This window comes from Anolis sagrei, chromosome 6 (assembly GCF_037176765.1).
Source record: "Anolis sagrei isolate rAnoSag1 chromosome 6, rAnoSag1.mat, whole genome shotgun sequence".
Taxonomy (NCBI): Eukaryota; Metazoa; Chordata; class Lepidosauria; order Squamata; family Dactyloidae; genus Anolis; species Anolis sagrei.
The window spans coordinates 91,649,488-91,754,375 of record NC_090026.1 but is presented as its reverse complement, the minus strand read 5'-3'; the positions used below and the strand labels follow the sequence as shown (position 1 = coordinate 91,754,375).

The window sequence follows — 104,888 nt, the reverse complement described above, 5'->3', positions numbered from 1 at the left end:
ACTAAAATAGCCCAACCCACCCCAAACCCCAAAAGACCCTCCAAGACCCCCCCCAAAAAACCTTGCAAAGGTGATGGTAAAACTCCCCAAACTCTAACCAAGGTGATGGTAAAGCTCTAATACAACACTACCTGCTGCACGTCTGCAAGACAGGGTGTGACAGGGGGCCAGTGATATGTACTTTTTGTTGTAATAGATGCACAGTGCTGGGTTGATAGTTTAATTCATTGCCAAGAACACATTCACCATAGCTCAGAATCCATCAGTTTATATGTACAGTTCTCATTTTTTTTAATCCTGATTTGTTTCATTTTCCAGTTGCTTACAATGAATATCGTCATTTTCTTACAGCGAGTCTCAGGACACTTCCACACAGCCCTATATCTCAGAATATCAAGGCAGAAAATCCCACAATATCTGCTTTGAACTGGGTTATCTGAGTCCACACTGCCAGTTCAAAGCAGATATTGTGGGATTTTCTGCCTTGATATTCTGGGATATAGGGCTGTGTGGAAGAGCCCTCTCTTGCCACTTGTCTTTTGTTTTGGGTAGGCCACTGATAGGATGTTTTGCCTATATACCATCCACCCAAATCTGGAACCAGCCACTACTGAGCATTTTCCGTACATGCTATAAGTGCTTTTTCTCCTTATAAATGCAAGGTGACTGCATTTGCATACTACTTACACCCATGGGTTTCTTTTATTGCTCAATAAATTTTGCTGCAGGATTTCGGTATACAGTAGGTGGCACTCTTCATTAGAGTTAAGTCTAGGAAAAGAATAACTAGGTCATGTTAGCCACTGCAATTTTTTGAAACCTGAAAGGAAACATTCAATCAGTACATTGTGTACTGAAAGCAAATGCTCACTAGGGATCTTGTGATCCATTTTAACCTGCTCTGAGCAAATAAAACTCAGCCAAAATTATCTCTCCCCACTCCATGAATATTGTTTTCTTTGTTCTTTCAAAGGATGAATGGACTTTATAGTTGAGTTGCTCTGAGTTTTCTCCTGATGTTTCGCCCGCAAACATCAGGAGATAATGCTTCTGAAACATGGCTATACAGCCCAGAAAACTCTCAGCAACCTAATGATTCTGGCCATGAAAGTCTTTGACAACTTTATAGTTGTTGTTTAGAAGGATTTTAAAACAAACCTGATCTTTTAGCTCTCAACCATTGAAGAAATATCTGATCTATTTGTTTGTTCACACCATTCTCCTCTCTTAACATAGTTCTGTGAGGCATATTATCCTCACAATACTCAGTGAGATCTTTTGCTAAGACAGGATGAGTGATTGTCTTCAGACCACCCAATGATGTTTCAATGTGAGTCACCTAGTCTTAGCCCAATGTTCTAACCATTACAAATTATCAGGAGAAACTGCACAAAATATTAAGCGCTGTAAGTGTTGCATAATCAGTTCACATACAATGAATATGTAGATTTTGTTGTCTAGTTAGGTGTTCACAGAACTCTCTACATTATTAAGAGCTCCATCTACAGTGCCATATAATCCAGTTTCTGAATGCAGATTAACTGAGTTGAACTGGATTATATGGCAGTTAATCTGCATTTTGGAACTGGATTATGTGGCAGTGCACAGGCCCTTCTACAAATACAAATTATCTGCTTTGAACTGAATTACATAGCAGTATAGACTCATGTAATCCACTTCAAAGCAGATAATCTGGATTATCTGCTTTGACTGTTTGGATTATATGGCAGTGTAGAAGGGGCCTAGACAAACCTTGCCCCATCTACACAACCATATAATTCAGTTTGAACTGCATTATAATATATAGTGTAGATTCATACAATGCAGACTGAAATACATTGAACAGGATTATATTAGTCTACACTGTCATATAATCCAGTTCAATGCAGTTAATCTGAGTTCTGAAACTGCATTGTATGATAATGTAAATGGGGCCTGAGTTATCAGAAGAGTTGGAGATCCAAGGGGAAAACTACATTACCCTGGATCCCTTAAATATAAGATCTTTTTTATGTCTGATGATCTTATTTGCCATGTCTCCCTTCATCCTTTTTTGGTTTTTTCAGCATTGCAATCTATTCAATGCAAAGTTTATGCCACTTTTAATTGCATTACAATGTAGTTTTGTTATAATGGTTGAATAAAATAGATACAAATTCACCTACTCATTTCCAACTGTTATTTCATGATGGCTAGGATATCCTCCATTAGAGAAGCAGGCAAATCTAGCTGTTTTTTGTTTATTTTTGTTAGAACTCTTGAGAATCACTAACTAATACAAAAGGCACACAGTGTGTGGTACAGCATCCCAGCCTTAAAAAAAAAAGATCTTGGCCCTGAGTTTCCAAAACTTTCATCTTGATTCCATAGGTTCTGCTGTATAACTTTCTTCTGACTTGTTTTGATAGCTCATTGGGATTCCTGAATTTTTTTTTTTAGCTTAGAGAGGTTTTCCAGCTATTTCTGTGGTCTTCCAGATTGTTTCCTTCCAATTTAAAAATCTTAAAGGTTTCTTCATTTCACTGGTACTATTGAAGGAACTGACTGAGTAATGTTGTTACAACAAAACCAAGAGGCAAGTCCTCAATCTACTGTAAACCGTATAGATTTTATCAGCAAATCCAGAGCTACCTCCTGCCCACACCTGCAGGGTGCCTGTTAGGACTTTCTCCCTAGGCTTGTTTCAGACTGCAAAACTGATAATTATTTCACAAGACTGGTTATTATTTCAATTAGCTTTGGAAATGTAGCCCTTGAACTACAAAAACACTACCTTTACCTGTGTTTTTGCAATGGGGAGGAACACTGTGGTATAGTGGGATATCCAGTTTGCATGACTAAGGTCTGTTTTCAGCCCCAGATATCTCCAGTTAAATAGAAAGGTCTCCACCAGTGATACTGAAGACTCAGCATAAATCAATACAGAAAATAGTGAATTACAATGGACGAATGGTTTGATACATTATAAGGTAACAGAAATTATATTCGCATATGCAGGAAAATATCAGTGAATTTAATAGAGAGGTAGTAATGTGGTGGTGTAGTGGGTTAAAACACTGAGCTGCTGAACTTGCTGACGGAAAGGTTGGCAGTTCGAATCCGGGGAGTGGGGTGAACTCCCACTGTTAGCCCTAGCTTCTGTCAAGCAATTTGAAAACATGCAAGCGTGAGTAGTCAATAGGAACAACTTTTGCGGGAAGGTAACAGCAATCCATGCAGTCATGCTGGCCACATGACCTTGGGGATGTCTATGGACAACGCCGGCTCTTTGGCTTAGAAGTGGAGATGAGTATCAACCCCCAGAGTCGGAGGTAACTAGACTTAATGTCAGGGGCTACCTTTACCTTTACTAATGCAATACAGCATGCAATGGTTTAAGGCAGTGGAAAAGATTATTATTATTATTATTATTATTACTATTACTATTATTCCAGAATAATAATCTATAACACTCCATCCCACCTCAAATAAGCGCACATAGCATAAAACACATGGACTATCAGTTGATCCTAATAATGAGGTTAAATTTTTAAGTACTTTAAAGAACTCAAATAAGCACAACTGATTTGCTCATACAAAATTATAACTCTGTAATACATACAGCTGGAAGAAAACCACCACTGAACTTGTGTAATAAGAATGCATAGTCCTATTTATGTATAGGCAGATGTTTCATTGAGCCATGGGGATTGCTTCTAGGTAAGTAGGCATAAAGTTATGGTTTCTCTGTTTAAGCATTTTACAGAAAGTAAAATTATAAGCATGAGCAAGTTTTGGAGACACGTGTCTCTTATCACAGCCATCATCAACTCCCCAAATAGGGTCTTGAATCCTATTCTTGCATGCCTACTAGTGACAAACGAATATGAAGGTAAATGAAAATACATGATATATACATAAGTCAGTTACAAACAACTGCTACCCAGTTTTCTGAATTATATCTCCACAGAAATTGTCCTTAATTGCACAGTACATAGAGAAATAGGAACAAAAACAGGTAACTATCAACATCATGAATCTGAAACTTTATATAGTGGATCAATGCAATAGAGGTGAGAGTTGTTAATGGAACCGGAGCACTGTTGTAATAGAGGATTGAGTCTTGTACAGGTTATAAAAGGTGGATCTGCCTAACTACAGGCACTTCGAATTAAAACGTATCTGTACAACCAGTTATCTGCACAACTTATGTGTATTTGCTTCCCATTTTTATGCTTTCTGTAGGTCTTCCCTGATGACCACACTTTTTCCACGCGTCAGTTCTGTTTGCAAGGAGAACCACATTTTCCTGGCTTCAAAACCACAATATATTTCTTTTGAGTGTCCACTGTCATTGCTATGTGTAATCGCAATGTTGTCTGGAATGTGGTTACACAAGTGTCAGGGGCTCTTCCTGGAAATCATTTGTGACATGATTAATAACTGACTCTACTATCATGTATTTCCACACCATTTTGTGGATTTACAAAGTAATAGTAATAGATACTGGTTTGTTTGAACTATAGCTCACCTTTCTTCCAGAATGGGATTCAAGACAGCTCTTATTATCATCGTCTTCTTTCTGACCCTCGTTCTCTTTCCATATTGCACTGCTAAAGTGTTATTATTCCACTTGAATTGCCATGGTAACATCTTACAAAACCCCAGGATTTGAAGTTTAGGGAAGATCATTTAGAGCAACTCATAGTCAGAGAGCTCTAGGATCTCATTAAACTACAAACAACAGAATTCCAAAAGATGCTGCAATGGCAGCTAAAGTGTTATAATATGTAGTGTAGTGTGATAGAATGAAAAAGCCCGGAAAACTCACAGCAACCCAATGAAAAATTATTATTTTTTATTTTTAACTCCCAGATCCCATAACCATACATAATGACAGATCATGTTGACTTAGAGATTCTGGGAGCTATAATTAAGAAGAAGTTTTTCTAGGGGATGATGATGATAATGACGCTGACAATTTAGAGTAAATACACTCTCAAACTGTAAATCACCTTGGTAATGGCCTTTCTAACTCCTGTTTTAAAGAGGCAAGTAAAAAAAAACATGTTTATCTTCAGAGACAAAATTTTGCCACAATTTTGTGTTACTTTTCTTTGATATAGTTATATATGTATGAATACACACACACATGGAAAAAGTGTATGTATGTGTGTGGAGTTTACTTACAAAAAGTACAAAATCCAAAAACAAATGAAAAATGAGTAATAGATAATGTATAGATCCAAAAAATCAAAATGTATCAAATCACTTAGGTACAAGGCTTGGGAAATGCCTTTTTAAGCAAATGAATGAATATTATCAGCATGTCCACCCCCCACCCCCCACCCCGGATTCCTGTAGAATTTGTTCAAATGGATTTTGTAACTTTTGGAAACTAGCTCCACATATATATATGTATCCCTCACAGTCAGGGAAAGCCACAGCCCTAAGTTTGCAAGACCTATATGGGTTAATTTTCTTCCTATCAGCTGTCTTCATTGTCCTAGCCAAACAACTGATTTGTTTTTGACAGTCTGGAAACTGTTTATAGAGATATATAAATATATACACAGTATACTCTCAGTTAACCAGCACCTCATGAGGATTGATAGATGCCAGATAAATGTAGTTCTTGGTTATTTGAGAATTACTATTAAAATAGGCCTAATACTATAGCCCATTCCACTCCAAGATCTTTTTCACACGTACTGCTCTCGAGCCAGGCGTCACCCATTCTGTATTTTTGCATTTCATTTTTTCTGCCAAAGTGGAGTATCTTGCATTTGTCACTGTTGAACTTCATTTTGTTAGTTTTGGCCCATCTCTCTAATCTGTCAAGATCGTTTTGAATTCTTCTCCTATCCTCTGGACTATTGGCTATCCCTCCCAATTTGGTGTCGTCTGCAAACTTGATGATCATGCCTTCTAGCCCTATATCACATATGTATGTATTGGTTGATTTTCTTCCTATCAGCTTTCTTCATTATCAAGTTAGAAATACTACTGCATGGGCAATCCTAACTTCAGTATTCAATGAGATATTGTTACATCCGTTGTATGATTATGTGTGTGTGTGTGTGTTTGTATTAGCAATAAGCACACTAACGACATAACAGTAGGATTGTTCACACCATCATATTTCTACCCATGGTTGTGCAAGAGGAAAACTGACAGGAGGAGAATCAACTCGTTTGAAATGTGATGCTGGAGAAGAGTTCTAAATTTGCCGTGGACTAATAAAATGACAAATGTGTGGGTCTTAAAGCAAATCAAGCCTGAACTCTTCTTAGAAGAAAAGATGTGCAAAGAAAGACTGGCCATATCATAAGATGATATGACTCACTAGAAAAGACAATAGTGTTTGGTAAAATAGAAGGCAATAGGAAAAAAAGGTGGAGCACATTCCAGACAGATAGACTCAGCCAAGGAAATCTGCAAAATCTGAGCAGGGCTATGGATGATGGGGTGACCTTGAGGTCTCTCATTCATGGGGTTGCCATGAGTCAGTATTGACTTGATGGCGGATAACAACAACAAATCACTTGCAGGTTTGGATTTCAGTAACCTTAGTACAGTGGGGCCACTGTTTCCACAGGAGTTTGGATCCAGGACCTACCATGGATACAAAAACCCAGATGCTCATAGTCTATATTATTAAATGATGGTGACACAAAAACCAATGCTTCAGCATATCCATATTCACATTGCTGCCATTTACTAATATGGAGTGTGATGATTTGCAGCCACTGGAAATCATGGAACCAAATCTCAAGGATCCAGGGGGCCATATCAATTGCTTTTCAGAAAAGGATTGTTGTTCTGTGTACAGCTTTCTGAAGGGAAAGCTTTATTTATATAAAGGAACTCTCCATACAATTTTTTGCAATAAGGACTTTGTAGGAAGACATTCTTCAAACACATAGACTTCAGTTTCTTTCAGTAGGCAGACGTGTAGTAATAATAATATGATATTATAATTATATATTTTATATTACATGTAATATTACTAATAATATTACAATATAATGGTATAGTACAATATAGTAATATATAATACTTATATTATATTATGCTAATAATATAATATATTGTATGTATATATATCTTTATTGTATGTATATATATTGTATGTATATATATTGTATGTATATATATCTGAAAACTGGGAAATAGAGGGAGAAAATGTGGAGGCCGTGACAGACTTTGTATTTCTAGATGCAAAGATTACTGCAGATGCAGACTGTGGCCAGGGAAATCAGAAGACGCTTACTTCGTGGGAGGAGAGCAATGTCCAATCTCGATAAAATAGTAAAGAGTAGAGACATCACACTGGCAACAAAGATCCGCATAGTCAAAGCCATGGTATTCCCTGTAGTAACCTACGGATGTGAGAGCTGGACCTTAGGGAAGGCTGAGCGAAGGAAGATAGATTCTTTTGAACTGTAGTGTTGGAGGAAAGTTCTGAGAGTGCCTTGGACTGCGAGAAGATGCAACCAGTCCATCCTCCAGGAAATAAAGCCCCACTGCTCATTGGAGGGAAGGATACTAGAAACAAAGTTGAAGTACTCTGGCCACATCATGAGGAGACAGCAAAGCCTGGAGAAGACAATTATGCCGGGGAAAGTGGAAGGTAAAAGGAAGAGGGGCCAACCAAGGGCAAGATGGATGGATGGCATCCTTGAAGTGACTGAACTGACCTTGAAGGAGCTGGGGGTGGTGACGGCCGACAGGGAGCTCTGGCGTGGGCTGGTCCATGAGGTCACGAAGAGTCGGAGATGACCGAACAAATTAACAACAACAATATATATCTTGTAAGCCACTCAGAGTCCCCTTCGGGGTGAGAAGGGTGGCATATAGATGTCATAAATAGATAAATAAATAAGCGTGCCATGAAGTTCAACTGTTAGAGGTTCTAATTATAGGACCTTGAAGCCTTAATGCCAGAAATTGCTTTATCAATGTATGTATTTTTTTTACGGCATCGAATTGTGCCGACTGTGTATACCGCCCTGAGTCACCTTTGAGCTGATATGGGCAGGATAGAAATAATGTAAATAAATAAATATAATTTAAAAGTAAATATAATTTAAAAAACCATCAACAAGCTTGCTCTGCTCCTTGAGGGCCGTATGCCATTAAAATCCTCAGACATGAATAATTTCTCCCCATCATCCTTAGCATAGTTCACAATGTGGGAAAACATATAGGGATTTCCAGTTATTTCTTCCCACAATGATTCAATGGGTAGAAATGACATTATTGGGAAAAAGAATGAATGTGAAAAATAAGTAAGCCAGGAGAAAATATGACAGAACAAGCACGCACTAATATCAAGGAAAATGCTAACTGAAGCTTTAACCAGTTAACCAGTTAAAATTCTGAGTAAAACAAGTATTTTTAATTTTGGGGGGTGGGGGGAGTGGGGTGGGGGGCTTGAACTCCTCCCTCCCCCAGTTACAGCCTTGCTGGCAACTGATCACTTCTATATCAGACCCCTTCCACATTATTGGTTTTGAACTGGATTATGTGAATCTCCTCCAGGCATGGGCAAACTTTGGCCCTCCAGGTGTTTTGGACTTCAACTCCCAACAGTCTCCAGCCCTTTCTTTTTTCTTTTGAGTGGGAAAAGGAAAGGACCCGAAGGTGTTAGGAATGGTGGGAGCTGAAGTCCAAAACACCTGGAGAGCCAAAATTTGCGTATGCCTGGTCTACACTGTCATAGAATCCAGTTCAAAGACGATAATCTAGATTTTATATCTAGAGCAGGCCTCAGTAGCGGTGTCAGATTTCAATCTGAACATGACATTAGCTATCCATGGTGCTGAATGTTGACTTCCAAGTAGGTTCAGCAGCTTGGACAGGTTTGGGCTAAAGATTGGAGGCCTAACCCAGTCAAATAGAAGCCTCCAGTTGTCAATTCCAGAATATCCCATTAGTTATTTCCATTGCAAGGTAAAGTAGCTATATATATATATATATATATATATATATTGTACTAGCCATCCCCTGCCACAAGTTGCTGTGGCCCAGTCTGTGTATATGTGTTTTGTGTGTGTGTATATATATATGTGTGTGTGTGTGTATATTTGTGTGTGTATATATGTGTGTGTGTGTGTGTGAGTGGATATATGTGTGTGTATATGTGTGTGTGTATATATATTTGTGTATTTGTGTGTTTATATGTGTACATGCATATTATGTATATGTGTGCTTGTCTATATGCATATTTGTGTGTATGCACATATATACATCCACATATATATGTATGTATGTGATATAAATATATGTGTGTGCATGTGTATATGTATATATGTATGTGTGCATGTATATGTATATACGTGTGTATGTGTATATTTGTGTGCTTTGTGCATATATATACTTGTGTATGAATGTGTGCATGTGTATATGTATATGAGTGTATGTGTATATGTATATATGGTGTAATTTTTGGGTTTTAAAGCCTGTTCCGCTGGGGTATTGTGAGTATGTGTGCATGCGTGTGTGTTTATGGGTGATAGACACTCGTCTATTGTATCCAAATTTCGTGTCAATTCGTCCAGTGGTTTTTGAGTTATGTTAATCCCACATTATATTGTTGAAGGCTTTCATGGCCGGAATCACTGGGTTGTTGTAGGTTTTTCGGGCTATATGGCCATGGTCTAGAGGCATTTTCTCCTGACGTTTCGCCTGCATCTATGGCAAGCATCCTCAGAGGTAGTGAGGTCTGTTGGAACTAGATCTATCTATCTGTCTGTCTGTCTGTCTGTCTATCTATCTATCTATCTATCTATCTAATTTAATATTGCCCTTTGAAGAAGCCACCAGCTCCTCCCCGCCCCTGCCTTCCTTCTCCAGCGCCTCCTTCCAGCGGCAACGTGCCGAATGACGGCGCTTCCTCGGCGCCAGAGGCTCCTCCCCTTTTCCTCTGGCTCCTCCCCCTCGCCGGGAGTCACGTGGCTGCGGAGCCTTGGTCCATATGCCCGCCGCTGCCGCCGCCTTTCATCAGCTTGGGTTCATTTCCCGCGGCGGGGAGAAGAGTGTCAACAACATCAGCAAGAAGGTAAGTCCTCAGCCTTTCCTCTCGGGGAGAAGAGCCTGTGAATGCCTCGCCTTGTTGTTTTTGGGGGTAGTTTCCCTTTTAGGAGGGTGTCTGTCTCTGAATTTAGTGACCACCCGTTCCTGGGTGGGAGTTTTGGTCCTGCTCTTTCCTTCCTCGCATTCTTTCCCAGCCTTTAGGGAACCCAGACCCATTCTGAAGCCCATCTACACTGGCAGATGAGTACAGTTTGACTGAATACGATGGAAGCGGCAGTTTCACGAGGTCCTTAGCTTTCTTTCCCTGTCCATACAGCTCCTGTCCATTCCCTCTGTAGATGTTGTCAGTGTTTGGGAAAGGATCTTGTTTACAACTTTTTGCCCAAAATGGTTGGAAAAGGAAATAGAAGAGAATGTGAGAAGAATATCACTCCTCTCCAGGAAAGGCCTGAGGAGTGATTCATTCCGTTCCCTGGATTAAGGCTCTTTAGTTTAAGGACCAAAAGCAGAACAAAACAAGCACTTGGCTGGCATTTCCTACAGTCTCAGGGTGCATCAAAGTCACAGAATGAATGGTTTGGTACTGCTTTCACTGCCATGGCTCAAAGCGACGAAATCCTGGGAGTTGTAGTTCAGTGAGGAACCAGCACACTTTGGAAGAGAGGGATTCAAGACCTTTGTAAGTCGACAATTCTCAGGATTCTATAGATTTGAACCATGGCAGTCCGTGGGGGTGAAGTGGGTTAATAAACCCTTGTGCCGACAGGACTGTGGACTGACAGGTCAGTGGTTCGAATCCAGGGAGAGCGGGTTGCGCTCCCTCTGTCAGCTCCACCTCCCCATCTGGGGACATGAGAGAGAAGCCTCCCACAAGGATGTTTTTTTGTTGTTGTGTCAGGAGTGACATGAGAAACTGCAAGTCACTTCTAGTGTGAGAGAATTGGCCGTCTGCAAGGACGTTGCCCAGGGGACGCCCGGATGTTTTGATGTTTTATCACCCTTGTGGGAGGCTTCTCTCATGTCCCTGCATGAGGAGCTGGCGCTGATAGAGGGAGCTCATCCGTGCTTTTTCCTCAGATTCGAGCCTGCGACCTGTCGGTCTTCAGTCCTGCCGGCACAGGTGTTTAACCCACTGCGCCACCGGGGGCTCCTCACAAGGATGGTAAAACATCAAAACATCTGAGCGTCCCCTGGGCGGTGTCCTTGCCAATTCTCTCACACCAGAAGCAACTTGGAGTTTCTCAAGTCGCTCCTGACACACACACACACAAAACCTATGGCAGTCAAAGGGATGTCAAACTGAATTAATTCTACAGTGTAGATGTGCCCTATGAAAACTTCGTGGGGTATCTTGGGCAACTCAAACACTCTCAGCCTTAGAAAAGATCCGTTTTAGGGTCTGCGTAAGTTAGAGATGACTTGAAGGCATCTGATTAAAAACACAAGGAAGCACCACTGTGTTGCTTAAAAACAGTCTATAGAGTTAAAAACATGACAATTTATTAAGAGAGGTCTAAAAAGATCAACGGTGACACAATGGGTTAAACCGTTGAGCTGCTGAACTTCCTGACCGAAAAGTTGGTGGTTCGAATCTGAAGGACGGGGTGAGCTCCCACTGTTAACTCCAGCTCCTGCCAACCGAGCAGTTCGAAAACATGCAAATATGAGTAGATCCATAGGTACTGCTCCATGCAGTCATGCCAGTCACATGACCAGGAAGGATCTACAGACAATGCAGGCGTTTTGGCTTAGAAATAAAGATAAGCACCATCCTCAGAGCCGGAGATGAAATGGGAAGCCTTTACATTTATCTGTGTTTCATTGTTTCAAGGCATTGAATGTTTGCCATGTGACTTTGTATATGCTGGAATCTGCCCTGAGTCCCCTCGGGGAGATAGAGCTGAATATAAAGCTTTATTTATTTATTTATTTATTTATTTATTTTAACATATTTCATATCAAAATTAAGCATCAATGTATTGTTGTAACAGTAAATAAAGAACAACACTCAAAAACAGGAGAATACCAGACAAACAATCAGGAACAGCTAATTACCTCCCAACAAAGGATTTCCCCATGCAGTAAGAAGCCAGACCTTGAAAACTGCTAGGACATTAATTGCTAATCAAGGTGGCCAGTTGCTACATTCACACCTACCTCAAACAGACAAGAGTCCTTTCTTCAACCGTGGACATTCAATAGATATATAAATCCCATTTTTCTAGTTTCCAACAGACCGCACAACTTCTTAGGATGCCTGCCATAGATGCAGGCGAAACGTCAAGAGAGAATGCTTCTGGACCATGGCCATACAGCCCAGAAAACACACAACAAGACAAAATTAAGCATTGCTTGGAATGAAGATGGAGTCACAGGGAGAAATGGGGTTTGAGTAGAATAAAGCTTATAAATGTCCACTTATTGTCCTTAAATGTCCTTAAGTGCAAAAAAGAATTGGAGATATAAGGGGAATAGGGCACTTGAGGAAGGAAAGTGCAAAGGGGGAAGGGAGAAAAACATAAAGATAAAAGCAATATAGGACATTACCAAGAATATAAAATAATAATATTTATTTATTATGCATATAAAAGCATAATAAATAAATAAATGGTGTGTTGATTGGGTTGCTATAGGTTTTTCGGGCTGTATGGCCATATTCTAGACACATTCTATCCTGAAGTTTCGCCTGCACCTATGGCAGGCATCCTCAGAGGTTGTGAGGTCTGTGTTGGTGTGTTGATTTCCAGTCCTTTTCATCCTGTTGTTAGGTTTTCTCTTCTTTTTTAAATTTAATGTCATTTTTATTATTATATAAAACAGCACACCATTAAAAATGTATCACAGTCCATTCCTAAAAACCTGATGGAATAGGAAAATTCCCAGTTGCCTGGAGAATGACAACAAGGAATTAGCCATCCTTGCCTTTGTAGCCAGAGATTTCCACAGCCTGAGAGCAGTCAATGAGAAATACCTGTATTTTTTCTTTCTGCCAAATATATATGGGAAGAGATAGAAGTATATACAAGTAATGCATTGATTGACACCACTTGTAACTGCCATGGCTCTGTGCTATGGAATCATGGGACTTGTAGTTTGGTGAAGTGCTAGCACTCTTCGGCGGAGAAGGAGAAAGAGCTTGTAAGACTATAGCAATAGTGATATCACACCCAAGCATTAAAACAAATAAGTAAGATTCACATTTTAGTATATGCTAATAGGAATGAATGATCAGAGTTGTAGAATCATGAAGATTGAAAGGATTACAAGGGTATTCTATTCCAGCCCCCTCCATGCAAATAATATCCATAGAGATGACAATTCAATCTCTATTTAGCGATTTTCAATGCAGGACATCCATCACTCCCAAACTAGTCCATTCCACTGCTGTATTACTCTTATTATCAGGAAGTTCACCTAAAGTTTGGCCAATTTTCTGTTCCTGTAATTTGAATCCATTGGTTCATGCCTTAGTCTTTGGAGCAGTCGAAAGCAAGCTTCCTGTATCTTCAACATTACATCCCTTTAGATATCTTAAAGATAGTAATCGCATCTCCTTTTGTAGGTAGAAAACATTTGGAGGGCCACACATTTTCTTTCCTAGGGTGCATCTCTCTGTTTGAATTAATGCAGTTTGACTCCGCTTTAACTGCCATGACTCAATGCTATGGGATCATGGCAATTGTAGTTTTACAAAGTCTGTAGCCTTCTCTGGTGAAGAGCCACAACTACTATGATTCCATAACATTCAGCCATTGCAGTTCAAATGGTGTCAAACTGCATTAATTTTACAGCAGAGATGCACTCTTACCCATATTCATTGTGGACAGTCTGAATTGTACTGCTGGCTGCACAAACAAGAGTTTAGAAACTAGCAATAAGTGATGCTAATGTTCTGTTTGCTGATGTAAGGGATTGTCCAAAGGTAAAGCATTAAGCAAAGCAGTGTTAATGTCTTGTGCAACCGGGTAGCTGTGTCTGGGGTTCCTTTGACACAGCTGCATAAAATCCCACATCTGCTTTGAACTGGAATATATGGCAGTGTGGACTCAGATAACCCAGTTCAAAGCAGATATTATGGGATTTTCCGCCTTGATATTCTGGGTTATATGGCTGTGTGAAAGGGCTCTGAGTGTACAAGCTTGTTTTGAATGTGTTTATTTTATTGTGCAAAAATCATATTGAAAAAAAGAAACAGAAAAAGAAAAAATAATAAAGTGTAAAATGAATTCATTTTTTAAAAAGCCAAAAAATAATGAAATTTGCGATACAAACCCATCTACGCAAACAGTGCCAACAAAACGTATCTCAATTTCAGTAAGGTCTTCAACAAGGTACCCCATGACTTTCTGGCAAACAAACTAGTCAAATGTGGGCTAGGCAAAACTACGATTAGGTGGATCTGTAATTGGTTAAGCGAACAAACCCAAAGAGTGCTCACTAATGCTTCCTCTTCATCCTGGAAAGATGTGATGAGTGGAGTGCCGCAGGGTTCCATCCTGGGCCTGGTGCTGTTCAACATCTTTATTAATGACTTAGATGAAGGGTTAGAAGGCAGGATCAGCAGGTTTGCAGATGACACCAAATTGGGCGGGATAGCTAATACCCCAGAAGACAGGAATAGAATTCAAAAAAACTTTAACAGATTGGAGAGATGGGCCAAAACTAACAAAGTGAAGTTCAACAGTGGCAAATGCAAAATACTCCACTTAGGCTGAAAAAAATGAAATGCAAAGATACAGAATGGGGAAAGCCTGTCTTGACAGCAGTACGTGTGAAAAAGATCTTGGAGTCCTTGTGGACAACAAGTTAAACATGAGCCAAAAATGTCATGCAGCGGCAAAAGCCAATGGGATTTTGGCCTGCATAAATAGGATTATAGTGTTTAGATCCAGGGAAGTCATGTTACCCCTCTATTCTGCCTTGGTCAGCCCACACCTGGAATACTGTGTCCAGTTCTGGGCACATCAATTTAAGGGAGATGTTGACAAGCTGGAATGTGTGCAGAGGGCGACTAAAATGATCAAGGGTCTGGAGAACAAGCCCTATGAGGATCGGCTTAAAGAGCTGGGCATGTTTAGTCTTTAGAACAGAAGGCTGAGAGGAGACATGATGGCCATGTGACTGAAAGTCATAGGGAGTTGGGAGCAAGCTTGTTTTCTGCTGTCTTGGAGACTAGGATGCGGAACAATGGCTTCAAACTGCAAGAAAGGAGATTCCACCTGAACTGTGAGAACTGTTCAGCAGTGGAACTCTGTGCCTGTAGTGTGGTGGAGGCTCCTTTTTTTGAGGCTTTTAAGCAGTGGTTGGATGGCCATCTGTTGGGGGTGCTTTGAATGCGATTTTCCTGCTTCTTGGGTTTGGACTGGATGGCCCACGAGGTCTCTTCCAACTCTATGATTTTGTGATTCTATTCAAATTTAAATATGCATCCGAGCAAAGTTGGCTCTGTATGCCTTATATTCTAGTGCTGAAAGAGTTAAAAGGTTCTCTGCCCACTGGTTTTAACAGAAGGTGCATGGATACTTGTCTTTCCAATGCTGCTACATGCCTCTTTCAGTTTCTGAAACGGCATAGAGAACCCATTTCTGTTGACTCAGAGCTTAATGTCTAGTATGTGTACAACTAGTTTGAGAGCATATACTCAGAGGTGGTTGCAACACACAAGAAATTTTCCTGATAACCTTTCCCCAAAAGGAAAGATCATATCCGTAAAGAGAAGTATTTTGTAATATATTAGTCGGGCAAAATAGGGCTGTCTGATTCAACATTACGTTTCTAAATATATATAGATTGATTGGAAATGTTTTTAAAAAACAAATACACATGCATCATGGGGACGAAGTGTGACTGAGTTTTAAGACATTGACTAGTTTGTAAATTGTATTCTGCTTCCCCATTCTTCTCTCACTTCATGATTATACGGTCTGCGAAAAGTAGAACTTTATTTTCCATTGTTTGTTGTCTTGTACACTTTCTCTCTCTTAAATACTCTAATTGGGCTTGCCTGTGTCTGTTCCAGCAAGTCATGCTTCCTTTTTTGCGGCTCATATCACAGAGTCATATAGCTTTTCCCCATTCTGCTTCTGCCAGGCCAATTCTTGTCTGAATAATTGGTCCGAATAAATAAGATATATGGAAGATCTGAAGGTTTCTGTGAACAGTGGAACAGTTACTAGTGGCAGAGAGATGTCTCGTTCCCATGGCTCTGTAGTGCTTTTAAATAGCTTAGCATTCCCTTTCTTTTAAAGCTCATACCAGTTTTCCAGCCTGATGCCCTCTAGATAAGTAAGACCACAATTCCTATCATTCCAATCCATCATGAGAGTTGAAGTCTTCTTGATCCTGCTAGGTTATGGCCTTTGGTTCTTGCAGTTATTATTCTAATGTGCATCAGGACACACTGGATGCAGTAGAAAACAAGATTTTGGACAGTTGACAAGGTTTGGGACAGTTGACAATATAGACTTCAGTAGGACATAAGGGTATACAGTAATCCCTCACTACTTCGTGGACTCGCTGTTTCACGGTTTTTCAATAAATATTAATATAAAATATTTATCAGGGTATTTTCACTGTGCAGGTACCCCTCTCCGCTCTTCCATTTCACGTTAGTATTGGACTGTCATGTGTGTGTAGTAGGACAAAGGCCAAGCAACTTTACGATCACATGGCAGAGAAAACGGAGGACCAAGATTGCGGTGCACAAGAAGAGGATGACGATGATGATGATGAAGGGTTATGTTCAAGGAGGGTTATGTAGTGTATAGGTTTGTGGGGAGGGTTTATAAAGACTTAAAATAGTGTATAACTACTAAAATAATGTATAAATATTAAAATAAATATACCGTCCCTAGTTTGCAGATTTTCACTTTTTGGGGGTGGTCCTTGAATGTAACACTCATGAGAAGTGAGGGAACACTGTATTTGAAAACAAGTAAATGAGAAAAAGTAAGGAAATTATTATTATTATTTATCTGTAAGGATTGTTATTGTGCTAATGTTGCAGCATGACCCCAGTTTGCATAGCCCATTAGAATAATGTATGTGTGTGTGCTTTCAAGTTGCCTGTTGACTTACGGCAGCACCATGAGTTTCATAGGGTTTTCTTAAACAAGGAATACTCTGGGGTGGTTTTGCGAGGTCCTTCCACTGAAATATAGCCTATATCACCTGATATTTGCTAACCAACTCTCATCCAAGTAATAACTAGAGTTGAGCCTGTTTACTCTCTAAGATCACATGGGATCCACCGTGGAAAAATAACTCATGGTATTTGGTGGATTAAGGTTAAGCATCTTCTCAGTACTAGATCTTTGGCTTCTTGGACAGCAGGGAGGAAAAAAAGCTTAGAATAAACCCTGGCTTTTAGCACAGTATTAACATGCTGTATTATTAGGTGTGTGGTTTTTTTGCTTAGAAAATGTTTACTCCAGACAAATTCCTTAATTATCGCTAAATATAAATGATGCCTTTTAGGTTGCACAGTATAGAATTCAGTTCATCTCCTACTCAGATTTCCTGAGAGCTTTTTGTTTAATATTAAAACTTGCATTTCTTTTTGTAGAACAAAATATGTGAGTAGAAGAGCCAGTGTAGTGTAGTGGTTTCAGTGCTGGAGTAGGACACTGGGATCATGGTTCAGCTACGTAAGTCCATTGGGGTACCTTGGAGACATCACACTCTCTCAGCCTAAGTGGAAGGCAATAGCAAATCTTGTCTGAATGCATCTTGCCAAGACAATCCAATGGGGATGCAGTATGATGGAGGGAACTTGAAAGTGCATAACAATACATTCATGAATAGAGCCATGGTGTTCTCAGTTCAGAGGCCATGCTGGACTTCTGAACTGGAAGTGGAACTCTCTGCCCAGGAGTGTGGTGGAGGCTCCTTCTTTGGAAGCTTTTAAACAGGGGCTGGATGGCCATCTGTCAGGGTGATTTGAATGCAATATTCCTGTTTCTTGGCAGGGGGTTGGACTGGATGGCCCATGAGGTCTCTTCCAACTCTTTGATTCTATGATTCTATTCTTCTTCTTCTTGGATTATACAAGACTCTGTGTGATGGATTGGGCTTATCAAAGAAACACACAGTCAACAAGACCATTTATTTACTCACTGACCACAGGAAACAATTCAAAGTTCCAAGTATGTCAGCAAATGTCTTGGTGCTGCTCAAATAATTATCATTATTTACTAGTGGCAGGGGATATTGTTGGATCTTAGCTTCCATCATTCTTACCTAGTACAGTCAGTAGTGAAGGTATATGAAAGTTGTAAAATGGGTTATACATTCCCAATAGTAAGGCTGTCTCAATCCTCCTTCCCATTTACATATTCAACTGGGAATTACAGATTGCCAATATCTGTTGTTTAAGGGAGGAGTGTAATCATTACTTCAGGAATGTTTCTCCTTTAAAATCCACTTTTGCTAATCCAGTACTCTTAAATATCTTGATTCCATTTCTCCAACCAGCATGTCTCACGATTTGAGATGGTCAGGACTGTACTGTGGCTGTTTTACTTGAAGTAAGCCATTTCGGACAGTCCCATTGGGCTGATCTGTGCTACAAAAAGCATTGCTCATTGAAGCGTTACACTTATATATGCACTGAAACATGTGAATCACAAGACAGCAATACACTTTATTTGACATTTCTTTAGCTCTTTCTGCAGCCAGAAAAGTATTCAGAAATCAGTATAATGTTATTTTCCATTCAATAGCAAATCAAGTTTTCTCTCTTCATTGGCCCAACAGCCATGGTGACTAACATGGATCAAGTCAAGTCACTACCTCATCTTAATAGTACAGGGCCCTTCCACACAGCCCTATATCCCAGAATAACAAGGCAGAAAATCCCACATTATTTGAGTGTGGACTCAGATAACTCAGTCCAAAGCAGATATTGTGGGATTTTCTGCCTTGATATTCTGGGAAATAGGGCTGTGTGGAAGGGCCCCCAGAAGAACGAGACACTGAAATAAACAACTTTGCTGGCTGGGAGTGGTGGTGTGTTCCTAGGTGTTGTCATCTGAAAAAGTTACTTTGCTATGTTCTGGCTTTAAAAGGAAAATTTATGCATTTGCGTGTAAGTGCACCTTGGAACCCAACACAATGATTTTTTTTTTCTTTTTTTTTTTATAATCTTTATTGAATTTCCATTTTACATAACTAAAAACCAGCTAGTGAGAGATAAAACACGGTGAATTTTAGTTTAAGAAAGTCCCCGAAAATAGTGCATGATAGCCAAATAGAAAGGGATAAAGAAAGGGAAGGGATAGGGAGACTGGATTAGGGGGGGGGGGGGGGGGGAAAGAAAAAAAAAAAAAAAAAGGAGAAGGGATATAGTGAGAGCCCACCACCTCTTGTTTAAAACAGAGAACAGAGTGAGAGATGTTGTTGACTCCCCGAGGTCTTCTGTAAGGTCTCATCAATCTTCTTTCTTGCTTTTCCTTCATATTCCCTTCTCTTCGTCTTCTTTTGTTTATGTCTGTTTTGCTTGATTCTCTTTCTTCTCTTCTAGATCAGAATCTTCTTATTTTTTTGTTTGAAGTAATCCATCACTTCTTCCCAGTGTGTTTCTTTCATCTTAACCCCTTTACTTCTTGCTATCAAAAAGGTGAGTCTGTCCATATTTTTTATTTCTAGAATTTTCGTTAATCTTTCGTTCTCATCTGGGATCTCTCCTTGCTTCCACCTTCTAGCGTAACAAATTCTTGCAGCCGTTGTTATCAAGAATAGGATTTTATCTGTGTTTTTTTCTATTTTTAAGTCATGTATGCCCAATAGAAACAATTCTGCCTTCCATGGTATATTGATTTTTAAAATATCTTGCAATTCTTTTTGTACCATTCTCCAATATTCTTTGGCCCTCTTACAGGTCCACCAGATATGAAAATATGACCCTTCTTCTTCTTTACATTTCCAGCAACTTGAGCTGTAATTTTTGTTCCCTTTTCCAATTTTCTTGGGGGTCATATACCAGCGATGTGCTGTTTTGAGCCAATTTTCTTTTAGATCTGTGGCTTGGCAATACTTTAGTTTTTCTCTCCACACTTTTTCCCATTCTTCCTGCCTAATATTCCTCCTAATGTTTTCATTCCATCTTCTTTGGTAATTCTTTTCTCCTTTAGCCTCTAGTTTCCATTCCAGCAATTTCCTATATATCTTTGTCACTAATTTTTTCTTGGAGTCCATTATTTTATCCCAGAAGTTCTTTTCTTGATTAAAACCAATTATTTTATCTTTTTTATATTTTTCTTTTATAGACCAATATTCCAGCCATGAGATTTTTTGTTCCGCCGTAATCAATTCCTCCTGAGTTTTAAGGATCAAATCATTCCCCTCTTTTTTTAGTAAGTCTTTATACTTTGGCCACTCATGCCACCCTGAGCATCTTCTTTGACCTGCTTCCAGGGGGGAAACCCATAGTGGAGTTTTATTATACAGCCTAGATTTGTATTTCTCCCATGTCTTCAAGATCATAGATCTAATAAAATGATTCCCGAAGTTCTTTTCAGTCTTCTTCCCCTTATACCAAATGTAAGTATGCCACCCTTCTCTTAAGTCTGAACCCTCCAATATCAATAATTTTTTCTTTTTTAATGTTGCCCAATCCTTAGCCCAGATCAATGCAGCTGCTTCGATGTATAGATTCAAGTCTGGAACTGCGAGGCCTCCATTTTCCTTCCTTTCCGTTAGGTTGTCAAAACTAATTCTTGGCTTACCGTTTTTCCAAATGAATTTTTTGATGTCTTTATTCCATTCCTCTATTATTTTTTGGTTTCGTATTATCGGTAAGTTTTGGAATAAAAATAATAATTTAGGTAGAATCATCATCTTGACTGTGGCAATCCTCCCTAATAATGACAAGTTTAAATTCTTCCAATTTTCCATGTCTTTCTTTAGCTCCTTCCAAAGTTCTATATAATTATTTTGTAATAGTTGTAAGTTTTTAGACGTTAATATTATTCCTAAATACTTTAATTTTTTGACTATTTGGATGTTCCACTTATTTTTTATTTCTTCTTGATCCTTTTTCTCTATATTTTTGGTTATTGCCTTTGTTTTTTCCATGTTGATTTTAAAGCCCGAAACTTTTCCAAATTCTTTTATTGTCTTTATCCAATCTTCTAAGTTATTTATGGGGTCCTCTATTACACATATCACGTCGTCCGCATAAGCCCGAAATTTATATTCTTGCCCTTGTATTTTTGCGCCGATCAGATTCTTTTCCTCCCTGATTTTATTTAGCAGTACTTCTAAGGTGAGTATGAAAATTAGAGGTGACAGAGGGCAGCCCTGTCTCGTCCCCTTCCTTATATCTATGCTGTTTGTTTCCCTCCCATTTACCAATACTTTAGCCTCTTGTTTTTCGTAAATTGCTTCGATAGCGTTTTGAAAATAAAATCCCAAATCCATTTCCTTCATAATAATTTTGAAAAACTTCCAATTCACGTTGTCAAACGCTTTCTCCGCGTCTAATGCCAATAAGAGTACTTTATTTTGATGTTTGTTTCCATAATATTCTAATAAATCTACAATTGTCCTGACATTTTCGCTCTGATATCTATTCGGTAAGAAGCCCGTCTGCTCTTCTTTTATATATTCATCCAAAAGGTCTTTTAGTCTTTCTGCCATGATTAAACTAAATATTTTATAATCAACGTTTAACAACGAGATTGGTCTATAATTCCTAACTTGATCTTCATCAGTGTTTTCCTTATGAATTAAACAAATATTCGCTTTGGTCCAAGATTCTGGGATTTCTTTATAAATTCTGGTCCTATTCATCATCTCTTTAAGATATGGTAATAACTCCTCCTGGAAGGTCTTATAATAAATTGGTGTGAGCCCGTCCGGACCTGGAGCTTTATTTGGTTTTAATTTATTTATCGCTTCCTTTATTTCTTTCTCTGTAATTTCTTTATTCAATTTTTCTCTTTGTTCATCTGTTATCCTTTGTATCTTGTGATTTGTTAAATATTGATAAATTTCATCCTCTCCTACATTTTCTTCTTGATATAATTTTTTATAGAATTCATAAAATTGTTCCCTGATCTTCCCTTCTTCCTTTATAATTTTACCATCTGCTTTTAATTTGGTAATAAATGTCGCTTCCTTTCTGCTTCTTATTTTGTTGGCCAGCCAGCGCCCCGGTTTGTTCGCATTCATAAAGTGATTCTGCTTTATATACTTGAGTTCTTTCTCCCTTTCCTCCATATCCAGAAATTCTCTTTGTTTATGTAATTGTTCTAAGTTTTGTTTTGCATCTTTATCTTGTGGATTTGCTTTTACTTTTCTTTCCTCTTCTTCAATAGTTCTCATTATCTCATTCTCTTTTCTCTTTTTTTCCCTATTTTTCCTACATTTTTGTTGAATAAAGTTTCCCCGCATAACTGCCTTGCTGGCCTCCCATAATGTGCAGACTGAGATTTCTGGATCATCATTCATTTCAAAGTACTCTTTTAACAATATTCTGTTTCTTTCTATATCTTCCTCCTTTTTTAACAAATTATCGTCCAATCGCCATCTTCTTGTTTTTCCCAATATTGTTAATTCCATTTCAAGGGCGCAATGATCCGAATGAATCCTTGGTAATATTAATATCTTTGATACATTAATTTGTAGAGAGGATGTTAGCCATATCATGTCAATTCTTGACCAATTACAATATCTCGCTGAATAATAAGTGTAATCTCTTACTCCTTCGTTTCTGCTCCTCCAGATATCCACCAGACATAGCTCTTTCATCATCTTTATCATAGATCTTGGTAGGTCCCCCTTTTCTTCTTTATTCTTCTTTCCGTCACTCTTTTTTGCACTTCTGTCTATCCCTCTATTCAGTACGCCATTATAGTCTCCTAACATTATCATCTTATCAAAAGTTTGTTCATCAATGCTCTTCCTCAACCTTTCCACAAATTTTGATTTGGTACTATTCGGCGCGTATATGTTACAGATTAGTATTTTTGTATTATTTATCCAAATGTTTACCCCTAAGAACCTCCCTTCCTCATCTTTAAATGCCAATTCAGCGGTTATATTTTGATCTATATACGTTACTAACCCCCTTTTTTTTTCTTGTATAGCTGCATAGAAATACTGCCCCAGTCTTTTATTTTCTAGGTATTTCGTATGTCTACTCATAATATGGGTTTCTTGCAGCGCAATGACATGATATCTCTTTTTCTTTAATGCATTATATATTTTATTCCTTTTATTTGGGGAGTTCATCCCATTTACATTATTCGTATAGACTTTCAGTTCACTTAGCATACTGCTTTTCCTTCCTCTTTTTCTCCTCTTATCTCTTTCTCCCCTTCTGGTTCTACTTCTTTTTCTTTTTGTCTCTCCTCTTCTTCCTCTTCTTCCTCCTCCTCCTCCTCACTTTCCTCCTCTTCTGGGTCGCTTAATACCAGGGCTCCCGCTCCTTCTTCGGAGAATCTTCTCATCTCCTCTTTTTCAATCTCCTCCTCCTCTGGTGAGTCTGTCCGCTTCTTCTTCTTTGTTCTTCCCTTTACATGTTCGCCCTTCTCTCTTTCCCTTTCTGTTATTATTCTGTTTAGAAACTCCTTCGCTCTCTCTTCCGTCTTAATCCAGTAGCGTTGGTCTTTATAAGTCAACATTAAGCCTTCGTCCCTTTCCCATCTGAATCGAATCCTTTGTTTCTTTAATTCTTCCGTCAGCAGTGCATATTTCCTCCTCCTTTTCAACACGATTCCTGGAAACTCTTTTAATATGATAATTTTCTTTCCTTTGTAACATATCTTTCTTCGATTATTCCATCCCAGCACCTCATCTCTTGTTGTTTTCTTTACGAAGTTCACTATTACATCCCGTGGTGTTTTATTTCTTTTTGCAAAATTCGTATTAATTCTATAAATCCTGTCTGTCCGATCCATCATTTCCTGTGTTGTGCATTCCACTAATTCTGCCAATATTTCTATTACCTTTTCTTTTATGTTCTCATCAGTATCTTCTTGTATGTTCCTTATTCTTAATTGAAATTCCATCTCCTTAGCTTCCAATTCTTCCTGCTTCATCTCCAGCCTGCTGTTTCTCATTTCTATGTTCTTCAGTTTTGTTTGCATTCCTTCTTGTCCTTTCTTTATACTTTTTTCTTCCTTCTTTATCTCATTCATTTCCTGTTGCATTGTTGACATCTCCATTCTTAATTTACCTATTTCCTCTCTTATATCTTTCTTAAGTTCCGACATCTGGACTTGGGCAATTTTCTGATAAATGTCTTGTCTCTCTTTGATAGTTTGAATTTCCGTTTTCATTGTCTGTATTTCCGTCAGAACTTCGGTCATCATTTCTTTCATCATTTCCTTTAAATTTACCTCCTCTGTTGCTGACATTCTCCTCTGGTTTCCTTTGTTATCTTTTGACTCTTTCTCTGCTTTCTGCTTGCTTGTTGCCATCCTGTACTCCTGTCTTTCCTTCCCTCCCTTAAGGCCAAGCCACTCTATCATATATATTATTTTCCTTAAGATCCAATATCTTTACCTTAGTGCCTGGGTGCCTGGATGTGGGTCTTTCACTCGTCTATGCCTTCTTCCTGTTTTTTTCCTGACTCTCGCGATGTTTCCCTTCCCATCCACCTTCTCTTCTTCCTGAATTCTCCTCTTCTTGGGTCTTTTCCACGCGATATCACCTTTCCTCCCCAAAGTCTCGCGGGTTCTCGCGGGAGTCTCGCCGGAGTCTCGCGGGTGTCCTCACACTCCTCCTCTTCCTTCCCCCCTTCCGGATCTCGCGGTGTTTCCCCGCTATCCTCTCGCTTGTTCCCGCTTTTTACGTCACTTCCCTTGTTTCGGCTCCTCGTGTGTCCCCTCCCGCACTGTTCTTCTTCCTGCGTCACGCTGCGCCTCTCTGCGCCGCCCACCGCGCCTCCCTTCCAAGCCGAAGACACAACAACAGGCTTCTTCAAGGTCAGTGCCTGCCTTCCTTCTGTTCCTTTATTTTCCCCCTCTTCCTTCCTCCTTGCCAAAAGTTTGCCTCAAAGACTATTGTATATTTGTTGGAAGATTTGCAAGAGTTGCGCTAATATAATATAATATAAATAAGTTGTCCCAGTTGTCCCGGTTTATTGGGTGCTTTCTAAGCAATAATGTCTTCCTCTGCTCCTGCTGTTTACTCTCTTATCTCCTCTATTCCGATATTTCTGTCTTTATCTTGTTTCCTTTAGTACTTTCCAAAATCTGCCCTTTTTTGTGACAGTCGTTATTAAAGTGAGTGAACAGATGGACTATTCTTTCTTTGTCCCGTTCCGATCTTTCCCCAGACTTTCCTCGCTTCTGCCCCTTAAGGAGCCTCAGATTCTTTATCTTTGTCTCGAAGAGATTTATGACCTCCTTCCAACCCCTTTTTCTTCTCAGTTTTATCCCTTTATCTTGCCTCCTTACCTCCTTATCATGTTACTCTTCTGTTAAAAGTGCAGTCGGTCAGAGATTTGCAGGCTGTCGCCTGCCACGATCGGGGTGACCCGCCGTACCTCGAGGACCATGTACCGGATCCTTTCAGGGGTCCCCTCTTGAGGAGGAGACCCCCTTTTGGACCGTCGGTTGGCCCCCCGGTTCCGCAGTTCCCCCTGCTTCGATCCGCAGGGGGAAGGGAGCTGTTGCTCTACCCGGTCTCCCCGTCGTGCACACACCGTCACGGAGCTCCTAGTGTGTGCTGCTCTCCGCCATTTCCCTGCACCGGAAGTCCAACACAATGATTTTTCTTATGGCATCATATAGTTAGAAGATACCATAAGAGCCAGCTATTCCAACCCCCTCCTATACAGGAATACGCGACTAATAGATCTTGTGAAAATTCAAGGAAATACAGCTTCACATTTGCTGGGGTTAGGAGTGCAAGACCCTGTAAAAAGGGGAAAAGGTGAATTAACCCACTTCCGCCTTTTTAAACCTGAGATAACATCTTCCTTGGAATCTCTCCCCCAGCACATATTTATAGTCAGCTTCCACCAGAAATTGACAATATCATCTTACTGGAATATCTAGAGAATCTTAAAGAGATATTCTCCCTAGAGAGTTGACTCCATGGCCAAAGTCTACATAGAGATTGCTAGAGAGAATATTTTAATCAAATCTATGAATAATGAAAACCACACAAGTTAAACTTGCTAATGTGGAGGCGCAACTGTACTTTCCCTACAATTTTATGCTTATGGAAAATAATTTCTTTAATATTTCCATATTTAGAAGTAGGAAAACAAGAAACTGCATTAAGAAATCCTATTTACTAGAAGACTTAGTAACTTTCATGAAAAAAACAACCCAATAACATGACTGTCTTCTGTGTGGTTATATCCTGCCTCCTTTTTCTAATTTCTTTCACCTCGGGGTTCTCACTCCTTAAGTCAATTATTGTATATGCCTAGTGACAACAATTACGTTTTGCATTGGTAATTACTGTAGGAATGTATACATGCTAATTGTGCTTTGCCACGTGAACATGGTATTGAATTAGGTCATCCTTTTGTACTTCTGCCATGAGATGAGTGTCATTCATTGAGAAATGGATAATTCATCCAACCATGATTTATCACGATGGAGGTTCCAAAACAATATCAAAACATTGTGTGTCTTCAGAGTATTTGTGTGTGATTTTAGACATTGATTATGTGCAATTTATGCTTTATTGTTTGTGACTTTATTTTTGTGATTTTTCACTGTCACCTTTGTGCAGCTTGTTGAGTGCCCTGAGATTTTGTTGAGGTATTAGTTATTTTTGATACTATTAGTTTATCATTAATATATGCAGATATTCTACTATTGAAAGCTTGGCAAGATACAACAAGAAGAAGCATATGTAAAAGGTCCAGAACCTGTCTAATCTTGGAAAAGTAAGCAAGGTCAGCCCTGGATGGGAGACTGCTAGTGAATACTTGGTGCTGTAATGCTATGCAGTTGAACTTCAAAATCTGTGAATTTCACTTTAGTGGATTTGATTATTTGCGGATTTGATTAATATGCTTTTTGTAGGACTTTCTAGGTTGTCCAACATTACTTTATGGTCAACTTCCATTGTGGAAGTTGAATTTCATTTTAGTGGATCTGATTATTTGCGGATTTGATCAATATGTTCTTTGTAGGACGTTCTAGGTCACTCAGCATGGCTTCATGGTCAACTTCCACCATAAATTCGTGCTGGAGGACCTAAAAACTCTTGAAGAGAGCTCTTCTCTAGGCATTTGTAGGTCCTCCAGTGTGATTGTAGGTAAACTTCTGGAGGTTTACAATACATAGAGATACTGAAGGACATAGAAATTCTTAGAGAGGTGTTCTCTCAGATAAAAGCATAATGTTTTTTATTTGCAGTTTTCCTACTTTTCTGGGGGCCCTATGCTCCTAGGTCCAGCTAATGGCAAAGGTTGGCTGTATTTCAGAGAAAGGACTAGAGAAAACCACCTGAATGTTCCTTGCCTAAGAAACCCCTGTAAAATTAATGGGGCCATCATGTGGCCAGCCATAAGGATAGGCAGGTATTATTATTATTATTATTATTATTATTATTATTATTATTCTGACACAAAAACACAGTATGTCACAGCAAACAAGATCTATATGCTGGATTTCGTATCACAAAATCACAAGTCGAACACTTCCCAAGCATCTAGGACTGTGTGATGTAATTTCTAATGATGTGCGCAGATCCAAGTAAGGTGGCCTTTTGCAACTGACAGATTGTGATTTTGTCAATGTTTATTGTTTCCAAATGCTGGCTGAGGTTTTTGGCACGGCACTGAGTGTGCCGATGACCACTGGGACCATCTGAACTGGTTTATGCGAGAGCCTTTGTAGTTCAATTTTGAGGTCCTGATAACGGCTGTTGTTTTTTGTCAATTCGCCTGTCACCTGGTATGGCAACATCAATAATCCAAACTTTTTTCTTTTCCACAATTGTGACATCTGATATATTGTGTTCCAAAACTTTGTCAGTCTGGATTTGAAAGTCCCATAGTATTTTTGCGTGATGGTTGCTGTTGTTGTTATTATCATTAGACAACTAACTTGAAGGCATAGATAGACATCCAACCCCCTTCCCCCAAGATTCATAAGTAAATGGTCCAAAACGTAAAATATTAAATATGGAAGGCCCTGAAAAGCCTAACCACCCTGTTTACTTAGGTTATTACTTCAATTTCCGAGCTGCTTGATGTGTTTAATGCCCTAGAAGCTAGTTGCTGAGTAAATAAATTAAGCCTGCTACAATATTTCCAAGGAACATGTCAGAAGTCTTTAGCTGAGAGCTTGTGCTTTTACTAATGATTGTAACTCAGGTTTTTTTCCCTAAATTGTCAGCATTTCCATGGAAAAACTCTTGTCTGGAGAAATGACCTGTGGTCTGTGTCAATAATGTTAAGCTAAATGGGCTGCTTCTCTGACGTAATGGTAAGATAGCATCGTATATTCAGATTGCTGTGTAACTTTAAAAACAGCAGATCAGTGTTTTTACGCTGCACATCCAATTTCTCGTGGAAAGAAACTCTCTGGTTGCTTATGCTCTCATCCACAAGACAATTGCAACACTGTGCAAAGTTACATCCTTTGAAGATGTTGTCAGACTTTGCCAGGGCAACATTTTCACATTAACACTTCCTGATTTTAAACTTGAGGCACACTGAATCCCAAAGAAAGAAACATAATCTTCCATGTTTTCTTGAAAATGAGAGGTATGTGACTAGGGTGCAATGAATTTATATTTCAACAGAACCTGGTTCAAATGTATATAAGAGGTCCTTCACAATTTGTTCTGAGCAGAGTTGAGTTGATGTAGCCATTTACTATTTACTATTTACATTATTTACTATTGATGTAGCCATTTTCCATAATAACAATAATAATAATAATAGCCATTTCCTGGCATTTACTTCTAACGACATGAAGGGCTCTTCAGCAATGTGCAAGACTAGCTCTATCTCCAAGTTGCATGTGTTAGTAATCCTCCCAAGTTAGCATGTGATCTGAAGTGGCAAAGTTGAGCACCAACAAGTTGTTTTGTAGGATGACCAGGGTGCAATGAATTTATATTTCAAAACCAATGCCATGAGTGGCAGAGAAGGTATTTTTGGTGTGTCAAGTAAGGTTTGTTAGGTTTTCAGAGTCATCTTAGTGGGAATATTTCAGGTTTTGTGCCATTAAGTTACAAATATGTGTGTATGAATATGTGTATGTCTGCCTTCAAATTACTTGTTAATTTAGGAGTACTCCATAAATTTCATAGGGTTTTTAAAGGTAGAGAATAAAGTGGTTTTGTCATGCCCTTCCTCTGAAATATAGTCATAGCAGCTTATATTAACTGGAGGTTTCCAGTCAAAGTATTAACCATAGATGACCCTGCTTAGCTTCTAAGAACAGATGGAATCTTGCACCTTTAGTGTGTTTAGGATACATTAATCCCTAGCTTACTTCAAATGTAATGGGAAACTTAAAAGAAGAATAATGATATAACATTGTAACGAGAAAGTTGGCTTTTCAAACCCTAAAAAATGTAAGTCACAAGTATTTTTTAAGGGTTGTTGTAGGTTTTTTCGGGCTATATGGCCATGGTCTAGAGGCATTCTCTCCTGACGTTTTGCCTGCATCTATGGCAAGCATCCTCAGAGGTATATGAGGTATTTTTTAAGGCTCTGGAAGGAAGTGCTTTTATTTTATTGGATTTGGAAATATGGAGCTTGTTAAATGTTTGAAGTAGACTAGAGAAATATCTAAAAGTGGTGTTGTCGAAGGATTTCATGCTGAAATCACTGAGTTGCTGTGATATTTCCAGGCTGCATGGCCATGTTCCAGAAGCATTGTCTCCTGATGTTTAGCCCACACCTATGGCAAGCATCCTCAGAGGTTGCGATGTCTGTGGAAAACTAGGCAAGTGGGGTTTATATATCTGTGGAATGTCCAGGGTGGGAAAAAGAACTCTTGTCTGTTTGAGGCAGGTATGAATGTTGCAATTGGCCACCTTGATTAGCATGGAATGACTAGTGTTAGGTGTGATGTGTGGAACAGTAGGAGTGTAATCTGGAATAAACACATGAGAACCTACATTGATGGACTGTCCCTCAAGAAATTAATTTACTTGATTTTGATCCAAAGTATGTAATTGATTATATGTTGTGCAATGTAGGTCATCCACTGATGTTGAAATGAACTATGTGAATTGTGGAAGTTGTAATTCTGTTTTGTGGTATTTATGATCAATTGTGGTCACTCTAGAGACCAATTTTCTGTTTCTAGAACCATCACAGATTTATTGCGACTTTGTCACAAAGGTTTTTTGTTTTGTTGTGTGTTTTTTTTTGCAAGATTTATTTGGCGGTTGCCATTCCCTTCCACAGGAACTGAGTTTCGGTCTGGATCTTCACTGCCATATAATCTAGTTTCTGAATCCAGAAACCGTTTTGAACTGGATTATATTAATCTACACTGCCTATTATCCAGTCCAAAGCAGATAATTTGGATTTAGAAACTGGCAGTGTAGATGGGGCCTAAAATAATGTGACTTGCCCAAGGACATTCAGTGGGTTTCCATGACTGAGCAGGAATTTCAGCCCTGGCTTTCCAGAGTTGTGCCATACTGTCTTTCACAGAGCTAAAATGCAAAAGTGAAATACTCAGATATTTTCTTTTTTTTTTTAAACACAGAGTTTTTTTTTTGTATTAAGCAACGTGGCAATGGCTTGGGGTGCAATTTTCTAACTTTCCCTTCCTTGTCCATTTTTTATATTTCTGTAGGGAATAAGGCATTTTCTACATGGTGAGGTGGCAAATTACAGACAGCCCTCCACATTTGCTGAGGTTAGAGGTGCAGGACTCCAAAAAATTTGGAAAAGTTATAAATAAAAAACCCTTTGTTTTTATTATACCCGAGTAAACCCCTCTATAGGAATCTCTATGTCCTTCAGTGTGACTATAGTCAACGTTTTGTGGATGTTCACCATAGACTCATGCTGGAGGACCTACAAATGCCAGATAAATACTCTCCCTAAAACTTTTGGTCCTCTAGTGTAATTCTATAGTTTCAGCCCTACATGGTCCACCCCCTACTCCTACTTGCCTGAGATAAGAGGGCAAAGTTCTTTCTAGTGTTCACTCATAGATAAGTTATCAAATCCCTGGTAGCACAATGGATTAAACCCTTGTGTCGGCAAGACTACTGACCAAAAGGTCAGTGGTACAAATCCGGGGAGAGCGGGTTGAGCTCCCTCTGTCAGCTCCAGCCCCTTGTGTGGGGACATGAGAGAAGCCTCCCACAAGGATGGTAAAACATCCAGGCATCCCCTGGGCAATGTCCTTGCAGACAACCAATTCTCTTGTAGTTTCTCAAGTTGCTCCTGACACAAAAATGGAAAAGAAAAAAAGAAATGACTCTCATCAGTCCCAATATCCTTTTGGGAATGAGTTTTGTAGACCACTGATATAGGCACAGTTGGTGAGACCATGCACATTGATTTCTGCTTATCTGATTATTTCTGCTCAGAGCTTGGACAGGTACAGTAAAAGGGAATGTTAGCCCTTCTTTAAAAAAGGGACTGATAGCTCTGAGTTCTACAGTACTTAGTTTTTAAAATATATATTTTAAAATTAGGTCTTTACTTTCTTATTTCTCAGAAGAAGCAAAAACAGGGATCAGAATAAGCCAGAACAGGCAAGATAACAGTTAGAATGATACTCTGGGTTGAGATTTTTTTTGGCAATTGTGGGGTGAATTCAGGTTTTTTTCTATTATAGAATTCAGGAAATGGTTCTACCTCATATTTCAAGGTATGGCATAGAAGTAGCAAAATAACATAACAAAAACTAGTCAGGGTTTTAATAGAAATAATAATTTAAAAAATCAGTATGTTGAGGTTCTTGAAGAAGACAATAATGCCGGGAAAAATAGAAGGAAAAAGAAAGAGAGGCCAACTAAGGGCAAGATGGATGGATGATATCCTTGAAGTGACTTGCTTGACCTTGAAGGAACTGGGAGTGGCCACAGTCAACAGGGAGCTCTGGTGTGGGCTGGTCCATGAGGTCAGAAAGTGTCGGAAGCGACTGAACAAATAAACAACAACATTTTGTGGTTATTTTCATGTAGCTTGATAGGCACCTGTTATTATTTCTTGTCCTTTGAAAAGACCATATGGCATGATACAAGTCTTCCTCCTGCCCAGCTACTACTCCAGTAAATATGTCTGTCTTGCTTAATGTTACATGTGATTTCCAAAGTGAATAGTTCATGCTATGTGTAGTTCAGGAACAACTCATTTTTATGGGACAACCCATTTCAGAACTGTATGCCAGAGAAACAAATAGACACACAATAGGTTTGGAGAACTGTCTTTGTATCTAAGTTTCACTTGATTTCCTATTCAAGCGTTTATGGGAAATTCCCACACTTTGTTCTTTTAGAATGCATATAAATGTGTACTGTGTTTTTTTAACTTGTAGAAATTCCTTTTTCAACATTTTTAATAATCTTATTTCTAAAGATCATATGCATATCAGTTTTCATATGCATATTTATAGTAACCCACCTTTCAAAAACTTCTGAATTATTTTTAATTTTATATAATTTAGAAAGAGCCCATGGACTACACAAAGGGTCCTTCCACACAGCCATAGGACCCAAAATATCAAGGCAGAAAATCCTACAATATCTGCTTTGAACTGGGTTATCTGAGTCCACCCTGCCACATATTCCAGTTCAAAGCAGATAATGTAGGATTTATTCAGCTGTGTGGAAGGGGCCAAAGTTACTTTTCTAATTTACTAAAATAGGGATTGGGATTGTGTTGTGGTTGAACTGGAATATTCTCACCTTTAGTTAAAATTGATATCCTTTCAATTATATTTATTTGGTTTTACCATGTTTGTGTTTTTAGATTGGCACCACATGCAGCTTAAAAGATGGCACCAAAGCATGAAGAACAGGTAAGATTATAAAATGACTTTTAAAAACATGTGAAACTTCTGTTTGTGTAACCAATCAGGAAGCTGGTTTCACATTATTGAAAGGAGAAATTATTAAAATGAACATACTTCTATACTGAGTCAAGTATTCTTCTGTCACCATATTGCACAGAACTATATATAACCAACTGGCTGAGTGAAATGTCTAGTCTAGGGGATTTGTGCGGATACACTTGGCAGTATTTTAGAACTTTAAAAAAAGGATTGTGCAACTGTTGCAAAGATGAGATGACAAATATAGATTTCCTCCAACACTTATGTTGTAATGATGTGTGTATGTGTGTGTAAGAGGTGGAAAATGATGAGTTAGGCAGCTTTTGCAATTGGGGTCATCACATAAGGAAATTCCACTGATGTATTCTATTCATTTCAGTGCAAAATGGGCGAGAGCCTGGTGGACTACAACTCTTAGAATTACTTAAGCTAGCTGGGGTAGTTGAAAGTTGCAGTTCAGCAACATATGAAAGGCCACAGGTTGGCAGTTTCTGCTTTAGTAGTTGAAAGCGAGCATATTCACAAGTGTGAGATCACAAGTGTAGGAATGGAAGAATAGGGTCCAACACATTGAAGAGCTCTTTTAAAACCTGGATTAAAGCCTTTCACTCCAGTTACATGGAAGCCAACAGCTTCCACTGGAATGTGGTAGTGCCTGGTAGCTTGGCCTCACCATTTTAATTTCCTGTAGTGCCCTTGGAGTAGCATCAGGCTTTACAGGAAATTAAGGTGGCTTCAAGGCTGACGTATGGTACAATTTAGAGTGCAAGGATAATTTACATTTTGGGTATCAACAGTGATCTTGGTGTTGTTCTGGTGGCACCCTACAGTGCTGGATGTAGAGAACAGCAATAGCATTATGTGACTTTTCAGCTTCAATATTGAACATGAACATGCCATTCCTGAGAGAGTGAATGCTTGTTGGCTCTGCTGGACTTGTGATTCTGTTCCTTCAACCACCCCTGTTTATGCTGCCATATTAATTGTGAAATCATAAGGTTTCTAATCCTTCAAAGCAACTTTTCCATGATCTGCTTTGAGCGATAGGTACCTCTCCATATGATGCTTGGCATTTTTGACAACCCCATTTATTATTATTATTATTATTATTATTATTATTATTATGCCCCCGGTGGCATAGTGGCTTAAACCCTTGTTCCGGCAGGACTGAAGACTGATAGGTCGGAAGTTCAAATCCGGGAAGACCGTGGATGAGCTTCTTCTGACAGCTCCAGCTCCCTATGCAGGGACATGAGAGAAGCCTCCCATAAAGATGATAAAACATCAGAACATCCCGGCATCCCCTGGGCAAGGTCCTTGCAGACGGCCAATTTTCTCGCACTAGAAGCGACTTGCAGTTTCTCAAGTCACTCTTGACATGAAAAAAATATTATTTAATTTTTCCCTACCTCTCCTCACAGCTTGAGGCAGGTTACAACATTGCTAAAACACATAATAAAAACACATAATCATTTAACAATACTCAGTAGAAGACACAGATTAATATTAAAACGTACTTCCACAAAATACACATTAAAATACACAAGCAAAAATTAGACTTAAAGTAGAAGTTAAAAATTTGTCATTAAAACTATCTGGGAAAGCCTGCTGGAAGAGATAGGTCTTCACTTGTGTTTTAAATTGCAGCTGCCTTGTTTTTAAGGCTGTATTGATCTGTGCCTGCCTCTTCTGGCCAGTTTAGCCAACAAGCACTTTGTTAAAGAATTTATTCATCCAAACAACTTGCGCATAGAAATATGCAGAGTGCTTCTTGTTAGATCCAGAAGTAGCATGTGCTTCCTTAAATTCTGGAATTAGCAACTGATCTGCTACTTTCCAGAATTTAGAAATGCTAATTATTTGCACCTTTTCCCCAAGAAGGTTTAAAGAAGTTAATTTGTTGGTTAGTGGTGCTCACTCTTGGACCTTGGAAACAACTGGTAAATTTGATTAGTTATGTGCTAACTCATTTCCACATTTTTCTAACAAAGCTTAGGAGGCAAATTTTGCTAGTTAACAGAATTTATTATTCTTTTTGCATAATGAATGAAGTTTTGTTTCATTGTTCATCGCAGAGGGCGATCTCAAGAGGAAGAAGAGGGCTGGAGAACACCAGGAGTATTAGTAACTGAAAATGGAAGGGATTAGGTTGGAGTCAATTGACTCCTTCATGGAAGATAAGGAATTTGAGGACCACATTTATGGAGTTATTTGGTTCTCCATATTGTTTAGAGCAGTGGTTCTCAACCTTCCTAATGCCACGACCCCTTAATACAGTTCCTTGTGTTGTGGTGACCCCCAACCATAAAATTATTTTCATTGCTACTTCGCAACTGTATTTTTGCTACTGTTTTGAATTATAATGTAGATATCTGGTATGCAGGATGTATTTTCATTCACTGGACCAAATTTGGCACAAATACCAGATACACCCAAATTTGAATACTGGTGGGGTTGGGGGCATTGATTTTTTCATTTGGGAGTTGTAATTGCTGGGATTTATAGTTCACCTACAATCAAAGAGTATTCGGAACTCCACCAATGATAAAATTGAATCAGTCTTGGCACACAGAACTCCCATGACCAACAGAAAGTACTAGAAGGGTTTGGTGGTCATTGACCTTGAGTTTTGGAGTTGCAGTTCACCTCCATCCAGAGAGCACTGTGGACTCAAACAATGATAGATCTGGACCAAACTTGGCACGAACACTCAATATGCCCAAATGTGAACACTGGTGAAGTTTGGGGAAAATAAACCTTGACATTTGGGAGATGTAGTTGCTGGAATTTATAGTTCACCTACAATCAAAGAGCATTCTGAACCCCACCAATGATAGAATTCGGCCAAGCTTCCCTCACAGAACCCCCATGACCAACAGAAAATACTGTGTTTTCTGATGGTCTTTGGCAACCCCTTTGACACCACCTCGTGATCCCCCCAGGGGCCCCAGCCCCAGGTTGAGAAACATTGACTTAGAATATTCCAGATATTTCTGCTGGAGAACATACTACCCTGGATTTACTAGCTGATCTTTGTTCAACAAACATCTTCAGAACAAATCTTGCCAAGAAAACCCTGTGTTAGGTTCACTTTAGGGTTGATGTAGGTCAAAAATGGCTTGAAGGCAGATAATCATAACAAACCCATTTACCTCTGCACAGTTGTACTAGATCAGTCTTCTCAATCATAGGAACATATTGTTCCTTATTAAACATTTGCAATTCAGATAAATAATCCACAGTATTAGAAGAGTGAATGAACCGCATTCATGTATTTTTTAAAAAAATCTAAGCTTTGCTTTATTTCTGAGGAAAATTGTGTACTTTAAATAAAAAATAAAAAGAGAGGTGGAAAAAAACACAAAGCTGTTCTCTAAATGGACAAGGAGAAAAAACAAACAAACTGGCATAGATATAGTTTGCATGTTGCCAACTCTAATTCTGTCTTTTAAGCCCTGCTTTATGAAGATAATATAACAACAACTACATTTATTACGGTCCATCTCAGGAGAAGTTCATTTTACCAGATATTTTACATCTACAACAACAACAGTGGTAATACAATTTGACATGAGTGCTGAAATGCACAAGGGTTTTCTGAACAGTTGAACCATAAATGCTAAATATTAGTAAATAATCCTCTTTTAACATCTTTTTTCAGATTGTAAAAATATAAAGTTGGGAAGACTTTAGTCATAGTTATGTTTCTACCAGATGAAATATACTTTGTTTAAAATGTCTTTAGAATCATAGAGTTGGAAGAGACCTCGTGGGCCATCCAGTCCAACCCCCTGCCAAGAAGCAAGACAATGTAGTTCAAAGCACCCCCAACAGGTGGCCATCCAGCCTCTGTTTAAAAGCCTCCATAAAAGGAGCCTCCACCACACTTTGGGGTAGAGAATTCCACTGCTGAACAACTCTCACAGTCAGAAAGTTCTTCCTAATGTTCAGGTGGAATCTCCTTTCCTGTAGTTTAAAGCCATTGCTCTGTGTCCTATTCTCCAGGGCAGCAGAAAACAAGCTTGCTCCCTCTTCCCTATGACTTCTCCTCACATATTTATACATGGCTATCATGTCTCCTCTCAGTCTTCTTTTCTGCAGGCTAAACATGCCCAGCTCTTTAAGTCGCTCTTCATAGGGCTTGTTCTCCAGTCCCTTGATCATTTTAGTCGTCCTCCTCTGGACACATTACAGCTTGTCAATATCTCTCTTCAATTGTGGTGCCCAGAATTGGATACAGTATTTCAGGTATGGTCTAACCAAGGCAGAATAGAGGGGTAGCATGACTTCTCCTAGACACTATACTCCTGTTTATGCAGGCCAAAATCCCATTGGCTTTTTTAGCTGAAGCATTTTTTAGCTTTCAACATTTAGGGGGCACATTTTCACTTTAAAGGTCCCTATTGTTTTTTTTTTTTTCTTTCCCTAAAAATGGGATGGAGGTTTGCAGTCACAATTTTGATTGTGACTTCCAGGCTTGCTGGCTAGAGAATCTTTTCAGGGAGGGTCCAATACATTTGCTGTTCAGGAGTGGTAGTTGGGAAGACTTTTCCCAATCTTTTTCACTTGTATTTTGGGAGTGGCGTACAAAAGTTATTTGGGTGACATTTTTCACATCCCCACCCTTTGGCTACAACTTTGTACTGCAGGCTAAAGAAAGGGTCTTTTCTGCATTGTGCCAGAAAAACAATCTGAATTCAAATATTCTTTACCCAAAAGAGAATATTTTTAGTGGGAACTACAGAAGATATTGGGTGATTGGTTCCAGGCAGACCCATTGAAACAAAGGAACTTAAATGTTAACTTATCAAGTTCCCATTTATGTAACGGGTCATTTCTGGTTGGAAGTAACAACTTAATTTAGGCCTAGATTCTCATCCACGTACAACTAGTTGCATGTATTTATTTATGCATAACTGCTTTTTAAATACCCCAAGAGCAATAGATCCTGTCTGATCTCAGAAGCTAAACAGGATCAGGCCTGGTTCTTATTTGGATTGACATTCATGCCAAAAGCTACACTTGAGAGGAAGGGAATGACAAACTGAGAATTTCTGGCCTAAGCAAATCTTACAAAGTTCATGTCATATGTTGACATACTCATCCACCTACAGTGTTTGATTGCTAGTTTGAGTGTTTTGTGTTGATTTTGAATAAGAATCTTTGGAAGTCAGATTGAGCACATGTTCTGTGCTTCTTTAACACAAAGGCTGGAGCCCCAGTGGCACAATGGGTTAAACCCTTGTTCCGGCAGGAGAGCGGGTTAAGCTCCCTCTGTCGGCTCCAGCTCCCCATGCGGAGAAACATCAAACATCTGGGCATCCCTTGGGCAATGTCCTTGAAGTTGGCCAATTTTCTCCCACCAGAAGCGACTTGCAGTTTCTCAAGCCTCTCCTGACATGAAAAAACACACACACACACACACAAAAGCTGCTTCGTCTGTCAGCCCAGTAATCATTCTGATCCCACATTGTTTATTCTGATTGGAAACAGCTCTCTACCTCTTGGACAGCGTTTTTTCCTAGCTTGGTTGTTTGATATCACCTTAAATGGAGATGCCAGGGACTGAATTGTGCACTGCTACGAAGCTCTGGCCCTTATCCTTATTTCCAGATGTAGGTTGCAGTTTTTCTTGTTTAACATGAATTTATTATGAAAGTAAAGTCACATGGAGTTCTCATTGTTAAAAATTTATTATGAAATTAAAGTCACATGGAGTCCTCCTTGTTAAAAATTCAGTGTTTTGGTTATGCGTTTTAAGAGCCTACTCCTGTTCAGATTACAGTTGATGGGTCTTGCCAGTAAAAAGGCATTGGGAGCAAGTCATGTTGGCATCAAAATGAATTGCAAAATGACTAATTTACAAGTAAAATATCTATAGTCCTGCCTTAGAATGAGCAAAGGCCAGATCAATAATTATGTTCAATAAAACATCATTTAAATCACATGCTATAAATGACAATTAATGTGGTGGTAAATGTATATGGAAAAACACCTTGAAGCATTGCAGGATCTTGTGGGGATAACATTAGGAACATACATACAAAGTAAAGCTGTGAGTGAATCACACCTTTTATATTTTAGTAGGACTAGTCAATAGACAAGTTCAAAATTTTAAGATTTTGAGTTGTCAGGTGGCATAAAAAAATAAGGATGGGGAAGAATCAGAAGAGTTCAAAATTTAAGTGGGATCACTAGAACTGCAGTTAAATTCAGTGCCACCTCTTAAGACAGGTCTTCTTTTCTTTCAGAGTCTTTCAGTTGTTAAGACCGTAGGAAATAACTGTCTTGGAATCAGTGTTGGGAAGATTACCTTTTGCTGTAACTGTATTTTGCGGAATACAAATGTTAAATTCAAAGGTAGCACATTTCAAAACTTTCCATGGCTAAAAAAAGAGAAAATACTTTCCACTGCAACTTCATGATCACATTTGAGTGACCTGCTACCTAGACTTCTTCCATTCTCTAGCCATGCCCTAGAGCCTCCCTTGCCCCATAACCCAGTAGGCTACAGTTTCTGCACATACCTGCTGTGCTGTTTAACAATGAGCAACATGGGTTGTTGTAGGTTTTTCGGGCTGTATGGCCATGTTCTAGAAGTATTCTCTCCTAACATTTCGCCTGCATCAATGAGCAACATGCTTTAACTTGACTTGGAATTTGAGAAGGAAAATGAAGTTTTCCCAAAAACAAAATAAAATACAATCTCATTTTATTCCAAGCCCATGTTGAGTCCTACCAACTATCCTGTACAGTCCCTGGTCTGGCAGAGAAGGCCTTATTATGACAGTATTCCATCACATCTTCAAGATCTTGGGAATTACAATTAGCTTTCCAGGTCCATGTATTCTATACCTTTAGATTTAACCACCAATGGCTTGAAAGTATTTTTTAAAAGTCCAAAAAGCAAACCTTCATTTTGCCATTTTATATTAGGCAAAATGTGCAAGTCCCAATATATACAATACTGTTTTAAATATCGGGACTTGCACATCCGTGGGTTTTGGTATCCAGGGAAGGTGACTGGATCCTGAAACTGAATAGAATGAAATAACATTATTGTCTATGTACATTGTATAACAAAATCAAATGCTTTTCCCAGCACACATCACAAAAAAACACACACATCCCTCCACACTGTATACGATCTCTATGTATTTCAAAGGCTCAGGTGCCCTAAGAAAACCATGTTTTCCAAGGTCTCTGGCGCCAGAATCCTTGTTCTTCCTCTGTTGTTGATAGTTTTTTTTTTCACCTTTCCTTGGGATATTTTTGTATGAAGCTCTTTTTTTCGTGTCAAGAGTGACTTCTGGTGTGAGAGAATTGGCTGTCTGCAAGGAGGTTACCCAGGGACCGCCCGGATATCTTGATGTTTTACCATCCTTGTGGGAGGCTTCTCTCATGTCCCCACATGGGGAGCTGGAGCTGACAGAGGGCGCTCAACCCACTTTCTCCCCGGATTTGAACCTCTGACCTGTCGGTCATCAGTCCTGTTCACACAAGGGTTTAACCCACTGCGCAACCTATGAAGTTCATGAACATGAGTCTGTTTGTCATCTGTTGTTTCCCTTGTTGTTCTGACATTCTAATGCTTAATCATTGGAAAACCAATCTTCTTCCTTGTATTATTTTCCCAGTTTCTTTTTCTTTTTCAGTAATATTTCCCATGGTTTGGATCCAGACTTAGTCATATTTACAGTAGACCAGCGGCTCTTTAGTCATGGTTAGGTACGGGAAATGGATTGTCCATCAGATATTGTTGAACTGCAACTCCCCGCATACCTCACCATTAGCTATGCTTAACTTCGGCTGCTGGAAATTGCAGCCAGACAACATTTACCCAGTTCACATCCTTAATCAAGATTACCTTATTTTCAGTGGGTCAATACTAATATCAGATCTTACTCGTAACATACTACAGTACGATCCCCATATCTTCAAGATATACATTCCTGGACTTCACAGAGATATGTGAAGCTACAGGTAATAACAAATCCTACTGAAATGAAAGAAGTTTGACCCAGGAATAACACAGAGTCACACTGAAGAACATAGAAAATGCCTAGAGAGGATTTTGTTGGATGTGGATAGATGAAACTATGGATATCAGTCCCATGAATATGGGATCGTACTGTATTTCATTTAAAACATATGGCTTATTCTTATCAGTTATTACTATTTATAGCAAAATCTGTGATCACATCTAGAGGCTTTGGGACATCTAGAAATAACATTTCAGAAACATTGGAGAAGAAAGTTTTCCACTGTTTCAACTTGCAGAATAATTGTTTGCATGTTCACTTAGAAGCAAGTTCAGTTGAGTTCACTGGGCTTTATTTCCACACAAACAGGCATAAGATTGGAGCCTTAGGTTGCTATTATAAACACAGTTCTTAGAGAATAAGCCCCTTTGAACACAGCGTGGCTTATTTGTGTTTGGGACTATACTGCAAATTTGGATTGGGAAAGAAGGTAAACTATAATGACAAATGTGGCACATAAAGTTGGAACATGGGCTGTAAGCAACATACCAACAAGCTCAAGAGAACAAAAGAACAAGCAGGAAGAGAAAATGAAAGAAAGAGAGAGTAAATAACTGAAAGAAAGGGTTGCTCAACTTGGTAGATAGATATGCAGCCAGGTCCAGAGTGGAAATACCCAGCCTTTAGAATAAAATTGGGAAATTCCAAAGGGGGAAACAACCTCCCTGGATTTTCCACATCTTATGTCCTATGAAATGATAGATTCCCATCTGTAATGAACAATAATGACGACAACATCGTGTTTCTAGTGTTGTCATATACTGGAGTGACGTGCCTTTCATATTTGACAGGTAATCAAAACAGTAGAGCATGTAGGTAATTGCAGAATCTGGAAAGCTATGTTTAAAAATTGTATTAATTATGTCATTCTATTAATTCTTCTAAACTCTGGTGTATTTTGGATTTATTTCATCCCTGCCAGCATAAGCAAGCATGGAGAATAAGCCCTATGAGGAGCAGCTTATGTGAGAGGAAGTCATAGGGATGAGGGAGCAAGCTTGTTTTCTGCTTCCCTGGAGACTGGATGCAGAACAATGGCTTCAAACTACAAGAAAGAAGATTCCATCTGAACATTAGGAAGAACTTCCTGACTTTGAGAGCTGTTCACCAGTGGAACTCTTTACCCCGGAGTGTGGTGGAGGCTCCTTCTTTGGAGGCTTTTAAACAGAGGCTGCATGGTCATCTGTCGGGGGTGTTTGAATGCAATTTCCCTGCTACTTGACAGGGGATTGGACTGGATGGCCCACGAGGTCTCTTCCAACTCTATGATTCTATGATTCCCTCTTACACATTTTGCTAAGTGGGGCTGTGATGTATATTACTTCCCTATGACCTATGAGTATAATATCCCTAACATTCGTAATTCACCGACTAGACCAGTGGTTCTCAACCTGTGGGTCCCCAGATGTTTAGGCCTTCAACTACCAGAAATCCTAACAGCTGGTAAACTGACTGGGATTTCTGGGAGTTGTAGGCAAAAACATCCAGGGATCCACAGGTTGAGAACCACTGGACTAGACCCAACAGAGAGCCAGTATGGTGTAGTGGTTTGAGACTATCACTCTGGATGTTAGGGTTTGAAACCTACTGGGTGACCTTGGGCAACTTGCACTCTCTCAGCCTCAGAGATTGGCAATGCCATACCCTCTCTGGTTAGTCTTGCAAGGAAATCCTTAGGGCTTTCATAAATAACAAGTGACTTGAAGGCACAAAGCACAGATCCAATAACTGCGGTGGTAGTATCAGTGCTATTACTCCCTCTGTTTTTCATCTTCCTGTCTTGGCTAGGAGTGCTCTTTATCTTTATAAATCCAAATATTAAGCAGGATTGAAGACAAAGCATTCATAGGTGAAGCACGCAAGCAAGTTATAACCTCCATTTCCATTTGGTGAACCCTATGGTGTAATATAATTCTGACCTTGGGGTCGCAAGAAAGAGCTATGTGAAACACAGGTCATATGTGGTAGGACCTGTTTTCAGGCTGCAGTAAGCAGTGTCAAAATTACACTAATTTTCTCCTCCTAGTGTTGGACTAGGATACTGGGAGTCCAGGGTTTGAATCCTTGCCGGCAATTGAAATCTACTTGTGACCTTGGGCAGCTCAAACTCTTTCACTCTCAGAGGAAGGTAATGGAACAGCCCCTCTCAACAAATTCTGCCAAGAGAACCTTGTGATAAGTTCAGCCTAGGGTTGTCACAAGTCAGAAATGACCTGAAGGTACATAAGAATGATAGCAACAACAACCTCATTTATGTATGACAGAAGACCTATTCACCAAAATGCAAGAGCTAAAAGGGAAGGGAGAGAGATGGGCTACACACTTTCCTACCCCCAGTGTCTCTGTGTGTATCAAGCCCTGTTGACTCTGTTCTTGATCTTCCTATTTTGAGCAAGGAGGTCTGAAGCAGTAACTGAAGCCTGCTGAACATGAGTAGAGCTCTTCTTGCAGAATTCTAGTCAGGTTGAAGCAACTGTGAGTTGAAATTCTTTTCAGTGCTCACTGTGGCAAGAAACTTCTGTATTGAAACTGATTGTACCCAAAGGCTGTTGTCATATTACAGCAACCTTCCCTTTTTTGCCATATTACCCTGGCCGGGCAAGTGAATATACACACTGCTCATACCTTTAAATATCTGGAAGAAATGTTTGGGAGTTTAGTCCCAAAGTCCATAGGTCATTGGGTACAGTGTTTACAGTAGACTCTGCAGAAAATGCTTCAGCCATACTCCACAAAAAAGGGAAATCAACTTGTTTAGCAAGACTTGCAAATGCTGATTTATCAGCAAATTTTAGATTTCTAAACCTGTTTTATATACCTGTATATCTGGGGTCACATAAAATTTTCTCAGGCAGAAAGGTTTCCCAAGGGGAAAAGTTTAAGAAGCCCTGGAATCATTCGAATTACAGTATGTTTAGGTACCAGCACTCTTTGACAAAAAGGCCAAAGATCTTGTAAAACTGGAATAGCATCGAGCTATTCCAGTTAAAGTGATGTCAAATTGCAGCCCTCCATGTGTTTTCGGCTTCAACTCCCACAAAAACAACAACAACAACAACAACAATAATATGCTTTATTTATATTCCGCTCTATCTCCTCGAGGGGACTCAGGGTGCATTATAACATACACAGATAGGCAAACATTAAATGCCTTTAATACAGCGAAATAACAACGAAACACAAATACACAGAACAAAGATAAAGGCTTCCCCTTTAATTTCTGTCTTTGGGAGGTGGTGCTCAACTCTGGCCATGGGAAGGTACTCTTTTTCCATTTCCAGACCAAGGAACCTGTTCTCCGTAGACATTTCCTGGTCATGATGCTGGCATGGCTGCATACGCTCCTTTGTTACCTCCCCGCCAAATCAGTACCTGTTGATCTACTCACATTTACATGTTTTTGAATTGCTAGGTTGGCAAGAGCTAAGGCTAACAGTGGGAGCTCACCCCGTCCCACTACTTTGAACTGCCAACCTTCAGGTCAGCAGTTCAGCACAAGGGTTTAACCTATTGCACCAAGCACGGCCCCAATTCCTAACAACTGGTATGCTTCCAGTGAGAAAACCTGTTGTCCCATTCTTCTGCCTGAAGAAAAAACTTGCCTCTTGACTGACATCTCCTTAAGCCCAGCTGTCAAATCTGCTAGATCACTTTGTTATGGGGACCTGATCTTCTCCAAAGTCTTGCCTTGGTGGTCCATATTACAATTCTTTAGGAGAGAAAACGCACAGAAGACAAGGCTTATCCTGCATAGGCAATGTCTGGCTCTGTTTCTCCTGTTCTGTGGTACATCTCTTAAGCATGATGTGGACACTTCCTAGAAAAATGGCCCTTTGCTCCTGCATTAGGTGGAAACAAAGTATGTTGTGCACTTGGGCCACAGAGGACACCTTACTTTCCGCAGCTATTGCTGCATTTTATTTATTTTAACTAAGAGGTTTTATGATCTGATATATTTATGTTGGCTGTTACTGTTTTAGAGTAAAAACCCAATTAAATCCTAACTGAAAGATAAGATATACAGTAGGGCTATTTATTACATCAGCCAGTTGAATGCAATTTCTGTTATTCGTGAAGAGCTCCGAATACTCTAGAACAGTGGTTCTCAACCTGTGAGTCTCCAGGTGTTTTGGCCTACAACTCTCAGAAATCTCAACCAATTTATCGGCTGTTAAGATTTCTGGGAGTTGAAAGCCAAAACATCTGGGGACTCTCAGGTTGAAAACCACTGCTTTAGAACTATGGTCAGTTTTCAGCAGACCATTCTGCTAGAATTTGACCATTGAATCACACTGGAGGCTTAGAAAGGATACTTCTCTGAACATTACTAGGTCCATGATTCTATTATATCCTTCAGCCAGAAGCTCAACATTTCAGATAATTAAAATAGGGTTCCAGACTATACACAAAAGTCATATTCCATGAAAGGTCCTGAAATGGATCTCTTATGTAACAGATAGTACAGAGAAATATTATCAAGGATCTGATTTTTAAAAACGGTTTTAGTCATGTTAAACTTTTAATAACCATGAACTGAGGTTTCTTCACCTCAATTGTGTTTCCTTTTAGATAAAAGGGAACTACATGATGCAAATTACAGTTGTGGGGCGCTAATGATTAACTGAAGGTCTAGGGCTAGGCCAAATTGCTGTCTTTCTCGCTACTTTTACTGTCTACCTCAAAGTAATTTGTGGGTGAATTATTGCTGCTGGGGGCTGGTTTGAGAACTGTGCACAAATAATATACACAAACTCTAATTTCAGACAGGTATATGCAAGGCTTGATGCTATGGAATAATGAAAGTTGTAGTTCTACAGTTATGTATCTCTCTGCCAAGGTAGCTGGTGTCTCATTAAACTATACATTCGTTATGCCATAGATTTGAGCCATTGCAGTTAAAGCGGTGTCAAACTGCATTAATTCTATAGTGTCAATGCACCCTAACTCAGAGTAGTATCCAATGCCTTGGGCGTACTAAACATAGGAGATCAGTGAAAGGGCTGTCTCCTTTCCATTTAAGCAAGTGCAGATTTTTTTTTTTTTTAGCTAAAGCTGAAAGTGAGGCTGAAAGATAGTTTTGCATGATCAACACTATTTGTTTCCTGTGAAAGTTATTATAAGCAACAGTGATAAAGCTTTTAAAAAAATATTAGCCTCCAATTCTGTGCCCATTTCTGTGTGAGGTGGCTAAGATACAATGATTGAGACCCTTCTTAAATGACAATATTTGAAACTTTTCCTGATTGGCACAACAGAGATCTTTCCTTATAAGCATGTATTTCCTGATTTGAAATATACAGTATTATCTAATCTAGAAATTCCCCTTTGGCTACTTGACAGGGTTTCCTGGACATGTGCTATAGGCAAGATTAGTCATTGTTTTCGTTTTGGTTGGTTAGTATTTTGTTTGATTCCTCCTCCCTTTACTTCGTGTTCTTTTTAAGGCATTCATGTCTGTATAATGAGAACATAAGTAAGCTGTAGCCAGGCAAGCTTACTTGGGTCCCTCTTTTTAAGAAGAGTCCCATGCCAACATCTTTATTATGTTGTTTCAGGAATTTGTAACAGTCTTGGTTCGAGATCCCCAGCTACAAAGGGAAGACTATTGGCATTCATATATAGACTATGAAATCTTCATTCATGTGAGTATGCATGGTAGAGTATTAAAATGCTTTTTTGTGGTAGTTCTTTCTAAATTGGGTGGGATTGTTTTTTGTTATTGATTAATTCAGATGATTGTCTCCCACTCCATATTACAAGATTTCAGAATATGGCAAGCTAAAGCTTCTTATAAGATACATGAAAAATATGCTTGAAGTAGATACTGCAGAATATGTCAGGACTGCATCTACAATGCCATATAAAATCCAGGTTATCTGCTTTGAATTGGATTATATGGCAGCGGAGACAATCATCTGAATTAATCAATAACAAAAAACAATCAATTCAAAACTTATAATGTTGATTATCTGGTTTGATAATCTGGATTATATAGCAGTGTAGAAGGAGCCTCAGATAGCTGTCTAGAACTGAGACCCCTTCTACACTGTCCTGTAAAATCCAGTTTACCTGCTTTGAATTGGATTATATGGCAGTGTAGACTCATATATTCCAGCTCAAAGCATATAATGTGAATTGTCTGATACGATAATCTGATTTATATAGCGGTGTAGGATAGCTGTCTTGGATAGCTGTCTGCAGAGACTGAGACCCCTTCTACACTGTCATACAAAATCAGGATTATCTGCTTTGAACTGGATTATTTGGCAGTGTAGACTCATATAATCCAGTTCAAAGCATATAATGTGGAATATCTGCTTTGATAATCTGGATTATATAGCAGTGTCGAAGGGACCTTGGATAGCTGTCTACAGAGACCAAGACCCCTTCTACCCTGTCATTTAAAATCCAGATTATCTGCTTTGAATTGGATTATATGGCAGTGTAGATTTATATAATACGGTTCAAAGCAGAAAATGTGGATTATCTGCTTTGATAATCTGGATTATATGGTAGTGTAGAAGGGATGTGGGTGGTGATTCAGACATTTTTAGATCTTGGGTAATGGTGGCAGCCAGATGTGTACCTGGGGGGGAGGGCTTGAGTGGCTTCAGCCCCCCCTGAAATTCTCAGGATGGCCTGCGAGAAGGCCTTACTGGTACATTATTTAAACTGTTATGTTTATTCATATCATGATCTGATCACCATGCTCAATATATCCCATATTCATGGGGGTATTGGGATAACGATACAAAAGGTTTGCTAGGGTAGATCCTCAGTCCCTCTCTCCCCCCCCCAATCAAACTCAGCCCCCCCCCCCCCCCCCGGAATCAAAATCCTGGCTACAGGCTACTGGCAGGCAACCGATATGTAGTTTTTGAAGGTCCATCAGTTTACAGATCAAGTATGTTCTATTTCTTTACAGACAAATAGCATGTGTTTTACAAGGAAAACTTCTTGTGTTCGGCGGCGGTTTAGAGAATTTGTGTGGCTCCGCCAGAGACTTCAGAGCAATGCGGTGCTAATGTAAGTAATTTCCAGATGATAACGGTATAGAGTCAGAGACAGAATGCTTATAGTTTCTACATGGCATAAGGGAGGAATAGCACTGGGTAGGGAGGAGAAAAAAGCACATACAATTTGCTGTGACATTCATAGGGGAGAATAGCAGTAATGAGTCCATGCTGAGCCTCTTTTCCAAGGCTAACTCACTCCAAGGCTACAAGAGCCAATTTTGACTGTGTTGAGTGGCTACATCATACATTTGTAGCCACTATTTCAAGTGATGTTTTGTCATTCCTTGCTGTTTTCATCGTGTCTCTAGCTGTTTGGGGTGGTGAACCTATAGGTGCTTTAAAATGTTTTTGTGTGTTTAGTCCAGTTTGCGGGAATCCAAAGGGTTGTAAAGAAAGGCTACGAAGGGTTACTTACACCACAAGATTCCAACTTTCTCTATTCATCAAAATACCCACAATCTTGGGCCCCATCTACACTGTCTATTTAATGCAGCCAGACTCAAACACTCATGAAAGCATGCAAAGGAAAGCCCGTAATGTACATCAGTGCTCTGTGGTTCATGTAATCTGGGCCTCAAACTGGTTCCAGAATTTCCTATGTAATCATCTGCACAGTGAAAATTACTTCCTTCAATAACAGTTTGAAACTGCATTAAATGGTCAATGTAGATGGGGCCTCAGTCTACTGCAGATTACTGTGCAAAATAGATGATGGTTATAGGAATCCATTCCCAGGAACTACATATGCCACAAACTTTGTTTCACAATCTAGAAAGAGGTAGTAGCATATTAAGTCAGCTTTTGCTCACGCAAGGGGTCACCAACTGCTTCTGTTTATTTTCTTTTATTAGACAATTGCCAGAACTTCCATCCAAAACTCCCTTTTTTAACACAAATAACCCCCAACACGTGGATCAGCGCCGTCAAGGCTTACAAGAGTTCCTTCAAAAGTAAGCACATTGCTTTTTTCCCCATTTGGTAATATTGCCTTAATGAAGATAATTAATTTCTGATTGCTCCAGCGTATCTTTTCTCTTGTACACGACAGCCACCTTGTGGCCACAGTTATGCATTTACACACACTGTTTTGCAAATGTGCTTAGGAGCAATTCAACTGAAGTGCTTGAGAAACTATTGTTTTTATTGCCACAAATGTTTATTTGCTCTGGGATTTATAAATTTTCCCCTCTTGAATGAAATGCTGTATTAGAGAGTGTATCTATTTTTGTGGAAATATGATAGGGGTAGTTAGCACAGGACAGTGCATGCATCATTTTATTCTTAGGCCATTTGAAGCATGCATAAGGATTTAACAACAATACAGATTGGAAGTCTGTTCCTCAGCTATATCGGTGAGGCCATTCACTGGGTCATTAGCCAATCCAGCAAAACCTGGTCTGTAATTGATGGCAATTCAACCCTTCAAACAGTATATTCAGGTTGTTGTAAGTTTTTTGGGCTGTATGGCTATTTTCTAGAAGCATTCTCTCCTGACGTTTCTCCTGCATCTGTGGCAGGCATCCTCAGAGGTTGTGAGGTCTGTTGGAAACTAGGAAATTTGGGTTTATATATCTCTGGAAAGACCAGGGTGGGAAAAAGAACAGTGATTTCAGCCATGAAAGCCTTCGACAATACTGTATATTCAGATCTATAGGGACCAAGACTACTTTTAGCTATGGAAACAGACCGAGGCAGCCAGCTCGCCACATTCACTAGGTTTGAGGTGCAGGACCACCATGAATTTGACAAAACTGCAATTAAAGAAATTGCTATTGTTTTTACCTTAGAGAACACCTCTCTCAGGAGTTTATTTACTATACTTATACTCCTCCCTCCTCACCCTAAAGGGGACTCAAAGCAGCTTACAAGCAGGAAACTATTTGATGTCGCATAAATAGACATAAAAATAAAAACATATACATTAAAAACCGGAAATGTTAAAAACGTATAAACATTAAAACCAATAATTAAAACCACAAGTCAAATTAGCTCTTTTAGTTTGTCTTGACAGTCAACTTCCATTGGAAGATGACTATAAAATCTAACTGAAGGACCTAAAAATTCCTAGAGAGGTGTTTTCTCTAGAAATTGCTATATTAGTCAGCATGACTGGAGGATGTTGACTATAAAGTAGCACTGGAGGACCTAAAGTTTGCTAGGGAGAAAACTTTTAATCAAATGAACAAAAGTAAAAACTGAAAATGTAGAGGTATGACTGTAGTAATATTGTGCTATTGGTATGAGATGTTATTACACAACCAGGCACCCTGGCTTGGATTACCACTCCCATGACACTGTTGATTGCATTGTTTGAGGCTAATGAGAGTTTTAGTCAAAAGCGCTTGAAAGCATGGGCTATTTTTGTATTATTGTTTTCCTCCATTTCTACTGTATGATTATATTGTTATGGTATTATTATTATTATTATTATTATTAGTAGTAGTAGTAGTAATAGTAATAGTAGCAGCAGCAGTGCTGTAGCAGTAGCAGTTTGCTCTCAAAATGTCCAGGAATGTTCAAGCTGAGTAGAAATTTCCACAATAATAGGTTAGAAGATGCTGTAATAAACATAGTTTTACAGTCATTTTTCCACACTTGTGGTTTTGACTTTTCAGATACAATTATTCATAGTTCTGAAGGACTTAGAGGTTCCACAGTGTTCTATTTAGGAACCTCTAAGTCCTCCATGTGTCTCTGGGCCCTTCCATACAGCCTTATATCTCAGAATATCAATGCAGAAAATCCCACAATATCTGTCTTGAACTGGGTTATCTGAGTCCGCGTTCAGATAATGTGGGATTTTCTGTTTTGATATTCTGGGATAAAGGGCTGTGTGGAAAGGCCCCCAATTGTCAACTTCAACTGGAAGCTCAACATAGAGTCACACTGGAAGACCCAGGGCCCTTCTACACAGCTACATAACCAAGAATATCAAGGCAAATAAGCCACAATATCTGCTTTGAACTGGGTTATCTAAGTCCACACAGCACAATTCTATGGATAATTTCGTGTAGACATTTACTATAGGCACACTGAAGGACATAGAGATTTCTAGGGAGGTGTTCTCTTGGGTAAAAAATATAGCATTTTTATTTGTGTTTTTTCACTTTCAGAGGGATCTTGTGCCCCCAACCCCAGCTAATGTGGAGGGTTCACTGTATATTTAAGAAACTATGAATTTTTGAACTCCTTTTTATACCTTACAGCTTTCTGTAATTATCTTCACCGCAAGCAGATTACCTTGAAAGATCCAGTGAAATGAGTACTGCTGCACTTACATAGCCTGCAGCTGCCCATTTTTACTGGCACAGAGGACCTGTATACATAAGCAGGATCTATAACATCTGGGGAGAAATTGCCTGAATTATAGCTTCGGTTGCAGTGTTTATACAACCATGCAGTTTTATCCCATGGCCATATAAACCTCACCAGGCTGACTGTTGGAAGGAAATGGGAGTTTCCCTACTACTTTCAGACCTGCAACCTGTGAAGGCAGGGGAAATCCCCACTTGTGCAGTCCATTCTTGGTAGAAATCAAAAAATCATAACTTTGGGCTATTGTGGGTTTAAGGGAGATTGAGATGAATACTGTATTTCCTTGTTTACCTTTAGCCCAGGTATACCGAGACCAAGAGTCAACGAGAAAATGCATGGGTGGTGTTACGCTGGAATTACGAATCCTTGCTGACCTGCCATGACTTCCATACTGCTAATAATAACAACAATATAAAGAGTAGATATTTGTGAATAAGATGCATTTGGAGAAGGTTCCATCTATACTTGTCTTTTTAAAAATAAACAAACAAATACAGAAGTTTACTGGGAACCAAGTCAGGCCCCATTTACACTGCCATATAATGTGGATTATCAAAGCAGATAATCCACATATCTGCTTTGAACTGGATTATATGAATCTGCACTTCCATATAATCCAGTTCAAATCAGATAATCTGGATTTTATATGGCAGTGTAGAAGAACTTCTGATTCCTGGCTTTCTCTAAGGGATTGCATGTTACTAATCCCAACAGAACATACAACCCCTGTACCATGGAAGTGATACCCATAGTTTCATCTATGAGCCATTCCAGACAGGCCCTACATCCCAGGATCTGATCCCAGGTTTTTTGCTTTAAACTGGATGATATGAGTCCTCATTGCCAGTTAATCTGGGACAAACAGAAAAACTGGCATCAGATCCTAGGATATAGGGCCTGTCTGGAAGGACACTTAGTCATTTTCTAGGTCCTCCAGCATAATTGTATGGTATGTTTCTGCGAGAAGTTGACCATAAAAATTGTTGAAGGATTTAACAATGCTTCATCAGTTTCAGATCCAGAATGGGATACTTCAGACAGCAGACATACCAACAGTTAGACATTGTTTAGTACAAGTCAGTCTAGAATGGGTTGCACAACTTCAGGGAATCTGAAGATGGATTTTTTTTCTATCCCTTTGAGCCAGCATAGACCATCCCCCAAAAATGAAACTGGAATGTTGTAACAATTTCCTTAAAATTCTGTTTGGGGGCAAAACAAGTCACAGAGGGCAACTCCTTGTTTTAAGAGAATCACTGCTGATCTATATTTTTGGCGGAGGCAATCGAGGCGCCAAAAAAATTGGCTAGTATTACTTACCAGTAGTGTATACAGTCCTGAGCTAGATGGGGAAATGGTCTGACTCAGCATAAGACATATTCCTACATTTCAGAGCTGCAAAGGGTTTTCAGAAACCAGTAATTTTCTTAGCCAGTAGACACTTAGATTGCTGTATCGAGCATAGCCAGTCAGGGAAAGAATGTGCCCCCATTACATTGAATACACTGCTTTCTTTGTGCTTTTATATGAATCTAAGGGCTGACTGTTTGCCTGCTTTTATTAAAGTGAATTAGAGGCTGGATTAGTTGACACTCCCATGTAATTATTTTAAGCACAGTGTTTTTGGTGTGCTTCATCCCCAGTGCATTAAGTTTTGTAAACTTGTTTTGGTATTTGATGTTGGAAGGCGTTTTGGCAATCTCTTTCTTCTGGTGGGAGTGGGGAAAAGACCTTACTTTTTAAGCTACTATCCTCCTTCATCTTCCAATTTGATTGGGATGGGGAAGGAAACAACTAAAACACTAAAACATGTGTCACCAAATATTGCATTGACATCATGATTGCAATTAAAAAAAATACTCTGGGCATTGTACAGATAAAATATGCAGCCATTTAAACATAGTAAAATGTAATTTCTAAAGCAGTTGCTGCCTAGAAACAAATTAACCTACAATTTCTACTTTTAGCATTATGGCCTAATGCTAAAAGTAGAAATTGGCCAGTGATGGGCAACCTTTTGAGCTTGGTGTGTCAAAATTTGCCAAAAACCTGAGCATAACTTGGGTGGGGTGTCAACTTCGAGAATTTTTTTTTTGCAATATTTATAGTATAAATAAGAAAAATGTATATTCCATGCTGAGTTATGGAGTGAATAATACTCAAATGTGCAGATGTTAAATTTGTAGAGCCTTTTACAAATTTAAAGATGGAATTAGATTGGTTCTTATAATGTGTACTTCTCTGTATGCGACCGCATGTGGCCGCGTGTCATCAAAAATAGCCATGCGTGTCAGTGCTGACACGCATATCATAGGTTCACCATCATGGGCCTAATCCCTTCTGCAAAAATCTGAATCTGAATCCTTGTATACCTTCTAGGGTTTAGTATGAGTCTCTTAAGGAAGTGGGAAGGCAATTGGATTCTCTGCAAATATATTCCCGGAGGCTTTCATGCGAATGTTTCCCTTCAAATGTTTTGGACTACAGTTTACATAATTGCTGGACTGGCGCAAAATAGAGCTCAAGAGACCAAGATTCAACCCTTTGTTTTCAAATTACAATACAACCCCTATACTTAGGTGATTCCTCGTTGTCAGAGTATGATGGTCTTCCAAGGGTAGTGTCTTGGCGGTCGATACGTAGGTGATTGTTGACCCGCATTTTCTTATTTATTTATTTATTTCAGTTACTTTTACCCCGCCCTTCTCACCCCCGAGGGGGAACTCAGGGCGGCTTACAAAGGAAGGTACAATTCGATGCCTATATCAAATATACATACATACAGCACCTAAACAGTTAACAAATTAAAATCATCAGTACATAACAATACACTAATACAATTTTCTTCCACAGTGAGGGCATCAGTTTCCAAGTAGAAGGTGGTCCTGGTCAGGGTTGGCTTGATGGACCTTCCTCTTGGCACGATTCTCTTTCATCCTCTATTTGTGCCTCTTCAAATTCCACAGCACTGCTGGTCATAGTTGACCTCCAGTTAGGGTGCTCAAGGACCAGGGTTGCTAACTCTCAGTGTCTAAAACTCCCATATTAGCAGAAAATACATACCCAGACTTTGTGTGGATACACAAAACCATGGATAATATTGAACCCTATTGACATGAAGAACTTCTGGTCCAAGAATACCATCACGTCACTTTGGATTTGCTGGAAAATGCCTAGGGAGAGCATATTTGGTAAGACATGGATAAATGAAACTTTAGATAGTGGTTCCACAGATACAGGTGTGCAAGACAGGAGTTTCTGACCAAGCATTCAGAAAAACCTCCTTGTTTGTAAGAGCTAATGAAAATGAGATGAACTACCTTGGGAGGTGGTGGGCTCTCCTTTGCTGGAAATTTTTGAACAGGTTTAGTGCCTACCTGTCAATAACGCTTTAGTGAAGAATTCCTGGGCTGGCAGGGGTCTGGGAACTATTTCAGCTCTGCAATTTTTATGATTCTTCAGGCCCTGTAAATGAAGACTCCTGGGAGTTATTATCCAAAGCTTGTGGAGGGAACCAGTCTGCTAGTCCCTGTTTCAAGAACATTTTTGTTCATTAGAACAAATGAAGAAAAAGAGAAATGGCATCTCTTGAGATGAAGTAGTCATCCAGATTAAGGTGTTTTGTGTGTGTCAGGAGCGACTTGAGAAACTGCAAGTCATTTCTGGTGTGAGAGAATTGGTTGTCTGCAAGGACGTTGCCCAGGGGACGCTTGGATGTTTTACCATCCTGTGAGAGGTTTCTCTCATGTCCTTGCATGAAAAGCTGGAGCTGACAGATGGCAAGTGGGGAGCTCACCCCTCTCCCCGGATTTGAACTGCTGACCTTTCAGTCATTCAGTCATCAGTTTAACTCAATGGTTTTCAACCTGTGGGTTCCCAGGTGTTTTAGCCTACACCTCCCAGAAATCCCAGCTAGTTTACCAGCTGTTAGGATATCTGGGAGTTGAAGGCCAAAACATTGCACCACTGGGGCCTCCATAAAGTGAAGGAAGGAGAGAGAGGTATCTCATTTGCAGCATCATTCTCTCCCACCATGGCCTTGTTACTTGAAGGTTGTGGAGGAAATTTCAAGTTTAGGTGTGTGCTGTAACTTCCATGCATGTTCAGACATTATTCTGTGCGAGAGAGAAGGTGGTGGCAATAGTGGTTGCACACACAGATCTCACAAACATTTTCTAATAACCTGTTACGATGTGTATTGATAAGTTAATATTGGTAAGACTCAGGGTTCTTCTACACTGTGGAAAATTTGCAGGGAACCGAAGTTTAAACCTCTAGTTTCCTGTGTATTTGCTCTCACACAGGGGTCAAAATATCAACTTGCAATTGGCATGGGGGGGAAGGCATGGCCACTGCCCCGTCCTCCCTCATCCCATTTATTGCATTTAAAAGTGTAAAAAATAGGCCCCTTACCAAGCTTGGGGGCTTCTCCTTGCTCTGTAATACTTCCTTGCTCTGTAACAGATTTTTTAAAGGGGGAATTCCCTCTTCCCCATTCGGTAGCTCTCATTTTCAGGTGACACAAGCAAGGAGAAGCCTCCAGGTTCAGTAAGAAGCCTATTTTTACACCTTTAAAGACAAAAAGGGGGTGAAGGAGGGGAGAATAGCCCTGGTATCCTTTCTTTGTGGGCTGCTTAAGTTCGCAAAGGTGGAATGGTTGTGTGGATTGCCCCTGGATCAGAGATGGGAATCATCACATCCACAGATCTCCAGAAAGATGGGCAGTCTTCACATCCTTGGCTTAGAAATGGAGATGAGCAGCACCCCCCAGAGTCAGACACGACTAGACTTAGCATCAGAGGGATAATAATAGATATAATAAAACTTGATTTACATAGGACTCTATCTCCCCGAGGGGACTCAGGGCAGTTTCCAAGTAACAAACACCAAAACATACAGAGTAAACAACATAAGCATCAAATTATCAAAACAACATAAGCATAAAATTACCAAACAACACATATATATTAGAAGTAATCCTGCCTAAAGGGAAGCCTTTACCTTTACTAAATTAATTTCTAATGCTTTTCAATGTTTAATATGTTTTTAATTTTAATCTAATTAGACATTTCCCAATTTTAGACACAGGCTGAAACACACCGGCACTTCTTGTAGCCTTTTACCAACATTTTAGCCAACATGTATTTTAAGCAGTTTTTACTGTTTGCAAATTTTATCCAACCGGATGTTCTTAATCCTGTATAACTTGTATGCTACAGTGTAATAAGGGTCTTTGAACCATAGTAAAAATGTTGCTGTTGTTTAATCTAATTTAATTTTAATTTTTTTATTTGTATGTGTTTTAAGGCATTGAATGATTGCCTCTATGTAAGCCACCTTGAAACCCCTTCGGGGTAGAGAAAGGCGGAGCATAGATAGAGTAAATAAATGAATAAATAAATACCAGTTTTCCTGTTTGTATGCTACGTTTCTGCTAATAAGCTTATTACATTATTCTATTATTTTTAAAGGTAGGAATGGATTCAACTTTAGGCATGCTTAGAGTAAATCCACTACAGTCTATGGGACTGAGTCACAACGAACTAGTTATTATCTTTGTGACAGTAGCCGTGTATTTTTTTCAAGGATTCATATTGAATCCACACTGTGTGTACATTCAATAGAGGGCACCAAAACACAGGCTGTGTTTGCTTATTTCTGTATGTTTGATTTCTTCTCTGCCCCCTCCCCCACTGACTATTATATGATGTAAATGGACTGAGTAAATTTGTTGAAAACAAAATCAGAGTGTTAACCTTCTGCACACATGCAAGCATGCATCTGTCACTATATTACGTTACAGAAGATACAGGAAATCTTTAGTTAGGATTAAGTTGAGCTACTTAGCCATATGCTCTCCTCCAACAGAACAGTGTGTAATATACCTAATAAAATCATGTTGAAACGAACCAGATTTTGGCCTTTGTCCAAACAAGACAAACCACATGGTTTTGCTTTTTATTAAAAATACTGCTTCAGCCTCCAAGCAGCCTGAGCCTCTGTGAATGGTCTAAAAGCAAACCATTTTGCCAGACTGCCTTGATGTTCACATTGTTCTTTAGATCAATTAAAATATGCCTTTATACTCTTGCACTCCAGCAGAGATTAGGATCTGGAAAAGCCTTATGCGTGCCAATACTCTAGGCTTAACACAGGCCTAGAGATCTCTGTCCACAACTATATGAAGCGATACCATGCCCTTGAGCATGTGCAGACTTGCTTTCCCATTTATCTCTACAGAAAGGCAGGCTTTTTAATGGAATGTACAGACCTAAGCATACAATGCTCATACTCCCTAATTAAAGGTAATGTATTCTAAATAAGTGTGTATTTTAGTAGGGAATGAATCTCTCAAATATTTTCCTTACAACCTCAAAAGTACCTTTAACAAACCAGTAGTTTACTTCAGATAAGTCTTTTCTCAAACTTTTAATTTATTTGTTTCGTTACCTATTTCACCTCCCTCCCTTCCTTGCAGTCTCTCTCTGGATGTGATTTTAATTACTTTCCAAAAGCTGGTTCATTCAAAATGCATTTCGAACAACTTTCTTTAGCCTGGATCCAATGAGATGTTTTGCTTTGTAACTCCAATCAATCCGAACCCAAAACTTCTCCAGGGCCCCAAACTGGGGAAAGTGATTCTCATAGGGCTTTCCCACCATTGCCCAAATTATCTATGTAGTGTACCAGTGTGTGTACAAGAGACTCTGACTGTCCAAAGTTTCTCTCTCACATAAGGAGCCCTATGTACACCAGTTAGCATGTATTCAGAGCCCATTTTCATGCCTCTGAGTTTTGGGCCCTTGAAACTTTTTTTACCTTGTAACTTGTTCCAACTGGCAGTTCTTTTCAGTTCTATTAAAATGTCCACCTGCTCTTTTGTGTCCAGGTGCTGCGTGACGTGCTTTCCTCACAGCCAAAATGACTTTTTTCTTCGCTTAACTAAAGATAAATTGTTTGCAGTTTTTCCTATAGTGGAATGTCTGACATTGCTTGAACTATTTAAGTGCATGTGAACATTTTAGGGCATTTACACCAAACATACCAATTGTTGTCAAGGGCTGTATTGCAACTTTAAAAGTGCATTGATGTACATTATAGTGGGCATGAAGAAAGAGCTATTCAAGCCGCACAACCTTACAGCAGGAAGAAAACTGTAATTTTTATTACAGCCCCCAGAATTTCCTGTTTGAATAACAGTCAGTGATCATGTTATCTGAATTATTATTATTATTATTATTATTATTATTATTATTAACTTTATTTGTACCCCGCTAGCATCTCCCGAAGGACTCGATGCGGCTTACACGGGCCGAAGCCACAAAACACAATACAATAGAAAACATGACACAGCGATAAACAAAGCAAATCAAACAATTAAGCAAAATAACCACAATGACAATACATCAAGACACTATTAAAACTGGTTCGGCCAGCGCAATGGGGTACAGGGTTAAAAGTGCTGAGATGGCAGGAGGAACGTAGGATTAAAGTGCGGTGTGCAGCAACATTAGTTGTGCTAAAGTGCATCTAGGACTTGGGGTGGGGATTCCTAATCTGCGAAGGCACATCGGAACAGCCAAGTTTTTAGGTTCCTTCTGAAAACTGCTAGAGTAGGGGCCTGACGAAGCTCTTTTGGAAGGGCATTCCAAAGTCGGGGGGCCGCCACAGAGAAGGCCCTGTCCCGCGTCCCCACCAAGCGCGCTTGCGACGTAGGTGGGATCACGAGCAGGGCCTCCCCAGATGACCGGAGCGAGCGTGTGGGTTCGTAGATGGAAATGCGGTCACGCAGGTAGGGTGGTCCCAAACCGTTCAGGGCTTTGTAGGTGAGCACCTGCACCTTGAATTGGGCTCGGAAAATAAATGGCAGCCAGTGGAGCTCCTTGAACAAGAGGGTTGACCTCTCTTGATAATGAGCTCCAGTTAGCATCCTGGCTGCTGCCTGCTGGACCAATTGTAGTTTCCGAGCCGTCTTCAAGGGCAGCCCCACGTAGAGCGCATTGCAGTAATCCATTCTAGAGGTGACCAAGGCGTGGACCACCCCGGCCAGATCAGCCTTCACGAGGTAAGGTCGCAGTTGGCGCACAAGTCTCAGTTGTGCAAAGGCCCTCCCGGATACCGCCGACACCTGAGCCTCAAGTGTAAGCGAAGAATCCAAGAGGACACCCAAACTGCGGACCTGTGGCTTCAGGGGGAGTGTAACCCCGTCCAACACAGGTTGCCACCCTATACCCCGATCCGGTTTACGATCGACCAGGAGGACCTCTGTCTTGTCGGGATTGATCTTCAGCTTGTTCTTCCTCATCCAGATCGACACGGCGGCCAGGCACTCGTCCAGCACCCGAGAAGCCTCCTTGGAATTAGGTGGAAAGGAGTAGTAGAGTTGTGTGTCATCCGCATAGAGATGGCACCCAACTCCAAAACTCCGGATGACCTCTCCCAGCGGTTTCATGTAGATGTTGAAGAGCATGGGCGACAAGATAGATCCTTGCGGGACCCCACAGGTCAAAGGCCAGGGGTCCGAGCAGGCGTCTCCCAGCTTCACCAACTGGGTACGTCCCTCCAGGAAGGACCGGAGCCACGACAGAACCGTGCCCCCAAGGCCCATCCCAGAGAGACGACCCAGAAGGATACCATGGTCGATGGTATCGAAAGCCGCTGAGATGTCCAGGAGAACCAACAGGGTCACACTCCCCCTGTCCAGCTCTCTGCGGAGGTCATCCACCAAGGCGACCAAGGCTGTCTCGGTGCCATGACCAGGCCTGAAACCAGACTGTGCCTGATCTAGGTAGTTGGTATCGTCTAGGAAGCCCTGGAGCTGCGAGGCGACCACCCGCTCCAGCACCTTACCCAGGAAAGGGAGGTTGGAGACTGGTCTGTAGTTATTCAGCACCGTGGAGTCAAGGGAAGCTTTTTTGAGGAGTGGACGAACCACTGCCTGTTTCAAACCAGATGGAAAAATCCCTTGCTCCAACGATGCATTGATAATCAATACAAACCAGTCAACCAACCCCTCCCTGGCTGATTTAATGAGCCAAGATGGGCATGGGTCTAGAGGTGAGGTGGTCGCCCTCACAGCCCCAAGAACCTCCTCTACGGTTTCAGGAAGAACAAGCCTAAAAGAATCCCACAAAATTGGACAAGCAGGTACCTCCGTCACCTCTTCAAGCACTGCGATGGAATTGGAGTCGAGCTCGAGGCGTATCTGGGCGACTTTATCTGCAAAATGGTGTGCGAAATCGCGACACCGAGCTGCGGGGTCGTCAGGGACCTCCTCCACCGCAGGTGGGTGGAGGAGTTCTCCCACGACCCGAAACAGCTCCGATGATCTATTTGCTGCAGATGCTATACGAGCGGTCGTGAATGACTTCCTGGCCGCCCGTATGGCCACGGAGTATGCCTTAAAAGAGGCTCTAGCCCGTGTTCGGTCAGACACGTCTCGAGATTTCCTCCATTTGCGCTCTAGCCCCCTTCTCGTGTGCTTCATCACAGCCAGCTCCTCGGTGAACCAAGGAGATGGCCTGTCACGACGCAACGAGATGGGGCGTTCGGGTGCGATCATATCTAACGCCCTGGCCATCTCCCCGTTATAGAGAGTTACCAAGGCGTCGATAGAATCGCCAGGCTCCAAGGCAGGAAGAACCCTAAGATTCCTCAGGAATCCATCCGGATCCATCAGTCTCCTAGGGCGGACCATCTTAATTTGTCCTCCACCCCTGCGGAGGTTTAGGGTCGCAGTAAGTCTAAATGTGATCAGATGATGGTCAGACCATGACACTGGAAGGATGTTTTGATCTTCCACTCTGATCAATTCGTCGTCCGCCACAAAGACAAGGTCGAGAGTGTGCCCAGCTTGATGCGTGGGGCCAGATATTATCTGTGACAGTCCTATGGCCGTCATGGTGGCCATAAAGTCCTGAGCTGCGCCAGATAAAGTGGTCTCGGCATGGATGTTAAAGTCTCCCAGCACCACCAGGCGCTGGGAGACCAAGGCCGAATTAGAGACCACCTCCGCTAACTCAGGCAGGGAAGCTGCTGGATCTCGGGGTGGACGATACACCAACAAGAACCCCACACTGTCACGGCTCCCCACCTTCAAGTGGACACATTCAAACCCAGAAGCTTGCGGGACAACGCATCTGGTCACAGCGATGGATTGCCGGAAGACCACTGCGACCCCTCCTCCCCGCCCCCCTTGTCTAGCCTGCTGATGCACTCCAAAACCTGGTGGGCACAGCTGAGAGAGATTTACTCCCCCCAGCTCGTCCAACCAGGTCTCGGTGATGCATGCCAGATCCGCCCTCTCATCCAGGATCAGGTCCTGGATGGCCGCGGTCTTACCATTAACGGATCTGGCATTAATCAGCAGGACCTTTAGACCAAGGGGGCTGCCATGGAGCCTACCACTACCTACCTTCTCCAGGGTCGCAAGGACTCTGTTGCGCTTCTCCCTGGGATGATGGTGACCCGCTATTCTCCTCCCCCACACGACTTGAATGGCACCCCCCTCCTCCGGAACCCTCTCCCCCCCTACATGGCCGGGGTCTGTAACTAGTCAGCTCTCAGAGGAAGGAGTCGGGCTGGGGAATAGTCTCCCTTGGGCGTTGGGAAGGGATGTTTCTGAAGATGAAGTAGATAATGAAACATCAAGGGAGCTGAGTGGACTGAATAGGGGAAGGGTTCTCGAGCGAAGGAGTGTAGCTGGTTGAGTGGGGGCGACCGGGACAGATGGAGTCTCAAAATTATACGAACCAGGAGGGGGGGCCCTAACCGGTGAGCTAGTTGTGGATACACGGGGACCTGATGGGGTATGGCAAGAAGGAACCCCGGAGGCAAATAAGGGGCGTATCTGAGGGTCCACAACTACCCTCCTAATGGTAATGCCCCATTTCTTTAAGTCATAGCGCTTTGCCATAAGCTCTCCGAGCCATGAGTTGTCTTCTGGTGTTATTTGAAGACGGGAGGAACGGTCAGATGATTGGTAGTCCCTCCATAACCACACTATGGCTTCTAGTCTTATTTCCTGTGGTCTTTTACCCAGGATTTGGGCCAAGGAGTTACAAACTGCCCTCTTGGAGGTCCATCTGCCTCTGTTAACCATTTGGTCCGCAATGTCCACCGCAAACATGTCAGTTTGTAGATGTTGATCCTTAGCACAGGCTGCGGTTGGCTGAACCAAAGGATCTGTTGTTGTATTATTAATCGTCCTCTGAGCGGCCTTCACAGACCGCTGCCACTCCACGATGTTCTCAATCCTATGACTGCCCAAAGATTCTCCCCTTCCCTCAGTCAACTCCTCATTCATTCCTCGTTCAGCCCCAAGATCCCCAAGATCCAACGTGCCTTTCTCCCCATTTTGGCACAAGTCCTTAGCTAGATCTGCACACAAAGAGTTCTCAGTCTTTGGGGGAAAGGATTGCACAGGAATTCCTGAGAAAGAGGCAAAACCTCTAAGGAGGTGGTCCATTTTCTCGTTTAAAAACCTGAGTTGTAATAACACATGGTTAAACGATTCCCTCAGGAGGTCGTAAAAGTGCAAAAGATCATTCTTCGCATGAGGCTCTGCTATATCCATTCCTATGTCTAAAGGTAGCTCTCACAACAATCAATCCGGACACTCCCACTCGCTTCACTCACATTCACTTCCAACACAACCAGCCACTCCCAGGCACTCCAAAGATCCCCACACTCCTCTCTCTCCCACAATACACTCTACCAGCCACACTAGCCTGCGCTCGCACACACTAAACTAACCACACCCAGTAGTCATACACACTTCCTATATCACACTCTCCACCCACTCCCACAAGACACTCGGACAGTTAGACTAAGCCGACTCACTCTCTCACTAGACTAAACACACCCAACCAACATCCACTCAATTCCTATGAATCACTTTATCACAACCCTAGTCTAAACACACTCAGCTACCATCCGCACCTTCCTATGTAGTATTTCTATGTCACGGCCAGACTCATGCGCTCTCCTGGGCCTCTTCCCTAACCCACCCCAGCAATCCAGTCCTCTAATATCAAAACCTATAAATCACTATGACCTCCTAACATACACTCAGCAATTAAAACCACACAGACAACATACAACATATATGAATGATTCTGAGGCGGTTCCAGACAAGATGTGAGCGTAATCAGGTTTAAGAAACCCAATTGGGCCCACATTGGAGTCCGCACATGCCCCAGAAACACTGCTTTCTGTGGGGAGGGGGGGTGTCCAGATGCCCTGCCAAAGTTTCCAGCAGAGCACTGGTACACAAAACAAACCCCTCCCCCCCAGAAAAGCCTTTAAAAATAATTAACTTACCTGGCTGCCATTCCCACTTCTCCAGAGCTCTCCTGGTATGTAGAAATGAGGGGCCAGGAGAGCTCCAGAAAAATGGGAATGGTAGCCGGGTAAATTATTTTCATTTTCTAAGACATTTTTTGGGGGGGGAGAGTGTTAAAGCTCTCTCAGATATTCCAGGCTCATGGAGCCCAGAAAATATAAGAGGGCTGTATGGACTGCCCCCCTTAGAAGTCCCAGAACCTCTGAGGAGGCAGTCCAGACAGCGCCCACAGCTGGAAAGACCCGGGTCTTCTGAAAGACCTGGGTCTTTTCAGCTGTCAAATTACTTCAGGACAAAGCAGGATTTTCCTGCTTTGTCCTGAATGAATTCCTTTTTATGTGGGTGCCATTTGGACACCCCATGTAAAAACGCAGGCACTTACGCATTTTAGGTGCTGTCTGGATGCGACCTGAGAGCTGTCATCCAAAAAAGAGGAACTTTATAAAGCTCTGCTCAATTGTGAGTGAAGGTGAACCCCAATACTTCACATCTGAGCACATTCAAATTCATGTATTTCCATAAATTCACTCTCACTATAGAATTAGGCTGTAATAGACTAACACGACTAGCCATTGTGGACTTTGAAGGACTGTAATGTCTTCCTGGCAACCCATCACTACTTAATGAATGTCTCTCATAACTGGACACAGAGTTATAGTTGAGATATAATGACGTTTGGCTGTCATATCATGGTTTGTCAGACCAAGAGCAGTGGCTGTGGACCCATTGATGTTTTTGTCCATCTGTTACAGTTTCTCATGATGTCCAAACTGCTTCAAACTCTACTTACAAACCAGGATATGATACTAAGCAAGGCAAAGACAATTAAATCAAAAAGTTCTATAACTAATAATAAGACTGATGAAATAATGGCTTATCAACCCAATATCTTTGCTCCAGAAACAAAATCTTCACTTCTTTTAATTGAGAGAGAACATATGTGTTAAAAGAACTGTATTTCAATGGTGACTTTGAATTAATAGTCTGTTAATGTGAGAGGCAGTGTAAGATTTCATCTCTTGGGAAAAGACCTTATAGGACACATGTGTGAACCATATCCATGCTTTTGTTCATGTCAACTCTTGTTTAGCATGTTTGTGTTTCCAGGTTATCATACCTGTTGTTTGAGGAACATCTTTCTAATTATTATTTCTGTTCTGTCTCTTTGTGTATGTTTAGCCTCCAGATGGCACTATTAAGCAGAAAAGAGAATAACAGTAAAATAATGAAGCCAATGTAAAATAAGATTGGAAATTGAATTATAGTGCGGAGGGGGGTGGGTATGGTAGCCCTGAGGTACTGATCAACCTGTACTCTTATCACTTTTGTTTGCTGTTCCCATATGTTAGGTTACCAGCGAGTTAATAACACTGTTTAAGCAGTTCAAGGCTTAGCAAAATTGCACTGGACATGAAATAAAGCTAAAATGAATTTCTGTCCAATATCATTGACATTAGTGCTCATTACTTTTGTGGTGCAATGCCTCAAACCATCAAAAATCAATTTTAAAGATTACCCATTATTTTATAAAGAAAATAAAATACAATTCAAACAGCAACAATGCAGTAACTCTAGTGTAATCTTGTGAACTGTTACTTAGGTTTTACTTGGATGGAAAAATGAAACTATGAGAAGCACAGTATCCTTTTTAAAACAAAATCTGAGAATGGGACTATATGTACGATGTATTCAGTATTTGAGAGGGATTTTAATTTTAAAAATCTGAATTAAAATATGGTTATTATTCAGTATTCTTACTGTTGATATTCTAGACTGGTTTTCTTTATTATTATTTGTATGCTGTTTGGGGTTTTTTTATGTACTTGGAATCAGTGTAAATTATGTCTAAAGACATGGATCCCACTGCTGTTTTCCACCATGGGTTCTGAGTTCAGATTAAGGGGGACTACTCTCTAGCCAGATTTAAATAGTTTCAAACCCCAATTTTGTTTTGTTTTGTATGTTTGCGTTTGATGGAAGTGTTAAGCAAGTGAGTAGATTTTTTTCCTCTTATCAAGAGCGACTTGAGAAACTGCAAGTTGCTTCTGGTGTGAGAGAATTGGCCATCTGCGCGAACGTTGTCTAGGAGACACCCGAATGTTTTGATGTTTTACCATCCTTATAGAAGGCTTCTTGCATGTCCCTGCATGGGGAGCTAGAGCTGACAGAGGGAGCTCATCAGCGCTCTCCCCGGATTCGAACCTCCAACCTGTCGGTCTTCAGTCCTGCCAGCACAAGGGTTTAACCTATTCACCACCAGGAATAGATGCCTCCTATTGATTATGTTTTCCTTTAGCTTAGTGGTGCTTTTGCTTATGAACAGTATCCAGTATACTGTCTTACTTTGTAACTGTTGTCATGAAGGGTAATCCTTCAAGTTACATATATAATTACATTGTAAAAAATCAAGAAGGGGCAATTTGTATTCTATAGGAAATACTGGAGTGTTTTAGCTTGTTGTTTTGAAAGTTGGAAGACACGAACAGTTGTTTCTTGATAAAGAGAATACCAAACTAGATTCCAATAATGTTTGTTCCACTGCAGTTTGAAATACACATTGACTTATATGTCATGTTTAATGGCCGAAGAATTCAAACCTGCCAACTGGAGTTCATGGAGAAATAATGTCCGCAGAAAATCTTTTTTTCCAGTAGAATCAGAATTTGAGGTGTGGGGTTTTTTGTTTTTGTTTTTGCATGTAGATATTTTTCTCTGAAAATATAATTTGGCCCACAATTTAACTTACGTGATATTCCTTTTCCAGTTATAAAAGAAAACCAAAGTTCCTGTCCCTATTGATTTTAGGGAGTAGCTCAGAATTATGTAGACAGGATATGGAAATGGCTAAATTGGATTTTGAGGGGGGGAAAGAATCAGTTGGTTTTTCCACATTTCTTCATTTCAGCTCCATTGACTTTCATTCATACCTGATAAAAAGATACAAATTTTCTGAATCTTCTTGAGTGCAGACTTAAAACGTGAGTTCAGATCATTCAGAAACAGTACTCAATGGTTTCGGATACCATTCCATTTATTTTCAGGCAGAAACAATTGAATCCGGTTTAAATGCTATTTACCATCAAAACAACTCAATTTCTGTCTTCTCCCATTTTGGGTGCTATTCTCCAAATTTATTGGTCTACAACTACTATTATAGCCAGCCTGCCCATGTTGGCTGGAATGGTAGGAATTGTAGTCCTCCAAAATTAGAAAGTGTGAGGTTGGAGAAAGGATCTATATAAGATATGTCTGAACGTATGTATTGATTTGATGACTAATGGTATATTATACTGTTTTAAGAAGTTATAGTATTATAATCTCTATTTTAAATACCTGGAAGCCAAATGTATTTACTCTGAGATAGAGAACTGAGTTATATTTTTAAGTTATCTCTTGGGAACAGACAGAAGGTAAAATCAGGGAACAACTTTAACTGTTTGTCTTAAATTGATGATTTATCTTGCAGAAAATTATCAATAACATCCCGCCAAGTAGAAGCTGTACTTCTTAAGTTCTTTGTTTTGCCAAACTCCTGTTAGGTTTCAGAATTGTGATTAAAATACGTCTAAAGATTAATTAAACAACGTTTGCTTTTTCAAAGCTAACTCAGGTCATAAAATAGAAATTATAACAGGGATCGAAGCTATGGATTTATGAGGACGAATTTTTAGGGCCTAATTTTGCTGTTGCTAGGACAATACATTTTCACCATTTTTTAAAAAAGTACTTCAGAAAATAAAGAGTACAAAGAATAAACCGTATGATTAGACTGTATATTATTGTTCAAATACTAAGCAGTATTGTGCTCTTTTTGCAGAAGAAAATTTTATTATTTGATATAATTTATGCTAAGTGTACATCTAATTGCACTATGAATTATATGCTTAACTGAATGTTTTTATTTCAAAATTACGCACTGTAATTAAAATTCTAAGAAAATGCAATCTCACCCAGTTCTCAGATTATTTTGTCAGCATGTATAAAATTGAAATACGTAATTGCTTATAATATTCAGTTCATTAAAATCTGTAGGAACACATATACACTTTACAGAGTTTATATTTTACATGGTACAGATTCTACAGTGCCTCTTGCTTTGATGCTAGAATTTTAAAAGCATGTATAGAGATACTGATTATGAATCAGTTTCCCTAACAGTATGTTATTCTCCCTCCTCCCCCCCCTTTCACCCTAGCCAAAAAAGTAATTGATCCACATGGTAGCAGCAGATGGTTAAATGGAAAAAATGTCCTTGGAATTATTCTTATACCAGATGTTCATAACTATTAGCTTCATGTTTTTACTCACCTAAAATTCCAAATAATTTAATAAAGATAACACATGCTCAATCACTTTAATATTTATAATGCATTCAGAACCGCATTGAGTATAAGGTAAAAATATCTGAAGAGTAAGACAAGGCTGAGTGGACAATACTGAAAGGCAGCTAAATTGTTGTATTTTTTTTTAAAGGATCCTCCAGAATCCACTCTTGCTTTCAGACAGTCGACTTCACCTCTTTGTACAAACCCAGCTGAGTCCAGAAGACATTGAGGCTTGTGTATCGGGACATACAAAATATTCTGTTGCTGAAGCAATCCACCAGTTTGCCTGCTTGAAACGGAAGTTTCCTGTAGAACACGAAGAGACAAAAAAAGAAGAAAATTCTGCGGATTCAGATTCTGAAAGGTTATTTCCTTACACTTTGCTAAAAACCCACACATGATAATAAACACGCTTCACTTTTGTTGTTGTTGATGCAATACAAAGATAATGAAAAAATTAATTGACTGAGATTTTATTGAGCTGTGACAGCTCATCATAGAAGTCTTCACATACACCTCCACACTGAATTAATGAATGCAGTAGAAATTCAATTATCTGCATTCTGATTATGTGAATTTCATTTAGTCAGACTTGAATTATTCGCGTTTAAATTATCTCGCTAAAAAAATATCCAACTGCACTCCAAATGGCTAATTAGAAGTCCAAATTTCCTGTCTCTCTTTTGTGACTGGGGATAATTAAAGTTCTCCTCTGTTACTCAGGCTTTGAGTGTGTTGTGAAAACCAATTTCCTCTCTCTCTTCCCTCCGCCCCTTTCTCTGCAGTTCATCCTCCGGGCTTGGACACAGCAGTGATGATAGCAATTCACACGGATGTAAAGGAAGCACAGTTCCAGAAGAACCCTGAAATATCATTTGTACATTGCCATCACTGTAATGACCAATGTAACTTCTATTATGGTTGAAGGTTGCCTGTGAGACAGACGTACCATCTGCCCAGTTGCCAAGGCATGTATTTTCTCAGCTTTCAAAACAGTTTGTTCATTCATTCATTTTACAACGGGCGCATTGTAATATCGAGCGATACAAATACTGCCTGTAGCAAGACACCATATATAAATGAGATTTCGGGATAGGATTTTATGGACCTCACTGTAAGGCTGGGAGGTGGGGGGGATCCTTATAATTCAATATTTTAAATACATTTGAAAACCTAACATCTTGAAGTTCCTAAGAGGTATTTTCATTTGGCAGCTGTCTTTCCAGTATGGTGTTAGCAATAGCTACGTAATTATACTACTGAAACCAAACAGCTTTTAAGTTGTAACCAGTTCACGTTGCACCCTGTTTATGTCTCCTCAGGAATAAGTCCTAATATGTTTATTTAGAAGTAAGTGTATATAGGACTGCAGCCAGAAATTACCAAGTGACCAAATGAGATTTGTGTGTGTGTGTGTGTGTGTTTATATAAAAATGCAGAAAAGCTTTTGTCCTACTTTGAACATAGTGTTGCAACCACTGCAAGTCTCTTTCCAGTGCAGTTTAGTGTAATGATATCTGGCACAATTTCACCAGCTTTAGCATGTTTATCAATGGCAATAAGCCATTGTACACATTTTTGCCTTTTGTCGTGATAAAAGAAAACTGCTTTGTGATGAGGGTTGCCATTTACAGAGTGTATGTAAATTGTATATTTTTTTCCTGTTTGTTTTTAACAGTGATGTAGCAATAGGGAATAATAAGGATGGGAAGATTTTAGCCAGTCATAATCAGACATAAAGTTTCAGGCATCCAGCTGTTATTTTAGTAGTATTTCTTGCAGCTACGTTTAGAATAAAATGTGTTTAAAATAAAATATCCAGCTGAGTAACTCTGAAAATTTATTTCTCTGTGTTTGACAGTCCCAGGATAATATAATTAGCACCACATCCAAAAATGCATTTACTAGACCAAGCTTTCTTTTCAAATCAAGCAAAATATATGTTTTTAAACTGGAGTGAGTATAGAGGAGGGGGACTAGAGAAAGAGAGATGCTTTGAGCCAATAATGTTGTTGATAATGATTATGTCAATATTATATTTGTATATAAAATATCTTGCAACTCATTTCTGGGTTGAATTGCTCAAAAATACCTACTCTGAATCACTGAATGGGAGCTAGTAGCAAGATATGAATGTAAAATATCATTACAATGTTTAATATATTCAATGTTTTTAATTGTTATCATATAATGCGGAAAAGATATTTTTAAAAACACTGTCTAAAACAGCAACTGAGAAAAACTGGGGTATTATATTATTTACTTTATATGTATCCGTGCTAATTACTGTTAATTTGAAGAAATCTGTGCACTTTAAACTTAGTAGATTGTTAATTCTCGCTATACAAAGCCTGAACCACTATTATGTCACTTCTTTGGTGTCAGTTCTGGAGTAATTTCACTATTTCAGTTTGATGACAGCAAACTACAGCAACTTTTCCAATCAAAGTTTTATCGTAGAGCAGCCTAATCCAATTACAAATAGTTCCAATGTGAAATAATTAGCTTTGTCACATTTTGCACAAATCACATTTTTATTGTTACGACATGTTTTTTTGTACACTGGACAGCTGCCTTTCACACTGTCGGTGCAATTCTAGGCATGTCTACTCAGAAGTAAGGTCCTTTTTGTTTACAAGGGTTCCCTTATAAGTACCTATAGGATTTTAGCCTATGTCTTCTTTCGAATGTGTTTTATATCTATCAAAATATTTCTGAATGCCTAAATGTTGGCTATTCTAAGTGTTTTACTGTATTTAATATGTTTAGAAAATGTTTGTACTTCATCACATTTCAAAATAAAATATTCTGTACCTAATGGTGTATTTACTATTCTTTTAAGTGTCAGCTGCTGATTGTATGGTTTTATCTTTGCAGTGTTTTGATTTCCCTCCAATATTATTTGGAGAATATTTAGTTCTGGACACATTCAATGAGATACTTCTGATAGAACGGGGTTTTTGGTTTTATAAAACACCATAAGTCTTTCACATTATAAGTTTAAATAATTGTTTTATATACTTGTGGTTTTATCCTTTATTGAATTGTATGTTTATTTTTTGCGTTGTTCCCGGCACATTGTGCCGTATGTAAGCTGCCCCAAGTCCCTACGGGGGGATGGAGGCGGGGTACAAAAATAAAGTTGTTGTTGTTATTAGTTTTTTTAAAATGCATTCAGTGTTCATCTTTAGACAAAACATAAGAAACGAATATTGAACAATGATAACAAAAGATGTTTCTTGAGCTTATATTTTCTCATTGTTTTAATCTTTGCACAAAACATGCATTTTCTCATTATTTACCGCTCTAAAAATCATGTTTAATATTTTATAGCATGTAATAGGATAAAAATACAAGCCATGTCATGTATTTGGAAATAATTCACAGAACTACTTCACACACTGAAAACTTGTCTGCAACAATCTCCTACTTGGAACAGCCTTTAAAAGCAAATCACATTCCCCTGTTATATTTATTTTCAATTATCCAACTCAATTTGCCATCCCCAGTTACTTTATCTAAAATTATGTATAAATATAGCAGGCACCCAACAAATATAATGTCCTTTGCTGTTCATAACACTAACAAGAAACAACAAACAACAGTTTCTTTTATAATCGTTACCACTTTTAAAAGGTAAGCTTTTTTTTAGCAATGGCACATCCAAACAATAATTAGTTTCCTGACTTTTGTTTTGCAGTTTTTTATGCAAAGGCCAAAACATTCCAGCCTGACAAGGAGATCACTGCTCCTTCCTCATTCCACAAAAATCTGCCTTTTTGATTTGAAAAAACAGCCCCTGACAACAGTGCATTATGTTTCAGACCCTTTCCTTTTGAGCGAAGAGCGGGATTTCTTGTCAAAAAGACAATTGCTTGGAATTGCACGGTCTAGCTCCAGTTCAACCTTCAAGTGCCAGAGGCAAAACGAAGAAAACTACAGCAAAAGGCTTTGTAATTCTAATTCCTCAAATGTCTCTATTTCTTCAAATGCCAAGCTTTTATTCCCCTCCCAAAGTAATCCTTTCCCCATTGCATTTCCGTTGACTTTGGGTGCATCTACACCAGGCATAGGCAAACTTCGGTCCTCCAGGTGTTTTGGACTTCAGCTCCCACAATTCCTAACAGCTGTAGAATTAATGCAATTGATCTACACTGTAGAATTAATGCAATTTGGCACCACTTGAACTGTCCGGTCTCAATGCTGTGGAATATTGGGAGTTGTAGTTTTACAAGGCCTTTAGCCTTCTCTACCAGACTTCTGGTCCCTCACCAAACTGCAACACCCAGGATCCAGCTGGACAGCAGTTGAATGCTATGAAATCATGGGAATTGTAATTTTACAAGGTCTTTAGCCCTCTGTGCCAAAGAGTACGAGGGCCTCTCCAAACTACAACGCCCAGGATCCAGTTGGATTGCCACCTGAATGCTATAAAATCATGGATGTTGTAGTTTTACAAGGTCTTTAGCCCTCTCTGCCAAAGAGTACTGGGGCCTCACCAAACTACAACACCCAGGATCCAGTTGGATTGCCACCTGAATACTATAAATTCATGGGAGTTGTAGTTTTACAAGGTCTTTAGCCCTCTGTGCCAAAGAGTGCTAGGGCCTCACCAAACTACAACTCCCAGAACTTCGTTGCATTAAGTAGCCACGCTACTTAATGTGGTGCCAAACTGCATTAATTCTGCAGTGTTGATGCAGTTTACCAGTGGCATTGAGGCATCCTGCCAACTGGATGCAAAAACTCTGTCAAACTTTTCCTTCTCTCCAGGAAGATACCATTATGGACTGAGGGAAGGGGGAAGGCAAGAGTTCACTTAGCCAAAGACCTCCTCTCCCAGTCTGGGAGACTTCGAGTCCTCTCTCTTTGTGCACTGCCTTCCTTTTGACTTTAGACTAAAAGGCGTGGGAAGAAAGCCACGCAGAGAAAGGCCTCTCTTTCTGCTCACCCCCATCTGGCTTCACCCCACCAGGCAGCCTCCCTTCCCGCCTCCCCTCTCCCCACCTGGAGGAGCAGGTTGCTGGTTCCTTACCTCGGGGCTTTGATCCACTCTTGCCTTCCACCCCGAACCACCAGCACCGCCCCCTTTTTGCTTTATTGGGGCTTTGGGAGCTTTTTGTTTTGGTCCTCCCTCCAGAAGCTGCAAAGGTTCGCGTAAGGCAGCAGTCGAGCCCCGACTCCCCCCCCCTTTCCCAAGTGGTATGGTCCATCCGAGCGGGCGGGGGGGGAGGAGGAGGGCGGGGAAAAAAGGCTGCTGGCCTTGATCCCGTCGCCCATAGCAACGGACCAAACTAAAAAGATTTCAAAAAGGGGGAGACGGAACGATGCAAACCCCGCTCTAAGATGACGCCTAAGAAGAGCACTATTCACAACCAGCCTAGATATAAACAATCAAACAAATAACAAAATAAAATGCACAATTCCTCACTCTCTCACATTCTGTATGAACTAGCTGTACCCGCCATGCGTTGCTGTGGCCAACCTTCCCTCCCTCTTTCTCTCCTTCCTTCCTTCCCTCCCTCTTTCTTTCGTTCCCTCTTTTTCTTTCCCTCCTTATTTCTCTTCTTCTTTCTTCCGTCTGTACCTGTTTCTTTCCTCCCTTTCTTTTGCTCTTTGGTTACATCCTTCTCTCTCTCTTTCTGTCTTTCCCTCCTTCTCTCCTTCCTTCCCTCTCCTTTCACTTTTTATTTCCTTTTCTCCTTCCTTCCTTCTCTACCTTTCTTTCCTTCCTTTTCTCCTTCCCTCCATCCTTCTCCCTTCCTTCCCCATCTCCCTCCTTCCTTTGATCTTTCCCTCCTTCTCTCCTTCCTTCCCTCTCGCTTTCCTTTCACTTTTTTATTTCCTTCTCTCTTTCCTTCCTTCTCTGCCTTTCCTTCCTTCCTTCCCTCCCTCATTCTCTTCTTCCTTCCTTACCTCTCTCCCTCCTTCTCTCCTTCCTTCCCTCTCGCTTTCCTTTCACTTTTTTTATTTCCTTCTTTCTTTCCTTCCATCTCTAACATTCTTTCCTTCCTTCTCTCCTTCCCTCCCTCCCTCCTTCCTTCGCTCTTTCCCTCCTTCTCTTCTTCCCTCCCTCCCTCCTTCCTTCCTTCCCTTCTTCCTTCCTTCCCCCTTTCCCTCCTTCCTTCCTTGGCTCTTTCCCTCCTTCCCTCCTTCCTTCCCTCTCTCCCTCCTTTCACTTTTTTATTTCCTTCTCTCCTTCCCTCCTTCTCTTCCTTTTTTCCTTCCTTCTCTCCTTCCCTCCTTCCTTCCCTCCCACCCTCCTTCTCTTCTTCCTTCCTTCCTTCCTTCCTTCCTTTGCTCTTTCCCTCCTTCTCTCCTTTCTTTCTCTTTCTCTCCCCTTTCACTTTTTTCCTTCTCTCCTTCCTTCTCTACCTTTCTTTCCTTCCTTCTCTCCTTCCCACCTTCCTTCCCTCCCACCTTCCTTCTCTTCTTCCTTCCTTCCCTCTTTCCCTCCTTCCATTCTTCGCTCTTTTCCTCCTCTTGTTACTTCTCAACTGTCCCTTCCAACTCTATTCTATGAGTCCATTTAATTTGTATTGTATAATATAATAGTAACATATTATATAATAATCTAATTATATCTTATGTAATATATATTACGTTTTACAATAGTTATATTACAATAGTTATATTTACAATAGTTATATATTATGAAATATATATGTATTATATAGCAATATATAAAATAGTAATATATAAAGTATTGTGTGTGTATGCATGCAACCAGTCAACCAACATCCATAGACATATATATGATTGTACACTGCTATATAATCCAGTTCTAAGTAGATAATCTGGATTTTACATGGCAGTGTAGAAAGGGTGGCTTTGGATGCATCTACACCAGAGGTCCTCAAACTAAGGCTCGAGGGCTGAATACAGCCCTCCAAGGTCATTTACCCGGCCCTCGCTCAGGGTCAACCTAAGTCTGAAATGACTTGAAAGCACACAACAACAATCCTATCTTATCAGCCAAAAGCAGGCCCACACTTCCCATTGAAATACTAATACATTTATATTTGTTAAAATTGTTCTTCATTTTAATTATTGTGTTGTTTTACGTGTTTTTTGCACTGTAAATAAGATATGTGCAGTGTGCATAGGAATTTACTCTTTCTTTTTTTTTTTCAAATTATAATCCGGCCCTCCAACAGTTTGAGGGACTGTAACCTGGTCCTCTGTTCAAAAGGTTTGAGGACTCCTGATCTACACTGTAGACTTAGTGGAGGGAGGAGGATGGGGTCAGGGAGGGGAGGAGAAAAAGGATTGGAGAAGGGAAGAAGCCGGTGCGGGGAGGAGGCAGAGACCCAGGGAGGCAGAGACCCAGAGACCTAGGTTTTATTTTAATTTGAAGTATTGGAGCCCCTGGTGGCACAGTGGGTTAAACCGCTGAACTTCAGGTTCAAATCCAGGGAGCGGTGTGAGCTCCCACTGTTAGCCCCAGCTTCTGCTAACCTAGCAGTTTGAAAACAAGCAAATGTGAGTAGATCAATAGGTACCTCTCCAGCAGGAAGGTAACAGTGCTTCATGCAGTCATGCTGGCCACATGACCTTGGAGGTGTCTGCAGACAACTCCGGCTCTTCAGCTTAGAAATGGAGATGAGCACCAACCCCCAGAGTCGGACGTGACTGGACTTAATGGCAGGGGAAAAGCTTTACCTTTACCTTTACTATTCATTTTTTTTTAATTTCTGCAGGTTGCTTGAGAGTCCCGGTTGCTTGTGAAAGTATTAGTTAGGTCTGTTTTGAATAGTAACTCTGTAGCAACCAGAAACCACATTTATCTGGCCTCTACCAATCCCCATGAGCGCCGGTTAACTGAGGGCCCTTCCACACAGACATGTAACCCAGAATATAAAAGCAGAAAATCCCACAATACTGACTTATTTTGAGTCCATATGGACATATATTCCGGTTCAAAACAAAAATGTGGGATTTTATTCAGCTTGTGTAAAAGGCCTGAGAGTCTACTGTATTTTTATTTTCTCTTCTTCCTTCCCTCATCCACCCAGGCTTTCCTTTGCTCTCTTTGTAAGTGAAGGCCTGAAGGAGGGAAATTAAACAGAGAGAGAGAGAGAGAGAGAGAGAGAAGGGCATTCCCAGGCAATGGCTCAATGGCTGGGGTTTTGTTATGTAAAGAAGGTCCGGCTGCAGGCTGCCTGTCTGTCGAGGAGCCCTGAGTGTTGGCTGACTGTTTCGGAATAAAATAAGGGTCAATGGAGCTGAGGAGAGCCAGGGTTATTAATTCTATAGTGCAGATGCACCCTGCGTCAAAACATTTTCCAGCTCTTTCTCTCCTTTCCCAGACTTTCAAGCTTTTCTCCTCCTCTGACAGGGGGAAAAAACAAGAACCTATCCAAACCAAGGGACATAGGCCCCATCTGCACTGACCATTTAATGCAGTTCCAAACCGACACTGAAGAAAGTGATTTCACTATGCAGATGATTACACAGGAAATTCTGGAATGAGTTTGAGGTCCTGATAGTGATGGCTTTCTTTTGCACACTTTCATGAAGATTTGTTGTCTGGCTGCCTCAGTTTAAAACTAGCTTCGAATTGCACGAAATGATCTGTGTAAACAGGGCCAGTGCTGGCACCAAGTTGACTTCAATTTATAAAGACCCCATGAGTTTATATTTCCACATTCTGAAGAGAAGCAAAACTATAAAACCATATGAATTTATAGAGACCCTCAAGGGCCATCCTGTCCACCCCTTTACCATGCAGAAACACACATTTTTTTAAAAAAAACTGATGTCACTCTATTTACGTGCAAACATACACATAAAGTAGTTTTCAAAGAAGAGTTCCTTTTGACATTTTTACGATTTCTTTATCCATCTTATATGCTGAAGGTTATTGACTTTTGCTTGCTTTTACATTAATAAATGAATATCCCAACGGTTTGCACAGTAGACTCTCCTTTAACTGGAAGGAGCTGAGTTCAAGTGCTACTATTTGCAGAGACGGAGGCACTCCGACATACTCTCATACTGAGTTCCCTCCCTCTTTCTTTCTGAAGTAACAGTAAATGTCTCTTTCATTTGAGGAGAATGGAACAGGACACCAAATGTAGGTTGAGTCTCCTCCTCACCTACAACTAACTCAAATCTCTTGCATAGCTCATGTTCTCAGTGTATCTCCTCCTTTCACTCCCTGTACCTGGCTCCTCTTTTCTGCTTCTCACATCTTGCAAAGAAGCTGCACAAAGAGCTATTTTATTTACACGCTCCTTCCCTCTCTAATTTCTATTGCTTAGAAATAATCCCTTAGCAAAGTAACTCATTACTTTTCAACTCTAGCATTGGAACAAATGAGGCTATGAAGTAAAACTGACCTGGGACTATTGCACAGAGCTGAAACAGGAGATGTGATAGAGCAGGAAGGGGCATCCAGACAGTACCTTTAATCCAGGAGCTTCCACAACAAACAGGAGGGTGGCCAGACACCGTTCTCTGCAAACACAGAAACAATCACTAGAAAAGGCAAAAAACACGAGATTTCCGGATTTGGGAATATCGCGGTTTTGAGCCGAATGTCCGCATCTTCAAATGTGTGTATGTCCCTGCAATTGGAAATCATGGGATTTTTTTATCTAGATTTGTTCCCGTGTTTTAGATACTTGTTCCTGATTGGTCGATTCCTAAAAAGAAGGTGACACTTGAGTAGAAGGCAAAAACTTTGTGTACCAGAAACTTAATGAAATGTGTGGAGGGCACAGTTTCTCTGGCCAAGACAAAGAATGGAGCATTTGCAATGATCTGCATATCCAGACCCCCACGTATCTGCATCTTGTTATATGCAGATGTATATATATGCATACACACACACACATACCTGCCTAGGTTTCCAGTGGAAGTCCCATGGCAGCCGTCTTGGGAGCCTCTAAATCTCACAGCAAAGCATTAAGTCTGGACAACGGAGGCAGAAATCCCGGGACTATCAGGTTCGTATGTGGACCCCTTCTGAAGTCCTGGGACGTTTTTGCCCTTGTTTAATACCCGTGATTTAGTGCTGTCTGGGAGTGCCCAGAGAAAGAAGTCTTTGCCCTGCTTATGGAACAGAGGCATTGCATAAGTTGTGGCATTGTGCTGTGACATTGCTTTGTACATCCTTAAAAATGTAAGGATCAACATACTTCACAGTGGAGCTGTACCATGGTTTCTGTTTGAAAGCTAACATTTTACTTACATCCTTTATATCAAAATATGCACCAACCTCCCTCGGCCTGTTGCCCTTAAGTAGTACTACAATTCCAAAAAATCTCCATCTGTGATGTTATGGTACACAATGCAATTGTGAAAACTTTTAGTCCATATATTCCTCTTTGCAACTTTCAGTTGTGAAACACTGCAATGTTATAAACACAGAAAAATTAATTCCATGTTGAAAGAAATGTGTGTCAATACAGTGCTGATGCTGGATTCAGAGCCAGTGTGCTGAAATGGTGATATTTGCAGTAGCTCTCAATGTTTTGTCTTCCAGAAATGTAGGGCTTCAGCTCTCACAATTCCTAACCATTGCCCAAGTTGTCCTTTTGAGAGCTGAGATCTAAAACACCTGGAAGACCAAAGGTTGAGAATCACAGAGGTCCCTTCTACACTGCACTATATCCCAGGATATGATCCCAGATTATCTGATTATCCCAGATTGCCTGGCAGTGTAGACTCATAATCCAGTTCAAAGCAGATAATTTTGGATCAGATCCTGGGATATAGGGCAAGGGGAGTGTAGATATAGCCAGAGCTGGCATCTTGTAAAGGGACTTCACAATTTCATGTTCTAGCCTTGAGTCACCTGTGAAACTCACTGACAATCTTGGGCCAATCTTAACCCGAGTTACTCTACAGGACTGCAGTAAGAATACAATGAGAAGAGAAACATGTTCATTGCCTTGAGTTCACTGGAGGAAAGGCAAAGTACAAGCATCACTAACAATCCAATAAATGCATTAGGCTAAATCGCATTAATAATTAAAGTAGATCCACTAAAATATGATAATTTGATAAGTCAGTGTTTATGAAAGCACTATTGATTAAACAGGCCTACTTTAGTTGAGACTGACACTTGAATTCTCCTCATTGTGTTCAAAGTTTTGCTCTAAAACTATATATTGGTGCCAGTCTGTTTCTGAATAGATGCCAAAAGCCCAACTGTAATTCTAATAACATGGTGGCAGACTGGAGGAAAGTATGTAATAGTATATGAGGCATCAATGTTATGTACTGCTTTGGGCACTGGACTCTGGAGAACAGGGTTCAAATCCCCACTGTGTCATGAATACCCATTGAGTGACCTTGAGCAAGTTGCACACTCTTAGCCTCAGAAAACCCAGTGATAGGTTTGTCTTAGAGTCAACATAAGTTGGAAATGACTTAAAGACACACAACAATAGCAGCAACAAACATGAAAACGCTGAGGAGCAGTAGTGGTTCATACTGAGCGTACCAGAACTAGTAGTAGTATCCTTAATTAACATACCTGGTGGACTGAAGCAGTTGGCACAAGCTAGGAGATTTTAAAATGTTGCGCAAAGACTGAAAATTGTTAGTTTTAATGGTTGTTGTTATTATACATTTACTGAGAGTGGAAATGAAAGGGAAGGATCTTTACTCATGCGCTAGAATAATCTCCCAGACTTTCAGGGCTGGGCATCTTGATTTAGAAGAGTGGCACTGCTTACCATTTGCTGCTCTGCTTCATGAGGCCCCATCTACACTACCATATAAAATCCAGATTATATGCCTTGAACTGGATTATATGGCAGTGTAGACTAATATAATCTGGTTCAAAACAGATAATCCGGATTTTATATGGGGCCTGAGTGAGCCTTCCCCTTACCTAATTGTACAAAGCAGTTTACATTTGTAGGAGATTGCCACTGAGCATAACTAACAGTAGCCATGTTACTGCAGCGCAAGGAAGCAATCATTACATCCTTTGTATGCTCCAAAGCATGGCCACCAGGGTCAGCTGCACAATAGCAATTGCATGTGGGCTGTTCAGTCCTCCGATAAGATAAAATAGTTGGAGGTTTCTATGTGATCCCAGCCATGATATAAAGGTCGTCTATGGTTGACAAAGAAATTGTATTGTATAGATACATTTTGGACAAGGTGAGCCAAGTATATATTTATATAGCCAAGAAATATTCATAGTGCCAAATCTGAGCAACCACTTTCCTCCAATACATTCTTAGTGGAAAAGAATGATTCAAAAGTAAAATTTCTATTTGTTTGTTTTACATCTGAAATGCTCAGTGTTATTTTCTCCTGCAATTAACAGTTTGTCCAGGACTTTGTACAGGCACCAAAACTGTCTTCTCAATTTCCATTTCACTCATCCCCACTAACTAATTCCTAAACTGGAGCCCCTGGTGGCGCAGTGGGTTAAAGTGCTGAGCTGCTGAACTTGTTGACTGAAAGTTTGACAGTTTGAATCTGGGGAATGGGATGAGCTCCCGCTGTTAGCCCCAGCTTCTGCCAACCTAGCAGTTCAAAAACATGCAAATATGAGTAGATCAATAGGTACTGCTCTGGCAGGAAGGTAACAGCGCTCCATGCAGTCATGCCAGCCACATGACCTTGGAGGTGTCTATGGACAACGCCGGCTCTTCAGTTTAGAAATGGAGATGAGCACCACCCCCCAGCGTCGGACACAACTAATGTCATACGAAAACCTTTATTTTTACTAGTTCCTAAATTTCTTGTTAGGCCATCTTTATTACTATTTTAAATTTTACTATTTTAAAATAAAAGGTAATAAGGGAAATGATGTGAGAGCAGGTGAAAATAAGCAGGTAAAACAAGAGAACTTCTGTTAATCCTGAAACTCATATGTGACCATTCTGAATGACAACCCACAAAGGCCCTGCATTTGGTGTCAGTCCTCTTCTGCAAAATATATTTATGTTCAATTTCCATGTTAATTTTTGCAGAGGCAACATTTTTCCAATATTTTTTTCTCACAAGGTGCAGTGGTGCTATGTTTTTGTAACCAATGCTTCAAAAAAGTAACATTTTTACTTCTTACCACAAGGGGGTGCATATAAATGTTTTTAAAAGCAAAAATGAAATTGTGCGGTGGTAGGGGAAGAATCTCATAGTACTTTCACAAGACATAGTGTCACCCCGTTATTCAACTGGAAAATGTAGTAATTCCTAGATGTAATGCCATGACTTAGGGTTTTAAAAAATCGTCAGAGTCATTTTTTCCAAAATTGGCTGTAGACTTAATGATGTAGGTGGGAGAAACTACAAAAAATGTTTAGATATCTTGGGCCAGCCTTTAAATCAAGCTGCTTCTACAGTAGAGTATCGCTTATCCAACAGAAATGGCCCTGCAGAACGTTGTATGAGCGAAAATGTTGGATAATAAGGAGGGATAAAGGTAAAGCCTATTAAATGTCAAATTATGTTATGATTCTACAAATTAAGCACCAGAACATCATGTTTTATAACAAATCAACAGAAAAAGCAGTTCAATACACAATAATATTATGTAGTAATTACTGTATTTACAAATTTAGCACCAACACATTGCAATATATTGAAACAGCTGTGGATCCAGGCGGGAGGCAGACTGCGTTGGATAATACAGAACGTTGGATGAGCAAAGGTTGGATAAGTGAGACTCTACTGAATTTGCAAAGAGAAAGTTAGTCTTGCGTTCAGATTAGTAAAGAGAGCAACAGCTTTCTAGGGTCCAGTCCACCTAACCTCTCCCTCCTCAAGAACACTGCTATGCTAAAGCTTTTAATTTAATTTTTTTTAACAAAAGCAATTACAGAAAATTGCAAATCCAATGCCTGACATTTAACACTAGGCTGTGGCAGCCCGGGCTGAGCTTAAATGGGGGCCTTTTCGATGGAACAACAGGAGCCAAAAGGGCTTGTGTCATGGAGTAATGTAAGACACAATCTCGCCTGAAAATGCACAATGAATCGGGAAGGATTTATGTAATTAATTGACCAGTCTTAACCTGTTATCGTGATGTAAGGAATTTGGAACTCATTAATTTGGGCTCTGACAGATTTCATATTAGAGCTGGCAAATATGGATTGAGCTTCTTATTCATGTAGCAGCTGGAATTTCTATGACAGTGAGGATTAGTGAAGAAGACCTATTGCTGGAGTCAAACTGCCTCTTTTGTAATCAGCAGTCTTGCTCTGCATTAAAGGGATAATGGGAAAATAGAGCAGGGGAGGGGGAGGGAGGTGGCCCTGCTGGGAGAGGCAAGGGTGGCTGTTTCGCTCACTCTGCTAATATTTGTATTGAGCACCAGCTTTTGCAGTTGAATGAAAACATTAATTGCAATCATAAAGTGAGGAGAAACTCTTTTTCATACAAAAGAATGGGGCTTTGTTCTTTGTTTTCATTGCCCAACATTTAGGGGGAGCACAGATTCTTGGGGATCAACATTTTATCATAAAATGTTGGAAAAGCAAAGAGACCTTCATCCCTGGAGGATCAAACTCTAGGGACTTATATAGCCATCGACATGTTGATATACACTTATTGCTTCACTTATCACTTCATCTACCTTTGTGGATGAAGCATTCATGGATTTGATCATTGGATTTTTTTATGATGTCAGAGGTGAATTGAGAATATATTGCAAGTCGCTTCTGGTATGAGAGAATCAGCCGTCTACAGAAACGTTGCCTTAAAGCTTTAAAACAGCTTCACTGGCTGCTGATAAGTTGCTGAGCCAAATTCAAGGTGCAGGTTATGACCTATAAAGCCCTAAACGGTTTGGGGCCCGCCTATCTTTGCGATCTCATCTCCCTCTATTAAGATCTTCCGAGGAGGCCCTCCTTTTGCTCCCACCACTGTCACAAGCAAGGTTAGTGGGGACGAGAGAGAGGGGGGGGGGCTTCTCGGTGGTGGCCCCCCACCTCTGGAACGCCCTTCCTGGAGAAATAAGACAGGCCCCATCCCTCCCCTCTTTTCATAAGAGCCTGAAGACCTGGTGGTTTAAACAAACCTTTGAGAATGACTACTTCTAGCTCTGCCCCAGATACTATAGAAATTGGCCATATCTTTTTCTACCAATTACCCAGGTCACTTTCTTCTATTGGGCCCTGGAAATGTACAGCCATAGACTCTACCTAATTTCCTGGGCCCTCTAATATCGCACTAGCCCAGCCCAGCCTTTTAAACTGCCTTGAACAGGCAGGATTATTTTAAACATATGTGCTATTTTGGTTTTTAATGCTTATTTTGTCTTGTTAATTTTATGTTCATGCTGTTCTTTTTGTATGTATTGATTATATCACTTGGAAACAACTCTGAGTCCCCTTGGGGAGATAGAGCAGTATATAAATGTTGTTGTTGTCGTCCAGGGGACGCCTGGATGTGTTACCATCCCATGAGAGGTTTCTTTCCTGTTTCCACATGGGGAGCTGGGCCTGACAGATGGGTTTGAACCACTGACTTTCAGGTCTTCAGGTTAGCAGTTCAGCTGGCGCATGGGTTTAACCCATTGAAACACAGTAGCTCCTTGGTGGATGAATTTTCTTCCATCTCTGCTCCCATTAATGTGACTGAAAATACATTCTCTCCAGGCATTTTAGGTCCTCCAGTGCGATTCCTTGTCAACCTAAAGTTGAATTTCACCATAGATCCATGCTGGATGACTTAGAATTGCCTAGAGTAGGAGTCCTCAAACTAAGGCCCGGGGGCCGGATACGGCCCTCCAAAGTCATTTACCTGGCCCTCACTCAGGGTCAACCTAAGTCTGAAACGACTTGAAAGCACACAACAACAACAACAACAATCCTATTTCATCAGCCAAAAACAGATCCACACTTCCCATTCAAATACTGATAAGTTTAGATTTGTTAAAATTGTTCTTCATTTTAATTATTGTATTGTTTTGAAGTGTTCTTTTGCACTAGAAATAAGATATGTGCAGTTTGCATAGGAATTCATTCATATTTTTTTCCAAATTATAATCCGGCCCTCCAACAGTTTGAGGGACTGTGACCTGGCCCTCTGTTTAAAAAGTTTGAGGACCCCTGGTCTAGAGAGAACACTTCTCTGGACACTTCTAGGTCCTCTAGTGTGATGCTATCATCAACATCTGGTGGAAATTAATCATAGAATCTAACTGGAGGACCGAGAATTGCCTATGGAAGTGTTCCTTCAGATTAAAAAAGGCAATTTTTTATTTATATCAATGGTTTTCCCATTTTGTGGGAACCCTGCACCCCTAAGCCCCACAAATGTGGAGGGACTACTTTATTGGAATACAGGATTGACTTAATTTTTGACAGGGAATGTATACAGAAACAGAAGGTGTCTAAATGGACTGCATTGAACCCTGTTCTTCAACAGCTGAATCACAATCAAGATTAAACCCCTTCTTTTCCTTACTGCTACCTCAGTGGTCCTTGTCATGTTCTGTTTCATTGCAGCAGTTGCTGAATTTCTAGTTATGGTCTCTGTGTTTCCCTAGAATTCCATATGTATAAGAGTACAACTGGTGAAATCTCAATTGCAGGGAATATGATATGGTTATCTGTATATGCTGACTTTAAAAAACAATCTGTGCTTATATGCATATATACAGCAACAAAACACATGAAACTGGACTGAAATAGATAAAATAGTAGCAACTGGAGGCAAGTTAAACCTTGTGCAAGAAACTGGAAAAGATCCTGAAACACAAGTCCCTTCAGAGATGGGACTGGATACTATTCCAGGATAGAACACACTCTATTCCAGGATAGAACATAACTGAAGCTTTGACTATATAGGTTTAAACTGTAGTGTTAGTCCTAACTCCACAAGATGCAGAGCTAACCTTAAGAAATGGGGCTATAAAGTGGAGTCCATGACATGCAAGCAAACTAAAGACCACTGTATTCTCAATTCGCTTCTGATACAATAAATAAATAAATAAGTCATAACTGGTGGCGCAGTAGGTTAAACCGCTGAGTTGCTGGACTTGCTGATCAAAAGGTTTCAGGTTCAAATCCAGGGAGTGGTGTGAGCTCCTGCTGTTAGCCCCAGCTTCTGCCAACCTAGCAATTCAAAAACATGCAAATAGGTACCTCTCCGGCGAGAAGGTAATGGTTCTCCATGCAGTCATGCCAGCCACATGACCTTGGAGGTGTCTATGGACAATGCCAGCTCTTTGGCTTAGTAATAGAGATGAGCACCAACCCGCAGAGTCGGATATGACTGGACTTAATGACAGGGGGAAACCTTTACCTTTAAACTAGAGACAATGAATCAGTGGAATTTTCCAATATGTTGAATCACCATTCAACAATCGATTAGATGGCTGTATTGTAGTTGGGATTAACAGGATTCGTGCCATAAACTCCTGTTAAAAACCTATTTCTTTATGAGACCTATATGGAAACGATGGTGTTTGCTTTATACATTCACATGCATGTGCCTTCAAGTTGCCTGTCTCCTTATAGTGGCCCCATGAACGTCATAGAGTGTACTTAGGCTAAGAATACTCCGAGGTGGTTTTGTCAGTTCCTTCCTCTGAAGCATTTGGTGTTTGCGAGTGATCTCCCATCCAAGTACAGTACAAGCTACCAATCTGTATGGCTTTCCAAGTATATTAGACACAGTCATGGTGGATATGACTGTCAATGATTATATGACCATCATGTTGAAGGCAGTCTCGGGGTCCACACAGACATATAACCCAGAATATCAAGGCGGAAAATCTCACAATATCTGCTTTGAACTATATGGCAGTGTGGACTCAGATAACCCAGTTTAAAGCAGATCTTGTGGGATTTTCTGCCTTGATATTGTGGGTTATATGACTGTGTGGAAGGGCCCTAAGAGCCTGGAAGCATTATTGTTAAAGCGAACATGTTAATGTTAATTCAAAAATTAATGTGTTAAAGTTAATCATTTTAGTTAACATTATAAAATCAATTTGATACATTAATCATTAGTAATGTTACTTTCAAATTTTCAAAAAAATCAATTTAAATTAGTAGAAATGCCCCCCGCACCAAATTAGCCCCTCGGCAAGTAAGGCATTAAGATAAAATGTTAATAATTTCTGAGATTGTTAAAAATGTTGACATTAAAATGACTCAACTAACAACATTTAAAACCCTTGTTTTCAAGCATAGGGAAAGTGCCTTCTAAATGTCGTTACAAAACTGGCCACCGGAATTTACTCTCATCTTTCCTTTGCAGGAAGGAGGGAGAAGAAGATTAATATGTGCCAATAAAGTATGTGGAAATGTGTGTCTTATTGCTGTCATTCTAGAACTAATTGCCTTGGATAACGACCCAACAAAGTGTTGACATTTGGGGTGTGTAGAAATAAATATCTTAACTGGTCAGATTGTGTTTGTATTAGGAAGCAGTGGCATCACAAAATGCCATCTTAATTATAATGTTGAAGGGAAGAGACAGCTGAAGAGATTGGGATAGTAGAAGGGGGAAATGCAAATTTGTTTTAGATGGCACAGAAAGCAAGTGTTAATGAACTTATCTTAGACACAGAGTTGGCCTTCGCATCAGATTTTGAGTACCATATAAGGTCGGAAAATTGTTGCTTCCTTTTTTATTTCTATATTTCTATGCACAGGGGTGCTTACAAGTGCTTGCAAAGTTTTCTGTCTTATGTACCAACATAATTTGGCTGGCTTTAGTTTCTATAAGCTATGTCTTGCGTACAGAGGCGGCCCTAGATAATTTTCAATGGTAAGCAAATAGTATTTTGCCCCCCCTCCCCAACCAATCACTGATATATATTTTCTGTTCGTCGTGGGAATTCTGTGTGCCATATTTGGTTCAGTTCCATCATTGGTGGAGTTCAGAATGCTCTTTGATTGTAGGTGAACTATACATCCCAGTAACTACAACTCGCATATGTCAAGGTCTATTTTCCCTCAAGAGTGCCTCAAGAGCACTCCTGGGCAAAATCAACTGTACTGCAAATGCTTACTTTGCGTAATGGTTGAGTCGCCCCTGCTTGTGGAACAAGCAGTGAGGAATGGCTATGTGGGGCATTTTAGATGATGAACTAGTTTGGTTGCCTTTCTCAAGTGCAGTTCTACGGCACCTGCTAATATTGGGGATTTTTAGAAGACCAGACAACCATGGGAAGCTGTCCTGGTGTGAAAGATAGAGGGAAGGTTAGAAGTAAGCCCTTAACAAGGGAATGAGCAAGGTTTGAACCCAGTTTTCCTTTGTGAATCTTATTCACTTTGAAAAATATTGTCATCAAATGAAAATGGCAAAACACATTTCCAAAAATCTGGGTATTAGGTATTTATTTATTTACCATTTGGAGACTTCAGATGCCTCTGTATGTCTGTTAATAACTGAAGAGCTATAAAGAAAACTATCTAGGTTATTCTGGATTATTTTAAGAGGAGAAATCTTGTGATGACTTGGGCTGTTTTGATTAGTATGGGCGGCCCTATGCTATGGTTTTGCCTGACAAACTTGACAGGTGGCCAAGGAGGTGACATAAGGGTTTTAATGAACCTTAATAATCAAGTCATCTCTCTTTTCTGTCTTTGGAAGGTGACACCTATCAGCAAGCAAGGCATGTAGAATGAGAGGAAAGGAGAAAAGCAGACCATGTTTGCAGGAAAGAAATCCTGAAACGAACCAAGTTAGACTGGTTGCAACTTGCAAACCTGTAAGATCCACACTTGCTTAAGGAATCTGATGGTGACAAAGCATAATATGTTAGTTGACCATCACCTCCTTTGTTGGTTCACCAACAAAGGAAGTGATTATTATCTTGAAAACGGCTTGGTCATTAAATGCTAATCAAGGTAGTCAATTGAAACATTCATACCTACCTCAAATAGACAAGAGTTCTTTCTCCCACCGTGGACATTCCACAGACGTATAAACCCCATTTTCTTAGCTTCCAACAGACCTCACAACTTCTGAGGATGCCTGCCATAGATGCAGGCAAAATGTTGGGAGAGAATGCTTCTGGAACATGGCCATACAGTCCCGAAATCACACAACAACCCAACTTCCTAGTAGTTTTTCAAGTACCAGTTTACACAGTAAACTCTAGGTTGGGTGTGATGCACAAGGTGAGCCATAAGGTTTCCCTGATCAAGTGGGAGTAAACTGCCTCTAATCTCTCAAGTAAACTCTCTGAATGTATGCCTTGGAGTCACCAAAAGTCAGAAATAATTCAAAGGCACATGATGAAAATAATGATACCTCACATTAGCATTGTGATGCCACTGTTTCCTTATGGAATCACAATCTGACCAGTTAAAATATTTATTTATACACATCCCAAATGTAAAACTCTTGCTCACTCATACACCTCTTGATCATGACTTCACCATCTATAAATATTTTTTTTCTGGATATTCAACAGAGAAAGAAGACCACCACCTTGCTCACCAAATATCTTGAGAAATGATGAAATACCCAACAAGTGAGTTGGATTTCATAATATCTTGCAAGATCTGATTTTAAACAAAAATCTGCATTTAAAGTGGTGCAGGATTAGAAGAGACAAAATAATAACTTTCTGTGGCAAATGTCGGCATTGCTTGGATTTGAATCATGAAAATACTCTCCCAGTCTTCCTTAGGACTACACAGACCTTCACTCAAGTGAGCACAGCTAAGTCCCATCAAAATCATCTTGTCTTAAGCTCACATAACCAGGTGCAGGACTTACAGCCATTCTCCGTAAATCTAGTTCACAGCTGTGTACCGTAAATAATACATATGAGCTCTCCAGGACTGCTGGCCATGGGATTATGAGCTGATTCTCCCTCCTGATTAATTTCTTGTTCCAAGATGCCAACTGTGCAGTTTTACCAGGAGATGTCAGCTGCAGAGTTGCTTTGCCTCGGTTGCTTCCATTTCCACACTATAAAGAATTAACTGTTGGGGTGCTGTCATCTGCCTTGTACAACATATATTACAGCATGAAGGGAGAATTTTAATAAGACCTCAAAGGGGCTTCCTGCCACGTTTAGCAGAAAGGTTTCCTACAAAAGGAAGCACACGGAGCCTCCCAGGAGACAGCTGGAGAAAACCCTCCCACAGAGAAGGGCCTATGCCATCCCATTTTTATTGTCTATATGTCACTACAGCACTCACAGGAGCCTGACAGGCTGTTCTTTTCTGCCACAGCTAGTGTGGCTAAGTGTCATTTTCTTGGTCGAACATCTTTATTGCAGACTTGTTACAAGTCCTTAACTAGTTTGTAGGGTTCCATATGTTGGCTGTTAGTTGGCTTCAAAAGCTGTGGCTCACCTTTCTCTTCAGGCTTTAAGCAAAGCTATGCTTCTGACAGCTGGGCAGTTTCATAGAGTCTCTCCTGCTGATTAAGGTAATATATAAAGTTGTATACCAAACCTTTTACTGGAAAATCAGACCTGTTTGTTCAGACATCTTAATACATAAAAATGCTCTGTTCATTTTGAGTGACATCATAACTCAAAAACCGCTGGACTAATTGCCACCAAATTTGGTCACAAGACAGCTACTAACCCAAGGAGTGACCATCACTAAAAAAATTTGATTTTGTCATTTGGGAGTTGTAGTTACTAGGATTTATAGTTCATCTACAATCAAAGGGCATGCTGAACTCCACCAATGATGGGATTGAACCAAACTTGGCACACAGGACTCCCATGATGAGCAGAAAACACTAGAAGGGTTTGGTGGGCATTGTCCTTGAGTTTTGGAGTTTCAGTTCATCTACATCCAGAGAGTACTGTGGACTCATACAATGATGGATCTGGACTAAACTTGGCACGAACACTCCATATGTCCAAATATGAACACAGATGGAATTTGGGGGAAATAAACTTTGACATTTGGGAGTTGTGGTTACTGGGATTTATAGTTCATCTACAACCAAAGAGCATTCTGAACCCCACCAATGACAGAATTGGGCCAAACTTCCCACACAGCACCCCCATGATGAACAGAAAATGCTGTGTTTTCTGGTGGTCTTTGGAAACCCTTCTGACACCCTCTCGTGAACACCCCCAGGGATTTTCAACCCCCAGGTTGTGAAATGTTGCCTTAAGGCCATCCAGTCCAACTCCCTTCACCAGAGGAAGAAAACATAATCAAATCCTCCCGACAAAGAGCCATCCAGCCATAGGGATAGATAGATAGATAGATAGATAGATAGATAGATCGATCGATAGATGATAGATAGATAGATAGATAGATAGATAGATGATAGATAGATATGATTCACACACACACATACATGTATATGACAGATATAGTATAGATTTGAAAGGGACCCCTAAAGAAGGACATTTATATGTTGCATGTTCCAGAGTAGGCAAAACAGACAATCTCTACAGTAACCCTGACAAAGAAACAACAAGAAATACTGTTTACTCACAAGCATAAAGAAATTAAATATATTAGAAATCAACGCTTTCTCATTACTTTATCTTCCAGATCACCAGATTGGGTCACAGCAACACATGGCAGGAGACAGCTAGTTGAGAAAATAATTTTTGCTTCGATTCTGTGTATTTTATGTGAAGCATGTTACTTAATGGCTGCTGAAACCTTAAAAACCAACCTCCAAGTCCATACAGGTGTAGACATTTGCACACATGTATGTTCATAGTTTGGGAAGTGTTGGCTCTTATAGTTTTTCTTTCATCCAGTTGGCTTAATGTCATCCTCCTTAACATTTCTGTAGCATCTCCTAGACCCCCATCTTTTTGATAGTCCTAATGAATAGATCTATTGAATCAATTGCTGAAAGGCAAGTAGATGTTTCTATGCATTTGGTTAATTTAGTGGATGTTCATTAGTGATCTCTCAAGACAATTCAGGCAAAAGTGTTTAACATTTACTTCAGTTACACTGTGATCCTATGTAGGCAGTCCCACTGAGTTCAGTGTTATTTACTTGCAGGTCAGGTGCTGCATGTAATATTTCATAGGAAGGCATTGGTAAACCGCCTCAGATTGTCACTTGTCTAAGTATACCCTATGAGACTAATGAATTAACAGGTGACCTGTTGGCACGCATACATATATTATGGGTTCAGGGTTGCTCACAATCACATTAATTAAACCAAGGATGTGTCACACCATTTTTGTGACTCTCTGTCCAAGACCCTCCAAAGCCATACCAGTAAACTCTGGTGGCAAATGCCTCTGACAGTTTGATAAGTGTCACTTACATAGATGGCACTTGGTGGTGAACCACTAAACACTCTAAAGTAAGCATTTATATCTGTTTTGTTACCAATGTTCAACTGCAAACCAGAAAAAAAAAACATTTGAAAGAAGCATTTCTTAGCCATATTTGTTTCCCTGTTGAAATTTGGTAATTTAGCAGCAAGCGATGGAGCCTGGAATGAAAGAATAGTCTCATCTTGCTAAGAATAGTCTCACCCCCAAATACTAATTCAAGCACACCAGTGGCTTTGTGGATTTTCACCTTTTTTTGGAAAGAGGCAGCCATGGAGCCTAGTTTATAGCCTGGACTTATGGGTGATTTCATGGACTCAAACGGAAGTCCATACATCAGTTCAGAGAAAAGCACTGTCTTATTCATGAACTTGGCAACTGAGCCACCACAAATTTAGAGAGCAGGGAGTCATACAGGTTTTCCTAAGATAAGAAACTTTATTTAGGATGACCCTGTGATTAAACCCAGACTAGATGGACAATCTTTCTGGACCTTCCTCTGGCATCTGCAGCCAATGCTCTCAGATGACTTAGAAGGTCACTGCATCTTATCTGTGGCCACCAAGCATAACACTTATCTGTCTGTTTTTTTTAAAAAAAAATTATTTAGCAAGTATGGAACCCATGAGACTAATAGCATAAATTAAAGCTAAACAATGATTAATAAAAAAAATCAAATACAAAAAATTAAAAAGGAATTACACAATCATATTAAATGTTGATTTAAAACAGTTTAAAGTCAATTGCAACATAATAATGGTGATAAAAATAAAGTGCATCCCAAATTAAGTTATTTTCTGCAATGGCCAGTTAACAGCCATAGTCTTTACATAATGTCTTTGGTTGTCAGAAGACAGAGAAGAAAAGGTCATCCTAGCCTTTTGGGGGAGGGAAAACTATGGTCGCGAGCAGTCACAGAAATGGCTTTCCCCCTTGTCCTCATCAACCGCCCATGTGATGGGAGTGGCATTGGCACTAAGCCACCATTTAAAATTGCTGATAGTGCCCCTATATCAGGTTTTCTGAGGCTTTCTGGCAAGTTTAAAGGGGGATTTACAAAATGAAATTTAAATCTAGGTACTTACTGAGTATTCTTGCCTAAGAAACCCCTATGAAATTCATGGGATAACTATAAATCAATAGGCAACATGAAGCCGCATATACAGGACTCAGGAACCTAGGCTTTGAATCCTTAGTCAGCCATAAAAACTGGGGGATGCTGTCCAAGTCACATTCTCTCAGCCTCACAGAAGGCAAGGCATCTCCCCCCTTTCTCCAGCAAAAAAAAAATCTTGTCAAGGAAACCCTGAAATATTTTTGCTTTAGGGTAGTCATAAATTGGAAATGATTTGAAGGCACACAACAACAACAATAGCAAGAAAATACCCCACGCCCCCACAATATTGTCTCTTATTATTCTCTGATACTGTAGACCTTATTTGAGAGAAAATAACAGGCAAAACTTCCTCTCAGTATTCTTTGTTCATGAAATGGATGGGATTGCCAAAATATGGTAGGTGATTTGAATGTGCACGCACTCGCACACACACAATTCCCTGGATGTTTCCTTTCTGCAATTTTTTTTCATGTCAGCAGCGACTTGAGAAACTGCAAGTCCCTTCTGGTGTGAGAGAATTGGCTGTCTGCAAGGATGTTGCCATGGGGATGCCCGGCTGGTTTGACATTTTACCATCCTTGTGGAAGACTTCTCTCATGTCCCTGCATGGGGAGCTGGAGCTGATAGAGGGAGCTCAACCCGCTCTCTCCAGATTTGAACTGTTGACTTATCAGTCAGCAGTCCTGCTGGCACAAGAGTTTAACCCATTGTGCCACCAGGGACTCCTTTGTGCAATACTGAAACAGTGTGTGTAACTACTAACTACTCTCCTTACACAGAAGATGGTCCATTTTGCAGCTTAACATATATTCAAGTTGAACTAAAATCCGATACAGCAGACATCTTCCCCATCATAATATTTAATAAAAGGCTACAATGTGACTGTATTTAAACACCCATTTCCTTCAATGTTCTATAAGCAATGGTGTGTGTGCGATTTTGTTTTGTTTTCGAAATGGAAGCCAAGATGGGGCCGTTCACAAGTTGGTCGGTTCAGCATCTTTGTCATCTTAGACAGCAGCACTGCTTATTTCAAGCTCATTCCACAGAGATCTCTTTTGAATTGATTCATGAATTATTAATAGTGCACATGTAGGTCAGGGAGACACGAACCCTGACAATCATGCCCTAATATTCTCTCTTTAGCATCAAAAATAAGAAAGCATATGGGAATAATCAATATTCAACATCCTGGACTCATCTTAGAGAGACACAGCCTATACATTAGGAAGAAAGGACTGTGGGTGAAAGCTGGGATGTTGGGGCCGGCGGTGGAGGCAACAGGGGAAAAGAAGACCAGATTTTTACAAAACCTGTCAAGCTGGCATTAATCTTGCATGATGAATAATGTGGCAACTGATGAATTTTTAACACCTTTTGAAATGATGAGATTGTGCGATGTTGTAGGCAAAAGTAAATTTGATCAAATAGGAGAATACTTCTCATCAAATAGAAATATTGAATAACAGCAACAACAATGTTTAAATATCCATTTAGATAATATAGTGAGCAATACAGATAGCAAGAGATAATATAGCTATATTCATTGCTGCTTGTTCCCGGGGAGAGATGTCTCTAGTCTACTTATAAGAAAAATGCAAGCAGTAATTTTCTAAGAATGAATGAAGAAACTTTACTTGTCACAACTGTGTAAGTAGATTGCAGCTTTTCCGAATTGTGCTGAAACCCTGAAAGTTTGTCAATATGAATATTTTAATTTTTGTTTGTTTGTCAAACTGAGAATAATCTATTAATGGATCGGTACTCTTCATCATTTGTAAACTGCCTTGAGTCCCAGTATTGGGGAAAGGCAGGATATAAATGAATAAAATAATGAGGATAATGATTATAGTGATGATGTTTTGTCAGTCCAACTTGGGATTGCTCCCGGGGCACCTATCACTGGTAGAACCAGGATTGCTTCTTTTTCTCAGAGGCAATGGGAAGAGGAAAATTGTAGTCCACACTGCCTGGAATGTGACATCTTATCTGATGTTACTTTACTAGTTTCTTGGATCAAAATCCCAATCATTAGTTATAACATAATAATAAAACTTTATTTCTAGACCTCCCTTTCTCCCTGAAGGGACTCAGGGCGGTTTTCACACACAAAAAGGCAAGCATTCAATGCCTCAGGTGAGTACAAACATATCAAAATAATACACAATAAAGCAATAGTAATAACAGTGAGCTTACGACAAAGAATTAAGCATTGTGATGAAAAATAAAACAAAACAATCCAGTAAGACATGGTTAACTAAAATATAAGTAAACATTATAACAAATACCCTAAAAGCAATTTAAAATACAGTTACATTAAAAATGACTGGCGCTGGTGTTCATTTGAAATGTAACATGGCAGCCATATAGTACAAGTGGGACAGCATTCCAAGTACTTCAAGTGTTTTAGTCCTCCTCCTCTCCATACGCTAAAGCGCATAGGTGCGTCTTTAGAAGTTTCTTAAAAGAGAGGAGGGTGGGGGCCATTTTTACTTCTTTAGGGAGGGAGCTCCAGAGATGGGGAGCAATCACGGAGAAGGCCCCCTCTCTCGTTCCCACCAAACAAGCTTGTGACGGAGGTGGGACTGAGAGGAAGGCCTCCTTCATTGACATTCAAAAACTCCAGTTAGTAACTATACAAGAGTACAATAATAATAGCTTGAACACTGATGTATTGGGTTTTGTGCATATTCCAGAAGAAATTTTGTAATTAGGATTTGTTGCTAAATAAATACAGCATAGGGAAGAGAAACAAAAATAAGTAAAGTATGGTTAGAAAATTCTTGACCAAATTAGACCATCATTATCTTGACACATTACTGCGTTGGCTGCTGTTTGTAGGTGCTTCTCACTAATCTAAGGAGAAACCTCTGAGTCTATGTGAAACAAGCAATAAATCATATGTTTTAGAAAATGTAAATGAAAGGTTTCCATGAGATATGTTGTGTCCCTACACATTTTGTGATTACAATTTATGTATGCATCTCTTTTAAGGGCTGGGTTTAACCTCCGGTTTACAGGTAAAACTAAATTTCTGCGTCATGGAATGATGCATGTCTAGAATGAGTATCATTAACATGAAATGTTTGGAAAGCTCTGATCTAGAGCATTATTATTCATTAATACTGAATCCTGAATATAATGTTTTAAGGATCAACATGAGCAATTAGGTAAAAATATTGTTTACTAGTGAGATCTGAGCTGGCGATGATTGCCTAATATTTATTTATTTACAGCATTTGTAGCCCACCTTTCTCAGCTTTGCGACAACAGAAATAGCAATTTTAGTGCCATATGTTCAAAAATATACAATTTAAAACATTCAACTTAATATTAAAAAGCATATATAAACCATTTAAATATATATGATCATCGATGACGTCCTGTTAAAATCATTATCCAGTAGCATCGTCCAGCCATTCCATGTTCATTCTTCCTATTTCATAATTACTTATTCCGCTGCACTTTCAAATGCTTGTTCAAAAAGCCAAGTTTTTATTTCTTTTCAGAAGGACAGGTGGGAGGGGAGCAGTCTAATATCCCTAGGGATGGGGTTAACCTCACCCAACTCTGCCCACCGGGTTACTCTGTGCAGCACCAACCAAGACTTGGAGGGCGGGGAGGCGGAGTTGCAGTTGTCTATAAGGATTTTATCCCCCTGATCAGACGTCCCATCCCACAATCAACTGCATTTGAATGTGCCGGCTTTAGGATAGGTGACCGGGACAGGATAGGGATTCTGTTGGTGTACCGACCACCCCGCTGCACTACAGTCTCCCTACCTGAGCTAGCAGGAGTGGTCTCGGACATGGCATTGAGCTCCCAACAGCTTTTAGTCCTGGGAGATTTCAATGTCCATGCCGAGGCCTCTCTTTCCGGTGCGGCTCAGGACTTCATGGCCGCCATGGCAACCATGGGCCTGTCCCAACTAATATCTGGTCCCACCCATAGCGCCGGGCACACATTGGATTTGGTATTCTCTCAAGGATGGGATGGGGGTGACGGGGTGGAGGAGCTGACCATCGCTCCTTTGCCATGGACCGATCATCATCTGATCAGGTTTAGACTAACTGCACCTCCCAACCTCCGCAGGGGTGGTGGACCCATTAGAATGGTCCGCCCCAGGAGACTTATGGATCCAAATGGATTCCTGATGGCTCTTGGGGATTCTCCCACCTCCTTGGCTAGCGATCCTGTCGATGTCCTGGTCTCTCGCTGGAATAGTGAGTTGACCAGGGCCATTGATATGATCGCCCCGGAACGCCCCCTCTCGAATAGCCAAGCTAAACCAGCCTCTTGGTTTACTAAGGAGCTGGCAGCAATGAAGCGAGAAAAGAGGAGGCTAGAGTGCGTGTGGCGTCGAAACCCCACCAAACCAGCTCAAACACTTCTGAAGACCTTTTTAAGGTCTTACGAAGTGGCAATAGCGGCTGCGCAAAAAACATCTCTGGCAGCCAATATTGCATCTGCGAAAAATCGTCCAGCTGAGCTCTTCCGAGTTGTCAGGGGTCTGTTACATCCGCCAAAAAGCGAGGCCTCAGACAACTCGGTGGCTCGCTGTGAAGCATTTGCTCGATTCTTCGCGGATAAAATTGAGCGGATTCGGTCGGGTTTTGACGTCATGTTAACGGCAGTCTCTGGGGATGTAACGAGAGCATCTGCTTGTCCAGGTTTGTTGGATTCGTTTCAATTGGTTCAGCTCGAGGATGTGGACAGGATCCTTGGAGAGGTGCGACCCACTACATGCATCCTAGACCCCTGCCCATCCTGGCTGGTCAAGGAAGCCAGAGGGGGTTTGGCAGAGTAGGTGAAGGTGATGGTTAATGCCTCCTTACAGAAAGGAATATTTCCAGCGAGCTTAAAGCAAGCTATTATAAAACCGCTGTTGAAGAAACCATCACTGGATCCCACTCAATTCGACAACTATCGGCCAGTTTCCAATCTCCCCTATTTGGGCAAAGTCATGGAACGTGTGGTGGCAACACAACTCCAGGGATTTCTGGTAGACACTGATTATCTAGACCCGGCACAGTCTGGCTTTAGGCCGGGACATGGAACTGAGACAGCCTTGGTCGCCTTGGTAGATGATCTGCGCAGGGAACTGGACAGGGGGAGTGTGTCCCTGTTAGTTCTGCTGGACCTCTCAGCGGCCTTCGATACTGTCGATCACGGTATCCTTCTGGGCCGCCTCATGGATATGGGGCTCGGAGGCACTGCTCTGCGGTGGCTCCGATCCTTCCTTGAGGGACGGACCCAGAAGGTGTTATTGGGTGACACCTGTTCGGCCCCACAACCGTTGTTGTGTGGAGTCCCACAGGGTTCAATCTTGTCCCCGATGTTATTTAACATCTACATGAAGCCGCTGGGAGAGATCATTCGGAGTTTCGGACTAAGATGCTATCTCTATGCAGATGACGTCCAAATCTGTCACTCCTTCCCACCTGTCACCAAGGAGGCGGTCCAGACCTTGAATCGGTGTTTAGCCGCTGTGTCGGACTGGATGAGAGCTAACAAATTGAAATTGAATCCAGACAAGACAGAGGTCCTACTGGTCAGTCGGAAGGCCGAACAGGGCATAGGGTTACAGCCTGTGTTAGACGGGGTTACACTCCCCCTGAAGACACAGGTTCGCAGCTTGGGAGTGATCCTGGACTCATCGCTGAGCCTGGAGCCCCAGGTCTCAGCGGTGGCCGGGAGAGCTTTTGCACAATTAAAACTTGTGCGCCAGCTGCACCCGTACCTTGGGAAGTCGGACTTGGCCACGGTGGTCCACGCTCTTGTTACATCCTGATTAGATTACTGCAACGCACTCTACGTGGGGTTGCCTTTGAAAACTGCTCGGAAACTTCAACTAGTCCAGCGAGAGGCAGCCAGATTGCTCACCGGGGCGTCATACAGGGAGCATACCACCCCCCTGTTATGTCAGCTCCACTGGCTGCCAATCCAGTTCCGAGCACAATTCAAGGTGCTGGTTTTGACCTATAAAACCCTATACGGTTCCGGCCCAGTGTATCTGTCTGAACGGATCTCCCTCTACGTCCCACCCCGGAGCCTAAGATCCTCTGGGGAGGTCCTGCTCTCGACCCCGCCTTTATCACAGGTGAGATTGGCGGGGACGGGGAGCAGGGCCTTCTCGGTAGTGGCCCCCCGCCTATGGAATTCTCTCCCCGGGGAAATCAGATCTGCAACTACGCTCCTTTCTTTCAGGAAAAAAACTAAAAACATGGATCTGGGACCAGGCATTTGGACAAGCGGGTAAATAAAGAAGAACTCTACTAGTCATTAGGAAATGACTAATGGATTGGTTATGTGGAACTCTGGAAACGAAACGCTGTTTACAAGAATGCTTTATATGATGTTTATACGATGTTTATATAATGTCTTAGGTACCAGTGCTGATGTTTTATTGTGATAATCGTTTTAATTACATTTTGTATATTGTTCTTTTATATTTTATATTTTGTATACTATGTATTATTATGTATAGGCATCGAATTCTGCCTTTTTTGTAAGCCGCCCTGAGTCCCCCTCTGGGGGTTGAGAAGGGCGGGGTAAAAGCACCAGTAATAAATAAAATAATAAATAGGGAGGGAGTTCCACAGCCGAGGGGCCACGACTGAGAAGGCCCTGCCTTTCGTCCACGCCAGGCGTGCTTGCGAGGAAGGCGGGATTGAGAGCAGGGCCTTCCCAGCCGATCTTAAATTCCTAGATGGTCCATAAGTAGAGATACATTCGAACCGGTAAGCTTGAAGTTGTGGTAGACAGCTCAATACAAACGCCAACCCAGTGTGTGGTTACTGGATAAAGTGAATTTAGGGTTCGCTGAAAGCAATTACTGGAAATATTGTGGAAGAAAACTAGTATGTTACACACAGCATATAGTTTCTCTGTTAAATGTTCTACTACAAGATGTTACAGCCAACAACTTGAATGGATTTAGAAGAGGAATGGACAAATTAATGGAAGACAAATGTATCAATATCCACTAATTACATGAAGATTATATTCTCAGTTTAGCACTAGAGGCAGAACACCTCTGAATACTATCTGCTGGGGAACTTGAGTGGAAGGTCACTATAGCACTGATTTCCTACTTATAGCCTTCCCATATACATATGATTAACAATTTTAGGAAAGAGAACTAAATGAGCTTTTGGTCGGATACATCTTAGGGTTGTTTTAATGCTATTGTAGCATATTTTTCACATAAATAAGTAGAGTAAATCTGTTGGGACCAATTCAGTCATAAAGAAGCCCTCATCCACCAAGTCAGCATTGGTTTGAAGAATGTAGTTGCAACTTGACATACAGTGAACAGGTGTAGCAACACAGATGTTATCCTAACAGTGTTTTTAATGTCCCTCAGGAGTGTTCCTCTAACTAAATACCAGGAGTGGAATTCAAGAGAAAGGTGGGTCCCCACAGAATATTATGAAGAGAGAGACAGCTAACAAACTATCACAATCCAGATTAGCATGATGTGCCGCAAACACAAAACAAGAACTAGAAATATGCACAGAACCAATGGAACCTTGAGCTTCATGAAACCATATATATATTAAAATCTGCATATATACTGATGTTATTAAAAATTAAACTTTTTACAAAGAAACCATGTAAAAAGCAGATGGAGAGAGCAGTAAAATTATTTTTTAAAGTATAATGTTAAGTGTTGAGGCCCAGATTCCATTGTTTGTTCCACCTAGAAAAGACCCATGGAACAAAAAGAACTCACCTAAGTTCTTTTTGTCCCAAGATAATGTCAAGTAGGCTTGGTCTACCACTTTGAAATTTCTAGTTGGCACAATCATACATTTATATCCTTGCAAACTGTGGTGGATGGGAGAATATTTGTTTTATGAACAAAAAGTGTTCTGAAGGTCAAAAGTGGAACATATTGACTGGTATTTATAAGTAAGCTTTGGATATCAGAGATTTTACTCCATCTGTGACATTTATATTTTGTACTTCCATAAGCGGAGTCCCTGGTGGTGTAGTGGTTTAAGAGCTGCTGAACCGGCTGACTCAAAGGTCGGAGGTTCAAATCCGGGGAGCAGTGTGAGCTCCCTCTGTTAGCCCCAGCTTCAGCCCACCTAGCAATTCGAAAACTTGCAAATGTGAGTAGATCAATAGGTACCACTTCTGCAGGAAGGTAACAGCGCTCCATGCAGTCATGCTGGCCACAGGACTTTGGAGGTGTCTACAGACAACGCCTGCTCTTCGGCATAGAAATGGAGATGAGCACCACCCCCCAGAGACAGACTTGACTAGACTTAATGTCAGGGGAAAGCTTTACCTTTACTTACTTCCATAAGTATTTATTATGACCCAGTGAGACAAGAACTTTCTGCTCTATGTCTCTGTTCTAACAGGCTACAATATGGTAAGAAGTATACTAGTCTTTTATAACCTCTGTGTTGGCTGTGTGTACACATTTCTGCTGTGCATGTGTACTCCATTGTCTCAGAAAGTTAATAGAAGTCTTTCAATTTACTACAGGCTCCATTTGAGGTCATGGAAAGTTTGTCACTGACTTAGTGAGGCCAAGAGCGGACCTTATATTGGAAATTGCTAAGAAACACCAGGACAAATTGTTTCATTTATAAAATGTCAGGAAGAAATTACTAACCTCTTATACTTATTAAAAATACTGATATATTTTCCAGTAACGGGGGGATTGGAGGACAATTAATTGTACATATCATTTTCATTACAAATAAAATAAAGCTAAAAATGGAGAAGTGTGCTTTACAAAACAACCATCGGAAGGAACCCACACATATTTTTGTGCCCTTGTTCTACAGAAAAAATAAAATGTGTTTGTTTCCTCGGATCTGGGGAGAATTAACATGTATCTAATTGTTAATATTTGATCCTTCTTTAATTATGCATGATTTCAAGGAATGAATCTGTCAAGTAAATAATGAAATGCGTACATGTAGCATATGTAATTAGGTTAGGTGCATAAATCCAAAGTGTTCACTTAATAGTTGTCAGGGTAAAATTTATTAATAATGAGAAATGCTAAGTGAAGAAATTCCCTAACCAACTACTCATTAGTAAGGCCTATGCTAGTTACAAAAAAGAAAAGAAACTTCTTGCTCATTTTTTCAGTGTTTAAGTTTACTAGGAAACTACCAAACAATTTCATTTTCCATCCAATATGGATTAAGGTGGAGTGTTATTTGAGAGACTGGATGCCCGTGGAACTTTCCAGGAAAATTTAAGTAGATAGGATTATACAAATGTCAACAAAGATAGAAATGGCCTGTTCAGCAGCTTTAAGCCATAGGTTGATGCATTTCTAGCAGATTCATGACTATAAATAATATGCACCTATTACCACAGCTGGAGGTACAAAATGGGGGTTTTTGGGGAGTGGGTGGGTTAATACAAAATCTATTCAGAAATAAGCCATCCACTTCAGTTCTAAATGTGTGGAGGAAAGATTTATCCATGCCATCTGCCCAAGTGGATTCTCATGGTTGAATTTGAATCTTAATCTCCAGAGTTAATTCAACATTCAAATCACCAGATTGTGCTGGCTCTCTACATATAATATTCTGCAAATTTAGGTCCCTTCCACACAGCTGAATAAAATCCTACATTTTCTGCTTTGAACTGGAATATATGGCAGTGTGGACACATATAACCCAGTTCAAAGCAGATATTGTAGGATTTTCTGCCTTGATATTTTGGGATATTGGTCTGTGTGGAAGGGCCCTTAGTGAAGTAAATAATGACTACATAAGCCTCCCAACACCGAAGAGGAGGGCTAGTATCCAGTCCTGCACGATCAGAGTAGTGGAGGAGACACAAGGAAAATCAGCCCACCTTGTCTACTGACTCAATTTGCCTGATCCTTCTGAAAGTTAATGGAAATTCTTGTTGTCTCTGGTGATCAGCTGAGTTTTAAAATGCAATGAATGTTTTACTGACATTCTTTAGCTGTGTGCAAAGGGATTTCTTTTACATGTTAGCGACAATGTGGGCTTTACGTTTTCATATCTGAAGCATAATGTCAATAGAGCACTAATTCACTACTACCCTGTAGTTCATTTCTTAAAGAACAGTAAATTGGTTCTGGATTTTGATGTCTGAAGTGGAATGATTCATTTATTTCACAGCAAGGCTAGTCCTAGTTTGCACGGTGTATTAGTTTTGGGACTATATCTTGAAATTATTCTTGAAATGCCCCAGAGAAGAGAGCAGAAATGGCCACATACTCTATTTAAGCCAGCAGGGATCTTCAACTAGGAATGCTGGCAGCAGTAAACAAGTGCTTTGCTTTAATTTATTTGACATATTTATATACCACTTTTTAAAAACCAAGGCAGTGTACAATAAAACATAATCACAGATGCATAAAAATGAAATATAGTAGAAAAAAAGGAAAAGGCATTGGTGTCACTATATAAATATCATGTAGAAAAGCCTGAATGAAATGTTTTGAACATAGAATCATAGAGTTGGAAGAGACCTTGTGGGCCATCCCATCCAACCCCCTGCGAAGAAGCAGGAAAATTGTATTCAAAGCACCCCCAACAGATGGCCATCCATCCTCTGTTTAAAAGCCTCCAAAGAAGGAGCCTCCACCATACTTCAGGGTAGAGAGTTCCACTGTTGAACAGCTCTCACAGTCAGGAAGTTCTTCCTAATGTTCAGATGGAATCTCCTTTCTTGTAGTTTGAAGCCATTGTTCCGCGTCCTAGTCTCTAGTGAAGCAGAAAACAAGCTTGCTCCCTCCATTATAAATCTTGCTCCCTATATTGTAAAGCTCAAGGCAGTCCAATCAGAGTTTGGAAAAGTTATTTGTGTTAATGTGATGGCTAATGATTCCCATGTCAGTGAAGGAGTGAATCTGGTCTAGGTTTTAGTCCAGACTTTAAAGAACCAATCTACAATCCAAGGTGAAGTATGTGTTTAAGCCAGTTGGATTCATCACCATGGATAGCTCCTTTAAAAACTGGGATGGAAGGCACCAAGGCCCCTTCTACACTTCCATATAAAATCCACATTATCTGCTTTGAACTGGATTATATGAGTCTACACTGTTTTATAATCCAGTTCAAAGCAGATAATCTGGATTTTATATGGCAGTGTATATGGGGTCTAAGAGCAACTGTGTTTTGGATTACAGCTCCAGATTTCTCCAGTCACAATGCAGCCAGCCCTAGACTGGTTTTAGAGCATCTCAATGCTGTGTCTCTAAAACAGTGATTCTCAACCTGTGGGTTCCCATATGTTTTGGCCTTCAGCTCCCATAAATCCTAACAGTTGGTAAACTGGCTGGGATTTCTGGGAGCTGTAGGCCAAAACACCTGGGGACCAAAAGGTCGAGAACCACTGCTCTAGAAAAAACAGAAGGTAGTATTGTAGCTGTAAGTTCATTCAATGCCAAGTGACCCATGAGATGATGGCTGTGAAGCATCCAGTGAGCATTAGTATTGTGGAATGGAGTACAGGCTCTGGCAAACCATAGAAAACGCTCAGGCAAACAACAGGCAGATTATGAACATGTGGGATAAGATGAAGTAAGACTGTTCTATAGCTTTTGTCAAGGAAGATGTGCCCAGACTGAGAAATTAAGGCTGGCACCAATAAGGCTTCAATTGTTTTCTCAAACCATCTGGCTCATCCTGGCCACAGTGTACAAAACACGATACACTAGACCTATTACTAGTGGTTCCCTTAGTTTGAAAGATGTCTCATGGGCCCAAGGATTTTTTTCATGTCAGGAGCAACTTGAGAAACTGCAAGTTGCTTCTGGTGTGAGAGAATTAGCCGTCTGCAAGGACGTTGCCCAGGGGCTGTCCAGATGTTTTGATGTTTTGCCATCCTTGTGGGAGGCTTCTCTCATGTCCCCATATGGGGAGCTGGAGCTGACAGAGGGAGCTCACCCATGCTCTCCTTGGATTTGAACCTCCGACCTGTCAGCACAAGGGTTTAACCCACTGTGCCACTGAGGGTTCCCAGGGATTAAAATATGTGGACTTTGTTGTCAAAGTCCTGTGTTCAATCTTTGGTGGTGTATGTCAAATTTCAATTACACCTGGTCATTTCAGACCCCTCCTACTGACATAGATTCACTCTCTGAGCAAAGTGAGCAAGTGTTTCTCAGGTACAACACTGTGCAAAGTTTTGTGCAGGGACAGGCCATTCAGCCTAATTTGGTTAATTTTCCAGCCCCATTATTTTTTAAAAAATGCAGGAGTAATGTTCCCATTTTTTAAAAAGAGTTAAATCCAGAAATTAAGTGGTGTGCATGTAGTAAATTATGCATGTACATTAAAAGTGATGGCTTTAAAAGTAGTCCAGAGTTATGGTAACACTTTATGATATGTTAAAATAGTGACCGATGACAATGTGTTAGGCATTTTACATAACACTTCTAAGTCTTGATCCATGCCATGAGATCTGCATAGCTAATCTATTTTTTATTGTTAACTAGGCAGACCTAATGTGGAATCCAAATATTTTAAAGCTCTATCATCTGATTATGTGAAGAGTTTTTTGAGTTTTTTTAAAAAGCACAAATACCCCAAAGGTACCAGATTCTGTCTGAACATGGAAACTGACTAGTACTTGAATGGAGACCACTAA

General features: G+C 40.3%; 2 protein-coding genes and 1 long non-coding RNA gene across 3 annotated transcripts; 1 reads left to right on the top strand and 2 right to left on the bottom strand.

Moving 5' to 3' along the window:
- Positions 1-9,903: 9,903 nt before the first annotated feature.
- On the top strand, positions 9,904-70,828 carry SNX10 (sorting nexin 10). The gene is made up of 7 exons (XM_060782054.2): positions 9,904-10,042; positions 32,888-32,936; positions 46,567-46,653; positions 47,937-48,037; positions 48,879-48,977; positions 68,159-68,374; positions 68,796-70,828. The coding sequence occupies exons 2-7, from the start codon at positions 32,913-32,915 to the stop codon at positions 68,875-68,877; spliced, it is 609 nt and encodes a 202-aa protein (XP_060638037.1). The 5' UTR covers positions 9,904-10,042; positions 32,888-32,912; the 3' UTR covers positions 68,878-70,828.
- On the bottom strand, positions 23,286-24,440 carry LOC137097446 (golgin subfamily A member 6-like protein 22). The gene has a single exon (XM_067470571.1). It carries the CDS (start codon positions 24,438-24,440, stop codon positions 23,286-23,288), a length of 1,155 nt encoding a protein of 384 aa, XP_067326672.1.
- On the bottom strand, positions 68,026-73,229 carry LOC137097394 (uncharacterized). The gene is made up of 2 exons (XR_010910196.1): positions 73,046-73,229; positions 68,026-68,316 (listed from the first exon to the last, which is right to left on the bottom strand). It is a non-coding gene; the product is annotated as an uncharacterized lncRNA (long non-coding RNA).
- Positions 73,230-104,888: the final 31,659 nt, after the last annotated feature.

Bases quoted from the DNA above. Each gene is read 5' to 3' on its own strand.
- LOC137097446 (XM_067470571.1), bottom strand. From the start codon at position 24,440: ATGGCAACAAGCAAGCAGAAAGCAGAGAAAGAGTCAAAAGATAACAAA.
- SNX10 (XM_060782054.2), top strand. From the start codon at position 32,913: ATGGCACCAAAGCATGAAGAACAG. The intron at 32,937-46,566 runs GTAAGATTATAA...ATGTTGTTTCAG, and splicing joins CACCAAAGCATGAAGAACAG to GAATTTGTAACAGTCTTGGT. The intron at 68,375-68,795 runs GTTATTTCCTTA...CTTTCTCTGCAG, and splicing joins GCGGATTCAGATTCTGAAAG to TTCATCCTCCGGGCTTGGAC.